Here is a 119678-nt window from a genome sequence, read left to right as displayed (position 1 = left end):
TATGATGAAAAGTGAAAAAGTGCATTTACATTCCTACTTTACACCTTCAAGCTGGTATTTATAGTAATGTTAGAATTCCTCTGCAAAAACAGCTTGGGCCTCAATTTTCTTCACAGCTCGCAAATGGGCTTTTCACTTAATGTCAACTGCAAGGTTATTTTGCAAGTGGCAGCTATCCAAAATAAAATGGTTTGGGTTATTTAACATCTGATTGCTGCTATGACTCATTTCAGCAGCCGCAGAGTTCTTGGGCACTGCTTCAGAAACTTGTCTCTGCTCTATTATGTTGTAAGAAGGCATATGGATACAAGATGCTTTCTCAGGGAAGCAATTGAGCTGGAACTGGGAAGCTGCCTTATTATGGGTAATAATTGAATTAGGCACTAGCAGGAAGCAAAAAGTGGGGAGTTGTTAATGATCCACAGTCCCTCATTTCATGGATAAAACAACACTTTTCCTAAACTGATTTACCTCATGAGGAAGATGGATGGAGCGCCTTCTTCCCCAGAACTAAGCGTGAGCAGAGCGTGTGACAAAGCTAAGGAAAAATGTCTATTAAAGCGTCAGTCATGGCACCGAACCGTCACAGGACGTGGCTGGGCTCCTCGTGGGCAGCTCCATGTAGCAAATCTTTAGCCAGCCTTTATCTTTGCTCGCCACTCCGTCCCAGAACGCTGATTGCCGAGGACGCGGGGCAGCAGTTCAGTGCACAAACGCTGTTCTGCACTGCTGAGGGCTCTCACACACACCGCGGCGGAGGTCGGCGAAGGGCAGCGCTCGGGTCATTCTCGCCCTGGCAGGACGGGATTGTTTCGTCTGACAGCAATACGCACAAAATAACACGCGGTGCTTTCCCCCCTGCCCGTGATGCCGCTCAGAACCGACCCAACGCCGCAACCTTTCCCGTCCCGGCGCGGCCGCTGCCCCTTTAAGAGCTGCCGCCCGCCCCTCCGCGCGCCTCTTCCCGCTGCGCTCATTGGCCGCCCGGGACGCCGCTCCCCGCCAGTTCCTGTTTCGGCCACCTTACCTTGTTGACGCCAGTCTCTGCCTCCCTGCCCTCTGATTGGCCCGCGCCGCCAATGTTTGTGGCGGCCATTGGTCCGCACCCGCTCCGCCCCGCCTAGTTGAGGGCGAGCGACGCCCTCTCCGGTCTGGCCCTTGTTGATTGGCCGCGAGGGCTCGCCCCGCGCGCGGCGATTGGCTGCGGCGCGAGCAGCAGGGTGGGCTGCGCGGGCGGGCAGTGGCGCGGAGGCGGCGGCGGGGCCGGCGCGGGGTGTCCGCCCGGCGGAGGATGGTCCCGGCGCTGGGGCCGCCGCGCAGCGCGCCCGGCCCGACCGTGAGTGCAGGCGGCGGGGCCGGGGACGGGAGCGGCAGCGGGAGGAGAGGGACCCGGAGCGGCAGCGGGGCCGGGGCGTCGCGTTGGGCCGGGGCCGCGCTCGCCCCGGGATGCCGGTGGGGCCGGTGCCCCTTTGTCCGGCCCCGGTGTGCCCGGCCCGGCCCGGGCAGGGGCTGCGGGGCCGGGACAGGCCGGGCGCAGCTGCAGAGTGCGGGCGGCCCGTGGCGGCGCGGCCCCCGGGCGGCCGTGGCGCGGTGGCGGTGCCCGGGCTCTGCTCCCCGGGAGTTGTGCGGCTGCGGGGGCTGCCCGTGCCAGGGCTGGGGTGAGGGAAAGTCGGGGGAACAGCGGTGAAGGTTTGGAGAGCGGCGTGGTTTTATCGCTTTGCGGTCTTGGTGCTGCCAGACGATTGAGCGCGAGTCGCCGTTCGGGGAGCTCGCCTCGGAGGCAGCAAGAGGCGGGCACTGCGCCTCAGCCCGGCATCTTCCCGGCGTGGACCGGGACGCTGGATGTTCGCGGCGCTGTGCTCGTGTCGAGTGACACCCCCACGGGAGGCTAGCCCACTTCAAAGGATGTGCCTCTAGGGCTTTTTTGCTTAGAATTCGGTCACTCGTAGCTAACGTTTCTCGCTGGACGTGTTGTAAGCTTGGTCTCCGAAGGAGGGAAGTCTGATGGATGTGTCTTGTCTATTCCTTCTCTGCCTGCTAATTTTAGCTCTCCGGCCGATTTCAGTCAAATTTGCCAGCAGCAGAGGCTTTAAAGAGTTGGAAGGCTTCAGTTTCATGGGAATCAACACTGACAGACACAGAAGTGTTTGTAACTCACAGTTACTGCTCATGTTAAGGGCAGAACACCTAAAAATGCAGCTCCCTGTGACAGCACAAATGAACTGAGTCCGTTGACATAGCTATAGTGAGATACTATGTGGCACATGATGCCCATTGTCTAGGGAAGTCTGTAGGGAAAAATTGGAAGTAAGGCAAAGAAAAAGGGAATAGTGATGTGTTGAGTTTCTGTCCGTAAGTAGGAAAATCACAAAACTGTATTTTTGCTTTTCACATAATAGCTTGGACTTCTGTTAGACTTCATCTAGACATGCAATTATTAAGTACTTCTAGCAGAGATAATGATGGCACAGTTAAGCATCCAGAAGTCAGGTAATGTAACAGCTTATTTTAGAGGTGTGATTTTAGCTTTACTTTTAATGTACAAGTCATGGGGACCACCTTATTTATATGACTGTGTTAAGTAGCACTTCAGCCAACTGCAGAGCCTTGTTCATTGCTCATGAATTGTGTGCAGTAGTCAGACAAATGGGAAGGAAGAAACTTCCTATGAGTAAATGCTTATTATTAGAAAGATTTAGAACCTTTAATTTTTGATTTTCAATTAATGCCATAACAATATCGGATAAGTACATTTTGGGATTAAATACATTTCACAACTGAAAATAGATTTGCCACTGAATTGGAAATAAGCATAGAAAAATGCTCATGTTGTGAGCATGATTTTTAAGGTGCTTGTATTCAAAATACCATGTCAGGTATGTGAAACAGTACAAGAACATTGCAAATTTTGAAGTGTTTGGAAATTACTTACTCCCTTAGAGACTTACTTATTCCCTTATGGATACATGGGAAGATTTTAACAGAGTAGATGAAAAGTGGTGGTGGATCCTGGAGGAGTCTGACAGCTGCAAAGAGATAATTAGGATGTAAGTTTTTGCTAGTGGCTTTGCTGCTTTGATTCCTGGGGTTTCAAGTAGTGTTCTGAGGAGCTGGCCAGGGACACGCTGAAGGGACTGTCACTCGAGTGGCCCTGTGACATGTGCCTGGCCCATGCCTGCTGTGTGCACTGTGGACTCTCATTTGTAGCTGAAGTTTAGCTGTACTCTGAAATGTCTTGGATTCAATGCCTTGAATCTTGGGAACAAGAAGGTAAAGATTTTGTGGATGTGTTCTGCTGGCTGAGCTACTCCAGCTGTTCTTCACCTCAGCTCTTCTTAGGTGAATGAGAGGGATGCTCCTGACTCTTTTTAGGTGGAGGAGTTACAGAGGTACTTTCTTGAGCATTGTTTAGACGGTTTCTCTCCATGTGCTGAAGTTGTAAGAGCACCTCTGGCTTCCACATATTGAAGTATAACGAATTAGGCTACAGAGAGATTGGGGATGGTGCATTCCAAGTATTTAAGTACGCTTTTAATTTGCAAATTGCCTTGATACAAAGTGTGTGACATTGTAACCAATCATGTCCCGCTTGGATATGAATTAATACAATGTATGAGTTGAAGCTGGATGCTGTAGAAAGCAATAGACATGCGAGGAAGGCAAGGGCAGGGACGTGCTGGATTTGTTTGACAAGAGCCATTCTGTGGTTTAATTTTTGTACAGTAGTGCTTTTTAAGGTCTTAAAAATAACTTTGTAAGTGACACTTGACTGTGGGGAGGTATAAGAAGCGTAGCATTTGATACGAAGGGTTTCCCAATGAATCATGTTTGGTTGTGTCACAAGAACTTGTGAAAAGTACCACAAAGTCTGTGCCACTTTGAGGGATAGTGACACCTTTCAAAATAGGAAAACATGTTCCTGAGGGATTTAATTTGATTAAAGGAATCACAGACACAACTGAGATGAAGAATTTATAAAATGACTGGCAGTACTGTGGATGGACAGTCCATCAGGCTGGAGGCAAGTACACTTCTTCAGAGCCCTGAGATTTATAACTGGAGTTGTTATGAAAAGATCAGGAACATTAAAGCTGTTAGATTGTATGCATGCACACATTTACACATCCATTTTCATTTAAAAATCTGGGTTGTATGCACATCTTCACTGGCATTTTCATTGGGGACATGGCTCAGTTATTTAATTGAAAACTGTCTCATCTGAAACTCTGCACCATGATATGTATTCAATTTCAATGGGCGGGAGTGTTCAAGCAGTGTTTGAGTTATTTCAGATTACAGTAAAACATGTAAAGGTCTCAGCTCCTTGATTAGGAAATGTTGTGCAGTGTCCAGTTTATGTAATACTGACCTAACTTGATGTTTAAAATGCAATTCCAGCTTTTATGTGTGGATATAATGTGTCCAAAGTGTACTTTGGTTTGCTACCTTACCAGTGTAGTGCCGTTGTCATGCTTAGAGTAAGCACAAGAGGTTCTGCTGTGTGCACAAGATGGACAAATTGTGTGTAAACTGGGCTTGTTTCCTGTATGAAAAGCCATGGCTTTAGTCCTCTAAGGTGAATGAGTTGCTTTTGCAACCATGACTTACGATAGCAATCTCTTACATCAGCCACGCTGGGTGCCATTGTGGTTCAGATAACAAGAAAGTACTAGGCTGCTAAAAATGTTTCTTGTTTCCTAGTAACAAGTGCCTTTCTCACACAGTTACCTGAACTTCTGTCAGGTTAACTGACCAGCATGAAAACCATGAATTGAAATCAGCTCCATCTGAGAGCACATCTCAGTCATGTTGGTATTCTGATAACCTGAATGGGTTCTTTGTGATCCATCTCTAGTGAGGCTGGGATGATCTAAGTATGGAGCTATTAACTTTTAGGTCTAAATCCAGGTTCCTCAGAACCTATGATCCATTTTCCCAGCTTTTGGTGTGGGCAATGCTGTGAAAAGATTATAGAAAACATTGTCCATTCGCCTGGTGACACACTTAATAGAAGTGTAAAGCTTTTATGGGGAGAGGAGAGCTTAAAGACTTGTTTATTCTTCAAGTAACTGGAGTTCAAGTGAAAATAATAATTGTCCATTTGGGGTGTCTGCCTGCATCTGTAGTCTGTAATGTGGTTGGCTTCAGGGACACCTAATTCATGCCAGCCTTCAACCTTTGAAGTTGGACTCTACTTTGCTTTCATGCATCAGTGAAGCTGTTAGCTAGAAATTGAACGCAGTTCTGGTACAAAGCTTCATGCTACGGCTCTTCTTGCTCATTTCCTCCAGTAGTAAAATGGTGCTCCAAATCAGCAGCATAATTTTTTCACTATTGGAGTGTCCTTAATGTTCAGAGATGCTTTAATTCAGAAATGTTTAAATATTATGCATCTATTGCTTAAATACCTCCTTCTTCCATGTAAATCTCTCACCTGCTGGAAATTCTGGGACTTCTTGTGTGATTGGAGAAGCTTAATTAGTTTTTGCATCATCTTGGGTCATTGTTTCACAAATATTAAGCCAGCACTGCCACCATGAGAAGCAATCTTGTTGTTTTAGTGTATTTATTTGGGAGTGTGTGGTGTCTCTGTGTAAGTAAAAAAAAAAAAAAAAAAAAAAAAAAAAAAAAAAAAAAGGTAAATTTTAAAAGGTAAAAGTAAACAGTAAATTTTAAAAAAGTAAAAGCAAAGTAAATTTTAAGTTGAAGTTCTCATCTGGCCTCCTGGGTGAGGAGTGCCAGTGAACCAGGGGAGAGGCTGCATCTCTCAGCATTATTTTGAAGGAGCTGGGGCAGTAGGGGAAAATAATAATCACAAGTATTTTCCCATTATTGCTAGAAGAAATGGGCTGATAGGAATTTCATGCAGTTCAACGAGGGCAAAATCCTGCACTTGGGGAAGAACAAATCAATCCACCAATATATGGTGGGGGCCATGGAGCTGGAAAGCACCTTGGCAGAAAAGGACCTGGTGGACACCAAGTTGAGCACGAGCCAACAAAGTGTCCTTTAAGCACAGGTAGCAAATGGGCCCCATTTGATACATGTGTCAGCCAGCTGAGGGAGGTGATCCTTCCACTGCACTTGGCACTAGTGAGGCCACATCTGGCATCTTGTGTTGAGTTTTAGGTTCCCCAGTACAAGAAAGACATGGATGTACCATAGAGAGTCCATTGAAAGGCCACAAGGACAATTAAGGTACAGGAGCATCTCTCATGTTGAAAGGCCAAGAGAGCTGTGATTGTTTATGGAGAAGAGAAAGCTCAGGGAGAATCCCATCTGTAAATTGTCTCAAGAGGCTTTACAGTCCATCTTACTTTGTGGTTTTTCTGTTTTATTCTGGGTGGGAATGGGAAGACCCTGTGTTTCCTAGCTTGGAAATATTAAATGTGTTAGCTATCCCTTGCTAAGGAATGCAATGGGGCTCTCCCACTCCTAGTTTCACTTTAAGGTATTTTTGCCAAGTCAGTCTTAGGTGGCAATAGGGCAATGATTTCGCACAGTTATAGAAGAAGAAGAAGATAGAGTAGAGGTAAGGCATTTTCATTTTATGGAATGATTTTTTAATTAAGTAAAACTTGAAGGATCATGGTATCAGTCTGTCCCCTTTATCCATTCCTTTCAGACCTGTGCAAAGTAGTAACTTGGAAATCTGGTTTTAGTTTCTTCTCCATTGTCAGTGCTAAATTTCTACTGTAGTCTTATTTGCTTTACCTAGTGCTTTCAGAACTACTTATTCACCCCAGATAGCTCATATACAGTAATTCTCCTAAGCTAAATAAGTAGTTCCTAAAGTGGTGGGATTATTGGATTCAAGTTTTCTATGGATTTGCACTTAGTAGTTGTATTTTCTTGTGTCTAACATGCATTGATTTTGATTTTTAATTTCCTCTTTGAAAGTGTTATGAAAGTGTGCTTGCTTTCTCTAGTCATCTGGGCTCAGATAACTTTAGTTTGGACCCCTCTGTTAAACATAATTAAAATAATGTGCAGCTTTATCCCTCCCAGTATTATTCAAAACTGTCAAACATCCAGATTGCAAGATGAGTCCTTTATTCCTGGAACTGAAGTAATTGCCCATTGCACCCACTTCATGGGTCCAAGAAAAAAAACCTCTGAAAAGCAAAGGTGTAATTGCATTGAGGTTGTGAAGGAGAATGAGCCCTCTGTTCACTAAAATCTTTTTTGAGTAGTCTGCCTATAAAATGTACATTGCAAAGTTGTGGAGGTTTTGTTTGGTTTTCATGGGTTTGGGGGCAGAGTGTGTGTATACTTGTTTTTGAAAGCTCATTGAAGTGTAATTAGTGAGCTTCTTTGGTAAGCTTATACATTAAACCTGAAATTCTGTTTTTTGGTACCTTCTACCTCAGCCATTTTTGCCTTTGGCCCCATTAAGATTCACAGGGAACTCTGGAAGGGCAGGGTTTGTAACAGAATTTCAGCAGTGATCTCTTCTGCATATTGTAGTGGAACTTTGTAGTGCAGGCCCATAGAATATTGCTTGCTGTATCATGAACTCTTGATGTGTTCTTAGTTTGTGCCAGATTTCTCAAACCCTAAGCCTATAAAATATTTAAGAACTTGACTGTGTAATCCTTTGTACTGAATGACTCATATCTGAAAAGATGAATTAAAAAATTTGACACATAAACTCTCTGGATGCCCTGAATATTTTGGCTATAGGATATTTTGCACTGCTTGTTAGTTAAGGTCCTCGGGAGAGAGCAGCAAGGCAGCTTGGCACGTGTCAGAAGATGCCTTGATACCTCCTCAGGACCATATGTGGTTTTATAAACAGACTCTGAGGGTCCCTTGTAGTTGAAAAACAAAAAGAGCTCAGCTTAAAACCAAAGCAGTGAAGCAAAGAATACTGCTCTGGCTAAATCATTGTGGCCAAAATGCATGTTTTTATGCTGTAATTTAAACTGGTTGTCAGGCTCTGTGATGAGGTGCTGCTCTTTGGATAGAGATTTCATTTGGAGATAAGGTCACATGAGAAAGCAGAATTGGATGGGCTCTCGCTGGAACAGGTTGTCCAGGGAAGCTGCAGATGCCCTATCTCTGGAAGTGTTCAAGGCCAGGCTGGATGAAGTTCTCAGCAACCTGGTCTAGTGGGAGGTCTCCCTGCCAATGGCAGGGGGGTTGGAATGAGATGATTTTAAGTTTCCTTCCAACTCAAACCATTTTATGACTCTATGACTTACAGCTTCTACATTTTTCCAATCAGTCTTTGGTGTTTCAAATACAGTTTTCATAAAAGGCTGGATTCCTGAGTTATAAATAACCATCTTGGTCACAGTATTTGGGGGCCATGATGACTTGCATGTTTCAGCTCTTTTCAGGGAAAGAATTACTTGCAGCATGCTGCTGCAAGTTTGGGCTCACCAACAGCTGCTCTTGCCCAGGAGCGAGTGGGAGAGCACTCTCAGCCTCAGCCTGGTGCAGGCAATCTTTGCCATCTGATCCAGGTAACCTAACCCTAACCCACAGAGAGGTGATGACCTGTGGTAGGAGGAACTTGCCTGCAATTCACTTTGTATCCTCCTAGCTTTCACCATCCAAACACTCTTGTGGCTCCTTTGTCAAGCGCAGCATAATTAGATGTCTGTCTTCTCTTTGAAAATCCTTTGGTTTTGAGGTGTACCATGGATCATTGGGCATTGGAAGCCAGGGAGATGAGCACTGTCTTGCAACAAAGAGACATTTCTCACATTTTCTCACTTCCATAGTAAAATTGGTATGTGGTAACTTGTGAATCTCAGCACAATACATGGAGAACAGGGGATCAGGAGGATTTCCCTGGTCATTCCTTTTTGATTTCCTAAAGAAAAGAGTGATGTTCCCCTTATTTTCATCTAAAGTAGCTGAAGATGTGGTTTCAGGTGAGAGCTCTGGTCTTTGTGATTGTGGCTTGTGCACTGGCTGCATAATTATGGCTCTTTAGCTCCCAAATGCCTGCTTCCCTATAACAATTGCTCCAGACCACAGAACATGGTTCTTGTCTTCCTTTACTTGCACCGTGTGCACTTCAGTTTCTTTGCAGTACCAAGATCATCTGCACAATATGAGAGGGTGGCAGCAGCTCTCATCTGGGTGCAACATGTACAGAGGTACTTCTCCTTAAATATTTTCCAGACCATATACAGTCAGTAAGAGACTTGGTTTTGTGGACATGAGTTTTATCTCTGCCCCTCCTCTAAGGTTTAAAAAGAAATGATGCTATACTTAGGAAGACTTGGGAGGGAATAGCAGTAGACAAATAAATATGAGATGTGGATCTTCAAGTGATTAACAGAGAAGTTTCTTTTTTTTTTTTTCTTATGAAGTTTTCTTAAGCAGATCTGTTCTGGTTTTCTCCGAATGACCCTACACCAATGCTGTCCTAAAACTCCTTGTTACTAAATGGTCAGTGCAATTGCCATTGATATTTTTAAAATTACAAATGAAACAAAACCAATGTAGATATGAGGGAATATCACTTGAGTAATTACCCTTTCTCTTCCTCCAATGCTATTACAAAAAAACCCTAAACATTTTCTTTCTAGTTCTCTTGCATGTTCTTGTATAAGAGCCTTACTAAAACTTTATTGCTTTAAGTCAGCAGGAGGAAAAATACTAATTTATTTGAGTTTAGGTAATGCAAACAGAAGAGGCAGAATAAAAATATCTAAAAGCAGTGAAGTTTTCTTTTGATCTGTTATTTACAAGCACATTTAAAAAACAAAAGTTGCCTCGTGTAACAAGTTTTAGCTCATTGGCTTTGGTTTTTTTTTCTTAGCTTTTGCAGAGGCTCTGGGAACAGTTTGGTTGGCTGGGAAACTCTCAACTGGTTTGCATCAGGACTATCTTCCTCAGCACAAGGAGGCAGTGCCCACTCTGAGCTGGTCAGCCAGCACACCCATGCTGCAGAGCTGGTCACAGACCCAGCCATGTCCAGTCCCTCACCTGACCTCGCTCCTCCTCCTCTGCTCACTCCTAGGTTTTTGTAAACATCTGGGAACTTCATCTCTTTGAGAGGTTGCAGTTAGGTCAGTCATGGGGCTCAGCTGTTGGGAGGGAGTGGATTAAGGAACACAGTAACAGGGAAATCTCAATTTCTTCTGAAACCAAACTGATAGATTTATTTCCTCCTGTTAGGAAAAATAGCCTTTTTCATTTTCCTGTATGATAGTCTTACCAGGTTGCTTTGATAGGCCACAGTAGTTAATACACACAGGTAACAGTCACAAAGGTCAGCTTTGAGTTATGTTTCCTGCAGTCATTTTATTAGGTAAATACAAAATTAGAATAGAACAATTCCAAGGGGGAATAAAGAAAGGACAGTAAATTTTGTCTCCTGATCTCAAGGGCACCTTGCTTGTCATTAAAAACTTGGTCTAAGTTCCTCATTAAAGCTAGCCTTGTTCTAAAACATGCATGGAAGATTGGAGAAGTGAGCTCCAGCAGTTGCTTGGATGAAGAAGACAGTGTCTCAGGAAAAAAGCATTTGAGTAGTTATGGTCTATGCCTCGGAATTGATCTTAGCTTTACATTAAGGCTTACTACATGAGGTATACAAAACCAGTAAGAGCTGTGAGACTGAAGCAGTGTCACAGCATAAGCTTGCTGAAGGATATTAAGAGGAAGAAAGATTTGGACTGATGGTAGGTTTGCAGAATATGTGTAGTTGCATATAATAATTATTCTTTCTGTCTGGTGCAGAAGAATGGAATGGCTATACTAATTTGAGGAAGATTGCTTTGTGCAGCCAAAGATAACAGATTGGAATAATTATTTTCTTTTTTTAAATTAATATTAAGTTTGGAAATTATTCCTAAATAAGGAGTGAAAAAATAATGCCAAATAAAATAATCTAAATTAACTTTTTCTTGTATTTGCTGAGCGCGTGTTTTGAAGAAGAGATTTCATAAAATTTGCTAAACAGTACCAGGAAAGATGGGTGGTAGACAAGAAGATGCTTAAATAAATTGGTTTTCAAGTTTTATACCCAATGTTTCAGAACTGTAGAAGAGATTAAATTATGTTAAATTTAAATCTTCAGAACACAAAGCATCCTTTAATTTCTGAGGATGACATTGCATTTAAATTAAAATCAATATCTTAGGTTGGTGTTGTGAAAGCTGTTAACTACATAAAGCTTAAAGAAAGCTTGGTACTAAATAAATATAAATGATGAGTTACTGCTTCTTCATCTGTTTTAAGAATTTGGATTTTGCTACGTTTTCTCTGCAGATATTCAGTTGAGTTAAGTGAGCATATTTAATGAGTGAACTTAAAATACATTTGTCTCTGAGCTTATGAGGCAAATACATGTCTTCTGCTTTAGGGAATCCATGAAGGAATCTTGATGAAGAAGCAATACTTGATGTGGAAGAAGTAAAGGAAAACCCACTGTCATAGCTCTGGTCATACAACAGCTGAGGGGGAGAAATGGACACAGTGTAAGCATTCATCAACCCTCAGAAATCTCCACCAGGCAGTATTTTTATTTTCTTTTTAATTCACAAAGCCCATATTTTCAGCAACCTTTAAGAAAACCTCCTCCCTGGTATTGCCAGCTTGAGCTGTTCTGCGGAGTATGAAGTAAAATGCAAAGGTTTCTGTCCTTACAGAATAAGAATGGGAAAAAACAATTTCAGTTCACCATATTTTTCACGGTACAATCTATCAGTAGAAAGCCCAGAGTTTTATACAAGTGTTGATTAACAAATTTAAACACCTCTTTTCAGTGAAGCTCACAAAAACTAATAGGTTCATTAGATAATGTGTACAGCCTTGCTTTTTGCTATCAGGGCCATGAAATTGGGAGCACTGGTTGAGTGGAAAACTGAAAAACTTCACCTGAAGTAATTCCACAGTAAAGTGAAATTAGGGTGAGAGTCACAGCATTTCTATGCCATGTCTCCTACAGGAAATGTAGATCCTGGGGGAAATGAAGCATATAAAATACAGACTTTAAGTTTACATTTGTGAGCGTTATGCACTCAGTGTGGCAGCAAATGGCTTGAAATATAAAGGGAACAGCAACACTTAAAAAAAAGGACAGAGGAGGAAGAAAGAACTGGGGTCTTTGACATGTAGTAAAGATTTTCTATTATTTTTCAGGATAAAAAAATAGTTAGAAACTGTATTAATAAATTATAGCACAAATTTTCACTAAGGCCTTGTCTATCCATCTTCCAGAATGCTACATACAATGAATTGCTGAATCATTTCAGCATCTGCTCAGCACAAAGAAATAAGGCAATTGGAATATTGTGTATATCATTACTTTGTGAGATAGGGATGGCTATTGTTAAGAAAGAGAGTTTTGCTGAGTGGACATAGAAGAAGCCAAAATATAGGCGTAAGGAGAACTGATGTCAGGAGGGAGAAGGGGATGCTCTGACTTAGGGCAGGGAGTAAATGGGGTTGTGAATGTGTTCCAGACTGTGCAGCTGGAGTCAGAACAGCCATGTCTGTTCTGGGGAAGGGTATTTGTGGGTGGGTGTTTTTTTTATTCCCTTACCTCCACACACTTGTGCTTCATCTGTAGCCCTGCATGGTAGCTGGCCATCTAAATCCACATTAATGCTTTCTGTGTTAAATACACTGCAAAACAGAAATAGTCCTTTGGTTCTCAAGCTGTATAAATTTGCAAGATTTAAAAAATGTGGTTGCTTGGTGAATACATTAGTCTTTCAAAAATGCTAAGTTCACCAAAACTAAGACCTCTTTTATCTTTTTACTCTGATTTCCAGCATAGTTGCTATGGTCTCAATATGCCCACTAACAGACACATCAGCTCTGTCTTTGTAGGTCGTGCAGAAATCAAGAAACAATCCAGCATCTTCCTTTTTCTAAGCATGTTTGAGAGCTTTGCTTTACCAGAACTATGCCCATGTGCTCACATCCTCACTGAACAGAAACAGTACTGTACACAGTAAATTAAATGACCCCTTTGCCTCCTTGAGTAGTTGTTTCACCTGCTACACAAGGTGCTGCCTCAGTGATGGATGTATGAGTGTAGTGTCACCAGGCAGCTGCTCTGCTTCTCCTGTCTCTTAATGGAGAGCCTTAATGGCTACAGATCCTGCTGGACTGCTTTGGCACGCTGGAAACTGCTGAAAGGAGGTATGCTGGCCTCAGTCACTTCGTGTATACCTGTAACATCTCTCTGGCTGCCAACAGCATCCAAAAGATGGTTGGGCTCTAACTAGTTTTTGTTTGTTTGTTTGTGTTGTTTTGTTTTGTTTTTAATCAAAATCATCTGCTAAGGTCTCCCAGTTAACCCCTTCATCATCACCTGGTACAGTGAATGCAGGTAGAATCAGTGAGTACTTACTGACCATCACCAGCTGTACCCAGGAGGGATAAGTTATAGATGCCTTGGGTGGGAAACTGGCTTTCCTGGCTTTCAGAGTTGTGAGTTTTTACTAACTTGGACAACCTGGCATAACAAGTGGATTACTCTTACTACATATAAACTCAAATAAATTGTTAGTGAAGTAAGCTAATTGGATTTAAAGGAGAAGAAATCTTGTTTTTAAGATGAGGTAACACAATTTATAGGAGGGTGCTGAAGTTGCACCACTGCTTTATCCCACAGTAAAAGACTGTTAACTCTGTCTGGTGTTTTCATAATTTATGCAGGGTTTGGTCAGTGGGCACAGAGAAAGCAAAGTCAGTGGGCACAGAGAAAGCAAAGTCCGTGGAGGGATATAAATAGAAAGTGATGTGCTCCCATTGCTGGGCTGGAGAGGGTTGTGGTGGCTGTGTTTAGGTAGGCTCTGTGTAACACCCAGTGGGGCAATGGAATGCTGTAACTCCTCTCAGAGAGGATTGTGTCCAGTTTTGTGATGGTGTGAACACTGTTGTGTAGGTGGAGTTGAATTATATTCCTGAAACCTTCAGGCACTTTGAGTTCCCTGAGCTGGATCTATTCATAGGTTATTTCCTGTTTTCTTTATTTTATGGTTTGCCAATATCTCCCAAGTCTTCCCTGGAATAGAGAAAGTACTTCAGGATTAGAATGGTAAACAGCATTAGCCCTAATGTTTCTCCTCCTCTAATCTTTACTGAATGCATTTACTGAATGCATTCACTTCTAGAGTATAAAGGCTGAAAAGCAGTATCTGAATTCAGTTCTGGTACAATACAGATTATTTCTGTTAGTTACACACACACACACACACAGAGGTGTGCGCACAGAGCACTTTGTGAAGTGTATGCTTCAGTACTTTGGGAGCTCCATAGGTGTCTGGCTTTCTGGTTTGTAAGGATATTATTTTGGGGGTTTGTTTTTGATGTCAGTGCCGATAGTGGTAGGCTCAGTTTACATTAAGAACTGCTTGGTTTTTAAAGTTATATTAAAAACCACTCCCACTTCATTGCAGTCGAAACAAACAGACAAAAAATACCCTAAAGATATCAAGCCTGTTGAAAGAAGCAAATGAAAAGCTCCTTTTCAGGAGGAGCCAGAGAAAGTGAAGCCATAAGAACTTTGAGGGCCCATGGGAAGAGTTGCAATAACAGGTTGGTTGGTGAGAGAGTGAACAGAGCTGTGAAAGTAAATACAGAGCACAGACATATCAAAAACCAGATCTGTTTTTTCCTGTTGTCATCTACAGTACATTTATGTCACTTGCTCTCTAAAATTTATGTCTCTGGTAGATATTCATTTACTTAAATCTCATATTTTGTGTATCTTTGTAATGTTTTTGTTTGTCTAAATACAGGCTACCAATCTGTTCAAGATGAGGACAAGTTAGATGAGATTCATTAGGCTGTTATGGACAACTAATTCATAACTTTAATTTTAACTTAATTTTACATATCTGAGAGCTTAGGGGTGTCATTTGTGGTTGTTTTAAGGTATACAGTAATTTAATAGCAAGTAAGTTTTGTAATCTGCTACATTAAGAGCACTATTAATTTGTAGTTAATGGAATGTCCTCATTGTAGCTTGTTTTTTGCTTAGCATTCATATTTTATTTCAAACTGGGAATTGAATGCATATTCAGTGAGGAAGGGCTGATAAGAGAGAGTTCAGCTGTTCCTCCCATTTGAAAAGCAGTCATATACTCTTAACTATCCTTCCTGTTTGCTGAAAGTGGTTGGGATTATAATAGTTTTTATATTTAAAGTAATTGAGGAAGTGGAAACCAGTTCATCAGAGACAGGTTTTGCAAAACATCTCGATAGGTAACGTGCTTAATTTTTAATGTCACAAAATCAACTGCTCTGAGTTAAGGGGATGGACTTGTTCCTACATTGTAATAGGACCCCGTCCCTGTGGTCCAAGGCAAAGCCACGTAAATGTTATGGGCTAAGGAATCAGAAAAGTGCAGGAGTTTTTAATTCCTTCTATGATTTTTCCTCAGGCTCTCTTCTCCGAAACAATGCCAGAGATGACAGAGAATGAGACACCTACTAAGAAGCAGCATCGGTGAGTTCCTGTGGGAAAATTACTATTTCGTAGGTCTGTAGTCTGCAGTCATGTTGCAGTTACAAAATTTCTAGCTAAAACTTTGGCAATAAGGGTATGGACAAGAAGTTCTGTGTGTTCATCAGCATTGATCCAAAAGTTTCTCTCTTGACCTGTCTATACCAAACTATTTGTTAAAGATATATCTACCTGAGTCACTTAGGCAAAAGAGATTCTTTAATTATTTCACTGACTCTTTTGATGTGTGTAAAATTGCATTGCTGCCTTGGTTAGAGCACAGCCTCTATTCTTGTGGAGGCTCCTTGTAGATATCGGGGGGTACCTATACGAATTTCAACAGGGTAATTTAGATCTCTTCCTCAACTCCCAGTGGAATCTGGATCTTACATCTCAAATCTCTGCAGGAACTCAAACTACATCTTGAGGTTGTACAGCAACACTGTGACCAAACTTTGTAACAAAGTGACTCAACATTCACTAGAACTTTTCCAGACTTTTGTTCCTTTGTATTAACATGGGTGATCTAATACCTGATAGGTAGAGGAGTTCTTCAGTCCTTAGTTAAATGCAGCATTCATCTTACACTAGTTAACCATGTAGGATATGATTTATGATTAAGAAAAGCTCAGAGAGAACACTGATTTGTCTTACAGAAGGTTTTTCAGTCTTTGCAGATTTCACAGCTCTTTCTTATCTGACTAATAGAGTATTTTGTGTTCTGTAATGGTAATGTCAACCAAAGGACAGCTGGGTCTGTCCAGTCCTTACATTCTTTTGCATATTTAGTATCAATGATCATCATTAAGCATTATTTCTTAGCAGATGTCTCTGGGTCTGACCTGTAGCAGTAACACTACTGTCTTGCAATCCATGTCTAAGTTACTCTAGGTGCGTGCTATCTTTAGTGAGTTACCAGAAATCAGTTATCAACTCAAAGCACAAAGGATATACTGTGCCTCATGATAATCACACATCTTCCACATGTGTCATGCATTCTTACCTCAGATTCCTTGTTACATCTTGACTGTTCTGTAACAGTCAAAAAGGACAACAAAAGATCGCAGAATAATGTTACTCTGTTTTTTGCATACCCAGCAGACATCTAGTCTGAGAGTGTGCTGCTGCACAGAAGTTTTTTGAAATTGTTTTTTTTCTGGAATTTTGCTTTTTTCCAGAAAACACGTACTTTGCTTTACTGTACTTCCTGGAAGTATTTGTCCTAGTGCATGTGTATAGTACATCTTATTTATATGTGTAGAGTATACATTTGAAATTTATTGACTGGCAGTAAAGCAATTTGGGGCATTGCACAATGATTGTCGTCATCAGTCCAGTAGTCCCAGGTGAACATCTGAAACCAAACACAACCCCTCACATGCCCAAATCACACCTATTCAGAATTTTGAGACAGTAAAGAACAGCAGCTGCAGAGGAACAGTATTTTTGGTTTCTCTCACAAAGGAAGCCTCTTTGACACCAGAAGCTATGATGTTTGAAGGCAATGTGGCTGGAAAATCAACTTGCATGGTAAAGTTTTCTCTTGTTTCAGTGATCAAGTGAATGTAAAAGCAGCATTTCAGACAAATACTTAACTGTCTTGTTCCTCAGAAACAAAACTATTTTTAAAAATTCTTTGGCCTTTTTGAACACGTCATAGTGTAACAGGAACATAAAAACTCAGCTCTCCACTATAAATATGTACCAATAATCAAATGGAGCATTACACTGTGCCATGTTAAATTGAAATTGATTCAAGTCTGACCATGAACAAATTTTTGTTAGAAACTGTCTAATACCAATGTCTAAGAACATCTCATTGTGACTTCTGCTGTTCTAGTTCACAGAGCAGACTATAATATTTAGTATTTTTAGTTGTAATAGAAATAATATAAGAAATATTTGTTTGTATGCAGATCTTTAACCTTCAGTATCACATGAGTCTTTTCTCTTTATGTTTCACAGAAAGAAAAACCGGGAGACACATAATGCAGGTGGGAACATCATGCTTTGCTGTTTGGTCTGGAAATAAGCACAGACACTTTGGAGTAGTAAAACATACTTTACATGGAGATGGTTCTTCCATAGGAGTTTAGTACACTGAAAAAGCCTCACCCTACCAAACACCTTTCTGTGACCTTGCATAAAATATCTGTGCAGATTGTGTCTAGTTGGCTGGTTTCCACAGTACAAAGTTAAAGTATGAAGGAGCACCGTGCCCCTGCCATTCCAAAGCTAGTAAATTAAGAAGTAAACTATTTCAGCTGTGTTCAATTCCAAAGGAAAACAACTGCACAGGCATTCACATGCAACCAATATCCACCTCTGTCAAAACAGAGACAGGTGTCCTACCTGAGAGCTTTAGAGGCTGCCTGGATTAGAAGTATTCCTCTAGTCTATCTCTAAGGCACCCACTTGGATGTTGACACCCCAGAAATTCTGTGCAAATGGTGGCCGTATGTTGTAGGAGTCATATCCCTTGGGCAGCACCCGGTCAGTGTCTAGTACCAATGGCATCTTCTACAAGTAGGAACAGAAAGATGGACTGGGGAGGAGTCTGGCAGGCTTTGGGCTGGTTTATCCAAAGAAACTGATTGTAGTTCTTCTTTTACCTGAACACCAATATCATGTGAGCTTCACAAACTCAGCTGGAAAAACCACTGAGCAGTTTCCATGTGAAGCCTGTGCAGTGTTGTTCTTGTTGAGTGTGCTCAGGGTGTGGCCAATTTCTGAAGAATTAAGAAGGATCAGGAAACAGTCTTATCAAGTTTACTTCTAAGATGGTTGGCCTCATTGGAATTCCCAGTTCCTGTTTCACTTGTTGATAGCTTTCCAAAATCTTTATCACCTGGGCTGAACTCTGCAGTATGTGAACTTTGCAGCTCCTTCCAAGCCTATACTTTCTTAGTCGTTAATATATGGAAAAGCTGAGGATAGTGTTGCAAATATGACTAAAACAAAAGAGCACTTCACAAACACTGTGATATCTGTATGCATTAGTAAGATATATAAAGATTAAATCCCAAGTGTCCTGTGTTTTAATTTTTACAGAGGTGCTCTAATTTATATGGTAAATTTCTTGCATAAGAAACTTTGTCTTGCAGTGTTTAGTGTATTTAGGCCTATCTCTGTCAATACCAGCAATCTCTCCTGAAATACAAAAAAAAAAAAAAAATTGTTTGAGAAAGGTAAATTGAAGTGTCAGGCTACTGAAATAAGACTATTTAAATTAAATTAGTGAGTCTTTTGTAATGGAGCAAAATGAAATACACTCACCTGCAGGTCACAATTTGTTTCTTTGTGCTACTAAAAGCAGAGCAACTGCACAAACCAAAAAGTTCATTCAGTACCATAAACAAACAACACAATAGTTTGAGTCCTGACAAAGCTATGAAAGAACTTTTTCCATTAAAAAAAAAAAAAGACATCTAATAGTTTTAAGTTTGCATAGAACATGAAAACGTTTCAGTAAAAAAAATAGCTGCGTGAGAGTTAACTATATTTGAAAGAGGCTGACTGTGGTGGATGGAAAACAGAGATGCTGTCTGTAAAAAAACATGCCCAGAGATATTTATACTCCTCGACTTACAGTGTAGGCCCTTTCTGTCAATATTCAGACCTATTGAAGAGGTAAATGGTATCACTAGAAGACTATAAATGAAGCATTTTTTGGCCTTCTCCAAAATAGGTAATTCATTGGAACTACTCTCCATTCAATATTTTCTTTACTCCCAGCCAATTAGACCTTACTGGACATAGAAAAGAGTCCATCTACCTAGAGCTATGTTCAGTGCTGGCTGGCTACTCTGTTAGCGTAAATTTAAAATTTAGCCTGAAGACTGATGAAATCTACATTATTTCTCTTTTGGTGCTAAATTTGACATTAGAATTTAAGAGGCATGGGTTTGCTTCTGAAATCTGAAACTGATTCTTTCCATAATCTTTGTTCATTTGCTTTCTGTATGCATAAATTTAATCAATCTGCCTTATGAAGAGAGTGTCATAAAACTGTGTTTAAAAGAAGTTTCAAAACATGAATTTTAAGTTGTAGGAACTTTACTTTTTCATTAAGGGGTCCAAAATATCCCCACTTTTTAAAGGCATAGCTATTTACATTATGGCTCTTTGATTCCACTGAGTATTAATTTGCTAACTGAGGTTTACTTTAGAGGAACGTTTTTCCTCACTCAAGTTACTCCAGGTTCCAATGTGTAATGAAATAATGTATTTATGAGCCCTTGCATTATCCTAGTTGTGCTGCTGTTGTGCTGACTTTCCCAACCAGATAACACAGTACATATTGTTTTTGCTTAGTGGAGAGACATCGAAAGAAGAAGATTAATGCTGGGATAAACAGAATTGGAGAACTCATTCCCTGCTCTCCAGCACTTAAGCAGGTGAGTGTCCATCCAGAGGTACATACAAGTTTCCTGTCAAATGTCCAAATGTTTCTTTGTCTGTAGAAGTATAAATACTTATTTTACTATTTGGATTAGCAGGAAGGCAAAACTGTCTGAATTAATATTCTAAAGAATATAACTAGTTATTAGTATTTTAAAAACTACTTGTAATAGAATTCCTCCTTGGAAGTGCAGGGTCACATGAATGTATTTATACAGATTTGGAGCATTTTATATGAAAGTGTTGCATATGACTGCTTATTTTTGTCATCCTTCATATAATGCCTTGAAAGCAATTCAGAAACTGAAATTATAATAATAGTAATTTAAGACACTCTCCTTGCAAAAGATTAAGCAAGACAAATGCTTTGAGGTTGATGTACAGAAGCATCTTTTTCAAGATAGAGGAATCCCTAGCAGAGACTGTTCCTACTGAACAGTAGAAGAAATTAAGAAGTGAACAAAGGTTTTGCAGACAGAATAAGCATAGCTTCATAAAAAGATGATTCTGGATGGGTTATTTTCTCTTCCCATATTCCCTAGTATACTACTTTCAAAATAGTGCATATATCTCCCTGGATAGTTGTTCCATGTTTGTTGCCTTTCTAATAAAATATTTACAAGGCAGTATCCTGGAAATCTCATGTAATATGTATATTTATTAGTGAATATGAATTTTAGGCTGATCAGCGAGAAAGGATGCTGGCTGTTCAGGATCTGTGGCCTTAGTATCTACCTCAGGGCATCAGAAAGTGCCAGCTCCAGCACTGGCAATGTTATTTTGTAAAATCTCAAGGCATTTTAGGGTCAGCATCATTCACAAAACCTATAGTTTCATCTTATAAAAGCAATCAAACCAAAAAACTACCTCTAAAAAGCCCAAACAGAACCAGAAGAAAACAAACTCTACCAGTGATATTCAGAGCATATTTTTAAAGACCTCTTGGGAGTAAGTGCAGCCTCATCACTAATGGGTTTACAAATTCTAGACCTTTCTTCTAATTTTGTATATGTGTTTTCTTTTACAGAGCAAGAACATGATCCTGGATCAGGCCTTTAAGTACATAACAGAAATGAAAAGACAGAATGATGAACTTCTGTTAAATGGAGGGAACAATGAGCAGGGTAAGTACACATGCTGCTGGGGGCTCTAGAATTTCTGTCCCTCACTTCTGCTGTGTCAAAGCCTGGGACCACACATGGGAATCCCAAGAAATTATGCACATACAAGAACAATACAGCTGCTTAGAATATCTTGGAAAAAAAAAGCCAACAGAATGTCCAAGTGACTGTTCTGGCACATAACTATGACACAATGAAGCAATTGCATTGTGATGTAAAGTAATTCCAGAACATATAGGTGATGTGGCATCATCTGGAAAATTCTGCCCCAGTTTATTCTACTTGTAGTGACCAGAATGATTTCTGACCAACTCCAGTTAGATTGTTTTCTCATTGAGAAGATTAAGTTTTGTTCATTCATAAAGCTTTTTTTTCCTTTGAAAAGCTGTAAAAGTTATAACAGCTCATTTTATAAAATTATAATGTATCATATAAAATTTACTTGAATAGATGTGTAAAAGTACTGTGATGGAGGTGTGACAGAAACAATCTCAGAGCTAATGTTGTGGTTTGTGATTTTTATTTCTGCTTTATTGTGATTGTCCCACTTTGGTGAGCCATCTCCCAAGTGCATTGCCAGTTTTTGTGGCTTTACATGAGTGCTTTGTATTTCATTTTGTCTGTAGTTTTTAGATGTAATGAAACTCATTCTTCTCGAAAGCTGTAAGATTATCAATTAAAACAGTTTTGTGTTTGCAAAAGAGCAGGGAAAAGAAAAATATTAATGTGTTTGTGTTGTCTTTCCTTCAGGAATTAAACAATTTTGATTAGCATTCACTTTCATCTGGTTTAGTCCTAATGCTTTTTCCTACGTAATTTGATATATCCTGTTATTGATAATGGAATAGTCTGTGAAATTCATTCACTTTCCCATTCAGAAGAGAAGCTTACCAGGATAAGAGCCCATAGGTTGTGCTAACCATTTGAAAATAACATACATTATTAACAATTTATTCAGTTTATTTCTAAAAATTATTTCATTACTACACAGTGTTTACTCTCTAAATCATGTGGTAGCATTGTTTCATTATTTGCTCTGGTGCTGATGTAATGGAGTGCTCTCACTGTTTTGTAGCTGAAGAGATAAAAAAACTCCGGAAACAGCTGGATGAACTGCAAAAGGAAAACGGGAGATACATCGAACTACTGAAAGCAAATGATATTTGCTTATATGATGACCCTACAATCCACTGGAAAGGAAACCTCAAAAACGCCAAGGTCTCAGTTGTTATTCCCAGTGATCAGGTTCAAAAGAACATCATTGTCTATTCAAATGGGACTCAGCCCAATGGAAATAACCAGGGAGCGTCTGTGCAGGGAATAACGTTTAATGTTGGTCATAATTTACAAAAGCAAACAGCCAATGTTGTGCCAGTTCAGAGAACTTGCAATCTAGTGACTCCTGTGACAATTGCCGGTATTTACCCCACAGAAAATAAGCCATGGTCACAGCCTACAGTTTCTCCACTGGCATCCGCTCAGACAGCTCCAGCAGGGAATGTTCTTGAGCTCTCCACCCCGGACAACGAGCGAGGTGTGCCCACCGCTGCTCCTGCCAGCTCACAGAGCACACCTCGACCTACAGCAGAACAGGAACTACAGTGTTCTTCAAGTAATGCACCACAGAATGAGCAAAATCCCCCCAAAAGTAAAAGTGATGAGGAGGGCACTAAATCAACAAAGAAAACGCTCCCACAGGGAACCAGCCTTCCTTCCAGTACCTCTGTGGAAGCCTCCCAAGGTCAGCAGGTGAATGCAACTTGCTCAAATACACACAATTCCAGGAGTGACCTCCAGGAGAACTGTGCAGTTTCAAGCACGCACACAGCTTGTGTGCCACCTGTGAGGCTGTCTACTACAGAGAGCTGCTCTTCTGCAAATGTCCCCAAAAGTATGGACGTGGTCAGCAGTGCTGGCATGCCTGTGACATCTGCAGCAGAAGGAGTTAAGGCTGTGACAGCAATAAGCACTCTGGCTGCCAGTCCCCTGGAGAGCTGCTGGTCTTTTTCAGGCTCTTCAGGTGTTGTCACTTCAGACTTGAAAAACATGAGTAGCCTTACCCGGATGCCTTCAGCTGGGAACACGCAGACCACATGGACAACCTTGCAGCTGGCAGGAAACACTGTTCAGCCGCTGAGCCAGACACCATCTGGGATAATGACTGCCCTCCTCAACGAGCCAGTCAATGGTGCTGGGACTGTGTCTTCTGCCCACAGCAGGCCTTTGACTACAAGTATCAGTTTGCATGCTTCTCTGCCTGGGGATGGCCAGGCAGCTGAACAGATTGTAGTTACCTTGCCCTCGTGCCCACCTGTACCTATACAGCCTTTAATCGGCCAGCCACAGGTTAAAGCTCAGGCTGCAGGAAGCATCCTTCCATTAAACTCAGCTATGCAGGTGATTCAGATGGCTCAGCCAGTTGCCTCAGCTGTGACAGGAGCACCAGCTAACCAGAATGTCATCATTCTCCAGCCTCCAAACCCTGCTCCATGCCCGCCCATTGTGAGAGCGGAAGTTCCCAGCCAAAATGTTAGTCAGCAAATTGTCATTATACAAGCTGCAAATCAAAATCCTCTTCCCCTCCTCTCTGCTCAGCCTTCTGCTTCTGTAAGACTTCCTGTGAATGGGCCGACTGCAGTTGCCAACTCCAGTGGCACCATGCAAAATGCCTCTCTTCCACAGACTTTTGGAGGGAAACACCTTGTCCATATATTACCAAGGCCATCTTCTTTGCCATCTTCTAGCTCTACGCAGACATTTTCAGTGACAATGTCCAACCAACAGCACCCTCACACTATCTCATTAAATGGGCAGCTTTTTGCATTGCAGCCTGTGATGTCTTCATCTGGAGCTTCAAACCAAGCCCCTATGCAAATTATTCAGCCCACCACCAGTGAAGATCCAAATACCAATGTTGCCCTCAATACATTTGGTGCTTTAGCTAACCTCAATCAAAGCATATCGCAAATGGCTGGACAGAGCTGCTTGCACTTGTCTCTCAGCCACCCCACCAATCCTGCAACTGTCAATAACCAGATTGCCACAGTCAACTGTGTGTCATTGCCAACTTCTGTGGCATCTTCAGTGCCTGCAGAGGTTTCGGTATTAACCAGTGCATCTAACTCCATAAATGCTTCCCCGCAAAAAGCAGCTGCTGGTTTGCCATCCAGTGCAAAATCAAAAAGGACAAACAAAAAGCCAAGCACAAAGAAACACCAAACAGTCAATAATAAAGTGTCCTGTCCAGCAGTTCCTTGCAAAGATGCTGGGAAGGTGGACTGTGCTTCTGTGGAAACAGTGGCAAAGTCCTCAAGTGGTAAAGGGCTGCCGGAAAACGCCTCAGCAGTGTCACAGGCTGTAACCACACCGCAGGCAGGCGGCGCAGCTGCATCGAGCGGCGTCAGCATTTCTGACTCTCCTTCCAAAGAGATTGCGAGCTCCGAACAGGCAGTGAAAACCCCCTCTGCTCCAGAGCCGAGCACGGCAGAGGTGCCTGCTTCCTCACCGCTGGAGTCTGTAGTGTCAGAGCAGCTGCTGCTCGCTCCCCCACCGGCCAAAGATGCTGCTCCTTGCCAGCAGGCCCAGGGATCTCAGAGTCACCCACCAACTGCCTCTGTCCCATCAGAGTCTCCCAAACCCTGCGAACCCCCCAACACCTTAACATCCTCTGGTAAAGAAGCACAGGTTACACACTTGCAGGTTGCAAATGGGACTTCAGCAGCACAGAGCAACACAGCAGGTCATACTTCCAAGGCAGGAATGATTTCGGAGTCCTGCAATGTTGCGCACGATTCCTCAGTGGTAATGCAAGATGCGGACTTGTTAGAAGGACAGGGTCTAACCAAAATGCTGTCTGATCTCGCAAAAGAAAGAACAGCTGTGGAAAAAACCTCTTCATTTACTGTTCAGGGGGAGCATTCTAATTTTCCTATGGAAAACTCTAAATCAGCAGAATCAAATGATTTGCCTGAGAAGCAGGAACTCTTGCTGATGAACACGGAAAGTGACACTCTCTCCCAGCCTCACTCCTGCATCTCTGATCAGGAAGTAGTCAGTGCTTCCCTTATTACGAGCAGGCAGGCAGACTCCCCCATGTCAACCAGCTCTGGCAGCAGTCGAGGCTTCTCAGTTGCATCTATGTTGCCAGATACCACCAGAGAAGATGTCACAAGCAGCACCTCTACCAGTACCTGTAACAGCTGCACATTTTCAGAACAGACTGACATCGTAGCTCTTGCAGCGAGAGCTATTTTTGACCAGGAAAGCCTTGAGAAAGGTGGAGGGGGAATACAGGTTAACACGAGGGATGTCATCTCTAAGTCTGAGGTTGCACCTTTGGAGAGAGAGCAACAGCCTTTTAAACCTCAGTCAGTGAAAGAAAACAATGCGGGGCCGCTGGAAGCAGCACCTAACAAATTCAGTGCTCATGAAACAGTACAGACAAATGTCGACAGGCAGGTTGAGAAGCCAAGCTGCTCTGTAGGAAGTGTGGAAACATCAAACACTCCTTTGCAGATTTCCACTTCCCAGACACCCAGCATAACCAGTCTAAGTGTGAATAATCTGATACACCAGAGCCGCATTGTCCATCCCCTGGTGAGTTGCTCAGGTTTATCCCAGTCTTCAGAGCCTGCAAGCATCCCTGCAACTGTGAGCCTCTCCCTTCCATCTAGTACCTACATCAATCCGTCTCCGGGACCTGCTCTGATGAGTGAATATGCTCAGGAACAACTGAATGCTATCAGGGCAAGCACCATGCAGGCTCCCCAGCTGCAGGAATCACACTTAAAGCCGCAAAACCATGAAGGTCGCAAAGACTCTGCTAAGAGGGCCGTTCAGGATGACCTTCTGCTTTCTACAGCAAAGAGGCAAAAGCAGTGCCAGACAGCACCCATAAGGCTTGAGGGGATGGCGCTGATGAACCGGACACCGGAGGGTATTGCTGATCAAACACAGATGCTGGTTAGTCAGATTCCTCCTAATTCATCCAATTCAGTGGCACCAGTGAGCAATCAAGGGCATGCTGATGGCCTCAATAGGTTATTCCCACCCAACAGCAATTTCGTAACGCCGGCTTTGAGACAAACTGAAGTTCAGTGCAGTTCTCAGCCACCGCTTTCAGAGCAGCCAGGCCAGGCAGGGCAGCACTTGCAGCCAATTCAACATGTCCCTGCCCAAGGCATCTCTCACCTTCACAGTAATCACCCGTACTTGAAGCAGCAGCAGGCTGGGCAGTTAAGAGAGAGGCACCACTTGTACCAGCTGCAGCACCATGTCACTCATGGGGAAAACTCAGTCCACTCTCAACCCCACAGTGTCCACCAACAGCGAACGATACAGCAGGAGGTGCAGATGCAAAAGAAACGGAATCTCATCCAGGGAACACAAGCCACACAGCTTTCTCTACAGCAAAAACACCACGGAAGTGATCAAACACGGCAGAAAGGTGGTCAGCCCCATCCTCACCACCAACAAATGCAGCAGCAGATGCAGCAGCACTTTGGAGCGTCCCAGCCTGAAAAGAACTGTGAAAATCCTGCAACAAGCAGAAACCACCATAGCCACCCTCAGAGCCATATCAATCAGGATATTATGCATCAACAGCAACAGGATGTTGGCAGCAGACAGCAAGGTTCCACTTCAGAACACGTGTCAGGGCACAATCAGATGCAAAGACTTATGACCTCAAGGGGCTTAGAGCAGCAAATGGTGTCCCAGGCCAGTATTGTTTCCAGACCATCAGATATGACATGCACCCCTCACAGGCAGGAAAGAAACAGAGTTTCCAGCTACTCTGCTGAGGCTCTCATTGGGAAGACACCCTCTAATTCCGAGCAGAGAATAGGACTGTCTCTTCAAGGCCCTAGGGTTTCTGACCAGCTTGAAATGAGAAGCTATCTTGATGTTTCTAGAAGTAAAGGGTTGGCGATTCATAATATGCAGGGCCGCCTGTCGGTCGACCACACAGTTGGCTCGGATGTGCAGCGTCTTTCTGATTGCCAAACATTTAAGCCCTCTGGACCCAATCAACAACCGACGGGCAATTTTGACGTGCAGGCTTCAAGAAACAGTGAAATTGGCAATTCTGTGTCCTCGCTCCGGGGCATGCAGTCACAAGCGTTCCGAATCGGTCAGAATGCTGCACCATCCATAGAGAGGCAGAAGAGACTGCCCTACCAGCCAGTACAGGGTATTCCAACGGGGAATACCCTGCCATCGAGGGAGAATGAAAACACATGCCACCAAAGTTTCATGCAGAGTTTGCTCGCCCCTCACCTTGGAGATCAAGTCAGTGGAAGCCAAAGATCAATCCCAGAACATCAAAGGAACACGCAGTGCGGTGCCTCCTCCACGATCGAGTACAACTGTCCCCCAGCACGGGAGAGCGTCCACATCCGAAGGGATGGTGATGGTCAGAGCAGGGAAAGCTGTGACATGTCCATTGGGGCAATTAACACAAGGAACAGTTCGTTGACTATTCCTTTTTCAAGTTCTTCTTCCTCAGGGGACATTCAGGGTCGCAATACAAGCCCAAACATCTCTGTGCAGAAGTCCAACCCCATGAGAATGACGGACAGTCATGGAACTAAGAACCACATGAATACACCTGTGTCCAGCAATATGCATGGAGTTGTGAGGCCAACTCACCCTCACCCTGCAGTTTCTCACGGAAGCGGCGAGCAAGGGCAGCCTTCTGTTCGTCAGCCAAATTCTTCGGTCACTCAGCGCTCGAGGCATCCTCTGCAAGACAATGGAGGTTCTAAAATACGTCAGCCCGAAAGGAATCGATCCGGAAACCAGAGACATGGAAATGTCTTTGACCCTAGTCTTCCCCATCTTCCTCTGTCCACCAGTGGCAGCATGATCCTTGGGCGCCAACAGTCCACGATAGAAAAAAGAGGAAGCATTGTCCGATTTATGTCTGATGGCCCTCAAGTGTCCAATGATAACGTGGCCCCTGACCAACATACGCTCTCCCAGAATTTTGGATTCCCTTTTATTCCAGAGGGTGGCATGAATCCACCAATAAATGCTAACGCTTCTTTCATCCCACCAGTCACTCAGCCTAGTGCCACTCGGACACCAGCTCTAATCCCAGTTGATCCTCAGAATACACTGCCGTCCTTCTATCCACCTTACTCTCCTGCCCACCCTACCCTCTCCAACGACATTTCTATCCCTTACTTTCCCAATCAAATGTTTCCGAACCCAAGCACGGAGAAGCCGAGCGGTGGAGGTTTAAACAATCGATTTGGATCCATTTTGTCTCCTCCCAGGCCTGTTGGTTTTGCTCAGCCAAGTTTTCCTTTGCTTCCAGATATGCCACCAATGCACATGACCAACACATCGCACTTATCCAATTTTAACTTAACTTCTTTGTTTCCAGAAATAGCCACAGCTCTTCCTCCAGATGGCTCAGCGATGTCACCTTTGCTTTCCATTGCAAACACGTCTGCTTCAGATTCTTCCAAGCAGCCCTCGAACCGCCCTGCCCACAATATAAGCCATATTTTAGGTCATGACTGCAGCTCTGCTGTATGAAAACTGGCAGACTGACTTCTGGTCTGATTTGTTGTTTATATATTTAAGAAGAAGGAAGCGGATCTTACTGTCACCCTTGGAGAGACCATTCATAGGATCACTGTTTATTTGCCTCAATGTATGTATATGGTATTTTCCATATTCCGTTGTGTTTCCACCCACCTTACTGACTCTAAAGCACCAGTGCCTATAGCAATGCTTACTTACTAGGAAACATAAGGATGCAACATTGAGAGCTGTGCAAATACTGGTTGTTGATTTTCCAACAATCAGGTTTGATGTCTGGTTGTTCCAAGGTAAGGGCTGCCCTCAGTAATACATGGAGTGAGAGCATCCGTATGGAGATAGGAAACAAGTGCTACAGGCGTCAGTTTGTTCCTGATGTGTTTACCTGAAACTGCAGAGGAGCTTGGAATGGTTTGGGTTTCTCTTTTTCCTTTGTAAAATATCTTCAGGAGCTTCAACACAAGTTAAGTCTGTGTTAACCCAGCGCTAATTGGAAAAGGCATTTGTTGTGCAGCTTTTGTCTGTCTCAAGCTTGTCATGTGCATTTAACTTAAGGCTGACTTTACCTGGTGAAAATTACTGTGTGCTCCCATGGTCAGCAATTAAAAATACTGTTTTAGAAAATTTAGATTTCTTTAACCCATGACTTTCTGTTTCTAAGAATCTTGTTTGGATCTGTTTCAACAGTGGCTTCAGTTACTGCTGAACTCAGTCAATGTTTCAGTGTAGCTCATGACTCCTGGTGCAGTCAGCAGAGACAGCAGCCGTGTTTGTTGCCATTTCATTGCTGACTGCAGCAAGTTACCTCAGGGTGGGTTTTGTACCTTGTTTAGCACCTTCTTAATGTTGGTTTTTTTTTACCCTCTCTACTTTTCTTTGGCCCATGCTCTAACACCAGCTTCTTGCTTTCTGTGAGTGACAGCCCTTTGTTGTACCAAGCAGCACATGGGAGGAGGACTAAGCCTGTCGCATCCCACAAAATGACTGGAAATTCCTGGGGCCACAGTTTTTACTTGATATTGCTGATAGGATTGAGCCTGAGTTAATATCAGTACTCTGCACTTGAATGCACCTTTTATCTAAACCTGTGTGATTGTGACTGAAGGAGGAACATGAATGTGTTGAAACACACAGGAAGACATTGGGATTTGAGGAAGGGTGATGTGTTTGTAGATGCATGAGAGATGGAGTGAATGTGTGTGCTGGCTGAGTCTCCAATATTTTCACAAATTTTGGTCCTAATTCTTTTAAAGGAAAGGGAAGAATTAGGTAAATTTTATTTATTTAATGTCTCTGCAGTGTGCTTTTTCTTCTTACGGGGCAGAAATACTTGTCTTTTATGTGTTTGGAAGTACCATTCTGGGTTTGATTCTACAAACAACATAGTAACTTGAGGTTCCCTGGCATGCAGTCATCCTCTTTTATCTTGCTCACCAGTGCATCATCTTGTTGCTCCTGGGACCTGTCAGAAGCTTCTGGTGAGGGTATGGGCAGGAGCAGGCTCCCTGGGATTTTTTGTTTTGTTTCTTTTTCTTTGAAAGGTGGAAAGGAAGATATTCCTCCATGTCAAAGAACAGGATCCACAAAGAGGGACCTAGAAGAGTTTTCCACAGCTTGACTGCCCAGACTTTGGTTTTGCTAAGCCCTTTTACACTGATCCAGGAAAGCAAGGAGGTTTTAACATGAAAAATAATTGGGCTGTGAATGTAGTCTGTCCTGACAGTGTCTCTGCTCTTGTAACCTGTGGTCTGGTGTTTTCATGCAAAGTGATCCTGGTTGGGAATCACAGAATGAATTACGTTGGAAAAAAACTTTGAGATCATCAAGCCCAACCTATGACCTAACCTAACACCTCCTTATCAACTAAGCCATGGCACCGAGTGCCATGTCCAGTCTTTTTAAAACATGTGCAGGGATGGTGACTCCACCCTCTTCCTGGGGAGACAATTCCATTGCCCCATTAATCTTTCAGTGAATAATTTTTTTTTTTCTGACATCTAACCTGAACTTCCCCTGGCTCAGCTTGAGACTGTGTCCTCTCATTCTGTCAGTTGCTGTCTGGAGAAACAGACCAATCCTCACCTGGCTACAGCCATCTTTCAGGAAGTTGTAGAGAGTGATAAGGTTTCTCCTGAGTCTCCTTTTCTCCAGGCTAAACACCCCCAGCTCCCTCAGTCATTCCTCACAGGACTTGTGTTCCAAGCCCCTCTCCAGCCTTGTTGCCCTTCTCTGGACACGCTCAAGCATCTCAATATCCTTCCCAAACTGAGGGGCCCAGAATTGGACACAGCACTCAAGGTGTGGCCTCACCAGTGCCGAGTACAGGGGGAGAATGACCTCCCTGCTCCTGCTGGCCACCTATTCCTGATACAGGCCAGGACGCTGTTGGCCTTCTTGGCCATCAGGGCACACTGCTGGCTCGTGTTCAGTCAACTGTCAACCAGTACCCCCAGGTCCCTTTCTGCCTGGAATCATGATTTAATTCAGATGGAGCTTATCTTAAGACACTAAATCTAAGTGGTGCATTAGTTCTCTGTTTCTTATAAGTAATAGAGTATTTCAGTTCACAGCAAGGCAATTTCTCTCTACCACAGTGCAGTCACCAAGTGGCAGCCACTGGCCTGTGCAGGAGGCAGGGGTTAGGAATGAGTCAGTTCTCAGCCTCAAACCAGCTAAGGCAGCTGCAGGTCTGGGTGTGCCCTGGTGAGACTCTTGACCAAAGGGGTGTCTGTAGTGCAGTCAGTCTTAAAGGGTCTGCCTCAGGTGGTGAGTTGAGCTCTGTAACAGTGTCTGTTCCATGGGTTCTCGATGGTAAGGATGGGGATTGAAGCAGCAGCCACTCTGTGGTCACACACACTTGTCTGGTCTTTGAGGAGAGAGGCAGATGCGCCCATTCTTGCTCTCTTTAAATGGAATTGTGTGTGGAGCAATGGGTTTGGCTTTCAAGACAAACTAGTGAAAAATTAAGCCCTGGCTTCTAGGACTTTATATAAAGATGCTAATCCAGCTCATCATTGCAGACATTCGCAGAAAACCATATTGGTTTCCTCTGCTGGGAAAACTACACTACTTTATGATGTCTATGAAAACTAGAGAGAGCTTGTAAACTTAAACCTGTTGCATTGCTTGCATGTCCACAGATCCAGTTGGCCAGATAGGTTTCATTCCAGAGTACTGAAGGAGCAAACAGGACAAACAGCAGGACCCCAAACGATCATCTACAAAAGATCTGGGAGTCTGGATAGGTCCCTGCTGACAGGAAAGTAGCCAGTATTATTCCGATCTACAGAAAGGGCATGAGGGAAGAACACAGGGAACTACAGACTGTGAGAGTCTGGGTTCCTTGAAAAATTGTGAATATTACACTGGGCACTGTTGAAAGGAGTTTTAAAGAATAATGCAGCCATCAGGCACAGGCAGCATGGATTCACAACACTGAAGTCCTGTCTAGCTAATTTGATACTTTTCTGTGATAAGGTCACCCGCCTAGTGGGTGAAAAGAAGGCAGTGGATGTAATTTTTCTGCATTTTAGTAATGCTATGGATACTGTCCCTCACAGCATCTATCTGGACAAGCTGTTCAGCTGTGGGATTTACAGGTTCATGGTGTGCTGGGTCAAGAACTGAAGGGTAGAGCTCAGAGGTCTTACAGTGAATGGGGCTACATCTGGCTGGCACCTGGTCAGCAATGTTGCTTGGGGCTCAGTTCCAGGGCCAGTTCTATCCAATGTATTTATCACTGATCTGGATACAGGAGTTGAACACACCATTGGCAAGTTTACTGATGATACTAAACTTGGAGATGCTGTTGGCATAGGAGATGCTTTGGATAGGGATCTGGATAGACAGTGAACCTCCTTGCTCTCTGCAGTTCCCTGACTGCGAGGGAAGTGTAGAGGGAGGTGCTGATCTCTTCTCCCTGGGATCCACTGACAGGACACATGGGAATGGCTCAAAGAGGCACTAAGTGAGGTTCAGACTGGACATTGGGAAGCAATTCTTTACCAGGAGGGTGATAAAGACACTGGAACAGGCTTGCTGGAAAGGTGGTGGAGGCCTCAAGCATGTTTAAGAGGCATTTGGATAACATGCTCAGTCCTGAAGTGGATGGAGGCACCCCAGGCAGTTGGGATGGATGATCACTATAGGTCCCTTTCCACTGAAATATCTATTTTCTTATTCCTCCATATTTACTGCTGTTGTCTCAAGGTTAAATGCAGTCCTGAGTATTCGTGATAGAATATGTCAGCTGTGATTTTGGTTTTTTTTTTTCTGTGCTGCACATCATTTTCTTAAAAGGCAGTAACTGTCAGTAACTTTCACATGTCCCCATTCTGATTACAAAGACAACCAAAACCAGCTCCTCCTTGCTCACAGGATGCCTGCAGTGCAGGGAATCACAGCACAGGCATTTCAGCCATACAAAGACTGTTGGGATTTTGCAGGAACTGCAGAGTTTTGCAGTGAGTGGCTGAGAAGTACTTACTGTGTGACCCTTGGTCTTCTCTGGAGGATTGTATTTTGTAGTGACAGGGCACTACAAAAAGGCCTTCTAAGGCCTTTTTCTGAAACCTGATGAGACCAGGATGGAGAAATGTAATTTCATTCCCCTCCCTGAACATGGGAATTTCTGTTCAAGTTCTGTGTGAGTCTATTTTCATGCTGTAAGTGACGATAAATGGTCCTGTGGTGTTGGTGTGGGATCAGGAGACTGCTGTGACAAGAAAGGTAGGCAGACGTCTCCATGAGGGCCTTGTATCAACATATTCATCCAAATTCTCATATTTACACTGCTGCCTGGCTTCTACATAACTTTAATCAAAGAAAAATTGGATCTGTTGTGTAGCCTTTTGGTGTAATTGACTGCCTAAGATGGGCTTTGAATGTTGAACCTGGCCTAGTCCTCTGGTTTGAGAGCAGCTTGTGGGTTTCAGCTTCTCTCATGTTCATGTTCTTTTGTCTTTAGGAGGGACAGTGGGGGACTGGATATTTCACATCAAAAGAGAGGAAATTAGATGTTAGCTTTCTGTTAGTTTTTAATTATTAAATGGTTTGGTGTTTTCCTTGTCACTGTAAATGAATCCCACCTGTCATTCCACATCCACCAGGCTTCTTGCACTTAGTTTCATAGGTCAGTTTGTGGCACTGACACGTCAGTATCTCAGTCCTTCCCCACGGCCTCAGGCTCTGCTTTCAGGAAGAGGAGCAAATGCAATGAGTCCTTCTTCAGTTTTCCTTTCCCCTCCCAATGAACCTGTTGTGCTTAGCTGTCAGGTTGATAAGGCTCACCTTACCTTGATGTGCGCTTGGAGAGGGCAGTTTGAAAAAGGAGTTTCTGCAGATGGAACGATTCTACTTTTTATGAAAACCATTTGACAAGCGAACACATTTTCTTCAGCAAGCATCCATGACACAATGACAAATTTCCTTTTTCTCCTGAGGACTACCCAGCAATTAACAGTTCCTTTGTTTTTCAAGATATACTTGGAAAAGATTTTGTGAGTTTAGCTGCCATTTGTTAGGCTGAGAATGGCATTTTCTCTTCCATACTACTTTCTTTGAAGGTTACTTACACAGGGCTTGTTTTGGCTTTGAAGGAAGGAAAAATACCCAGTATCACTTAATTTAGAAAAATCAGCAGTGGAAGGGAAAGGTTTGGGCACTAATTCTGGGGTGGGACTGCCATAGCTGATAGGCATTCTGTGGCTGTGGGTTTCAGCTTGGCCTAAATGACTTCAACAAACAACAGTAAATAATATTGGGCTGGATTGCGTGTATGTCCACATTAATCCCTTAAACAGCCTAGGAGAGTAAGAGCAGAGATAGACTAATTTGAAAGCATGCAATACAATAGTAATGTGTTAATATTTATACACTTTTTTCTTGAGAGAAAGGACCTCATTTAGGAACAGTTAAATAAGACAAGAACTGAAGTGATTTGAGCTGGGGGCTGGAATGGATTTTCCAGCTCAGATTACCAGCTTATCACTGTGCTGCTTCCCAGGTGGAAGAGCACCTCCCTGAAAAAAAAGTAAAAGCAGGTGCTAGTCCTGAGCCACCGGAACTTTGCACAGATTTCCTACTGCACTTTAAAGCTGTGCTGCTGCTGCTACTGTGGTTGGTGTCTGTAGTGCTGTTGCAGGAAACAAGTCATGTGGCAGGGCAACTTGCAGAGGCCATGGCTGGAGAAGAGGGGCCATTTAATTATTTCTGGGCTCCTGTTGTCTTTTCACCTTTTCTGAGGCACTTGTGCAGTCCTGGCTCAAGGACTCAGTCAGACTCCCACTGTTCCTGGATGACTGAGTGTTCTGAGAGCTGTCATCTTTTGCTGTTCCCCTAGTAAGTTTCATACTCATCACTTTAATTATGATCCTACTTCCCCTGGCAAGACAGAGTAGCATTGAATCTGTTTGTGCCAGATCAGTCATATTTGTTTTGTTGTCTGATACAGTGCTATAAGGAGATCCATCCTTTGCTGTCACCTGACCTGTTAGCACCTCCTGGTGTTCCCTTCTCCCACTGCCATGATCCAGCATGGGTAGCAGACACAGGTTTGTGTGAGGGTGTTTTCAATTTCCTACTGCCTCTGCAATCCATAAATTGGAAACCTCAGAGCACAAGGCCTTATTCCCACTAAGAGAAGGTTCCTCCATGAACTGGTGGAAGATTTAGCAGATTACAAATTCATACTCTCTGCGAGCAAGCCCTGCTTAGTTACACAGATACCATTTATTATTTGCTGATACCAGTTCTTCTGAGATAATTTTTTTAAGGCTTTTTTTTTCTGCCTCACCAGAAGTATCTTTATGCGGAGGTTTCCAATTTTACAATATGTGCTGCTGTTCTGGCAATCACAAGTGTGAAACAATAGAGCTCGCGGGGGGTTGGACCCTGTTCCTGCCTGCTCACTCTGAGAAGGGAAGCAAGTATGGATTTTGCCACAGGAGATTAATCAAAGATGCTGTTGCCCTCCACAATGTAAATTATTTATATTCAGTCCAGAGTATTCTGCTGTGCTTCTGTTTTATACAGCTGTAAATTACTTGGATACGGTCCCAGTGGAAAGTCCTTACTATTTTGTAATGGAAAATAGGAACTCTGCAGTAGAAATCTATAATGAATGAACAGGAACATCATCTTCCAATTGTAAATAAGATCTTGCTCTGTTTATTTTGACATCTTTTTACAAATGTGTTGCATTCAGGTGTAAATATCCCAAACCATGATCTTGTTCAGAGTTCTGAGATTTCTATTGTTAAATGTAATACTTTGTTTAATAGTTGTAATAATTATTTGTATAGATATGAACATGATAGTATTTTATTAAAAAAAGAGAAAAACACTCTTTGAATGTTCTGTTCTTTCTTTCCCCATATAAAGCTATGCCATTCACTCTAAAGTAGAGGTAAAAATAAAAGTTTTGCTTTGAGACTGGGAATTTACAGTCAGAATTTTCCACTGATGTACATTCTCTGCATATACCAGAGTAATGCACCATATTAGTTGACATACAATCTACTTAATTCACAATAAATAAATACTGATTGTGTAGTATCTAAAAAATACATGGCAGGTGCTGTTCTTGCCCCGGTGACAGTGATCACTGTTGAGATACAACTTCATTTTATAAAATGCTTCTCATCACAGTCCCCTTGCATTGCTTTGGAAGTGGTGTAAGACAGTTGTTTTGTCACAGTTTGAATCTAAAGGATGCAGTTTGGATGAGAGCAGTACAGAGACCCTGCAAGGTAAGTAAAGGGTTTTTTGGGAGATTGCACAATACTGAAGTTGACAGAATTACTAGGAAACAATTCTTTTCAGGGACTCCAGAAAACCTGGCTTGTAAACCTCAAAATTCTTGCAAGCATGGAAGTTGCCTTTAGGGATGGTCTTAATTTAAAATAAGTCTGAAGTTTAGTATTAAGACAGAAGGACTTTTGTTCCTTCAGTGACAGCCAGTGTACAGTTCAGTCATAGAGGGGAGGGGAAACAGGACACGAGGGAGCTGCCTTCCTCTTTCACACTGCAATGTTTTCCCCCTGCCTTGGCTGCTCTTCTGCCAGTCCAGGGGCTCCAGGGGGAGTTGTAACAGCTCTCATGACCCTGGGTACTTTTCCTAACCTGTGAGGGGATGTCAGTATTGTACAGAAGCTGTTTCCTTCTCCTTTCAGTTGTACTGGGCAGAACAATTTTACCTACATTTCCTGAGAAAACAGGGAATATATGGGATGTAAGGAAGAAGTTTTTTACAATGGGAGTGGTAAAATACTAGGACAGATTTTCCAGAGAGGTGGTGGATGCACCATCTTTAGATAGGCCTGGTTGGATGGGCGTTTGAGCAACTTGTTCTAAGTAGGAGGGGTCCCTGCCTGTGGCACTGTTATTTCCCTTTCACGAGCTGTAACAGCAGCTTATCTCAAGCATGGGCACAACAGGGGGAAGCAGGGACTCCACTATCAGCCCATGGGCAGCAAAAAGGCCTCCTCACCTCTCAACACAATTCCACAGTGCTTCTCTGCTTTTACCCTACACATCTGTCTCCCTCTGTGAGCAGGGCAAGGTGAGGAAACAACAGCATGACTCCTGCAAATGAGGGAATGAGGGTCCCCCACATACCAGCAAGCTGTTCTTCCTGCCCAAGGGCAGTGGCCCAAGAAGGACAGCAGCACTCAAGGAAAGCTGCATTTCTGGGGCAAGGGCTGCAGAGCCAAGCATGCCTAGGACACCTGGGAGCACAGAGTGCCCAAGTGCCTAGCCAGACCCCCCAGCAGCCACAGCCATCAAGGGGTCAGGTGGCCATCAGGTGGGAGAGCTGAAGCACCAACAGAGCCCAGCAAACAGGGCAAAGCTAAGAGGAAATTTTAAAAACTGATGCAGCAAGCTGGAAGCACAGAAGCAGCAGGCAGACAATTCCAAGCCTTCCTCCCATCTCTCAGGCCTGAGGTGCCTTTTCTTGTATTTAATTGAATTCTGTCATGGTTTTCTATTTGTTCTGTGCTGTTCCCCAGCCTCCCTCTCCCTCCCTGCTACCACCTTACCATTCCATGCTGTGCTCATCTCTGCTCAGCACAGCAAGCCCATATGCTGTTCTACCTCCTACGTCGAGCCTTCCAACTGCTGTTCAACATTATTTTTTCCTCACATTTCAATTTAGAGAAGATAACCAGCTTCCTGTCTAGAAACAAATACAAGCTTGGAACATAGTCTGAAACTACAGATTATGAAAACACAGGGAGAAAGTATATTTTATAAAAATGTGTCCCCAGAACTGGACAAATCTGGGGGCACAGAGGTCCTCCTTCAGTCTGGCACAGCTCTGCTTGGGAAGATAAAGGCTGGCAGCCTCTTGTGTCATTCCTCCTCACCCTGCCCAAGGGACTACAGTGACAAATAAGAGTGTTCTTTAATCTATGTAGCCTCACAAAGGCAATTTGGTTAAGAGAACAAGCAGGTCATCCACACCTATGCTCCAGAAACACCTGTGACAGTCCCAAGGGTGGCAGCAGCTGTGTGACACCACTGGGCACCCCTCTGCCCTGACTGCTGTCCCTGCTGCTGCTGAGAGCAGGAGCAAGAAGAATTCAGATCAACCTGCAGAGCAGGGAACCATAAACATCCATTTTATTGACCATCTCGACAAACTCCAGCTTAGAAAAAATAAAAACCAGCTGGTGCAAAACTCTTCAAGGAGATACAGACTCTTGGAGTAAAACATCACCAGAGTCACCTGCTTTAGTGAGCAGAAAAGGAACGAAACCTTTGCATCACTGGCTACATGCATACACCAAAGTAAAAATGCTCAGGCAGACAAGAATAAGGACAGCAGGCCTCAAAGAACACTTTTTAATTGCAAATTAGCAAAATAGGTCCCATTTTAGATGCAAGGCCTGAAATAATTCACACCTTATTCTTGTTTTTTTTTTTTTAAATAACTAAGAAACTGAAAATAATGCAGAAGCCATTAAAAAACTCATTTCCAATTCAGACAAGTTGGAGAAGAAAATTTGGTCCACATCTTTAGCTAAAGAGCTCAACACCAATTGCCCCAAAATCTCCTTCATCCTCCCAGTCCATAAGAGAACCTACTTTGCCAAGGCTGTCCAAGGCAAGCTCATGAGAGGAGAAAGTCTGAGGCTGCTGGCAAACCTCCCTGTTCCACCCTGCCCCTTTGGCAAGGCATCCAGCAGGAGCCAAGGGCCACCACACAAGGCTGTGGCTTTGCTGTGCGCTCTCTCTCAGGGTCACTTGAGGAGAGCACTTGTGGTGCCGTGACAGAGACCAGAGCGCTGCCAAGGGCCAGCAGGAGCTGCCAGAGGAGTGTGGCTGTCCAACAGAGTGACAGGGAGACTGCAAGACAGCAAGGTAGGAGGCTCTGAGTCTGGCAGAGCCCTCCCAGGCAGCTCTAGTTCACCACCGCTGACCAACACTGCAGCCTTGGTACCGTGGCTCTCCACCAGCTACCAAAGGAGTCTCTCCAACAAAAAGGAAAAAAGAAAACACAGTCCCCCCACTGCCGCCTCAGTTTGGAATCCTTTTCTCCCCTGGCTGCTGCAGTACAGGAACCAAATGCTCTCCCTGTGCTGCTGAAGGGACTCTGAGGGCAGCAGACTGCAGGTGCAGACATTAGCTCCCTGTGCAGGAAGGTTTGCATGGCACTTCTCAAGCCTGCTCACCAGAGAGAAGTGGAGCACATCAGCAGGGAGGAAGGGAAGCAAAGGTCTCTGACATGCCTCCCTCCTGTTTCCTCCCCTCTCACTGGCTCCAGCACCCACAAGCCAGAGGGCTGTGCACTGGCCTTGGCCTCTGGATCAAGCCTGCCCCAGAGGATGCGGCAGGAAAGGAGTAACATCATCTTCCCTCCTGGTCCCACCTCACTGCCACAGCACCCCTCCGTGCCTGCTGGGGAATCCCGTTCCCCTGCTCCCACTGCACTGGTGGCCATGGCAGCAGGCTCATTCTCCACAGACACCGGTGGCCCAGTGCCTTTGGCTGAGCGGTTTGGGACACCTCTGCGCCCCGTCCCTGGGGACTCAGAACACTGGGATCTTGTCCCTGCGCACCGTATCCAGGTCATCATCCAGGGTCAGCAGGACCTGAGGAGAAAAGTGCAAGCCAGATTCAGGTCTTGCTGGCCAGGGAGGTCTTCCTTTCAGATCTCATCTCCCTTTATGGGAGATGTTCACAAATCCATGAGTCATTGGTCACAGCAGCAGCCCCTCAGCTTCCCCACAACAGCTGTGTGACCCACAGCCCCAGAAGGAATTTGAGGCCAGAAGGCACTGGGAGAGAAATAAGATAAAGGAGAAAGCTTGATCCCGCTGACAAGGAGTATCCCACTTTGAAGGATGTCAGGAGGTAGAGACAAGCAGAGGAGTTGGGGCACTTCTGTGGAGTTCTGGAGCAGGCACAGCTCCATGTGGATAAGAGGGGAGCAAGGTGAAAGAGAGGGAGAGGCCATCCAGCAGAGTGGGAGGCTCAGCAGGACTCACCAGAAAGGAGAAGAACAAGGCAGCTGCAGAGAGGAAGTGCCAGACATCGTGGTCATCAAAGAATCCCAGCAGGATGCATGGCCGATTCTTTTCCCGGGACTCTGCTGGAGTCTCCTAGGAGGGCAGGCAGAGGGTCAGGACCTGATATCCACCCCTACTGGGACCTTGCTGGCCACACTAGACCCTATAGGGATCACCCTGTCTTAACCCTCCAAGCAGGATCCAGGAAAAGTTGCTGTGCTGGCCAGAAATGTGGCATGGGCAGGCCAGAAACAACCTTAAAATGGATCTGGGACCACAACCCACATGCAAGGGGAAACCTCTGATCTCCACTTCTGAGGTCCTGCATAGCACAAGTTGCACAGCCTCCACCAGACCACCCTGCAACAAGCCCCTCATTTCCATGGAGATGGATGTGACATCCTGTTAGAAGGCACCCAGTCAGGATTTAATGGCCTCCCAGGTCACCAAGAGCCCTAACAACCCCAGGCAGGTTGACCTGGTTGACTCCAGGTGGCCATCTGCTCCAGGGATGTCTTCCACCAGCACTGGACAGGATTTTCCCAGTTTTCCTTCCAGATCCCCAGCTCCTCCTTTGTCCCCTAGGAAGGACCAGTCACCTCCAGATCACCTGGTTATAAACAGCCTCTACACAGCTACAGTAATTTTTCAGTCAGCACAGCTTCCCATGCTCCCTTCACAAGTCTGCTACATGAGTTAAATAAACCCTTTCAGCTCCCCATGAGCAGCCCAAGACTCTTCTCCAGAGTAATTTTTGTGCAAAACAAGCACCAGGAAGGAAAGATGATGAGAAAGAGATGGACAGAACAGTAAAAGGGAAATTTACCTCCCAGCTGCTGAGGGTCTGGAAGAAGAAGTAGAGGGCAGCTGCCCACACCACTGCTGTGGCCACGATGCAGAACAGGGGGATGGGCAGGAGCTTCTCAGAGCTGCGGAGCTGCAGACAGGGACACCCTGAGTCCTTTCCAGGGCACAGAGCCATGCACAGGGCTCACACACCAGCCTGTACTATCTGCATCTGGGAAGGGCTGCCCACCCCCCAAAGACACAGCCCAGCCACCCCTGAAATGGCTACACACCATCCCTCCCCAACACCCTGTCTCACCCCACAAGTGAGCCCCACAAAGGTCCCTCCACATCCCTCTGCAGCACCACAGGAACCCAAACTGCAGCCAGAAAAAAGGCCCATCCCTTCCCCTTTGGAGACAGGAGCCCCGAGGACAGCTAGAGCTGCCACCCATTACCTTCATGATGATGTAGAAGGCCAGATACAGCAGCAGGTTACAGATGAAGATTCCCAGTATGTAGGAGGCGAAGTCTCTGGGCCGATACACCAGCCCAAAGACAGCACTGAGAGAGAGGATAGAAGGGACATCAGGCAGCTTCTTTCACTGGGGACAGGGTACATCCCCAAGCTGACAGCCACACACTGTTCTAGCCCCCACCAGGACTGCAGGACACAGCACCAGTGCCACAGTTTCCCAATTCCCTGGGGGAAATGCACTGTTTGCCTCTGCTCCCAGACAAGGAAATTTAGCCATGGTCAGCTGCTGAAGCAACTGGAGACCCCAGAGGACAGGCAAGGGCCCTGGATTGCTTCCAACCCATGGTCAAACACATTTCACTCGGTAGGATCTGGCCCTAGACCTGTACATTTGGCAGAAAGCATGTCCCTGAGAAGCAGCTTTAGTGAAAAGCAAGAGCCTGGGCCAATGATTTGAGGTCTCATCTGAGAGCTCCCATGCAGTTACTGCTCAGCCAGGCTCTGTGACTGTGTCTGCCAGGTCTCCTGCACCTTGGCTGTGCCACAGATCTCCCAGCTCTGTGGGAAGCACAACCCAGCAGCACAGTACCAGGCCAGCCCTGCACGAGCTCCTCAAACACGAGCCATGACACACCCCCAGCTGAAACGCTCAGGGGATGCTCCACGTAGCTCTAGTGCTGCACTGCATCCCATGGATCTGCCAACCACCCTCAGATCAGCCTGCCTGCCAAAACATGTCAGAAGGGCCCCAATACAGGATTCTTGCACAGACACTGCTGCCTCTCCCCATCACTCCAGGCCACGTGTGTCCCAGTATCAAATCCTGCTGCCCAATGCACAAATACACAAAGCACCAACACACCAGTACTTACAAGGACCAGTTGACCAGGTTCCCAACAATGAGCAGCACCATCCTGTCCTGGAGAAAAGACACTGATGATCATATAAAATGAAAAGAGTATGCAAAAAGGCCTTTGCCTCAGGAATTCAGGAGAGAATTATGTGAGGATTTGGAGTCCAGTTCAAGCAAACACACATGCACCTGGATCTGTGTGAGCTTTTATGGGATGGAAACTGCTCTGACCCTCAAAAATTTTAAGAAAGTGTTGTAAGGAGACTAAACATCTAAAAAAGGACAAGCTCAGCACTTAAAGGATTAATCTCATGAGGCTCTGTGAATCCTTTGACTGCTTCTACTGTTTTCCTAGTTAGATTACTTCCCTCCCACTGTTTTACAAAAGAACTACTGCAGAGAGCAAGGACATGCTTGAAAGAGGTAGTGGGGAAGCTTTGGACAGCATCCTGCACATATTCAGGGAGCCTTTTTTTCCTTGCCATCACCATTAGCTGGGGAAGCACTGTAACAACAGCAGGCAGAAGGATTCTGTCTGTGGGGCATGTGCATTTATGCTTACAGCTGCTTTCATGATGTAGCTGTTTCAGGCTGGACCAAGTTTGCTTATTCAGAGATGGGAGAATAAATAAAAAATTAAGAAGGCTTATGGATAAAAACTCCATGTGGCTTCAAGCCCTAATTAGCACTCTTTGCTATGGAGAAAGCAATCAGTGGGACACACGGTAACAGCCACCTTCTCTTTACTTTTTGCTCTCTGCCCTGAGATGCTGCAGAAATGGCAATTGCTTTTGCCACAGACCCAAAATAGCTGCAGCCTTCCCCAGAGAGGCTGCACTGCACAGAGCCTCATACCTGTTCCTCTGAATGGATGCTCCCAGAGAGCAAGTGTAAAGACAAATCCTGTCACACTTCTATCACCTTTGCTCTGATTTTTTATTCACCAAGGCTGAGATCAGGGGAGGCCTGGAGGCTGGGGGTAAACCACTCCAGCAGAGACCTACACTTACCCCACCTTTTTGGGGGAAGGAGAACAGGGGAAGCAAGGACCATCACTTTTTCAAGCAGCCCCACCTCTTTCCTCTGCACATTGCCTAAAGAAGTGAGGAACTGCAGAGAGGTGCTGGGATGAGAAGTCACCTACCATGTACATTGGTCGACTGCACTGCTGGATACAGTCCGTGTACAGCACCATCACTGCTCGCCGAAATATGCCCATGTCTGTCAAAGCAAAGGATAGAAAGCCAGAACAGCCAGCACACTGAGCTCTAAAATGCCTATGAGGAAGAAGCTGACACCCACCAGCTGAAAACAGAGAGCCCAAGGTGTCAGCAGATTCATGTCTTGCCCTTTGGAAGCAGTCTGTGCTGAGCAGGAGGGCATCCACCACAGGATGTAGATGACAGTTGGCCAGAACAACAGGTTACAACAAAAATAATTTTTAAAATCCCCTCTACACTAGCTCAGAAGTCCCTGCCTGTATGTGTAAAGAGGCTGGCTTTGCAACCCCATCTCTGGAAGAGAGGTGTGTGTATGTAGGAAGGGGGAAAAGCACCTTCCAGGGAACAAGCTGCCAGAGCAGGGAAACAGCAGAAGCAGGTTCCACAGACTTTAGAGGGTCCTAGAGGGGCAGAGCACACTCCAGACACTCCTGCTCTCAAAATCATTGCAGAAGCTTCACTGCAGAGCCATCAGTGGCAGCGGGGATGGATAAACATGCATGAATATACATGTTCCCCTTTAGCCACAACACAGAGCTTGAAAAGGCTCCTGCACCAAGATCTGAGCTCTCCTGTGTTGGATCACTCCCCTCCTGCCAAGAAACAGGACTGGCAGTGCTGCTGGCAAACTGGTTTCACTTCCCAGGAGCTGACCCCAGGTGGCACACGATCCTGCCTCCCCACACACATCCATGCAATCCCTGGCTGCTACAGCTCAGCACCATCAGTTCAACAGGGAAAAAGGAAAGCTGTGATTACCTGAGTCAGGGTCATCTGAAGCAGACAGGGGCAGAAGAGGAAGAAGAAATAGGTTTAAGCAGAGCACAAGAGCCAGGCTCCCCAGCAGACCCTCTCCCTGCCCACCCCATGACAGGGTGGGGGTCACCCCTCTGAGCACAGCACTAGGGAGAACTGCAGCTCCCTCAGAGCCCAGCAGTCCTGCCACCAGAGAGCACACAGCTCTTGCTGATTCCCACTGGGAATCAGGAGCACAAGGACTTCAGAGGCCAGGAAAGCATCAGATGGATGAGAGGACAGGGTAGCCCAGAAGAGAGGCCACAGGACTGTGCTGCACAGGCAGGTGAGGACAGGAGGCACCACACACAGGAGGAGATGGTTGGGCCACAGCACTCACCGATCTTGAAGCGACCCATGTAGTAGATCTGGGTGCTGAGAGCCAGTGAGGCCAAAATGTGGATCAGTGAGAAAATAACCCAGAACCACATGTCATTTTTCCCAAACACCTGAAAGCAAAGACATTTAAAAGTAAACTGCACCCTCTTTCAGCAGGACAATCCTTTCCTGTCCTGTATCACCATGGGACATGAAACAACCTCACTGAACACGGGGAAAAAAACCCTAAATCTTCCAACCAGAAAACAGATCTATAAACTCAAAATGAAGTCCAGGGAAGCAAGACTAGCTCAGCATCCTGGAGAGGAGACCATTCTTTCTGAATGTCCCTTTAGACAAGACTGAATGGACAGCAGCTGGCCCAGGGAGCAGAAATACAAGGCCAAGCAAGCTCTCTCTGCTGGGTTGGGCAGCAGCTCTCTGGCCAGGAGGTGGATTTTTACAAAGGCAGTCAGGGAACCAATCATTACTTTAACAACTGCACTGAAGTAGACCAAAAAGGATAAAACTGCTCTGCAGGCAGTTGCACCTACAGTGCATTTTCATTTTATTTAAGGGCTGAAAGTAACCTGCAAGCACAGGTTAATGCTACATTAAAATCCCAGTTTTTCATTCATACAATAAGAAGTCCAGAAACTCTCATCTGCCATCAGGCTGTGACCACTTCCCTACCCTGGAGCACAGCACTTGCCTGAAATTTTCACTTTGTGTGGGCAGAGATAAAAACCCACACACCAAAAAGCAAGTGGGAAAGCCACCTATCCATGAATGGAACAAGGGAGACATGCTGCTTTCAAGCTCCACTGAACAGCTTCAAAGCATCCCACAAAAGAAGACAGAGCAATCCATAATAAAGTCTCAGTGTTTTGAACCTTGTCCAGATCTACTACAGCTATCAAGAGATTCTTGGGAAGTCCCAAGGTCACCAGCTCCTCCTGCATGCCTTATCCCACAGACAGTCTCATAAACAGAGACCTCTGCATTATGTGGTAGTGAGGAGCTAACAGCACACTGGGATCTAGCTGCTACTTCAGAGCAAGAATTCCATGGATATTGCCTGGTTACTGATGAATGAAAATGAGTCCTTCAAAAGAAGAGAAGCAGAGACCTCCAAGGTAAAGCCCAGCTCAGTACTTGCAATGCTATGAGCAAACAGGCAAAGTCTTGTAGGTTCTGTTCCAGTGCCCTTCCATAGGCAGGTACTCCAGGAATTTGCCTGAGAGGCCCCCAGACATTATCCAAGCCCTGCTCCAGTGCAGAGATAGGAAAATCCACTGCAGGAGCTGTGACAAACAACTTGGAGTATTCCAAAGGGGAGAAATGGGCATAAGCAACTAGGTATAAGATACCTGTCTTGGAAGCCCAGCCAGCCTCACCCCCCTTTCCTCCAATATGAATCACTCCCCTGGAAAATCATCTGTGCACTTGGACATGTACATCTGGATGCATGAATTTCTCATCTTGAGAAGGATGGCATGTGGTGGGCAAAGCCCAAAACAAGAGCCCACCTAGAGGAAACTGTTCTGCTCTTCTCCTACCTGAATGCTCAGGGGAAGCAAGGAGGAAAGCCCAGCAGAACTGAGAATTCAAATGCTAACAGCTGCTTAACACACTCTTATCCTACTCTGCTGCTTTCCCCAGTCATTTTCACACCTAAGCCTCGTTCCCAGACATGCCACCTCCTTGCCAGAGAAGCAGTGGAGTAAGAGGGAGACATACCACTCCAAGGACAGCCAGGGAGATCACCACAGCAAACGAGGCATAGGCGGAGTAGGCACTGGCATTGATGTCTGGGTGCCGGGTCTGGTAGAGCTTGAGCATGCACAGTCCTGCGATCATGTACATGAAGGAGGTGTCTGTGGAGGGACACAACAGAAACGGTGTGAACACCTACTGCCAGTGGCCCAGAAAGCTGCTCCAAGGGCACACAAAGCATCAGGGATCTGTGCCTGCCAGCCTCGGGTTTGGCACTGCTGCTGCACTAACACTGTATAGCACTTTGTGCTTTGCCACCTTGCAGCAGCACATCTCCATGCTCTGGGACAACAAAAACTAAAGGGGATCAGAAAATAAGTGCCCGCAGGGCATCACAACCTCCTGACTGAGCATTGAAACAGGCAAGCTCTAGGGAGACTTGCAAGGCTAGAGAGATGGGAAACGTCAGCAACACAGCAAGAGACAGAACATGGCAAATCCTAGCTCCAGCTCAAAAGGAGAAAGGAAACTCAGCTTACCAAACTGGAAATTGGAGTAATTAGGGCAGACATGGTAACAGGCACTGAGCACCCCTTCCATCATCAGAGCAATGCCCATAGCATAAAAGAGACCAAAGTGCTTTGGGATCCCATAGTCCTGAAAGAGAGCAGAGCTGTATTTTAAGTGCCCTCAGTGTCCTGATCACAGGCAAGCTTCCATTCTCCATCACTTCATCCCTCCTAACTCCTACACAAGTCCTCCAGCCACCAGTGCAGCACAGTGTCCTGTGTGCAACTATGGGCTCTGGATTTAGACACGTGGCACAGCCAGGTGAATCCACAGGCAGCAAACCTAAGCTAATCACGCTGGAAGTTCTGATCTGAAGACCTCAGTGTCTTGGTACTGACATAATGAAACTGAAAATCTCTGTCCTGTACCTCATGCCATGCTACATCCTGCCCAAAACTGAGAGAGGACTGACCAGAATTGCTCTTGTGATCAGTAGGGTCTTAGAAGCTCATGAGCAGAGCCCATCAGCCAATGTGAGAAGGCATTTCCATCACAATTTGGCCAAGATTTCACCTGAAAACCACAAGTAGAACACCCTTACAACTGCTAATGCCTTTACTTGCTACCAAGTCTGTGATAACAGAGCTGTTTGTCTCCAGAAACCACCAGCACCTCTGCCCACAGGGCTGCAGACTTTTCCATCCTCTCCTAGAGAGAGACTACAGAAGTTCTGGCTACAAGAATCTCTGCTTCAGAGACTGAGGCAGCCAAATTCCTCTGAGGTATCACAAGCGGCTCTTGTGTAAAACAAATCAAACTTCACTATGAAGAGAAGCATCTTGGGACATGCCTAATCTCCCAGTTCCTCCACAACAAGCGCTGCAGGAAAAGCCACTGCCATGGGAGTCCTTCCTCTATTAATCTCCTTGTCTTCAGAGGCCCAGGCTGGGTCACACCACAGCAGTATGGACACACTGTAAGCACTACAGCACTGGGGTGTGCAGGAACATAAGCATCCCACCCAGACCCTTCTGCACTGGAGGAAAAAAAGAGGAGGATTCAACCCTCCAGTGAGGAAGACAAGTGGAAACCCATTGTGTATCACACTGTTTTTGAGTTCACTCCATGTTCCCTGCTCCATTCAGCCCCAGGCAATCATGCTTCCTACCAGGGTGTAGATATCTTTCATCTCCATGGCCCGACGGTGGAGGATGTCCCTGCGCAACACAATGAGGAGGAAGAGAAAGCCCAGCATCATGTGGCCCACATTGCTGAGGATGTTGTTGAAGGCACTGCAGGAAAGAAGGTTAATGACAAAGTCAGCACAGCAGCAGGAAGCTGAACCCTGGGTTGTGATAAGCTGAATCCATTTTGCTCCCCCCTCCACCACCTTCCACCTCGGCAGCTGCCACACTGCAATCTAACACTCTAGATGACAATTTAATTTGAATAGTTCACCTCTCCCAGTTAATTTAACACTTCTGTGAGATTCCCAACTCTGGGCCTTCTTTGCATCACATATTAATCTAGATAAATGCTACACTGGAAGGACTGATCTGAACTTCTTTGCAGAGCTGCTGCTCCTTGGATACAAGTGTCCAACAGAGCATAGGAGCACCTCACTGCTGTGCCAGTGATTTGCAAGGGGCGCCCAGGTGTCACAAGTTCCAGGGTGTGTGTGTCTCACTGTAACAGAGCAGCACTGCTGAGCAAAACACAAAGATCAGAGTCCTAAACTCCCAGTGGTCTTACCAACATTGCTACTGTGAGCCTGGCAAGCACAAAATCCTGACCTGGGCACACCACAAACACTCAGGAGGCATGAGACAAATACACAGTGACGAAAGGGCTCACTCACCTCAGCACCCCAAGGGGATGAGCACACAGGAAGTTGTAGTAGCAGATGTCCTGATTGCCAGTCACATTTACTACCTGGACAGAGAGCAGGTGGGAAGCCTGCCATTAGCAAATCCTCCCTGCTCTGGGGGGTTTGCCCCATGCAAATACAGCACAAACACAAGGCGTACAGGACACAGCCTAGCTCTAGCACCAGCACAGGGGAGTACTGACATCTGCAAGCAAAGTTTTTAGGGTGGGACAACATGTTGTCAAGGGCCACAAACCTGATAAAAGTCTTCAGAAGAAACATTGTGTGCTCTCAACCCTCCCACTAATAGACCTGCTTGCAGATATCTGCATAACAGCAGGATAACAAAGTTGGGAGAAGGCAGGAGAAACCACAGCAAACACTACTTGCTTTCAGCTGTCTCTTAGAGATAACATCAAATTCCTCCTGTCTCCAAAATGAAACAGGACCCAAAGGAGACATCAGTTGATGAAGAAAACAGCAGCACTCCCCCTCCCCATGCAGAAACAGCAGAAATGCAAGCCCAATGAGCCAAGCTCACTGTAACATCAACACAGTGCAGCGAGAGCAGCTAAGGTAAACTGCTCTTCACACAGAGCAGATCCTGGGTGATCCCAGTTTCACTGTGACTGTCATCCTTGCACAACACAACCACGGGGCAAGTTTAAAGCAAGAAGGGGCAGCCATGGAGCCAAACGCACCGTCTGGTAAGTGATGACGAGCTGGATGACCGGCAGGGCATAGAACACTGCAATGGTGATGATGTTCCTGCAGAGGGGAGACAGCAGCAGCAGTTACACACACACCAAAACCAGGGCTGCATACCCAGAAGAAAGCCCCACAGGGCTCGTGGAGCAATGTGCACATTTCACTCCTCTGGGATTATGATCTCACTGTGAGCCCCTGAAGCAGAGGAGCACATGTGCTCATGCACACAGGAGGCAAACAAGAGGCAAATGCTAAGGGCACAGGAAAAGCCAGGATGTCAGCCACAAGCTCACGTGTTTCAGTGCCAGTTTCACCCCCTCCCCGTTATGTTTCAGTCCACTGGTTGTTACCACCCTTAAAAGCAATGATGCAAAACAGAATCCATTGCCAGGATTGTGAGTGCACTGGTACACAAATACCCTTATTTGAGGTATGTGGGATCTGCAGTTACTGATTGGAAGAGGGTCAGAATGGAATACAGGGTAGCTCAGAAGTGGTTCAGAAGAAGGGCATGTGGACAGACTCCACAACCAGAGACTCTGGGTCCAGAGTTTGCACCTTATGAGTTTGCCTTGTTCTTACCAGAAATAGATTTTGTATTTTTTGCTGACAATTCTTCTGTCTTTCCTGGACAAGTCTGATAGATAGAGGAACACCTAAAACATGAGCAAGTGGGGAAAGAGGGAAGAAAAGAAGAACCAATGTAGATTACAGATGCCAGTAGAAGATCTTAACATATTTGCAGCTTGGTGGTATTTGAACTGGTTTTACACAGTGAACTCACTGTGTCCCTTGGTTCTATGGGGGTGAGTTCTGCAAAATCCTCTGACCTCCAGGAATGGCTCCAACCACACAGAGCAGTGCAAGATGACAGAAGGAGGCACTTTGAGAGCTGCTGGCTTAAAGCCCCTCTGTACATTCACTGTAGTCACACTACTTTTACTAAATAGCCACCTACTGTTGCAGATTATTTTCTCCCTATCTTCACACCTCCTTGAACTTTCTGGGACAGCTCTCTCTGGGTGTTTTCCTCCTTTCTCAATAGTCCCCAATACATTTTGATTTTCCATATTAAAGCACTCACTTCAGCAGCACTCTTATCACAGTGGGAAAACTTTCAGTGACTGAAAAAAGACTAAAAAGCACACTCGGCTGTATTAGATGAAATCCACCCTGAAAGGGAATAGGATTTTTGAGATTTCACTGACGTGACCAGTTCTGGTCGTGGCCCAGATGTGCCCATGGCCCAGCACGAGGGCCACACCGCGGCACGAGCCGTACCTTGGTGCGGATGATGTTCTTATCGCTCTCAATTTCTGGCATGGTGTCGAAGTCACTCTCCTCCTCCACGGAGCTGTCTGTGTCCGAGCCAGCCGGGGGCCTGCGCTCCGGGGAGGACAGCTGACGTCCGCCGCTGGAGCTGGACTCGTCTGGGCCACAGCGGGGACAAAGAGACACGCAGGGTAAAGGCTAAATCCCTCTGTGCACAGCAAGAATCAAGCTGTCCCAGATTCTCTGACGCTTTGACAAGTTGATAGGGCCAGTTCAAGGAAAAAAATTTTCTGTGATCCCAAACCTTCCTAAAAGTTTTAGGTGCTCAGCTAAGAGCAGTTTGAAGGACCATTATCTTCCCCTCTGCAGCATTTTAGTTTTCACTCTGCTTTTATTCTATTACTTTTAATCTCTTAACATTTTCTACTCTGTACTAGACTGGGCTCTGAAATCTGGAATTCTGAGACAAGACAAATACCTCTAGAGAAAGAAGCAGACTATTAGGGGTCAAAAGCACACTCACCTAGTTAACCTTCAGATTTTATGTAAGCTTTATATATAGCTAAGCTTTTCTAAAAATACTATAGAACAAAAGACAAAGAAGAAAGTAGATTTTTTTCAAAGCAGGCAGAGTACCAGCTTTATTCCCATGGCATCCCTGCTACTGGTCACATACAGGTTAGCAGGACCTGCCTGCACTTCCCACAGGCTGAGCAACTCCCAGCTCATTGCCCACATCAACATGGGCAGAACACAGGTTTCTTCCTCATTTCCCAAATGCTTTAAAAAGATTTCTTTGGAAAAAGGGGAAGGAGGGAAAAGTGGTCATTAAGCCCTCAGGAAGTTATCTTCTCCTCTGCTTCCAGGGCATGATTTACCTGCTGGCAGTATGACATTATTTCTTCCCTAGTAAAACCCCTGGGGGCAAGAAACTCTGATTGTGTCTTGCTTTATGGCACACAGCCCTTCAGCCTCCCAGGGCTAGGCATGCTTTGCTTTAAAGGCAGGCTCTGAGCTAATAACAGGCTCCTAGAAGCTTGCTTGCAAGGGACCTTTTTCAGTCACTAGTAAATGTCCTATCTGAAGCATTTAGAAGGCAGCTTCTAAGCATTGTCACCCACAGCTCTCAGGTGACTGTAGTTTTGTCTAAGACACATTTCCAATTACAGTCTCTTAGGGCATCTCTTTTAGATTTGCCACTTTTATTATGTACATGCTTTTCCCTAAAGTGCAACCTGGACCTCAAAAACTGCAATTTGGTTGTTTGGGTTGTTGGGTTTTTTTAATAGTTGCAAGACACTCCTAAAGTAGTTTACAGCTTTATTCTTCTCTGGTGTTAAATCACCCTAAAAGGGCCTTCCTCCACCCCAGGGAGAAGCCTTCCTGTGCCCCAGTTCTGGAATATACCATACCAATAGCACCATAGCTGCTTCCCTCAGGAGTGCTGGCTGAGATGGGCTGTGAAGAAGTCATCATCCCAGATCCTGCAATGAAGCAGACCCAGAAGGGACAGTTAGTTTCATGTCAGTGCTTCAAAACATCTCTGAGGTGAATATAAACAGCTTGAAGAGCTGGAGGGGCTTGGGAAAAGGAACATTTCTCTAAACAGATGGCAATCTCTCTCTAGAGCATACTGTGCAAAAGGGAAACCCTTGTTTTGTGGTGTGAAGGAAACCTATTCCCTTCAGCCTCCCCACACAGGGTGCCAGTGAGACTGGCAGCAGGAGCCCCCCTCCAGCACCCCATACAGATCACACTGTGATCTCAGTCAATTTTAGAGCAAGCCTCATGATGTTCTTAACAGCCTTCTGAATTTCTAGTTCTTCTCTTTCCCCATCTCATGCAACCCTTCTTCTTCTCTTTCCCCATCTCATGCAACTCTTCAAATCTCTTCAAAACTTCAGCTATGTCTGGAAGAGTCACAGACTTTGGCAGGACAGCTGCTACATAAGTTTAACCAATCAAGGAGAGATTAAAAAATGTTTTATGCAAAAAGTGGTAATGATCTCGTGCTGATGACAAGAAGGGCAAGCCTTTGAGGGCTAGGAACATCCTGCCTCATGCCCACATATATGAAACAGGAAGGAGTGCTGTCCTGCCTCCACATTCCCTCTTGTTGCTTCCAATGGTGGAGCTCAGCGGCTGACCTACATGGCAGGAAACAAAGCCAGTTGAATCCCTTCCCTGAGAGGTCAGTCACAAGAGGGAGGGAAGCAAGGCAGCAGGAACAGGAAAATGTTTTCCAGTAGTATCAAACAGTGAGACAGGCTAAGTTGCTTTAAAGCTTCATCCCTGCAACAATACCATATGTGGTCAGTCAGCAGCAAAGCAATGCAGAACGTGGCACAGTATTTAAAGCCTTACTGCAGCCTGGCAATGGCCTGGCTTCCCCAGCTGCATCTCTGGCTTCCCAGTACATGACTGGTCTCAAACTGACAGGCACAGGCAGAGTGCTCTTTCCAACTGGAAATTCTGAGCATTTCTGTAACACTTTGTGTAGGTTTTTGTACCATTTTCATTAGCCACAAACATAGAGAGATCTAAAACTTGTCCCTGACTGACCCCAAGTCAGAGAAGCACCCATGCAGCAATGATACTTGATATTTCAAGTCCCAATTACTGCTTTTCTTTGGCATGTCTGCTGTGTTTGTTGGGCTAGGGGTTAAGACTTGGTGTCAAATTTTGGCTCCTTGACACTCCTGCCCCATCCCTCTAACAGAGAAAATAAACTCAGAGGAGCATCAGAAGTGAACATGGCATGGACTGAGCACCAGAGGAGGGCTCTGGCACACTGCAGGCCCCAGGTGACAGCCCTTGAGCCCTGAGCTGAGATTGGCAGGATGTTGTTGTAGGTAGCTGCAGGAGCAAGATGCAGCTTCTCCTCATCACCTCCAATCCAATCTCCCTTTCTCATGGAAGCTTTTCCTGTTTCTTTAAAAGTCATTTGGAAATCCAGATCACCGGGAAGAGGGCAAAAGCATTTCACAGCAGCAAGGCACAAGCACAATTCCTAGGCCTGTCAGACCTGTTCCATGAGGATACTCCCTCCTAATTTTAGACCAGGCTTTATTATCTCAAGTGACCTGTCAACCTTCTCTCCCAAGTTACCAAAGATTTAAATCTGGACAAAGCAGGCAAGCCAAGTAGAAAAGGCACTCTGCCCTGTCTCTAACAGCCACTTTGGACCCAGCTCACTCACTAATTTCCATCCCACTTCCCACTGTGAGAGTGAGTCACCAAAATAAATGTACCACGCCAGGCGTGGTTCCTCCAGGGATTGCCTCCACCAGATAGTGAGGAGGTGAAAGGGAAGGTGTGCCATGGGATAAAAAAAAAAAAAAAAAAGAGTGAACCACAGAAGCCAGAAATAAGATGGATAACAAGAGCAAGGAGGTACATGGAGTGGCAGGACATTCCAGGACCAATGGCAGACACATTGTTGAGCAATTCCATCCAGTTCCTTGGTGGGGAAAAGGAATGGGGAGTAATGAAGAAGGTAAGATCCAGGGGTACTTGGGAGGGAAAGGAATTCCAAAGGGTAGGAAGGAGAGAAAAAAAAAAAACAAACCCACAGAGAAAGCCAGTGTTTCCACTGACCTGGAAGACAGGGAAGATGCTAATTACCATTTTATAAGCATCAGTCAGACACACCCTGAAGAGACAATAGATGAGGAAACAGCATGTGGGTAGGACATGATGACATGATTCCTCCCCAGAGGACAGGACATGGCTGCAACATGCAGTGCCAGGTATGTGAAAGTGGCAATGAATTACAAGGGAGAGGACACGTCACAGAAGCAGTAGGTGCCTCTGGAAGGAAAGCTGTAAATGATGAAGGAAGTGTGCTCCTCTCTCCCATCACAGGGATGCTGTTCAGCAGTCCTCCCTGCTCAGCAACCCAGTTCTCTACTCTCCAGGTCCTTACTAAGTCCAGCATCTGTGCCCTGCAGCTTCTTTGGGAATTTTCCAAACACCAGAATTTAACTTCCACCTCTCAGCAGGGCAGTTTAGAAGGCAGCTTCTAAGCTGGCTTCAGCAGATTAAACCTCAGCTGCAGCATCAGCAGCACTCCCTGGGACTTCTGGTGTCACCTGGCTGAGACTGTGCCTCCTTGTCTTAGACAGTGATTCCTTGTCAGCACCCTGGAGCTCTTCCACAGCCTTGGAAAGGTCCCTTCAGCTTACTCAAACTCCCCAACACACAAGCCTTTCCCAGTGCTCCAGTGCCCTAAGGCCTTCTCTTGTTTTACAGCAGGATCCATCCCAAATGATATAAAATTAGAATATATTTATGGACATTTTTACAGTTCCCTGAAAATGTTGTGAAAAAAAAAACTTTCACACGTTTTCCAAATACAGGGATACATGTGCATCTTAGTGGATGACAAAGCAAGTCTAAGAATTCAAATGCCCCCAGGTCCTCAGCAGAAATATTAAGCCAATTAATGCCAGTCAGAGTGAAGTTCCACTGCTAATCCTTTAAACACAGCTCAGTTATACTACCATGCTTATCTGATGGGATGTAGCAGACCGGAGAGACTGAAAATGCTCACATCAAAAAAGGAATAACATCAAGAACCTCTCAATGCTGCCAAAACTATGTCCTCCCTTCCTCCAGGAGAGAGGTACAAATGACCTCAGCACCAAGGCTTTGAACTACTTTGCAGGCACTAAATATTTAATCAAAATGAAAAGACTCCCACACCTCACCAGAAAGCAAGAACTCCCAGTGTCCCCCATCTTTCACTGGCAGCTTCTTAGATGCAGCTCTGTTTTTATGAGGCAGAAGGCTGCAGCTTGTGGAAATGTGGGTGCAGCACAAAGTAAACTGAATCCAATGCCAACACAAATATCATAAACACCACTACCTAACTCTATTAGTCATTCATTCACCCAGCTGTCTGCAACTTCCAGCGAAAAACAATTTCACATTTAAATTAAATTAAAACATTAAAAGACCCCATGCTTAAACTAGGCAGAGGAATTCTTAAAAGCATAAGAGCTGATATACTCAAAAGTGCCTTGTTTAAAAATCAGCAGACCTGGCATCAGGAACATTATCCTGTAGTCAGGTCCAGGCAAGGCTTGGCCTTCCTCCACCCCTTTAAAAGGCATCTTCTAGGGGTAGGAGTCAGGACCAGGTTCAGGGCAGCTGGCTTCAAAGGCTCTCTCTTATAAGGGCAGAGAGGAAGCTTTAATGTCTTTCCTCAGCACCAGAGACTATGTGAGCTACCAGGGAAGACAGCTCCAGGACAGAAGGTACTCGACTGACAGCCTGTCCTTTGTCTGGCCTGGGGCCTGTGCTGTTCACTCAAAGCTGTCACACGACAGAGAAGAGACCTTACCATGCTCAGGGCTCAATCTCCCAGCTGAAGCTTTCCTCTGAACCCTGCAAAGCAACAGACAGCACTCATGAGACAAGCCAACAAATCTCATCACCTGCCAGGCATGGCACGATTATCTAGGACACCAATAGGTAAATATGGTGCAAGCTCTAAAAAATACCAAATAAAACCAACAAAAATAAGCACAAAAGAAACAAGCACACACAACAGCAAAAAAGAAAAATACTGTTTGGACTAGGCACAACTCAGATATGACTGCTTGCTATCCACCTCTCTATCTTCCAAAGCAACAGAGGGCTTTTTCACCCCCTCAGCTATCCACCAGAGGCAGGACAACCATTTCCTTGTCTTATTCCATTCTACAAAGCTCAGTATGCTGGGAGAGACCTTCACACCTTCTTTCCAAACCGATCTTCACTGCTCAGGGGAACAATCATGTATGAATCTACTGAAGTGGCAGCAGGATTTAGAGACACTAATGCTTAAGAAGCCCGAATCACACCCGTCAATGCAGATGTCAAGCAGAAAGACGGTATAAAAAAAAAAAAACAAACCAACAAAAAAACCCTACCAACATATTTCCACAACACAGAAAAATACCAGCAAATAAGAGCATGCACTTAAGTAATTTCATTGAATTGTTCCAATGAAATGTATTTTCATTGATGTGTCTTGAAGTTAAGCCATGCCAACGCAGACATTGTTCTCAACACAAGCCCAGACATCAAAGTCTGGGGTAGGGGAGGCAGGTTAGGAAGGAAACTAGCATTCTTGGGACTCCAAGGCCAAATTTGTGTCACTGCCACTTATTGCAGCTCTCAGTCCAGCATGCTCTCACACTCCATATCCCAGACTGATCCCTTCACAATTCCCACCTGCTGCCCAGTGTTCTTACATAAGAAAACACAGGGTTGGGGCACTACAGGATTGAGAGGGCAGACCCTTCAATTTTCATCCTTCCCACGGTCCCCATAGCACAGGAAGAGATATTTTCTGATTGATGGTCAGTAGGAGCCCACTGAGTAGTCATGGACTTCTTCAGCTGCTCTGCTTAGATGCTTGCCACCCCACTCATCCCAAATTTTCTGCAGGGTGTGGTGTCCCTGATGATAAGAAACAGAAGCCTTGCCTGGACCTTTTATAACTCCTCAACTCACCTAATGTAGTGCACAAAAGCAACAACCACTGAGCCCAGGTAAAAGGAGAGGAAACTCAGGAAGCTGAAGAACATGGCCTGGACATAAACAGACTCTGAGGAAAGAGAAGGGATCAGTCAGCTCACAGAGCAGGAACAGCACCTCGCAGGGTCAGCACTCTTCCCAATACCACCTTGTAAAAATGCCCAGTCCCAAACAGCCCTTCCAAACCCATTGGCTTTCTTCAAAAAGAACTGACAGAACCTGTTCAGCACGATCTCCCCCCATTTCTTGACCCCCAGTGCTAGCTGGTGTGTCACACAGCCCTTCCTGGAAGGGAGCAGGCTCCAAGTGGTTTTGTCTCCTTTGCTGGTGCTTTCTGCACCATTCCTTCAGAGGCTGCTGGCCCAGTCATACCCCTGTATTCATAAGTGCCAAGTACCCCTGTAAAGTTGCATTGCTCTGCCCAAAGACACTGACTTTTAATGGAGGGCACAATTGTCACTTGAAGGTTCTTTGTCCGCTGCAGGTTCCAGGTACGGTTGACATTCCCTGTGAGGTGCACAATGTACAGAAAATATAAAAACAATCAACATTAATGATTTCTGGCACTCATCTTGGTTCTCTGAACTTGCAAAAACAACAGGGTCTGGCTTTTCACTAAAATGTGTGAGTGGTTTTGCTTTAAAATGTTCTCTGATCTGTCAATATACAGCCTTTCCCAAATGTTTCTCCCTTCCTCCCCATTCACAAACTTTTTTTCAGACTAGAAATCCCTGCTTGAGCCTTCCATATATTGCTTAACTCTGGATGTCTGGATCCCAAAGGCATCTCATTTCCTATTCATTTAATCCCCAAAGGAGATATTCTCTTATTACAGGTAGTGGGAGTCCATTTTTGCCTTTGGCCAAATCTCTGTGAGTAAAACACTTCTGTGCAGGATGCCACTCTAGAAACTTGCTCTGTTTCTGCAGGGCTTAACACACTTGGCCAGTACAGCTCTGCTGACAGCCTTAGGATGAGAGAATAACACCCCAAAGGACACAGTTCTTTTTTTGTGGGAAAATTGGGGCAGAAAGGTGGCAGGGGAGTAGTAAAAAGCTGTTGAGGGAGCCCAGTATATCTGTTGGTTGCAGTCTTGCTTCTTCTATAGGGAGGAAGCTTCGAGGCTTTGAGAATAGGAATGTTCCCACTCCAGTTACAGCCACTAAATGAGTGGTGGAGACTTTGCTTTTACTACTGCCCAGCAAGTGGACACAGTGTTTACTGGTTGAAAAAGACACTAGAACAAGTATTTTGTAAAATTATTTTCCCAGAATTACCAATTTTTCCTGTTCCCCCAAGTTCAGAGCTGTCACAGATCCCAAGATAGGAGTTGGAGAAGATGCTCTCTGCAGGAACTGAGGCTCCATGGAGCCAAGAGGATAATACAGCAGCAGGGAGCAGAGGTGAGAACCAAACAAAGAGCTGTAAGCAGCATTGCCTGGATGTCTCCAGTGTCTCCCAAGGCCCCAGTGGTGCTACTGAAAAGCACATAACCCCAGCATGCCAGGCACTGTACTAGCCAACCACCTCCTGCATTTATCAAGACTTTTGACCAATCCAACAATATCAAATTGATACTTCACACTTCCTCACAACTACCTGGATAAGACAGACCTACAAAATCACCCGGTGGCATCCCACAGGATGGTCCCAAAAGACACCCACTGTTCCATCACTCTGATGCAGCAATCAAATCCACCTCCCAGAACAACTTACCATGAATTGAAGAAGGCACAGAACCCCCACAGGCATAATCCTCTGGCTTGATGACGAACACAACAAAGAACTGCTCACCTGGGAAATCTTTTCTCTGCACAGAAGGATGGAAGAAGACAGAAAATCCATGAGACTCTCCCCTCCAACAGGCCAGAGATCAAGTTTTAATTGCTACACAGGCACTAGAAAACACTGCGACACAAATCAGCATCTCACCTGCACTGTTATGGCTGCCTGCTTTGTCATAGACTGATAAACTCCATTGAACTCCACGTTATGGTCCAGGTCATACACTGGGCACTAAAACAGACAACTAAGGGTTAAACCAGGGACAACATCCAAACTATTTTCAAAGGAAGCCAGCTGGAAAACACAGCAAAAAAACAGAACAGCAAAAAAAGGCCCCAGTTGGGGTATCCAAGGGAACAGAACGTCTTGCATGTCTGTCTGCTCCTATACTGCAGGATCCTGCATTATTCAGGGAGGTGGGGAAAGAGAATAAGTATGGGGCTATTTCCCAGCTACAAGCAACAACCAACCTCCATGACAGGGAACACCCCAGGAAAGGGGATGAAATATACAGAAAGGAAATCAAACTGGAAAGGAAGAAAAACATCATGTATCTGAAAATCAGAAGTTCCCCAAGCTACCTTAAGCCAGGGCAGAGTCAAGGGAACAGCACTGTTCCCTCCCTGAGCCACCAACATTCTACCCAACACCCCTCACGGGGAGACAGACCCATATCACAGGGCAGCAGGAAACCTCACAAGGGAGACATAAATTCCCTATGTGGAATGTGTTCCCTATGGATAGGCTAGAAAGGAACAGCTTGTTCACCTATTTACAACAAAAGTCTCTGTATGAGTTGCTTGAACTCAGCATCTCTGTCTTGGCCTCCTTCCCACAAAATTTTCATTCCTCCTTCAGGGGCACCCTTCACCACCACCACCAGGGCAAAGCCCTGCCTTGGGCTTTTCCCTCTGCAGGGCACAGACCCCTCACAGCTGGACACAGCTCCAGCAGGCAACTCCTTACCCTTCTCTGCTCGGACTTACCACAATATCCTGGACAGAGACAACTGAGCATGGGTAGGCTGCATCAGACACCACATTTATAATGACTGAATCAACATCCTGAGGAAATTTGTACAGAAAATACTGCAGAGAAAGCAGAGTACAAGAATCATGATCCAGAAATCACCCTTGGCAATATCTTCAACACCATCCTAAGCTACCTCAACAGCCCTAGATGGGCTTTGGGGTTGGATGTGGATGGCTTTCATAAAAAATCAGATTTCAAATATTAAGACCTTACACTGCAGAAGGGCAGATTAAATATACACAGGCAACTGTCCCTCTTGCACAGTATGCTATTAGATACAAGCATCTTCAACATGCAAAATACAGCATAGCTTCTGCTCTCTTAAGCTTTTTTCACCTGATGAAGCTAAAGTGACTTCATTTTACACTCCATTCCATTTTAAATTGATATGAGCAATTTCCAGATGATTCCATACTGCTGGCTGTACTTTTATATATGGAAAACATCACAGAGCTTTCTCAAATCGGTTGCCTCAAAGACAGACCATAGACAGTATTAGGTCAAATGGCTGAAACTCTGTCAAGAGTTTCATAAATAAATTATTGATATTAGTTGTAGGATTTAAGATTGTTCCTTTGCTTTGATGGCAAAGCATAATGGGGGTTTCTCTTTGCACTTGAGCTTTGAAAATACTTCAGCTCTAACTGTAAAAAAATCTGTGAGACACTAATATCTGGCAATATTCCTGCTTTTCCTGTGGGGGAAGGAACAGCATCTCCTTCATTGAACAGGCCCACAAGACAGTTTGTGGGGTTAGAAAAAGCTGTTTTTTCGGATCTGGACAAAATATGTCCCAGGCAATATCATTATTTGTATATTTGTCCAGTAAAAATTTGACGCACTACCCCAGCCAGCTGCTGGAGAAGTGGGGCTTCTGTGCCTGCCCCATCAGGATGCTTGTTGCAAGGGCTCTCATCGCCCCCCTTGGAGGCCAGACCCTGAGAGCTCAGGCTCCAAGCCACAGCTACCACGAGGGGCTGATGGGCACCTCATACCCCCTCGGAGGGACACAAGGCTGAGGAGTGCCACCAGCCACCTTCCTCCCTTCCATATGGTCACCAGACAGCCATTGCTGCTACACTGGAAGCTACCGCCACCCCTGCTCCAAAACCATCACCTGAGACTTTCCCAACTGTAGAGCTCCCTCTCTGGCACATAAACTTTAGTGCTGAGCAAGCACTAAAACACTCCAGCTGCTTTCTGTTTCCCATGCCATTCCCAGGAATTACAACCCTGAAGTGGGAAGGTGGGGACAAGCAGGAAATCACCCAAGCCTTTTCCAAGTTGCCCTTTTCTACTAAAGCATTTATTCCCAGCACCCCTCCCCAAGCAGGGTCCCTGCTGAAGGAGTGCTGACTCCAACCACAAGTCCCTACAAAGTGCAAACTTTCTGAGCCAGTTTCCTTAGCAAAGCATGTTTTGTCTGCACCAAGCAAGGACACGGGCAGACTGAGCTCCTTGGTTTTCCAGGGGCACTTTTTCCCCTTGAAACAGAGATTTGTAGAGTTAGGTTAACAAAATGAATTAAACATTTATAATTTAGGTTGTAGAGTTATGTATTGAATTTTAACCTTTTACTTAAGAAACCTCTGCCTGGTACAAAGGGCATAGGAAAATGCAAATTTCTGAAGCTTCTTGCATAAAGAACAATACCAGAGGAGGCAAAGAACCCAGATAAAGAAGCTCCTCTGTCTCCAAGCCTATCAAGACTGACAGACGTACTCAGATAAGCACCAAAGGACCGAAAGTGCACGCGCAGAGAGGAAAAGTTCAAAAGTTCAATCATGAGGAAGACCACAATCTTCAGCCTCAGGACCACCGAGAGACCCCCTTACGACCACCACAGCAAACCACGCGTGCCCAGAAGGGTGTGGACTTACTTAGCATGAGAGGCGAGGACAGGCGGGGCCAGGGGTTGAATATGCATGAAAAAGTTGTGCAATGTATGGCATATGGAACATCTTTGGGAATAAAGGTGTGGGTCAGACTGAGGCTCGGGGCACAAGTTTTGGAGAGCTATCTCACTTGTGCCGGGCGCTGACATACATACCCACTTCATAACTACCCCAGGTTATGGAGTCTATCTATTTATTCCGCGTATCACTTGACCCTTGGAAAGTTTTAGGGGCATGAGGACCACCTTTTAGTCCATGAGGACTCTTCTATAATTTCCTCTAAGCTTGCACCAAGGTACACAATTAACACAAGGGTATTCAGGCCAGCAGTTCTCTGCTGCACACACTGCAAGTGTTAAAAACACATCCGGCCAACACTTCTCACCTATACAAGCATATCCAATTTCTGCTTCTGCCCTCAGGCACAAGCTCAGCTCCAGCCATCTCCTTCAGTTGTTATGTCTTTCTACAGCACCCATCTATATTTTAAATAACCTTTTTTTTTTCTTCCCACTGTAGACTGCTTAATATCTTGATTTACAAACACCTCAGCATTATACCAATGAAGAAGCAGTCTTCTACTCCATACGCTTGGTTATTAATTAAGTCATAAATCTCATATTATTGAGACAAAAAAAATCAGACCACAGTCACGAAGTTAATTTCATATCCTAAACACTCAATATACAAATTACAAAATCCTAAGTAATGAGCACTTATAAAGAGTCACCATCATTCCCTATGCTTCTATAGTATAAAACATTGCATGAATCTGCAAACCAGATTAAGATATTTGTCAGCAAAAAAGATTAGCTAGGATGCCTGGTAATACAAAACCTAAAATTAAATGGTGTTATTAACAGTGAAAGCAACAAGAAAAACAGAGTCCCAGAAGCCTGGGTAAATCACACACCCTCCTAGCTCTACAAGTTCCTATATCTCTACAGTTACTGCCAACAGCATTTTCATTCAAGAGAGGATTTGTATCTGCAGGGCTCTAAGCAAAGCTGTTCAGCCGGAGGTGCTGCTCATATGTGCCTCCTTCTGAACTAACAGACATATTGATGCCTTAAGTTTTAGCTTTCATATTTTCTAGATTCTGTACTGTATTAGTATAGAACTCTGAATTACATATAGAATGATCAAAGATCACATCAACCACTTGTATGTGGTAAGACATACAAGCAATCCACACAGGACTCCTCCTTACCTGGGGCTGGGAAGGGCTGGCAGTGAAGTTAAAGGCTTTGTTGGTCCTAGAAAACAAATGCCAAAATGTTGAGGTCTAGAACTTTCAGAGCTAGAATACACACAAAGTACCCTCAGATTAAACAATTTTTGTTTTTCCCCCCGGGAAGGAAAGATAAGAGAAAAGTAGGCAGAGGGACTGAGTCCCTCAAGTGATGTTCAAGTGATACATGAAGAAATTGCATTTGTATTCTCACATCCCAGCTTACTCAAGTTGGAAGTTCTCCAGCCTGGTGACTAGGAGCTCATATGCAATATTGAACGGTGCCATGGAAGCGACATCCACAAATATAATCTGGTCAGAGGGTCTTGTTTCAGGTGTTGGCTCAGAGGGACACAGGGTCCGACTCACTTCTTGGTAATTGTAGGTCCTCTGATAGCTACAACAGCCAGGGAAATGAGGGAAGAGAAAGTTGGATGGGAAAGAGAGAGAGAGAGAAAGAAAGAAAGAATGCAGTTAAAAAGTTTTTCAGCACTAAGAATGGCACCATTTTCCCCCTCTTTGCATAACCGAAATTCTCATCTGAAAGGCCAGGAGCATTCACTCTTTTATTTTCAACCTCCACCTCTGCTGCCTCTTGCAATCTGCACAAGAGACTGGTCATCCTCAACATTTCACTTCCCTTGGGATTGCCCACGACAGCTGTGCATCTCTAACATCTGCCATTTGGTGGAGCAAAGAGAGCACTGACAGCCACTACTGTATCCATCATCTGCATCAGGCAAAACACTGCAGGATATCTGCTGCTGGCACCAGGATTCAGTCACAGGATGAAGCTTCACATCTTAAATGGTCTAAGGTGCCTGAAAATTCTCTATTTGCAGCCCACTGAGCTCTGGAGTTAATGAAGATACAAAGCAGCATTGCTTTCATAAAGAAGCTGCCCCAAAACAACCACCCCCTAGAATAAACTTAACTTAGATGTTCCTGAGGTGAGAAACAGAAGCTCTTTTTTCCCCAAGTGTACCGTTACACAGAAGCTACAGTGCTCTTTCAGGACCCTGTTCAAACCCTGTCCCAAACCAGAGCCCAGTAACTACCTGCACACATGGCAGGCAACTGTGGAATGGCAGCAACGATGTGTGGTAGATTCAGTGACTGGTGCCACAGGCAGATCCCCTGCAGACAAGCCTCCCAGTACTCTGTGCACATATCTGAGAAGCTAAGAGCCAAGAGCAGGCTGCCAACTGAGAGTTACTATCAAATCCTGGTCTTCCTACACCCAGCTGGCAGTGAGCAAGGAGCAACCAAGCCCTCCAGCGTACACAGGTTACAAGATGTAGCACGTGAGGGAGGCTGCCAATGAATAGAGCTGGTAGAGGAGTGTGTCACAAAGAAGAGCCTCCAGTACTTACAGGCCTCGAAAAATCAGTGGAACCTGCCACGACAGCACTCCCTTCTGCTGGCGGACTACAAACAGGACGGGGTACTGGAGGTTTTCGGAGCTGCTGTTCACATACACCCGCACTGCAGCCACCTGTGGGAAAAGAGAGCATAAGGTGAAGGTAGAGAACAAGGCAGCTCCAAATCTAGGTGGGAGAAGCCTTTCCCCATTCCTCCATCTGACTTAGGTGGTGAAAATATGCACAGGGAGCTCAGCAGTGTTTATCACTAGACTAATTATTCAGATCCATAAATCATTTACAGAAGTGCCTCTCTGCTGATGCTGCAGTCCAGAATCACAGCCCTGTCCCCAGGTCAGAGGTGACTGTCCAACAAGATACAGTGGACAAATGCAGAATACATAAGAGAGTTCAGTAGCTTCTGTTGGGAGCAACCCACATAACTTACCTTACAAAAATTAAGCAAACAGACGCAGACACACAAGACAAAGACTCAATCTTAGCTACAACTAAGAATTTTCTTGCTGGGACTCTTATGTGCCCAACTCAATCAACAGTACTGGGAAAGTCACAAAGATGACATCAATAGCCAAGGATGAAAAAGCAGATTAGCAGCTGACTCTCATGTAAACAATTCCAATATGACCATAATCCCACCTAACAAAACAGGAATACACTGCTGACTGCCCTCAAGTAGACAAGAAAGGCTGCTTGTGAGAAAGGGTTTTAATGCATCCCACTGCACCAGCAATTGAAATTTCTCCTTATATTATCATTGGCCACCACATGGTTGCAGAGGTAGGAAAGCTGTGGTGTAAAATATCCTTAGTTCACTATTTGAGAAGCAAGAAGTTTGTCTGTACTACATGGAAATGTCACCATTTCCATTTGAAAACAGCATCCCTTCAGCTCCCTTGCCAGAACTGTAGCCACCAATGAAGAATACAAAATACAAGAGTGCATAACTCATCATATGATAAGAAACAGTCCATCTCAACTAGAGGCCCTGAAATAATGAAACATATTAAGTACATAATATATACACATTTTAAACCTGCCACATCCTGAAAGATTATAATGGACTCTCATTAGATCAGTAAAAGACTTCTCACAGATATTCTGATTTTATACCCTCCAAGAAGAGTAAAGGTACAAGGAGGTAGCATGTTCTGCAAAGAATATACAGAATTAGGAAGCTAGAAGAAGGAGAGTTATCAGAGACGGCAGCTTATTCTTAACCTGGGGACACCAGTTTCAGAGAAATTACTTACCTCTGCAATTCCAAGTCAAAGAAAATTTCCTATTTATTCTTGTTCGGTGATTCTAGGCTCACATGGGAGTTGAAATCTAGTAGAACAAAACACCTTCCTGAAAGCCATAATCATTATCAGTTTTCCTAACATCGCCATAATACAGAGGCGACAGCCATCAATTCCTACAATATTAGGTCTTCAACAAAGAAAAACCCAAATAATTTAATTAAACCCCCTTGAAATAGAAGGGCAGACATTAGAATCTTTTCCCATTGCCTTCTGGCTTCTAAACCTTTGCAAAGCTCTTTTGGCCTGCTTTCCAGTTTTTCCTTCCAGTCACAAGAACTACATATGCAATTTTGTTTCCAAGTATATTTCACCATAAGGTGCTAAAACAAAGTTAAGAGAAATGGCACCACAAAGCAAAACACACAAGGAACACCTGAAGGGTGTCACCACAGGCAGCACTGGAAGATAACTCAGTGGCTTCCTTAGTCCCAGTAGCTGCCCCAAGGGAGCCAAGCCAGCACACATTGGTGTAACTAGGGCTGAAGAAGCTCCTGCTTATTTCTTGGTGTTTGCTTTGACAGCGAATGAGGATATGAACGAAGCGACTGGAACTGAACAAGAAAACAAATCTAAGGAGCATGAAGACACAATGGTCAAGCCAGTCTCCTGCAAGGACATGGAACAATTCTCCACCCATGGGGAAAACAGCTATCACTGCAGAAAGGACACAATTGAGCTACGGGTCCAGCAGCTTTTTGCCCATGAAACAGTTCAAGCAAGCCCACCTCCACAAGTGAAGTGATTCTCGCTTGCCTCAGGCTGGACATGGCTCTGTGAACCCTCCAGGGCTCAGCACATCAACTCAATGTGATGGAGAGCTCACATCAAACTCACAGCAAATATCACTGCTGGCTTATACATCCTCAACTATCCATAAATATAAGCCAGAAATTGGGAAATTCTCTTCTCCATGGAGTTCACAAATACAGACCATAACCCAGGACATGAGTTATGCATACATTGCAGATAGTCAGGTTTTCTTAATTGTACATGAGTATGTGTACATTAAATGAGTACTATTCACTCCCAGCCCTCTCCTTATAGGAGAGGTATTCCTTTATCGGCTTTGTGGCTCTGCACTGGACTCACTCCAGTAAATCCATACCTTCCTTATACTGGAGAGACTAGAACTGGGCACAAGCAGGATCACCCAGAGCCAGCTGACCATGGATGGAGACTCCATAACCTCTCTGAGAGACCTGTTATGATGACTGACCATCCTCAGTAAGAAAAGAAAGTTTCCCATCTATTCTAGAGAAGCGCAAGGGAAGGGAAACAAAAGCATTGGTGATTAATGCCCTGACAGAGAAAAGCCTGAGAAGTGGAAGAAAGTCCCTTCCCTCTGCCGTGATCCAGAAGCCAGATGCCTCATTTCATTTCCTTCTCCCCACAAAACTAAGTTGATGATTATACACCACCTACAACTTTTATTCAGCTTTGTTGCTGATTCCATTATCTTGTAAATACGTGTAGGAAATAGGAATATCAGGAGAGGGAGGTAAGAGTCTCAAGACTCAATACTCTTTTAAATCTAAGCACTTACCCACAAGAAAACTGGTATATGCCATGTTACTACCACAATGACTTCTCTACATCCTTACTGTGCTCAGTATTCTGTATTTGCTCTCTGTAACAGCTGGTTATAGCATCTTTGCCCTGCTCTCCTAGAAGTCCATATTCAGGTGCCTTGAGCTCTTTTTGGTCTGATAATATCTGGGGCAACATCGAGCTGCATCAAGGCAGGACCAGTTATGGCCTAACTATGGACTCACAGATGGGATCCCACTACACTTCTTTCCCCCTCTCACCTTTCTCTCTGTATTCTACACAGGCAAAGCTGCTTGCCAGGCCACATTTAAACAGAGTGCCTCAAACAGAGAGGAACATCTAAAGTCAGAAACAACACTTACAGAGCAGCTTGTTAAGAAGATCCTAATATAATTTAAATTTCACCTCAATATACCAACAGTTCCCTTGCAATGAATACCTCTGCTCCTCCTACATTTGCACAGATCAATCTGGAGCATCACACTAAATTTGACCCTATCAATATCTTTATTATAAAGTCCAGGAAACAAACAGGGTGATTAAGAAGCTGGACAGATGGCAACTGAGGTTCCAGTCCATCTAGCTATCTACCCTGCTGCCATCACTACAGCAACACAGGGCCTCTAGTGGGCAGATCCTGCGCTTCCAGTGGAGGGGCCAGATCCCCATCCCGGAGTGCAGCTCTACTCTCCCCTCACAGGAACTCAGGGATACAGCAGCAGCTCCCAACAGCTTTGGTTGATGGGCATCTTTCTTATACAACAGCTATTTCTGCTAAACATTGCAAGAAAACAGGTGGGATTTGCCTTCCGGCCAAACCTGCACAAGAAAGTCCCAAATAATGGTTGATGACTTGGAAATAAGCTTGGGTGTAAGTCCAGCAACATGTAGGTGCAATTATGAGGAAGCCTGGGAAAGTGCAGAAAGAATTACCATTTAAGTGCAACCAGGACTTCTCTTCATCTGTTGTCCCTCACTCTCCAATTTAGTGCTACAGATTAGAAGGAACCCTAATTAGTGTCCTGGAGAAAGACATTTTCCCTGGCAGGATGAACTGTCTAGCAGAGCATCTCAAGGGGCAGTGATAAAAATGTAACACTTATGAATGGATGTTTATGACTTTTTAGGCCTTCATCCATTTAACCTACCTTAAATTTGTAATCCATGCTTTGCTCCTAGATTCTCTTGCCTTGATATAGACAACACATTTTCATGCTACAGATTTAATGAATTCACTATTGAGCCAGTGTTAGTAATCCCATCTTTCCCTTTGAAAGTCATTTGGCATTTGCCTTCAGCAAAATATTTTTAGAAGAGTGAAAAAAAGCAGAAGGTGAAGAAAAAAAGTGATTTATTTACTTCAAACATGTTTCCCCCTCCACACCTTTCCAAAGGTTATTTCATTTTAAAAACAAGCAGTTGTAACTCGAGAACCCTTCCCTGCTACAGAAGCACTGCTCCCATCACACATACCTCTCCCTTCTATCACAAAACTTCTTCAGAGACAAAAAGAACTCCAGTGAAAAAGCACTAATTTAAAATTATAATCATCACAAAGACTATGAGCCTCCTCTGCATCCATCCTCACTCACTTGGCACTGGTGAGATGAAGAGGAAGTTTTGCCTGAACAGAAACAGGGTCAACCAGGCTGCTGTCACTCCTGCATTGCCAGCACTGCTGAGGGACTTCATTTTGAAGCAGATCATTGCCAGCCCCACAGAAAACTAGTTGCACCTTCCCCTTCCTTGCACACTCACAATAGGAGGCTGTCTCTATTGGTATTATAATATAGTGCTAGACTTCATCTGCACCCTCCAAGCTGAAACCCTCATGTTGGGAAACAAACCTGTGTACCAAATGCTCCCTTGGACAATGCAGGCCCTGCACAAATACTTGTCAGCAATAACCATACTGCTGCCTTTTGTGCTGTAGGGCTGAGGCAGGGTTAGGACTGCTTCAGAGACTTCTGCTCCTCACATTCCTTCCCAGTGCCAAGGCTTTGCCGTGTGCAGGGGCGATTCACCAGTCATGCTCATGATAGTTTTGTTTCTCAGACGACTGACCTTGAAGTTTCTCCTGTGTTTCAAGGTGGACAGAGCAATAAGACAGCTGAATAAAGAGAGAGCTCTCAGCTCTGCACAAAAACGTGTTAGACCAGGAAAGACAAATATTTGTACTTCAGTTCCACCACCACCACGGAGATAGGGGGAGGGAAGGAAAGAAAGGAAAAAAAGTACAACTGAATTCCATTCTCTAGATGGGAACAGGCAAAAGGAGCCGGCTCCAAATTCACACAGCTGAACAGAACCAACATGGCTGCAAACATTAAGCAAAATAAACCAGACTCTTGTTGACATGAAGGTATCCTTGGACTGATTATTAAATCTGCATTTCCCACAGAGATTACACATCATCTTAAGATTGTGGGGATGTAAATTTAAGGGCAAGGCAGGAGGTTGCAGCAACAGTTTGTGCTGTAAGCAGAGGTTTTCAAGGGCTTTACCATGGATTCCTTTCCAAAAGCTCTTGCTAAGCAAAGCCTTTGAGTCACACCAGGGCTCCGGCACGCTCTCCGCCGCACCCACACGCCAGCCGCTCCTTGCCAGCCTGTTGGGCTTACCAGCCCGCGTTGCGACAGCACTTGGTCGTGGGCCTGCCAAGGCACCGGGCCAAGCCCACGGGCAGGGAACACACCCGGCAGGCAAACACAGATTGCTGCTCACAGTGAAAGGTCTCAGCACAGGATATGTGTGCAAAAGGCACTGAACTGCTGCTGCCGGCTGTTGCACGAAAAAGAGGTGCTTCATTTTTATACAAATCCTGAAATTAAATGAAGTAGGATTGAGCCAGATAGACTATAGCAATCAAGGCAGCATCAGCACTGAACTCTGCTGATCTTCCCACTGATGAGGCAACAGGGGAAGCTGACATCTGGAAGGAAAATAGTTGAGACAGTGACAGGTTTTAGAGAACCTCTTTCCTCTAAAAAAGGTCTCATGAGATAAGAGCACCACTCCTGGCTGACAACAAAACAAGTGGAGCTCACAGGATCATTCCCTTTCAGCCTTTCTCTGTCTCTGCACTCCAATGTCAATAAGTCTTAATTGCCAAAAGCAATCTGTCAAATAATCTTGGCCCAGAGTTTTCTTCCAGCATTTCTGCCAGGAGTATTAAATACCTGAAGGAGCACAAACGAAGAGACAGACTCTGGGTATGTCAAGCACAGCCTTGGACACATTAACATAATCCTGCTCCAGGATTAGTATTTTTCATTTAAATGTTTCACTCTGTACAAATGTGCTGTGTGGACTTACAGTCTGCCATGGACTTTCCCATGAGTTCACTTGTTTGCAACAGTATTTGTGAAGTATAAATGGAAGTAAGACAAATATAAAACATGATAATATTTATCTTTATCCATTATTGAAATTTTGTCCTCTAACCAATGTCGCCAGGGAGTCTCCTGGACAGCCAGAAGGAGAAACTGGGAGTTGCTATGCTGGATGAAGTAGGTACCTGTTCCTGAACACCCTCAGACTTCAGAAAGACATTAAAAATAAAACATCCTATTTTGAGCAGTCACTTACGGAACAAACTACTCTGCAATAATTGCATCTTCCTAAACCACAGCAGCTGGAACTCTGGGCCAGGCCAACCCTTGAAACAAAACAGTTTATAACCTTTCGAAATCATAACCGTGTAACTCCAAGCTCCTGGCAGTAACTCCAGGGATTGCTATCAGAACTTAGATATCTGGTTCTTTCTTGGTTCCCAAGTTCTTCACTTCAGTATGTGAAGAAGTTCAACACTTTGGATGTGGATTGAATTATGTCTCGTAATGCATGATGTCTTTTTTTTTAAACCATTTTCCATTAATTTTAAACTACTCTGAAGTAGTTATTTCTATGTTCAAAGAAAAACATCAGTGTAAAAAGTAAGGAAGGCTGTTTCTGAAATCCTATGTGGTTTTCCAAGTATACACAGCACAAAATTATGTTTGCTTATGCAAATGTACTAAACTATATTTTCAAACTGAGCAGATGGCACACCCTTGCAATATACCTTTTACAGTCTGCACTTCAATTCCTTAAATATCCCCTGAAACAGCAGATGAGGTCCATACAGAAAAAGCTTACCTCCCTACCAACAACTTCTGCACAAGTTATCTGAGGACATTTCAGCCTCTACTTACGATGCAAATGTATAATAAATTGCTGCACTGTTCTTGGAAAGAGTTCAAACTGAGCAGAGGCATTTTGATGAAGTTCCTCTTATTGAGAATTTGTTTTCTTTTTTAATCTAAACATCTTGGGGCTGGGAAGGGAACAACAAAACCTGATCCGCTTTGATTTTAAACATGACAGCCCAACAAGAAGAGAATTACTAGGATTTAGAACAACATTCAAATTCAAAAGAGATGCTTTAGTTCAAGGACAAGTTATCAAGCTTGACAGCATTAGCTTACACATTTGAAATAAAAATAAAATTCTTGCCAGCACCGCAGTCACCATCTGAAGGTCTGCCAGCTACCCTGCAAGAAATCAGAGCAGCTTTCAGTTTTTTCCCCTAAAGCCTGCAAACTGATAGCCTCTGTCAAGACGTACTCTCCTTTTGCCTCCTAGGTAGGGAAACCCACAAAGTGCAAAATCCTAGAAAGATAAAGAATAATTTAAGTTTGAGGGGATCTCAGTTGCTTCTATCCCCAACCCAAAGCAAAGCCACATCCCACACTGTTCTTTCACTTAAGATATCCCACTTTTGTCAGAGTTTTCAGGATTGTATTTTCTGATGGAAAAAAAAACAACAGCCAAGTTTAAGTTTTTAGTAAATCCCCAGGCACTTTCTCTCATAGTTTACTTTTGTTTTCCCCTGTAAGCAAAAGCTTTTTGTGTGACCCTAAGCAGGGTGAGAAGTGTTCAAGGGAACCCACTGAGAAGCAGCAAGCACATTCCAAGTGCTGTGTGCTCTACACTGCCTACGCTGTCACCTCCTAGGGTTGGCTGTTTTCTTTAAGAAATATAAATTATATACACAAAAGTTACTCCAAAGGGATTCTGTTGAACTTTGCTTGGCTTCAGATATCATATACTATAATTTGCTTTGATTTTTTTTTTTGGATTTGACATTGTGCCTACTTTCCTGTCACATAAGGCACTTACTATTAGGTTCCAGACATGGTGTGCTGAAGCTCTTACAGAGTCCTGTGGTGAACAGACTAGAGCAAGCAACCAAAGAGCTAGAGTGTTCAGGCCCTGGAGATCCTGTAGTAACAGCAGCTCTACCGACATCAGGAGATCTTCTCATGCAAGCATTTGTAATCTTCCCAATTTCTTTGATTTTTACCTGCATCTTTGTGGCTAAACTGGTGGGCTTCCACTCAGCATTAAGGAAAGACAGAACTCAGCCTATTGTCCTCACTATAGCTCAGGCTCAGCCTTCTCCAAACAGTAGACTAAAGTTTTATTGCATGCATGGTGTAGCTGTGGACTGAAAGCTGGGCTGGAGCCAAGACTAACATTATGGAGAATGTGTGCAGGACACCATGGAAATACTTCAAGGTAGTTTAGCCTGAAGGTTCCTACATGTGAAACCCAAAGCCAGCTCAGAAGCAAGAGGTGAAAAAATTGCTCTTAGAGTTGTTATAATAGACACGGGTACTGCTGGAGTGAGACCTACACTAGCACGTCAAACAGCAGAGAAGAGCAAACACAGACTTGATCACTGCCACTTATTAAACCAGGTTGCCTTGTGTGGCAGATCAAGGAGTTTTCCTGCAGCTAGGACAGATGGCTTTAGTCTAAGCAAGTGACTCATCACACAATTCCAGAGGAATATACAGGTTCTGGTTTCTCGCCTAAAGGAAAGCAAGTGCAACTACCGCGCACACCTCGGAAACGAGACTCATTCACTAGAGGTCAGAGGAACACAAATGCATTGTGATCTTTGGCTGGAAAAGGCATTTGGTCACAAAATTTAAGGCATGTAATTGGAAGACTTCTGATCTTGCTAGTGTTGAAACCCCTCTTCCTTTAGGACAGTCAACTTTTTCCTATCTGCAACCCTGAAAAAACGAAGGGTAATGATGGTAGCAACCCTGCCTGGTAGCACACAGCCTCTCATAGATTGAAGGTAATTTTTTACCTGTAACTCCTCAGATAGACTTCACAGACAAGACACTCACTCCAGGGCTACACATCCTCACACTGAACAACTTCTCAGCAGAGAAGCCACAGCTCAATCAACTGTCAATCACAATTTATGGTAAGCTGGGCCATATGGGAACTGGGACTGGGGCTCTGTTCCTAGTCCTGGCAAGGGAGGAGGAGGGAAATAGCACCCACTCTTTCTCTTAAAATAGGCACAGCCTACTGCTCAGCTTCGGAGCTCATCGCAACCAAAATGTACTGCATGAATGTCCAAGAACTATGTCTGGATTGCAGCAGCTTTGCCTACAAACGGGAAGTTGGAAACTCATTCTCTTCAGAGATACTTGTTTTTCTAAATATAGTCCAAGTATTTCCCAAATCATACATTCAGCTGACCTGAGCGCCAATAAGGAAAAAGAACATCTGCTGTCTTCTTTCTCATTATATTCTCCTGGACCACTTAAAATTTGGTACAGGACATGCAAACCTGCACAATATTATTGCAATTTGTGTTTTCAGCAAATTAACCATTAGCAACTGCCAGATCCTACAGTGGTGGAAAGTCTCATTCACTTTGAATTCCATCAGTACTCACACACACACTATTCTTTTTGAAAACCCTGGTATTACTGCAAACATAGAACTAAGCAGGTTCTCTTACTTGTCACATAAAGTCTTCTCCAGTCAGTGGTGAATCCAGCAGAAACATTCTACAGCACTTTTTCAGTCTTCTGAGCAGGAACACACTGCACATGCAGCTCCAGCAAATCAGCAAAGGTCTCCTTCCTTTCTCCCTCCCAGGCAGGGACATGTTGAACATGTGGAATGAGTGTGCTTGTTTTACCACCATCCTGGATGTCTCCAGTGTAAATAATCCTAAAATAAAATAACCCTGTTTGCTCAACTAATTGTTCACCAGACTTCTAACAGTGCACATCTGCCTTTGCTGTTAGAGCATGAGGGCTTAGCAACAAGTGACACAGTTGGGTTTATTACTATTTTTTTTTACACTCAGAGTTAAAATTTAAACAAACAGCTGTACAGGGGGGAAATTTCAAAGAGCAGCTAGAAGGAAAAAAAAAAAGGGAATTCAAAAAGCAGTAAGACTACCCCCTTAGTCTTAGCAGTAAGACTAAGCAGAGGTGATTGTGCTTCTCCTCAGCACAGCTTTACTTTCACATTTCCTCCTCAGCAATTAAGACCTAAATCCTAGTACATAAAAGACTGTCAGCTCTCCTGCCTTAAGACAAGTGTTTCTGCATAGCACATAGGAAGGCTTTCCCCGCTCCACAGACAGAGAGGTTTTACACACAGAAGTTTCAGCTAGGTGATTTGGTTCACATATCACGTATCATCGTTTTCATTTTACTCACAAGTTGCACAGAAAGGAAGCCACATGTCTCAAAGCATGTGAGACTCAGGCTGCAGAGCCTTGAGTTGTGGTTTCTTCACCTTGTACCTATCTGCTTGCGAATACTCTCATGGCACTCATTTTTTTCCCTCCTGTCTTGCATGCATTTCCATATCCCAAGGAGTAAGGATGATGAGGTGGATGAAGAACATCCTCTGAGATCAGGCAAGCACAACACTTTTCAGAAAGCAGCAAGTCTCTAAAGCACCAAACAGGACAAAAGGTCTTGTTCCCTCCTTTCTTTCATCCAACATCCAAGCACTGCTCTATTCAGCGGCATTTTCATACGTGCCTGTGCAGCCATAGCACATCAGTAACCAGAAAATTTACAGAGGATTGATGGATCACAAGCCAGCCCTCACATTCCCAAGTTTTCCCTTTTTTTATAGGCCTGGCCTCATGAGAGAGAGCAGCAGAGGGGAAAACAGCAGAATTTACAGCATCATGAAAACAAATTCCTGTTTTCAGAGCCAGATCACTCCAGACCTGACTTTGTTTCAGAGGGGAAAGCAATTAAACTCACCCACTGCAGCCCTTCCATATGGGGAATGCTCTTTTTATTCAATTATTTTTTCTGTAACTAAGGCTAATTGCCCATTATCTGCCTTGAGTTATCAGAGGCTTCTGGCTGAACTGCCATCAGTACGAAGACAGGAAGAGACCAGAAAGACCAGGAAGAGCAGAAAGCTCAAAAGTGGCAGGCAACTGGCAAACACTGGCTAGTATTCCCTCACTAGGAGTTCAAGGCTTAAGACCAGCAAAAGGCAACGACTAATACACCGAGATTTTGCAGGACTCGCTTTCCTTCACAAGACCCAACAACAAGAAGACAGCCATGTCCCTACACATCTTCCCAACTTTTGCATAAGAAAACCCTGCCCACAAGAACTTGGTGATTAAAGCCAAGATTTCCACTACCAAGCTTCTAAATCTTGAGCAATTATCAACAACAGGGAGACATAAGAACACCAAGGCAGCTTCAGTCTTTGACCATGCCAGCAAGAGGAGATCCAGTCATGTTTGCCTCTCATGGGTAAAAGGGCTGCAGCTGGGAAAGGGGCTGCACAAAGCCACAGCCATCATCCCAACTAGGTCAGTCACCTTCTTCCCAGCTCCCACTGGTTCATCTCAGAAATGGCACCTGCGGAGCTCAGTGAGGAATCACAGAACTGGAAGATCATCTTCAGAGATCATCTAGTGCAAACATCCTGCCATGGGCAGGGAGATATCTTCACTAGATCAGGTTGCTCAAAGCCCCATCCAACCAGACTACGAACATAATTCCCAATGATCTGTATCCACAACTTCTCTGGACAATCTGTTCCAGTGCCTCACCATCAAAAAAATTCTTCTTTATGTCCTACCCAAATCTAAACTCTTTCAGTTCAAAACTGTTGCCCCTTGTCCTGTCATTACGCTGTAGAAAGCTTTTCTTGATCATTTTATAAGCTTTTTTAATACTGAAAGGCCATAATAAAGTATCTCTAGAGCCTTCTCTATCATCAGAACCTGTTCTAGGGATTCTTCATCAGAAAACTTCCTATGAAAGTTCATCTTTAAATAAAGAGTTTTTGTCTTCCAAACATTTTTCCTAGCAGGAGCTGGTTGCATGGCCCTCTAAGCATATTCATGGCAGTGCTTGGTCTGTTCTGTATTGAAAAAAACCTTAAATCTAAAACCTGAATTTTGCCTTCTTATATACACCCTTGACCCTATCTCTGCAGAGACTTCATGTTCCAGTATACACGACCATGGAGATTAGGGCATGAAAGCTCCTGCTTAAGTAAGGCAGTAGTCTGTACTGAGCACTCTGTAGTTCATAGCCACAGGAACAGCTTAGTGTCTAGAAGTAGCCTAGAAGTTGCATTTAGGTACCTGCAAACGCCCCTGAGCAGCCATGTGCCTCCTCCCACTGTACTTTCACTGTAGCTCTCCAGGAGAGAAAGCTTTTTTTCAGAAGGTGTCCAGCAAAACACACACAGCTTCAAAGAGCACATTAAATGGAAGGAACCAGACTAATTTTAACTGAAGTCAGTATTCGTGCTGTCTCCACTAACAAGCCACAGACAACATCTGGACTGCCAACAGGCCCTCATCCTAATACCCAATACTTGTAACACCTGAAGAAACCTAACTTACACCTCGACCAGCTTCCAAAAGGAGGCTCAAGCCCAAAGTGTTCTTTTGACCTCCTGAGATCATTGGTGACACCCAACAGTTAAGTGAGGCTGGGCTCAGATGCATCATAGCCCAGACACCCAGCCACTGGCTCATAAATACCAGGTGCATTTTATTACATAGTATACAGTGTAGGAAAAAGCTATGGTTTCCATTTTCTATTGTGCTGTGCAATTGAGGTCAGGAGGGAAGAGTCATATACCTAGTTCACCATCTTTTGGTATATCAGATCATCCTACTCAGCAATTAACACCCAATCCAAACATCGGGGGGGGGGGGGCAGAGTTTCCAAGGTACCACTTAGCTACTTGTGATAAACACGACACAAAAAGTGGGGAGGGGGGAACCCAAATAACTGGGTACACATAGAGGACAGGTTTCTTTTCACCATCAAATAGCCATGGATGGTCCTGGCCACCCTGCCCTGCAGCCTCCTCACGACACACACCTCACGTGCACAGGGCGCCTCACCTCGCAAGCTACCTGATCCTAAGGAAATATACAGTGGGGAAAACGGCACTTAAGAAGGCTTATTAAGTGCACATGCATACACACCCCTTTTTTTTTTTTTTTTTTTTTTTGTGTAGTTTGGTTTCTTTGTGGGTTTTGTGGGGTTTTTTAAAATTATTTTTATTGTAGTACTGTTATCTTCAAAACTCTCTTCTAGACTTTAAACGCATTATGCTGCTAGAACTGCTGGATATCAAACCCCCCTTGGCGGTGGGGGGCACTAATCCACCTGCCCACCCCGCAGCCTCTGGGACACCGGCACCCTCCCAGCCGGCAGCCCCGGGCAGCCCCGTCCGCGCCGGGGAAGGTGGAAAGGAGCCTGCAGGTGCACTGCGGCTCCCGACCACCGCGGCGGCGGGAGGATGCGGGCAGGACGGAGGGAGAGCCCGGCCCGATCCCGCACAGCGACGGAGCCGCAGCGGCGCCGGTACCTCCCCGGCACACAGCCCCCCACCCGAGAGAGTGAGGGGACACGGGCTCGCCCCGCCGCGGGGACCCTGGCGCTCCGGAGGTCGCTCCTACCTGCCCGGGCTCGCTGCGGTAGGCGAAGGCGTAGACCCGCTCCGAGCTGATGTTCACGGCGCCCCGGTAGACGTGGCCGAAGGCGCCGGGAGCGGGGTTGTCCCCGGGGCCGCCCCCCGCTGCCGCCGCTGCCGCGCAGAGCAGGGCGCAGAGCAGAGCCCCGGGGGCCGGGGCTGCCCTCCCGGCCATGGGCTCCTTCCTGCCCACCCGCCGGGCGCCCGGACTGCGTGTCCCCGGCAGGGCGGGCGGCGAGGCGCTTTATCTGCGATTTAAATAAATAGCTCGGCGACACGGGCGAGAGGCGGCGGGGGCAGCGCCGCACACCCCCGCCCCTCGTCCGGGGGACGTCGAGCAACTTTCCCCCGGGGAAGGACCCTCCGCCGGCCGGCGGGGCGGGGAGGGGAGGGGAAGGGAGGCCGGCCGGCGGGCTGGCTGGCCAGCCCAGGGGAGGAGGGTCTACTCTCTGTGACCGGCCCCAAATTCTGAGCCCGGCTTAGCAGGCGATTGTCAGGGAGCTTTTCCACTTGGGGAGCTGTGTCGTGAGCGCAGGGACACGCTGGCATCGTCAGGCTCGTGGGAATCAGCATCTGCAGGGCTTCAGCACTCCCTGCCCACCGCGTTAGGGGCGTCCTCGCTCCCTATTCTGCTGGCTTGCTGGAGCTGCAGGTCGCGGCTGAAATCCTGTATGGGGCGCTCAATAACCTTTATTTTTGGCTTCTCATAACTTTGAGATAAATGCTCTCGTCCTTTAGTTCAGCCTAAAGGTGTGAAAGGCAGCAGCAAATGTAATTTCATTAATCTGAAAATGGCTTGTTGCATCTTTTCTTTGTGTAATCCATGGAACTGGCTACAAACCATACTGTGATGCTCTTAACCTTTTCAGCAAGATGAGAGTGATACTGTTGGGCTGTGAAAAGGCAAGGGATCTCTCTCTCATGGCTTAAGCCTCCTATGACGGTTGAAAACACACCTAGGAAACATATCACATCCCATGGTATAGGGATGCACTTTAAAGTCAAAGAAAATGGAGTGTTACTTACAAAGCAATCAGAAGGGTTTTTCAGGCTGGGGATAAACTTTCAGGAGCCACAGTTTTATAAAGTCAGCCTGCAGTCTCCAACTGCAGCGACTCTAGCCGCAGAAGCTTTACACAAGTTGTGGATTTTGTTTTCAAGGCTAAGAGATTTCCTGGAGGGTCACTTGTTGTCTTTGGAGGAAGAGTTGCAAAGCTCAGCAAAACGAGCCAGCAAGCCTTGTGCTGTCATTTTGATCTCCGGGCCCTTGTGTGATTTCTGCCAAGAGAAAAAAAGAAACAATTGTCAGTCAGTTCTGTTCATCTTGAAGCAGGGTTCAAGTCACCCTGCCTTTTGTCAGAGTCCCAAGAAGAATCATTAAGGGTAAAAGAAACCACTTGCGGTCTGCTGGAAGATGGAGAACCCAACACAAAGATTTTGCCTTTCAGCCTGGAATATCATGTTCTGAAGACAAGGAGAATTTATGACTCTATCTTGCCTCTTAACAGGACATGGCATGACCTGTCCTGGGGGACTTCAAACAGTGGTGGCGCTGGGAGATTTGTGGCTACCCCTCCCTACCCTGTAGAGTGCAAAGCTCCTGAACCCTACAGCTCCTTTCTCACCCACTGCTGTCTGCAGATGCACAGGTCCCTCTGCCAGGGCCAGCAGCCCTCTAGCATGTGCTGGAGGGAGGACATCAGGAAACTCATCTTCTCCCAGAAAGGAGACTTCAGGCAACAGGAGGAGGTAAGGCAGGTTATTTAGTTGCTTGCACACTGATTGCCAAACAGCTCGTTTCATTACTTTTCCAGATAATAAATGGAGATTGGCTGACTTATAACACTTCACCCAGACCCTTTGATAAAGATGAGTAGCCCATTTTCCCTTTTCATTACACCTGGATCTTGCTCTTGAAGGGCAGCATGCACTTTGGAAGAAATAACCAATCCCTCTAAGAGACAGTATTCTCATCCAGATACACCATGGGTCTGAATCAGTGGAAGTGATCTTTTCTTGTGTATGCCACAGTACCCTGGCCTTGGGAGCCAGCAAGGGTAAGATGCTCCCTAAGGGACAGAGATCTGAGTGCCACAACACAGAGAAGGGAGAAAGAGGCAGAGCAAGGACATCACTAGCAGGGCTCCATCCCACAGGATCTGAGCAAGACAAGCAGGATGGGCCTGGATATGGAATCAGCGGAGTCCAGATTGGTGGACAAGTCAATAGCAATGGGATAGGTCTGAGGTCAACATAAGTTAGTGACTGAGGTCTGGTGATGGCAGTCAGGGACAAACACAGTCCCATCAGCAGCAGGCAAGGCCCCTACAGTGAGGCAGACCTGAGGTCTGGCCAGGAAGCTGGTCAGCAGGCCCAGGCCAAAGGGATAGAGGCAAGGCTGTCACATGGCTGTAGCTCCAGCAGAGCCAAGGACCAGAGCCTCATCTGAAATGCCTTGTGAGGGGGAAGAGAGCCCTCACTGGAGCCTCCCCACAGCCCTGATGCCAAAGTCACTGGAGGGGAGAGGGGCAGCCCTCAGCTGGGCTCTTTCTAGTCTGCCTATGAGCCCAGGGTGCCAAACCTCAAAAAAAAGGGGATGATTCTCCTTGGGGCCTTTGTCTCTGGCTGTGTGGAGGGCATGTATTTTGTAAAAGGACACATTTTTCCAGTATAAATAAAGCCCAGCATTGTGAGTGTCTCAAGGGAAGGAGAACTGTGCTGGATGAGAGGCTCACGAGAGTGTGGTTTTGAGTTTTTTGTTGATTTTTTTTTTCTATATAGCACAAATGCAGAAAATCTCATTGCTGTTAGGAGCAAAATAACAAAAAAAAAATCCCAAACCAGTAAAGAAACTACATTTCCCCTGGTAACCATGGCTGCAAAAAATATGCAGGATAGAGGCTATTACAAAAGAATTCCCTAAATCATACTAACTTAGAAAGGGAAATAGCATAAATGTATAACAAACCAAATTGTTTGGAAACCTGATGATTTAAAATTACTGTTTGCATATGTAGTCTCTGTCTTCTGTAAGCTCCTCTGCGAGTTATAGATGCTGTAAATGCTCAGCTGGCTTCTGCAGACATAATGCCACATTTTCAGACTGCTGAAGAATGACGAGAAGTGAAATGTAGACAGCTTTAAAGACGCCTGATAGAACCTGCTCCAACCTTTCTTATACGTGAGCAAAGTGTTTGAGAATACCCTGCTTGAATGAGAATTGTCTCTGGCTTTTGTTATATTTGCTTGTGTTAGGTATTTAACATTTATATATGATTGTAATTAATAATAGCAGAGAGGTTAAAGAGGTTTCAAAATAGATGATGTTATGACACAATTACACCTTTATTGCTTTCTTCTTCAGTAGGCCTTGTTCTTCAAGACAATTTAAAGCCATGTTAAGAGAGAATTCCAGATGTGCCCTTGATTTATTCTTTTCGCTTCCAAATTTTCAGACCAATACAGATTAATGAATTGCCTGGCATGGATTTCTCTTCCCACAGGCTGAACTCTGATGATCACTTTCAGGTGCATATGGTATCTATGTTGAGTGTCTAAATGGAAACTGAAGGCTGCAAGGTGCAACCTCCACATTTACAGCACTTCTTTAGAGGCAATTTCTGAAAGTATTTCTCTAATGCTTTTTTTTCCCCTCGTGATTTCCATCTTCTCCTTGTATCAAATGCAATACAATTCCTTCCCTCAATATATTAACCACTACCATCTGTACCTTCACATGAATCTTTTTACAGTGATGCTGGTAAAGCCAGAATTGCACTGATGGGGACCCTAAGCACCAGGAAATCTTGGTGAAATGGAAGAAGTTTTGAATGAAAAGCTGACAAACCTTCTGCCTTCACTTTCCAGCTCCCACAGACAAAATATTATGTTCATAATGTAACACAAAATGTGAAAAATGCCAATCACTTGTTTTAAAATTTTAAAAGTTTAATGGTAATAAAATGGTAATAAAAGTAGAGTAATAAGAATTTGGACAATCAGAGTTAGGACAATAAAGGACAATAAAAAAAAAGAAATATGGACAGTCCAGTCCTAGGGCAATTCAGCCCTGAAAGCACACATGCTAACAAAGGATTAACCCTTAAAAGCAGTAGCCTGTTACATATTCATATATTCATACATGATGCATAAATTATTTTCAAACAAAGGGTGTTCTCTGGTTATTGTCAACTTCTTCCCCTTAATCCTGGTGGCTCCTTAAAGATGGAGAGGAGGTGGAAGAATGTTTGTCTTTTCCAATAAGGAAGCATTAACTCTTTAGATGTCTTGTTGCTGTTATCTCTCTGCAAAGAATTTCTTGATTATCTCATCATTTTCTTGAGCTAGTTAAAAAAATATCTTGCATCTCTCAGTTTCTATTTTAGCATTATGTTATAACCTAAAACTGTATCTATCACACTACTTTATAAAGGTTAATACAGTAATACTAATTAATACAACATAACACATATAGTATTCCTTTGCAAAGAGCCAGTCATATAATATGCACTTCGCACAAAATGTTAACTGTAACCTTTTGGAGTAATTACATCATGTCTTCACCTGTGTGGAGGGAAGTGGAGGATCTGTGGCATATAATGGGGTAAATCTGTAGGGAATATATTGCACCCACCTGTGAACTCAATGACTCATATCAGAACCACCAGCTGCTTTACGGAAACCAGAAATTCCTGTGGCTTCCGAGGTACACCCTTCCTCGGTGGCACAGCTAACGAGATCTGTTTGTTACATGTAAACAAGGGCCACTCTTTAATTTCATATCACCTTAATTTCATGGCTCGTGTGACATTCTGCTCTGAACCACCTATAACAGCATCTCAAATACATTTTCGCACGGGGAAAATTCCAAGGCTTCCTCAGAGGGACACTGAGAGATATATCTGGAGGGTATCTGTAGCGAGGAGGGGTAACAGCAAAGTGAACAAGTAGGAAAGTTAAGGCGAGGCGAGATGGAAGACGACTGACAACGCCAGGAGCAGCTCCCGTGGAGTGGGCTGGAGCGGCAGGGCACTGCTCTGCTTAAGGGAGGCGGTGGGGGGGCGTCCCCTGCAGCCCTGAGGGCGAGCGGGGGCAGAGGCTGCTCCCTCACAGAAAGCCCGAGTGGCGCAGGAGCCGCATTGCCATTCCTGCGGCGACAGCGCACCCCCGGCTGGGAAACAGAGGAGGAGGAAGAGGAAAAGGAGGTGGAGGAAGAGGAGGCGGAGGAGGCCTCGCTCCGCCCCTCCCCTCAGGGCGGGCCGAACAAAGCCGGTGCCGTCGGCGGCGTCGCTCCCGCCCCTTCCCGCGATGTCGCTTCTCCGCGGGCCGCGGCCCCGCACCGCCGGCAGGAAGGGCCCCAGAAAGGCGGCGGCGGCGGCCAAGCGGGACTGGGATGTAAGTTCTCCCCGCTGCCGGGCGGCTTCTGCCGGAAAAAAAGGCACAGGAGCCTCCGTGCCCACGGCTGGGGGAGCCACCGCCCTCTGCAGGGGCTGCGCCGTGGAAACGCCCGGGTTGCGTGTGGGTTCGGGCGGGTAGACACGGCGTGTGCGAGAGGGACACGGCTCCTCTGGTTTCCTTGGCCCTGGTAGAGGCCAGGCCTCCTGCATCTCCTGGGGAAAGAGCACGCTCAGGTTTGGTGGAGGTCTCGTTTTTGGCGGCTGCCTCGCCGAGGGTGGAACGCTCTGCAGCGCCATGAAAGTGCACAGCAGTATAGTGTTAGGCTAATTGTAGTGCAGTTTAAAAGTTGTTTGGGGTTTTTTTTGTTTTGTTTTATTTTTTTTTTTAATAAAACTTAAAAAAAAAGTTTGCCCTCACTTGCGACTCTTGACGTGTTCCCCGGTTCCTTTTCACAGAGTACCGTCCATGATTTGACAGTGCACCGTGCAACCCCTGAGGATATTGTAAGTTCAATATCAGTCACTGCTCTATCCCTGAGGCAAGGACATTTAGCTGGTTGTCTGACATAAAAAGTGCTTATCGTGCTTACAGGGATATTTTCTGCCAATCTTAATCTCTTTTTCAAGCTTCTGAATGTGTTGTCTCTTTAGTGCTAGTTTTTTGTTTATGATACTGAGCATCCCCAGGTCTGGCAGTTGGTGTTCTTCAGTTTCCTGTTCCCACTGGGAAGCAGTAGCTGCAGTTTTTATTTCAATAAATTGCATGCCATCATAAAAGAATAAAAACATAAATACATGAAAGGTCAGTGGATTAGTTGAAGGTCTTACTTCTGCTGGGAAGGACTGAAAGATGTGTTTTTTCTGAGGAACCTCTCTAATTCTGAAAATACTCAATTTCCATTTAAACAATTTAAGACAATTTCTTTATACTGAGTGACCTGTTGATTGCGAAGTATGTGAATTCTTTGCAATAAACAGATCATGTGTATTTACAATTATTTAATTACATGTATTTAGATGTGTATTTACATTTTCTTGATAGCACTACTTACCAGGATGGAAGAGGCAGTATGAGCTATTATGATACGTTTTGACAGGTTTGTCAGGACAAATGGTCACAGTAGCAGAGAAAGACTTGATTCTACAAGTGTTTACCTTGATAGCTTCTAGAGACTTTAGCAAGCACCTCACATATTTAATTTCTTTAATTTGTATTTAAACCATATTTTTTCTGTATAATCGTTAGAAGAAGGGAGACACTATGTGTTGACTGACAATGTTAAATCAGGACAATGTCCTTTTATGCACCTTGCAAGTGCTAGTGTTTGGGTTTTGCCTCCCTTTACAGCTGAGAAAACTCTTGCTGAGTCAGTGGTGTAGGGCAGACAGAAATTGAGACTTCTCCCATTCACCTTTGGAACTGCTTTAAATTTGGATGATACTGATGGCATTTTACACTTGTGGATGCTTATGAGGTTGTCACTACTGTGAAGTTAATATAAATAATGTTTGATGCATGAATGATAAAATCAAGAAGAGCTTGTTAGCTTTGCTCTGCAAATTTTGCTTAAGACTGATTTTTGAAATTATTTCTTTTATGTTTCTGTAGGTCCGTCGCCGTGAAATACACAAATCCAAAAACAAAGCATTGGCACATCTGGAACTCCAAGAGAAAGCACTGAACAGAAAATGGAAGAAGCAAAGGCAACTGGATGCAGATTCCTTGGAGAAAAGGAAATTGGCTCTGATGCGTGAGGTGAGAGCTAAATTTGCACTTGCAGCCTGCTGCGGGTGATCTGCAGCACTCCTGGAAAACTGCTCGTGCACAGGGAAGCCACAATTGCTCCTCTTGTTGGACAACTTGATTTCATATATGCACATGCTGTGTGTGCTGCATGTATGCAGGGATTGGAGTAGACTGTCTGACAAACCAGCTGTTACCTAGAATTGCACATTTTACCCAGGTTGCCTGGCTATGCCCTTTGTAATTCTGCAGGCCTCTTTTCATCTGAACAGGAACTGTTTGCAGAGTTCAACTGTTGTAAAAAGTATGTGTATTCTTTGGGTTCTTATTGCCAGCTTGCCTTTTCTTCCTCATGTCTGACATTTTTCTTTGATGCAAATGTGAACATTTCTCTATCAGGGAGGCACATTGTTAATTTAAACAGAGAAAGTGCAGTGCCAAGGGGGCTGAAAGGGTGAGGCAAGAAGTTGTTAAGGGAGGAAAATTGATGCAATAAAGATTGATGAGCTATGGCTGACAAGCTTGTCATCTGAGGATTGAAAAGCTTGTTATCAGCATTCTAAAGCACTCTGACTGTAAATATATTACTGAATTTACTTTTGAATATTGAACTGTAGCAGTAAACCTAAGCCTAGTTAACAGAGAGTAGCTGTCACTGAAAAGTGGTGGTACCTCCCCTTTTTCACGTGCAGGTCACTCCTTCCGTGTGTTAAGAAAACTCATCTGAAAATTAGCTTTCAGACCTCTGTACTGGAACAGGCTGAGAATTGTTTCTGCTGGTAAAGAATGATGAATAATGTTCACTTAGCAGTCAAAATAAACATGATCTGCTAGTTATGTAAATGTGCAGTGGACTAACTATCACAATCTTCATTGTTTTGTCTTTTGTAATTTTTCAGAAGTCACTTTCTGATCTCTGAGAACATTCAGGCATAGACAAACAAATGCAAATACTTAGAATTGAAGGTCACCACCTAGTTTTCTATTACACCCCTGTTTCTCTGCAATCACAGTAGATTTTTTGTATTATGGATATTTCACTAATTACGACTCAGACTTGGACTTCAGTTACCTTGGTACTTTTCTGCCAAGGATATTTCAGCAGAGTATTCAAAAACCACTGTGAACTTCTACATGACTTTCCCTAATGCAGCCTAGTTTCAATAATACTTCCATGCAGAAATAAGTTCTGTTACACAAAAGGTAGATTTGACCATATTTTCTAATACTTGGCTGACCTACCTATTACGTGACTTCATTCTTTTGCAGATGTGAAACTCATGTTTAGGAAATAGTCTTCTATATTTGTTGCTGTTTCTAGTGAAAATGTACAAATCTCACATCCTCCTGGGTGTTTTTCCTCTTTATAGTTATTCAGTTTACTCTGTGTTTACTTCTGAATCAGTGAAAAGGAAGACAAAAGGAAATTATGCCAGGCAAGTTGAAATAAACCTGGCTGCTGCTGTTTCAAACACTGGTGTCTTCTTGTGTGTAGAGAAAAACAAAATAGAGTTACTATTTTCACCTCTCCCTAACTTAAATCTTGTTAATTGCCAGGTCCTGTTTTCCAAGTAACTGTGAAGACTGTCTCTCCCAGTAGAGCACAATCACTGCGAATTGTTTCCTTGTCTCTGTTACCTTGGTGATCTTTTTCTTTTAGTGTTGTGAGTGTAATTTTCTAAGCCTCTTGAATCCTGCTCAACTGCAAAAGACTCAAAGACAAAAACTGAGTTGTTGCTATTGGTGTTGTTTCTCATGTAGTTGTGTGTTGAACAGACAGACATTACAAAAGAGTTAAAAAATAGATAAGCAAAATTTTAATATTTTGGGGGTTCATCTGCATAAAAATCTGAATGAAAAGATAATGAGTTTACTCTGAAACTTAGGCCTGTGAATTTGTAGGTACCACACAGATTGGTCCTGTAGCAACTTATTAGCAACTTAACAAATAATGTTAGTGCATTGCACCAAATAGTAGAGGTAAATAGATTACTGTAGTGGAGAGATTTTAGGATGATTCCTGTTTATTTTGCTTTGATAACAATCTGAAACAGGAGGGAATGTGATTTTTAATGAAATTCGTAGGTGATACTAAACTGGGACAAAGCACACTGCTCAGTGAATTTGTCCAGGGCGTGTAAATGGGCCTAAAGGGATTACAAGATGATACCACTTTTTATTCTCATCACAAGCAAATGTGAGCTAATCTACCTTGGGAGCAATGCTCTAAAAACGTTCATAACGTGTTCAGCAGGAGGGTAGAGCTTAGAAACCTACTGATGCCAAAAAAGATCTAGTGAGGAGGGTAAAAACAAACTAATCAGGATAATTTTTGTCTGATGACACACATCACTCTAATTTTAATTATCTTCAGGAAATTAGTCATATAAACTTTTTTCCTTTTTTCTTTCTATATTTTTTTTTCTTCTGCCCATCTGGTCTAATAACTTTATCTAAAAACCTCTATTGTTTTGATGTCAGATGGAGATACTAGATTTAGTTTGTATCAGATGAGAAAATTGAACAGTGGTCTGAAAAATGAGATCTGTGAAGTGCTTGAAAGATGAATATTCACTGACTTGATAAATTATTATGAGAAGTCTAATTTATTGCAGTGCAATCAAGTTCAAAAGACTAGAAAAACATAAACTCAGATATGTGGGGATACTTCGACATAGCAAAGCATGTAGTAAAATAGGGGGTTGAGGACAAACAAGTGAAATGCCATTGCCTAGAATTTTTTGTATGAGGCTAGATGTAAGCCAGCAAACTTACCAAGGGACATTGAAAAGAACTCTGTGGAGATAACAGTATAGAGTACTGTGAAACCATTTCAAAACAGTTTCTTACGATTCTTGGAGGAACTAAAATTGTCAGTCAGTTTTCAAATTTAGAGTAAAGGGCATACATGAGCCTTTTCTATGAGGTCTTCTGAAGTACTCACAGTCTCTGGATCAATTTGATGAACCATGATGAAGGAGATAACTTACATATCTCCTCTCAGGTGTTTAAAAATATCTACCTTTTCCCCAGGTTGTGGGATATAATTTTACTAGTTTTCAATTTCCAGCTTTTGAATGAAGCCAGGCATCAGTGAGGAGCTTTAAATTGTGTTCTGCTCACAAAGCCCCATCCCCAGTCAGCTCCATTTGGCTCATGGTAACTGGATGCCTCTTGCTTTGCACTCCCAAGACATCCTTCCTTAGGAGGAACCTGTTGTGATGGATTTCAAATACTAGAGAGAGAATTTGAATACAGAAGCTGTATCTTCTGGAGATTCCCAAAATGTCTTCTGATGCCAGATGTAGTCAGCTGTGTTTACCTCTGTTGGAACTTTTGGTGGTATGTGGCTTAAGTTTTAGGTAGGGTTTTCAGGAGGCGAGACTGAGTGAAACAAGTCTGCTTGAATTGGTTTGAATATAATCAAATAGTACATGTTTTGGGTGTCAGATGTAGGTAAGTGTTCTATGACTTAACATTTAGATCAAATTATTAGGAATGCTGCTTTTTTTTTTTTTTATTGCTATATATGCTTTCTTTATGAGCATGTCATAAATACCCAGCCTCTTGTGTCAGGCTGGGAAGAGAAGAAGGAGTGAAAGGATTTGTTCTAAAGAGAGTCAGTGCTGATGGGGGCCTCAGAAGTAATAACTGTTTAATTTTTCAGAAAAACATGAATTCTAGTTACACCGAATGACGTATGGTGTTCTGATCTGTCTTATTTAGGATCTAATTGCACAATACCAACTTTGCAAATGTTCTCTTGTTGGCTGTTCTCTTGGTAACTGTTTAGAGGAACAGTACCAGAAAAAAAAAAAAATGGAAGTGATCAGTCTGCTCAATGTAAAGTTTTCTTATACACTGTACTTTCAGATTCTGTCTGATCAGTACCATTGGCAAGATGTATTGGAACGATCTGGTCAGGTTATGGCTGTGGCAAAAGACTTGCTTGAGGATGCTCCTCGCACACGAACAGGTAGAACATCTCATCTCTATGTGGTAGCACATTTAAGATGATCTCCTTGCTTTCCATGAATAGTCTTGCTTTGCAAAGCATTCTTGTTAACTGCTTTCATCTCCTTGTCTAACACGGTGTGATTGATCCCTGTTCATGTTGGTTGAAACACAGTTGAGGCTATCACCTCCTGTGGCAGGGAAGAGTGACTGATGGCTGGTTACTCCACTGTACTGCTCCACTGTGGAATTTCATATCAGTTGCTCTGAAACACCTCCACTCACCATTTCACAGCCAAGCTACTGGCCTGTGCAGAGCACCAGTTTGAGCTGCTGCAATAATTCTGATTCTCATTGCTGCATGAGCTGACTCTTTGCTCTTGGATATGGTTGAAGATTTATCAGCAGTATCAGCTTTTCCTTTTTTTTAATTTGGTTTGTGGATCCTTGTGCTGCTGGAAGGCAGGATTGGCTGTCTATATATGAAATCTTAAACCTAGGGGCTTTTCTCTGTAGGCTGTCATTCTCTTTTGTTCCTGGTGACTTTGATCTTGTAAGCTGCTTCTGCACAAGTGAATTTATGCAGGTGGGAAGGGCAAAAGCTGGATACGTGGTCCAGTGTATTAAATTAACCCTGTGGTTGGTCTTTGGTTGTTGTTTAAAGTGACATCCCTGTGACCCTTTTTGTGAAGTACAGGAGCTTGATTTTCAATACAAAGTCCTGCAACATAAGTACAGACCAAGCCCTCTGTGTTCTTCCCTGTGTTGTTTAATTCCTCTAGGTTTTCCTAATGTAACAATGGCTCCTAACTGTGACCTAGAATCATCTCAAGGACCCATTGTACAAAAAAGTCATCCTTCCAGTCAGCTTTCCATCCTTAGTGAATCTGTCATGGATTCCCAGGTAATGTATATTTTGTTCTATGCATACACATCCTGTGGATTTTTTGTTTAAACAAAATAAGACTATTCAAAGATAAGAGTTTCCAAGCAGAACTAAATTGGTTTTTGTTGATAACATTCACAGAAGACATGGTTAAACAGAAGTGAGTTTCTTTTGTGAGACTCTGGTAATTGTGATTTTTTGATTTAACTATTGGATATGAGAAACAAATACAATTGTGTCTTGTAGAAGCTCGCTCACATTAGCATGCCCTCCCTTTTAAATTCTGGAATTCCCAGAAAGAGTACAATTTGATTACAGTCTAAGAGAAGAACTTCTGTGTCAATTAATTGCCAGATTTCAGAATATGTCTCTGATTTACCAGTTATGTCTGCATATATGCGGACACAGCTATTTGTATCCCAGTACACTCCACAGCCTTGATGACTCCTAGAGGTTTAACTTTTAATATTTCACATTATTTTACATTTATTCAGATTTGTTGTAAACAATTTTAAAATTGTATAAAACTTAATTTAGTTTCCCTTTGTGCTCCATTTTTTTTAATAAGGATAATATTATGCATATTGTACCAGGAATGCTCACTGGGGTTTGAGAACAGGCATATGGTGCTCCCAGAAAACTTCCCTCAGATGAACACCAAACAGGCTGTTAGGAGCAAAAGTGATGGTGTCATATTCCCACAGTTCTCTACTTCCATTTCCTATCTTACAAAATATATCTGTAATTTGAGATATGGTACTTTTATGTTAGGTATTTTGGTGTGGCATTTGTTTTTCTGTGTTTTTTAATATGACAAGTGAACTGCAGCACCTTTGTAAGCTGTCACTGGATGCAAGCTGCAGAATAGGCTGAAATTTTTAAAAGAAACAGGTACTGATTGTGTGCCAAGCTTCTGGGAGTTCTTACGTGCCTACAAAAATCACAGTTAAAGGCTATCTGTGAAACCTACACAGCTGCTCAGAAACCTGGTAGTTTGAGCAACCCTGATTCCAAATTTGGTTGTTTGTATTTAGCTATAAATGTAGTACATAGGATTGTATTTTGTTCTGGTTGCATTTTACACTCGGACTATAAATGTAATTTTGCAGGTCTCATTATGAAGTTGTTTAGCTTGTAATGTCAAATGACTGAAATGTTACAAATGGTATGGATTCAGGTGGTTTTTCCATGTTTTGCCTGCTGTATCTCTGTTTTAGTACAGCCTTAACAGCTTTTATCCTCTAGTTTGCATGGATTTTCGTATTTAATATAAATCGTACAAAGAAAATATTGGTTATTGAATTAGTCACTTGCTGTGTTGTTTTCAGAGACAATTGTCAGTATCAGTGTTTCTTAGGTACTAAAGTCCCCCACAACTTCCTACAAAGGGCTTTGGATATGACCCTTTTTTTTTCCATGTGGTATTTTCATTTTACGTATGTTTTTGGGGAGGAAGATTAAAACCAATGTTTTTGGCTTTTTTCTTGAGACAATTCCATTAAATTGATCTCTAACTTCTTCTGAATTCTATTTTGTTTTCTTTGTCTCTTGAGAAGGCTCTTAATGAAGAGGAGGAGGAGGCATTATCAGAAGAAGATGGACACCATGATGTTTTGGGTTTCAAATCCAGCATCAATTCTGACAGGTCAGTACAAATACATCCATTTGGGTTTCCATCTGTTTGACACTGGAAACGGGTGGAGTCAAAAGGGTGTTGAATGTGTATAGTTAAGTTAGTTCTTCTGTTTCCCTTTGCCCTCCTTTCCTGATCTCAGAATTCCAGGGAAAGGCCTTGTTGTAACATTGAGACTGGGAATGAAAGTGAGCAGGGAACTCACCTGAGCAATTACAGATAATTTTAGGAGCTGTGTCAAGGCAGATAATCTGGAATCATGCCTTTGTCCTGTTACAATTCACTGTTACTCTTGTTTTGAATGTAGGCTACATCGGTTGTTGAGAAAAGAAAATTCCTTGGTGAATTCTCCGTTGTGGGTTGAAAAGAATATGAGAAAAACCACTTTATCACAGGAATCCAATGTGCCTCGGACTCCAACAAATGTTTCTCCTTCATTGGATCACTCAGGTTGGGTTTGCCAAATCACAGCAAGGTTGTTGAGCTGTTCATAGGATTCTGTCTGGAGTTCTTTCCTGAGTGGGGGTCAGAGACAGAAATGCATGCTAATTTGGCTCAGATATATTTCCAGACTAAAAAGCCAGCTCTTATTATAAAGTTACTCTATAACATACTATTATTAAGAACATGTGTGAAATATTTCACATGTACTTTTTTCTGTTTGTGTTTAAATCAGCCCTCAATGCTACCAGTGTAATCAAGAGAACCCATTCAAGACTTCAGAATGAAGACGAAGAAGAGTCTGTAGACTCCAGTGACACTGTGAGACAAGTGCTGAACCCGAACTCAAGGAAACAAAAGCAAATTGCAGCAAAGAGTTAAGTACTTTTAAAAATAAAATGCCCTTTATCCAAGGTCCTTAATGTTGTAAGAAAATGGGGGTTAGAAGAGATTTTTGGGAGTCATTGTAGGACCAATACCAAAGTTTGATGAGGGGGTCCTTGAGTCTTGAGCATTTCTCAGGCTGGATGTTCCACAGCTCCTTGTCGAGTGTATTTCCCCTGTATTCTGCACGTTCATTGGCAAAGCCAAGTCCATGGGAATTTGGGAACCATAAAACAGCCCTTTGAGGCTGCAGATTACCTTGCTGGTCATGGAGTTCTCTCCTGTGCAGGACTTCTCTTGTTCTGATCCAGATTTGTGTTCTTTGCTGCACAGATTAAGGATGCATTTCAGTCCCCATATTCTGCGTGTTTGTATGAGGGGACTGACATCAGTTACAAGGTGTAACATGAAAAAGGAGAGTTGCTTACTCTGTACAAGAAAGCAGCTGACATTTTTCATTAGCAAACTATTTCCATGCGTTTAACTGGAAAGGAGAAAAATACAAACAGGTCTATGCAAGATAAAAGCACCAAACAATTGTGCTTGAGAGGTACTACTGTGGCAGCAAAAAATGTGTTTTTAAGGATCTGAAAATAGCTGGAATAACTGGGGGACATTCTTTGATGGTCTGTTTCATCTTATGGCAAGAGAGGATGTTTCCTTTGATTTACTTCAATAAAAAATGCAATTTCATTAGTACTGCATAGATCTCTAAACAAGTTGAAATTCCAATTACCTCTTTTTCTTCTCCTTCAGTGAAAAGAAAGCAAGCTGAACAGAGCTCTGCAAGACAGAAGAGAGGTGATTCTCCAGCTAATTTAATCCAGACTGACCTTCAGAGGGACAACAAACCCAGCCTAGATGTTCTCAGCCACATGATCCAGGAAGTAGAGCATGAACTGGAGGAATATGAGCGATGTACAGGTCGTGAGGTCCCAAAAAAAGAGAGAAGTGAAGGCCTATCTGGGTTTACTCTGTCACTGGTGAACGCTCTCTGTCGCTTGATGCGCTATCTCAAAGAGGTGAGAGACTTAGAACTGCTCCTGGAGAGTGAGTGAAGAAGGGTGTAAAGTTATTTTACAGATGGGAACTTTGGTCTTTTCTGGCTTCCAAGCATTTTGCATTGAACTCTGATTATCATTATTTATTATTAGGTTTGCATGCAATTAGGACTTAAAACTTTTGGTTTGTCAGGAACTGGTTTGTTAGGAATTGGTATCCCTAGTGAAAATGGAGGAGTTGACTGCAGTGGAAGTCTCTGTATCTAAGGGCAGAAAATACCAATTGAAATAATTTAAAATTATTATTTACATATACTCAGAGTTGTAGCAGGGTAATAACTACAGCATTGTTTGCAAATTCACTTTCTTCCTTCACCTCCCAAAGGTGATGCTGTTGTCATGAGAGCAGTAGACCCAAATCCTCTATTTTCCTTGAGGGATTCCTTAGTCCTCTTTTACTATCCAGAACAGAAACTTTACCTTAAGCAAGAATGACCTGAAGTGCTCACTGTAACAATGCACATCTGGGAATGAATGGAATTCCATAAAGAAGATCACCTGTGTTCCATGTAGAAGCTTTTTTTTTTTTTTTTAATAAAAGGAAAATCAAAAAGTGTTCTAGTTCATCTGTATCCCAGAGCTATTAAGGGGCAGCAGTGTCTCACGGATTCATTTGGTCTATGTGACATTTTAAACTAGTTCATGACAGCTCCTGCACTCCTAATAGGTGCAGCAGAATATATTATCTAAATGCTAATGCTCTATTTCATACCAAAGGTAATAGATCTCTAATGAATGTGTAACTGTCTAATTTTGGTTCCTTTTCAGAAGGTATGATAATTGAAAGGGGGAAACCCATCTTATTTTAAAATTCTAATTTTTTTTTTTCTTACCAGATGTATAATAACTTAATCCTTGTATTCCTCTGATTTAATCTGTATGGAAGAATTTACTTTGATTAAGTCCTGGAAGTAAATAGTAAATAATCAATCCAATAGTGAAAAGCACCTGCCATCAGAAGATGGACTTCAGCTGAGAAAGTCATACATTTTAAAACAAGTTAATAATGCTTGGTTTTTGTTAAAATTGTAATACCAAAGCGGAGAATTAAATTTGGTTCTTTTGCCTAAGGAACCTTCTTTTGGTTCTTCTAAGATCCTAAGGAAGGATCTTAAAATTTTTCTGTAACATTCTGTAGAATATTTTCTGTTTATTAGGAATACATCAATTTAATATAATCCAGTTTATGTTTATAAATGTAATTGCTGTTATAATCTTATTTAGATCATCTTTAATTTTTCTACAGAAATGAGTTATTCCTGACCCACAGACCTCTTCCAAAGCTACTCTCATTTTTCTTGTTACCATTCCATCCTTCCAGAAGTTGATTGTTTGCATAATTGTCTGCCACACACAAAATTTACTACCTAAATTCTTAAGTAAGCAATATTACAAAGTCATCAAGCTGCATAATGTGGTTAATTGTATTCAGGCTTGCTTGAGATGGATACTGCATTCATATTCTAAAGTGACTTTTCTCCTTTGCAGGGAGGTTTGATTGCAATTACAATTTGATAATTTGCTGGGAAGAAGCCCAGCTTGTCTTGAGTGTTTCATAAAAGCTGGTCCCTGTGATGCCAGACATAGATCAAGCACTTGTGTGCACCATCTGTCTTGCCTAGCCAACAGTTAGCAGACTTCCAATGCCTGAATTATAACTGACAGTGCTTTTTTAAAAAAATTACTTTGCAGGGGATATTTAGAAAGCTCCTGATTTTAGTTAAACAGTCAGTTAGACAGTCAGTCTTCATGAGGTTTCAAAGCTTTTAGAGATTCCCTTCCTCTCCTTCCAGTTTTGCTGCAGAAAATCAGAAGGGTTGCAATAAAGGATGTTGCCTAATTTATTCTTAAAATTGAATCTAAAAAGTAGGAAGAGAAACTTGAATTCAGGAATCTTCCATGAAAGTGTTTTTATTAAGTGATTAACAAACCAACACCTATAAGAAGGAAATAATGACTATGGAAGAGGCTAGAGAAAAGGAGGAAAAGAAACTTCTGAAATGTTTGCAAAACCATATGAAATGCTTAAAGGGAAATGGATAAATCTGCCTTGGTTTCTAAACTAATTTTTAGATCACCTTCCAGATTTAGAATTAATCAGCTTTCTCATTCTGCTGAGAAAGCTGTTTCTTTGGCAGACCCACATGACAAAAAGAGTATGGGCATATTCCCTGGCTCTGTGCTGCTCTTTTCTCCCTGTCTGCTGCATGTTCTGGTGCAGTGTTAGAGCTCCCATGATTAGAGCCACACCTGGCAGTGGGCTGGGACGAAAATACTTCTTTCAGGGTATACCAGACCTAAATCCTACCTGGGGATAGGAATAGCTGTTAACCCTGATAGTTTCCCTGTGCATAAATGTAAGACAGAGCTGCTTGGAAGCTTGTCCTCCAAGACTAGGTTAGTGCTGTGTAGGATTAGTAGATACAGTAGCTCATCCAGATGATCTAAGGCATCAGAAGCTTCATTGCTGATGCCAGGGTAGAAGTGCTTCTTTTGTGATGTCCTTGATTTCTGAAAAGAGAATACCAGGTACAGTTTTTTTTTTTTTTAATCCATTTTCTGAGCCAGCATGCTTCACTTGGATCAATTAAAAAAAACCCTTTTCTCTCTAGCTGGAAAGGAAACAGAAAATGGATGGTTTGCCTCTCATATACTTAAGGGAGGTGTATCTGCCTGTCTTTGTGTCTAGTGGCAGCATCCATGAATTAGTCTCAAAAATATTCATTCATTCATTTCATGTGAATGCAGAGCTGTTTGGTTATCATACCTTTAAAACCCTCTAGAACTTTTTCTCTGTGATGGAAAACATTAGAAAACAAGTACATTCTCCTTTACTTAGTCAAAATTGTCTTCATTAATGAATTAGGGAAACTAAAGATTAGGCACAAGTAGCATGGGAAACTGACAAGCATTAGCACACCTGGAATTATTTGATTCTTGCATGAAGATTCAGTGACTTAAGACACTGTATCTGTGCAAAGAGAAAATGCTTTTAGTTATAGCCTGTAAAGGCAGAAGAGCAAGGATTCCCTGCAGCGTCCTGGAGGATCAAAGATACACAGTAAGCTCTCTGACAGTTCTCAAAGTGAGATAATTTGATTTTGTCATGAAAGTAATGAAGCTTTGCAGTAGTGGGAAAAGCTGTTACATTATGATGTCTTAATGACTCCTGTTTTCAAATAAGAATCTGTATTGGTTTATAGTAAGTTTTCAGTTATTTTCTCCATCTTTAGGCTGAAATGCAGCTGCATGAGAAAGAGATGGTGAGGCAGCAGCAGAAGGAGATGTTGAATGAACACAGGGAACTGATTGATGCTCTGACTGCTGAGGTCCTTCAAGTAAGGGAAGAAAACATTACTATGCAGGTACTGAGCCCCCCCCCCCTTGCTTTTTAGCCATCAGGATAATGTGTTAGAATTCTGAATTCTGTTGCAAATATGGGCTGAGGTGCATTGTCTCATGTTCTGGAGATTTTAACCATAAACAGAAAGAAAGTGATAAAACTGAATGAGGAGCCCAAGAATTACAGTAGCAGGTATGGGTATGAAATGCTTGGAAAGTTGTTTGTTTATCTTCATTTAACTTCAAAGCCTGAGAAAGTGCCCGTTCTGTGAAATTGACCTTTACTTTATCCATCTAAAAGTTTAGGCATCTTCCTTCACACTTCTATACTGTTAATGCTGCTGGAGCAATGAGTAGATGTAATACTACATTTTCCTTTTTTTTAGTTTCCAGTGGAGGGAGATTTGATGATTGGCTGCATTTGGGAATGATGCAATTAAGAAACCTTAGAGAGGAAGTAACATCATGAGTAAGAAAAGGCAAAACAAATTATTTGTAAGTGAGAAACATGGAAACAAAAGTATTTAATCCTCACTGAAATCCTACAGAATCACACGGTAGTATTAAGAGGCCAACTTTCTTCTCAGGACTTCTTGTAGTATATAATTTTCTAAATGATGTTGGTAGAACACAAATTTCTGTAATACTGTGTATGGGGTTTTTTTTCCTCCTTTAGAAGAAACTTCAGCAATACATGACAGTAACAGATCAAAAGCTGATGTGTCTCACACAAGCATTTAAAGGCCTCCCTTTGGTAGAATCTGAAAGAGAACAAAGTCCAAAACATTTTGGAATTGCAAGCAGAGGCCCAACAAACAGCCAAGGTGCGTACAATGAATGCGTGAAGGATGAAAGGGGAGTTGTTACTTTATCCCTGTAGTGGAAAATCTGGTATTTAATAGATGCCTGCTTGCACAAGTTCCTCTTGCAAGAGTGTAAATGTCACTTCTGTAAATTCACAGGCCATAGGTTCTGCTGTGAGCACAAGCAAAAGAGGAGAGTAGCTTTCCCCATTAAGGTGGCTTCCAAAGTCAGTTTCATTCTGAGGCTTTTAAAAGAACTCCAGAAACCCAAATAAGTCAAACCCAACAGAAACAGCATCTCAGCTTCCTGTTGCTGAGCAGCCTGACAGTCAGACGTTGGTTCTTCCATAAGACACTGGAGGTCGCTGCTGACCAAAACAGCAGCAGCTGAGACCCGGAACCAGCCAGTCAGAGAGGTGTCACTTGGTGTTTGTGACTCTGTGTGATAGCAAAGTGACCAGCTGAGTGATGTGTGACATGAAGACAGGCTAAGCTGAGCCAGTAGATTGGTGGCCAGACTAACCAAACATGATCCACCTTGGACTGTTAACCACCTTTCACCACTGAGTTTCCTCCCAGCTGTCTTTCCTGGTCAGTTGTTTAAATGCATTGCTTTTGCTCCCAGTAACTTCTTATGAGACTCCCAAGATTTTTCAGAGTTACTTGTATTCCATAGTTAAATGTTGGTTTTGTGAATCTTCTGTAGCTAAAAGCTTTCTTCCTGGAAGGATTTTCTTCTTTGGAAGAAGCCACATGCCAGATCCTTTTTTATGTGATTGACCCAGGCCTTGTAAAAGCAAACAAAAGGAAGGCACCCCCCAAATATAAAGTCCAAAAGTCAGAAAAGCACCCGTCAAGAAAACCCCAACCTAACACCCAAACCTTCACATTCAACAATTCTACAGCACTAGAATTTTCAAACCTCTTCCTTAGTTAAAGGAAGAATATTTTTTTAACTGAAGAGATGTCTCATTTGAATTAAATTATAATAAGGTAAACAGAGCTCAAAAAAGCCTTGAATTGTTTTCTAACATCACTGTTGCCATCAAATTTATAATATGGGAGATTAGGAGAACTGCATAAGTCTGATTTTCTCAAAAGAATGTTGCCAAATGCAGCTCAGATACCTGTTCAAGTCATGTATCTGTAAGTCTTGTGCATGAGCTACAAACAGATCTCATGCTACTGTCCTGAAATTATGAGGCTATGTGTAGGAGTTCTTCCTGCTCTTATGGCCAGTAAAGATTTCTAATTTGCTTGAGTGAAAGAATTCTGTACCTGGACATCAGAAGAAAGGTGTGGAACATACTCTACTCTTGTCTGTCTTTTCAGGTGTCTGAACATAGAAGTTGTTACTGATATTTTTCCCACACTGCTATTTTGCTAGAAGTAGTTTTTGTTCCTTTTTTTTGTTTGTTTGGTTTGTTTTGTTCATTTGTTTAACTTTTATCCCTGCTTCTTCTTTTTCTTTAGAAAAACCTGATTTGACCTACTCTGAGCCCAGGACTGAAGCAGGCACTAGGGAAAATATGCTGAAATTTCCACAGGAAGAACTTCCTTTCACATGTCACCCAGGGCCAGGTGCCTCAGGTAATATGAGACCTGGTAGAAGCTTCCCAGCTCACGTCTTCCAGCCAGCTGTGCTGTTGTCCCCACCACAGCAGAAAAGCAGTCAGGAATTGTCTTCCCTCCTGAATGGTGAGATCTCTGACTGCAGTAGACTTAGGAGTCTGTGTTGTGTGTTACTGTTTCAATCTCACACTACCTCTGAAGATGTATTTTCCATGGAAAATGTTTCATCTGTATGCCTAGATATATTGGCCCTGTAGCTGGAATATCCTACTGCTGCACCCAGATACGCATTTCCTTTGTTACTATGCCTGTTGCTGGACAACGTTTACACTTCCTGTTTTCCATCTGCTGGCAGCAGTCCTGCCAGAGACAATCCAGGCTGACATTTTTATTCTGTACTCATTTTTATTATCTTATTTGTGTGATTGCTGAAGCTCTTTGTCAATGACCTACAGCACATCATTTCAGATTTCCATTTGCTGATGGTGTAATCCAGCCTCCATCACCTTTAATGGTGGGACCACTGAAGCCTAGAACTTCTGTTTCTGCAATGTTGCAGACACAACAGGATGTCTGTAGGCTGTGTGCTCCTGCTTTGAGCCAATCTTCCCAGCAAAGGGGTTTTTAGAAGCTGTGGGAGCCAGGTTCCCATTGGGTTTCATTCAATACACAGGAAATGGTTGAGGAAATTTTATGTCCAACTGTGTTGCCAGATAACCAGGTAACTCAGTCATGTGTCGGTATCCATAGCTCAGTTCCAGTTCATGGGAGGAAGAAATTTCATCAGAGTGATTGGGGAAGGTGTTTCTCATTTATCCTTACTGAAGTTAGCAGAAAGAAGCACTCTGTGATTCTAAAACTGAGCTGTTTCCTGCTGCAATTGTCACTGAAAGCACATGCATCCCACTGGACATGCCAGGGGCCTGGATAACACCCTTGTTGAGAGGCAGATAATTACATCCATGGCTAAATTGGCCATTACATCCAGAGTGATGGTGGCTGACAAGAAGGAGGGTACAGGAGTGGGTTTTGGGGTTTTCCTCCTTTTTCCTCCCTTTCAGCTATTGTTCTGTAAGCCTTTTCCAAGTCAGAAAAACAACCAAAAGTCCTTTTGGTTTTTAAGGAGTTGGCTGGGCAATTGGAAGTTTATATCCAGTTCAGCCACTTGGTGGGCTGCTGTGCTGTGTGGAGGTGCATAAACAATCTGGAGGAAATGAACAGAAGGTCTTGCTCTACAAAGAGCTATGTCTGGTTTCAGTCCCATTGAGAACTGTCAGATTTCTTCTGTCATTTGAAACAGCAATGCAGAACTGTATTCCAAGATTCTTCTAAAATATATTGTTCTTCTCTTAAGACTGATGCTAAATGGCCCAACAAATGTTAAACTTAATGAATGTTTCTTTATGCTCATAGCTTCATAAAACACACTTGAGTGTAATTTTTGAAGTGTTCATCTCTGCTCAAGAGGCAAAAACTAAAGCTTGTGAAGGAATGGGCTATTTGGTGCATGAAGCATAGAAAATCTGCTTTTGGTAACAAAAGTCTGGACTTTTGCTGGAGCATGTAGCAGCAGACAGTGCTGTAACTGTAGACAAGTCTCTGTGGTGTATTATCTCTTTGCTGATGATGACCACAAAAAAATACCTCACTATTTTTGTTGGCTACAGTGCTTGCTCTTTAGGGGCTAAGTAGTTAGTTTATTATCATGCCAAAAGTCTTGTATATTTTTCTTTTAGAATCCTAAAAGTTTTGTTAATAACCAAATACAAATATCAAAACTGAAATGAAAATTTAGTTTATCAGGTAAGGTAACTGAATTTTTGAAAATGGAAGACTTAACTAAGACGTAGTATTTGATCTGTCAGCTAAGAAATTCAAAACATTTTATCTTCTTAGTGACTACTCGGTCAATCTTGAATTAAATCATTTGAATGTAAGACTGTTTGCAATAGGAAATACCTAGTGAATTCTTACAGCGGGATATTGCATAAAGTGGTTTTGATCAGTACCATAACACCATTCAGGCCAGATGTTACAATTCAAATTCCTACTTGATTATTAGTAACCTGATGCAATAAAGTCACTTTTAGTCTCCTCAGTGAGGATCTCCTGTCACTGTTCTTACTGTTTCTTTATTTCGTGTTTGTAGTGTTTGCAGCCATTTCCCAGTCCCCTGAAAGAGAACCATGCAAGGAAAGGAGCTTACCTTCCTCCCTGAGGACACAGAGCACAACTGAGGAGAACTGCCCCATGTCTCAAAGGCAGCCAATTCCTCCTGCAGACAAAGACTTAGAGAGTTCCCGTGAGAAAACCAATCTGTCCTGCCTGGGTGACACTGGAAAAAACAGCATAGCTGAAGAGTTCCTTCTAAATGGTGATCTGCTGGGACAAATAGCTGAGCTCACACGGCAGAATGCTCTAATTAAAGCTCAACTGAGCAAATTCAGAGGTGTCCCTGGAGACAAAAGTGATTGTCTGCATCAGCCAGACTTGACACTAAATACAGATCCCAGTCCAGACTCTTCACAAGGACAGGTCAGAATTGAACAGAAAAGGAAGGCTGGATCTCCTTTCTGCTGATCTGCTTTCCCATAGTTTACTGGTGCTTTTTTGTATTTCATGTTGTCACTTAGTATTTGTTTGCTTGGAGACTTGTGATTTTTGTTATTATTCCATAAGCAAATCAGCAGTAGTTTCTTATATTGGGCCTATGTTGTACATGGGTTCTGAAGAAGGTTATAAGGTTATGCTGCAGAAAGAGGTGGTGTTGCAATGTGATCCAAGCTCTTGTAGTTTGGATGCTGTTAGCAGTGAAAGCACTGCACCACCCCCCAGCTTCTTGTCAAGCTTGTAAAATGCATATTTAAAGCCATGTCATACATCTCCTCTGCTACTCTGACCCAAAAGCAGATGAGATTCAAGTTAGTGCAAGTACATCTTTTGCAAATGTTTGATCATAGTGTATGTGCTTGTTGGGTATGTCTTGTCAGTCCTCTTCTGTGAAAATCCCAAAGATTTTGGGAAAGAGAGACCTTGAAGGCTTCTGTTTTAAGAGGAAAAAAATCAACCTGCAGCTAAGCAGTTACTCAGTAGGATCCCAGTGAGTGAAGTTAACATCACAAAAACATCCCTGTTCTTGCTATTGTCTTTTGTTCTATCACAGTGGCTGATTGACTCTTAAATTAAGGGTCCTAAAGATTGTTAATTTCTTCATTTAAATGTAGGCTGAGTGTGTTGTCACTTTCCACACTGGGGTATATTGTGTAATATTTAGTCATTTGGTTGTACAAGTTGATGCAAACCATTAGTAAGTGTTGTTTTTGTGGAAGCAATTAGCGAGAGGGAGGGAAGAGGTCAAAGAAATCAAAATCTGGCATAAATATGTGTTCCAGGACACTTAGGCCAGAAACCTGCTTTTGCTTCCCCACACCCTCCTGAATATGTGTGTCTCTGATTAAGTATATTCTTAATTGTAGTTAATTGCTGGGTGTTTATTTGGTTTGCGTTTGGTGTTTTTTTGGGGGTGGGCGGTTGTGTTTTGGGGGATTTTTTGTGGTTTAGGGGCTTTTTTTTGGGTGAGGGTTGGGTTTTTTTTTCTTTCTCAAATTATATGGACAAGAGCTGTATTTTTCCTACTTGAGGGAAGACCAGTATAAAATACTGTAATGTTTAATCAGTTGAGGACTTAGATCCAGGACAGTAAAAGGGCCAAAATCAGGTTTTACACAGAAGAGCTACATAATTATATTCACTTTCAGTTTGAAAATGAAATGCATAGAAGTACTTGAAATATATTGTGTGCCCTCCTTTAGGGTGAAAATTGTAAATATTTCATTGGAAGTAATTATCCCATTATCCAAGTAGAGTCATCTCATGACACCGAAGAGTTTGGAGGAAAGAATAGCGGAGCTGAATCGCCAGAGCACAGAAGCACGGGATAAACTGTTGCAGTTGATAGACCAGCAGAAATCAGCTGCTGCTGACATGGTCCCTCCAATGCTGTCTCCTGTTCCAACCCCATCCCTGAATTACACTGGTAAGTACCCAGCTTCAGGAGAAACAAAAACTAGTCAGTGTTTTTCTCCTTTGGGGGGAGTCCTTATCTCACTGGATCAGTGGTCGTGGTCAGAAGTACACTTGTTGTTAATGCCTGTGTGGTACAAACACCTGTTACTTCAGAGAGCTAAAAATGTATCAGCTAAACCTCTGTTAAAGTTATCTTCTTAGTAATTAGTCTGCTGCAAGTACTGTGCTTCATGTTAAGCTTGTTCTTTGCTTTGTTCTTGTCTGAAGAACAGGTGCTACATTTGGACATTAGTAGGAACTTCTTTACAGAAAGGGTTGTTTGGCATTGGAATGGGCTGCACAGGGAGGTGGTGGAGTCACCATCCCTGGAAGTGCTTAAGGAAAGACTGGACATGGCAGACAGTGCCTTGGTCTGTTTGACAAGGTGGTGTTCAAAGGTTGGAGGCGATGATTTCTGGTGTCTTTTTCAACTTAATTGATTGTGATGGTCCCTGGTGGTCAGCACTGGGCTTTTTAATCAGCCCTCTATCGTGCAGAATCTTGGGTGAAAAAGACTGAAGTATTTACATCAGGCTTCTAAAATTTATGGCAGAGTGGTCATCCTACTCTCAACCCCATTTTAGTTTCTGTCTTTTGGGTACTCTTTCCATCAGACTGTCTTGCTGAGTTACTGCCTGTGCTAATAGAAAGGAATAACTGGAGCTTCCAGTCATGTAAAGAGGTAAATTAGCTTAGGGAATATACTTGCTGGTTCAAGATTCATAGATTAGCTGCCATATGTAACTATTAAAAAAATTACTTTGCAGGAGGTCAGGGCTGCTTTCTTTTCATATTGTCATTACAAGCAGAACTGCTTGTGACCTTATACAGGTCAGAGACACCTGTCCTTTCCCCTTGTGAAACCACAGAGGATGTATAAGGGGGGGAGGGACTTGGAGAGAGGAAGAAGGGGGAGGAGGGAGCAGTGTGTGGGCATTTACATGCAGGTGCCCATGCAGAACTCCTGGGTCAGTTCATAACACTTGCAATGCTTGTTTGGCTGTTGTAATGTAAATTCAGCACAGTAAGTAAAATCTTAAAGCAACAAAGGTGAGAGATCAGGAGTCTCTAAGCCTGTAATTGCCAAAAACCAGAAAATTTAACTGTGGAAGAATCATTCTATATATGTGAGCATTGTCTGTAGTTGCTCTGAGTCTCTGCTTTCATTGTCAGTCATTTTTCAGAAAGTGAGTGTGAGGTTGATGTTTAACCTGATGTTTTATTTCTGGTCTGTGTATTTGTGCAATTGGAAAGAGGTTGTGATGCCTCTGGAAAAAATGGTAAAACAAAATGAATGTTGTGCAATGTTGCTGTGTTCTCATCAGAACCAAGCAATTATTTATCACCTAGAAAATGCAAGGAGGACAGCTGAAGTGTCTGTTCCCATGGCAGTGGCTGTGGACAGCTCCAAGGATGGCAGTGTTCCTTATGCCAGTATGACCAGTATAAGAAGGTAAAACTTCACCCTTTACTGTTTCATATTTGTCGTATCTTAATTACTGATGCAACAGAAATTGAACACAATGGAGAAATTGCAGTGTGTTTTTTTTGGCTTTGTGGATTTTCCCTTACTTTCTCACATTAAATTCTGCAAATGGGACAAAGGTCTAATAGCTTTTTCACAACTTCCTTTGTTTGTATTTAAAATGTCTGCAATCTGACACAAGACTGATGAGATGTGTTGTTGATGACTGCTGATGAGGGGTCTTAACTCAGGATCAGAAATAATATTCTAGTAGTCACTTCCATTTTTCACTTTTTAAATCTTACTTTGAATATTTCCAGGACTGTAGGAGACTCCAGCAAACCTTTAAGTGCCACATCAGAAAGTGCCAAATTAACTTCTGTCAGCCAAAGACCAAAGGTGAGACTGAAAAATCTTCAGCCAGAAAATTTTAATATGTTGTCATAAAATGGAAAAAATAATCATGATATGGATGAAGGGAGGCAAGATCTGTCCTGTTTTAAATATACCAAGGCTATTATCAATCACTTAGTGACAGGTTGGATTACAGACAATTGTTAAGAAGAGACGTGAGAATTAGTGACAGTCATTATTTTCTGCCACAGAGTTGTTTATAAGTAACCCTTTTCTGCTGTGGAATCTTTGTGTGTTAGAACTGGAAACCTTTAGAAGTCTTTCCCTGGTTGCTCCAGAGAATTTCAAGCCATGATTATGACATAATGGTAGAACCGCAGACAAGAGGCAAGCAAGCTATTACCTAGCTGTTGCACAAGTCAGTTGCTGAAGGAGGAATCAATCCAAATGTAAAGAAAGCCCCAGTCTAGATTTCTGACTCCCGATGTGCAAAGAAAAGGGTAGACTGTGCTGAGATGCTTTGACAGGGAGATCTGCAATGGTACAGACTGATAAATTCATGAGCTGTTTATAGGCTTGAAAGCAACCATGAGGACATATCAATGACCTATTTCCTGGTGTCCAAAATAACCTAAATTAGGACTGATAAGAAGAACAGAATTATGGTCCAGGACTTGCTATCCTGACAGCAAGCTATAGATCCCTAGAAGGGAAATCTGAAATTATTAAGGTAGGTATGGCTTGAAGTAGGTGGTGTGACTCCCTCCATGGTGCCAATGGCAGACAACAGTCCTAACACACAGGTTTATGGGAAATACACTGTATATTAATCTCAACTGATTTCTTCTTTTACAGATAGAAAAGCAAAAAGAAGAAGGATGGTTTGCATTGTCAATGCATGTTATGTAAAGGAAGCTGACCTCAAGTCCTGTATTTTTAAAATATTTTTAATGAACTACAAATAAATCACAATCTCTCTCTACAGATATGCAGTTTAACTCTGAAGTGTTTTCATGTCAGTGCCATTAGTATGAAAAGGCCCATGTGCTTACTGTATTTATGCCCTACAGAGCACTCTAGGAAGCCCTGGAAATGAGTTTCTGAGCTGGACACACTGACCTTACACCTTTCCTGAGGTTGTAAACTCAGACTGCTGGAGCTTTACAAGTGAGCACCTTGATACCTCTGTTAGGTATGCTGAAGGCAGAAGGTTTTAGAAATTGCCTGTGAAACTTTCTGGAGCGTATATTTGCACAAGATATGGGAATAAAACATCAGGAAGAACTGAGATGAGGGAAGGTATCTGCATTGAGAAGGAACCTGGAGATTAGGAAGCCAGTCTGTTTCTGGTGGATAAGTATTTGCATCAGAAAGAATTTATTCCTCTGTGGTTTACAGTTGCTCCCAAAAAATGTGTTTTCTGTGCAGTTAACATGTTAGAGATTGCATCTGGACTGGAGGTTTGCTTTTCAAAAATCTAATTTAATATTTTTATAGTAAATATAAAGTGAGTATTTGAAGTTAAAATCAGAATCTTTATTTGCAATGTACTAAAGTATGCAGTCTTTCATGTAACAGAAAACGAATACATATAATTGTATTAAGCTGGTTTGCTGTGTGTTTATGTAATATTCTATTGGCCATGGTTCTTATATTGGTTTTATTTGACTTTTTAAAGTAGTCATTATTTTATTAGCAATGATTACCTATTAAATTTAAGACTTTGAGGAAATTCTTCATTAATTGTTCCTTACATTGTAGTAAACCTTGCCAAAAAAATTTATGATGGAGATCTATAAAATGAAAACAATTTGCAAGTCTGGGAAAGAAAATAGCTGCAAGTATCAAAACCAGACTTTTTTTTTAACTGTGAAATTTCCTCCTAAAGGTAGTGATAGGATGGAGCCAGCCTCTGTCCTTTCAGTCAGTTCAGTTATAGGAGAATGAAGAAAATATGCTGGTTTTTTTTTCTGTTTCGTTTTTTGTAAAGGAAAGGTTCTTCTAAACAGATCTAGAAAATAAAAAAGTGGGATTCAAAAGAGGATCTGTTCAAATATTCATTGGCACTTCCATTATTTTCCCAGTGTTAACTTTGGGAAGTGAAGAAGGTTTATATTTCTGTATTTTGTGAAATAACAGTTAAAATTGCTTGGAAGAAATCCCTCAACTCATGAAGAGACACCATAGTGCCACAGATAATGCTGTTGCCTCTGCTAATGTTTGCTACAAATGCTCTGTAATTAATGAGAATTCCTTTTAGAATACAGGATTGGAGTTAATCCTTTGAGTCATCTATTTTCTTTAACTTGGAAGTCTCTAGGTGGGAGGGGACACTTCCACTCCAGATGTCTCCAGTCACCGCCCACCATCTCCTCCACAGCCTGTGAATTCCTGTGGTTCAGGCTGGGGTCACACAGTGTTCTGTGGTTAGAAATAAGCTGCCCGTGGGATGTCATGGAAGTGTGTTTGCTGGAATGCTGAAGGCTAGTAAAGCTCAAGGCAGTGCCTGAGAAACTGCTAGTGCAGGGAGTTTTATGGGGGGTTGTTTTTTTGTCTGTTCTAGACCAAGAAACAAACTGCAGCTGTTGCTAGAGTTAGCTCACCAACTCAAGCTTTGGTGCTTGATAAGCAGACTGGCCTGTACCTGTCTGAAACAAAATGCTGACTCTCATGAGATTGACATCTGCTCCTGCAGGGAACTAGTCTTTCTGCACACCTGTTGCAGGCAGTCAGATTTTATATTTCTTTGTGTGTACATATATGCATAAAAGTATGCTTGCTCAGGCGTCATACTGACGTCAAGTCTCATCTAAGTGAATTCCCTGCTCTCGCTGCCCTGCAGCAAGGCCAGGTTTTTAAGGTTTTTGTTCCTAGCTCTATCTCAGTGAAATACCCTACTATAATATCCTTCTGTCTCCTTGTCCCAGCAGTGAAGGAAAAAAAAAAAAACAAAAAAACAACTCCATTTGTCTTCTCAGCATCAGTATTAAGTGGGCACAGCGCCAAGCCTGACAGAGCTCAAGAAGTGATTGGACAATATTCTTGGGTACATGATGTTGTTCTTATCGCTGTGCTGTGCAGGGTCAGGAGTTGGAATTCAATGATCCTTGTGGGTCCCTTCCAACTTGGAGTAGTCAATGATTCTATGATCTTTCACATGTAGAAACTTGAAGCCTTTCAGATCATTTCCCTCTCTCAAATATGGCTGAAGGGGAGCTAAAAAAGATTAATGGCCTGGCATCACAAAGAACTTGCTTCCTTAGAAAGGCCTCCTTGGAAAATACCCAGTTTCATCTTCCCTTCAGAAAATGTGGGCAGGATTCAGGAGAGATTAAAAAGAATATATATAGCAACAGAAAGCTGAAAGTGGCAGCAGGTGGCTGGAAAGCTGCAGGGAGGAGGGAAAAACAGGAATGTCTGGTCAGAAGCCACAGCAAGGGCAAGTCTGCACAAATCCTGTGTTGCTGGGTAGTTTGGCTGCAGCTGCTTTGGTCTTCAAAGAGCTGCTGCCAACTGAGAGGGATAATGCTTGACAACTTCAGACTCTGTGTTTCCTGTTGCAAATCTGGAGGACGAGAGAGATCCACACATCTTTTGCTGCTTGCTTTCTTTTTCAAGTGCTAGCACATCTCCATGCCCTATCCACTTCCTGTTTACTATTTAAGGGTTAAGCCAAGTCCATGAGTGATGATGGTGAGCCTTCCATTAGTGAGTGGCAGAGGTTTAGGCTGCCAGGTGTGCTGTTTTGCTGCCTTCCTCCTTCACCTCTCCCAGGTTACACTGCAGTGGCTGAAGTTCTGCTGGAGCATAAGTTTGATGCGTGACATTAGCAGCTCACAGAAATGTACTTTGGAGTCCAGCATGAAAATGAAGATACATGGACTTGTGTTAAATGAGGTAACTTGAGATTCAGTTTAGTTTTGTCTCCAAAGCTCAACACAAGCCTTAAGAGAAAAAGCTACTGGCAAATTTAAAAGAGAGAGTGTATATGTGCAAAGGGAAATGTTTGGTAGTGAAGGTGTTTCTCTGAAGAGTGAGTTCCCCTAGGAATGCTTTGTAGAAAATCTGTGAGAAATCCCAGGACAGAAGTCCTCTCTCTCTGTCCCAAGTGGTGTTCCTAAGCAGGGAATCAGTCTTGTCCTTCTGTTGCAGCTGTCACATTCCCCCATGTGCCATGAGCTTGCAGAAATTTTGTCATGTGGGACTTGGGCTTGGGGCAAATTACTTGTGCATGTTTGAGGCCCAGCACAAGTAAAGGTCAAGTGGCACCACCTTTTAAAACATCCATGGTTTTAAACTAAAAAAGGAGAGATTTAGGTTAGATGTTAAGAAGCAATCTTTTACCCAGCGTGTGGTGAGTCCGTGGGCATGAGGCTGGATGCAGAAAGTGAGGACTGGGGATGACACCAGCCTCTGTGCCTCACAGAAATGCTCCTTTTACCATTGAAATGACAAATAATTTCAAATGCATCTTTAGCTGACAGGGAGAGGTTCTGCCTAAACTGGGAGATGTTTGTAAATCCTTTGTTGGATTTTCTGGATGAGATTGATATAAAGGGGAAGAGCTGTCAGCTGGGTAATGATGCATCAAGTACTCCCAGGCCAAGCCTGGCAGCTCTACCACATTCAGAAAAGTCTCTGAAACACAGTAGTTCCCAGGGCTGACAAATTCACAGCAAAACTGGACTTGCTGGTCAACAGGAAAGAAGCCAGCAGTATGTTCTACTTGTCTTTTCTTTGTAAATTCCCCAAATAAGTAATTTTACATGCTCCTCTGGCTGCCATTAAGCTAAGCTCTGCTACTTTGGCAAGTTCTCAGGTTTCTGTCAACAAGTCATCTTGGACTTTTCTTCAGTCCTGTTCACTAATGACTTCCATTTCACATAAGAAACAAATAAACTTTTTCAGTTTATTTGTTTCTTATGGCAGGATGTCCAGAAACAACTCCCTAAAATTATCAGAGTAAGTAGATTCAGGAAAGCATGAGGCATCCAATTCAAAATTTAATAAATGGACTATACCTATGCCACTCACAGAGTCTAGGAGGGAAATTATCCTTTAAAGAATTTTGAACATGCTATAAAAAGTTTTACCAATATTCCTTCAGAAAAATATAAACGGGAAAGCAGCATAAAGCTTTCCCCAGAAGAGGCTAATTAGGAGATACAATAGAAATATTAGTCAGAAGTCCTTGACGAGAAGGAAGAAGGAAACAAATATTCCATATCGCAGTGTAATGATCTAGTGTTTAATCATAGGAAATTAGAAGCAGATAAACAGGAAAAAGAGGAAGGAGCTGGCAGTGAAAGTAAGGTGTGGAAAGACCAGATCACTCAGAGCAACTACTCTGGGAGGCTCTGATAGACATCATTCACAATAGGAGCAGGAAAACAAGCTTAAAGAGGACTTCATTTCAAGTAGATGTTGGGTCAAATGAGAATAATTAACTGTTCATCAACACTTGTGGAAAAAGGAAAACATTGGCTTAATTTTAATAACATTTTCATTGCTTTATTTATGTAACTATGCTCCTCTGTTGCCCTCCAGTGTATATAAATTAACATACTGGATTTTTCATCTGTATATTTTGATCAATTACAAAGCAAACTGTGAATAATCCAAGACATGAGATGCTTGGTCAGTCAAGTTCTTTGCAGTGCTTTGCAGACCAATGTGCTTAATTGGAGATATTCACAGAGCTCCAGTTTACATGTCCATTGAGTTGCCTTCCACAGTTTAAATGTAGTGGCACAGGGGCTTCCTCCACTGGCTGACAGTACCCAAGAAATTAATATTATGGGGAAAGTAACCAAAGTGAATCATGACTTTGTACTAATGCAGCTCCTGTTTTGTGGATCACAGGATTCGGTTTTTTGGGGTGGGTTGTTTTTTTTTTTTTGTTTTTTTTTTTTTTCTGCATTTCTGCTTTTCCTTTCTTTCCCCAAGTCTCACAGGACTCCCTTGATGATTCTCTCCAGCCCATTTCACTACAACTTCCTCTAATCATCCTGAGTGTGCTCCTGCTTTGTACTGGTAACTCATAAATACATTACTCAGCAGCAATCTGTGCTCCAGCCTGATCAGTGGCAGGGCAGGTGATCAGCTGGACTGGATGCTCAGATTTCCTCTGCCACTGCCAGTCATGGCTTATTCCACCATCTCTCTGCAACGATGGAAGATGCTTCCATTCTCTAGGTAGCTGACATTTTCTGCACAAAAGTGACATTATGACTCTTCCTGTTTTCTTCCCGCACCCAAGTTTACAGGACCATTTACTATTCTTTCCTCCAGCATGATTAAAAGAACCAGTCTTTCTTTGTGACAATATTGAATATTGTTACCAAGTCATCTTGTCTCACAATTACTGCACTTGCTAATAGTTCATCTGAAGAAGGCTGTTGGGACATATTTTTTCTTTTGATTGGCTTTGAGGTAGAAAACACTTCATCATGACCTAAAACTTTGATCTTCTATTACAACATAAAAGACACAGGACTATTTTGAGTATATCAGAAGAGGATTTCTGTGTTAAGCCATTGGGCATCAGCGTAGCATTAATATCTGTTACAGAGGAAATACTCACTTGTGTTACATAGAGATATTAAGTATTTACTGCTCTGTAAATGGACTCTGGTTCTAAAAAACAAAAACCTGACTGGAGGTGTTCCTAGTTGTTGGTTTTTGACTTAGGGAACTGAAACTCCAGAAGTCTCAAATGCTCTTCACATTACATTGTATTCAAAATGGCTAGCAGGATGGGACAGGTAAGATACTGAATGTCCTGGGCAAACTAATGGAGAGACTGGTAAAAAGTTCAGTTATTAAAGGCTGAATGTGGTACTCTAAAGGACACTTTACAGAAACGAGGTTTTTCAAACCAAGGAAAATTGATTTCAGTCTTTAATAGCTTACACATCAGACTGATAAAGACAACCGTGTAGATGCCATCAAAGTCCAAGGGACATCATGACTGACGTTGGGCTTTCCAAGCCTGCCTTTTGCAGTATTCCTAATTCCCAGGTGCAGTGAAGGAAGGCAGCCACCAGCCCGTCCCGGTGGGCAGTCGCAGGGAAGCCCTGCCGCCTGGCACCGTCTCAGTTAAAGTTTCACCGCTCTCGCTCAGCTGTGCGGCGAGTTCTCCAGTGATCCGAAGGAAAAACTACCAAGGCCTGAAGGCATCCAGCAGACCGACAAAGAGGCTGCAGAGGCCAGTCAGGCGGTAAACCTGGAGATTTGGAACTGGAAGAAGTGGAAACATGATCTGCCAGCGGTTGGGTGGGAAGGGGCCGTTTCCCACACAACCGGCGGAGACAACCCCGCAGGTCCCAGAGGAGGGGAGAGCGGGCCCGTCCCTCCGCGCCTCGGTGAGGGGGACGAGGACAAAGGGGGCCGCCAGATCCCCTCCGGCCGCCTTCGCCGGAGGAGGAGTGGCGGGGTAGGCAAGAGCAGGGTCCCCTGGCAGCCCCCGCCCCTCACAGCGCGGCCCCCGCGCTCCTCACGGGGCGGGCGGCGCCGGGGCGGAGAACGGCCCCGTGGTGGGGGGCGGCGCGAGGCGCTCCCCACGGGAATGCTCGGCGGAGCGTCCGTGAGGGGCCGCGCGGGCTGCCGGCATGTCGGGACCGCGCTGCCCGCAGTGCGCCCAGCCCTGCGTGTCGCCGCGGCTGCTGCCCTGCCTGCACTCGCTGTGCGAGCCCTGCCTGCGGCGGCTCGGGCCGCCGGAGGGGCCGCCGGGCGCCGCTCGCCCCGTCCTGTGCCCGGTGTGCGACGCCGAGCTGTCGCTGCCGGCCGGCGGCGTGGGGCAGCTGCCCCCCGACTGCCTGGCCGGGAGCCGCGGCCGGGCCGCGGCCGGGTGCGACCTCTGCGCCGACGGGGCGGCGGCCGGGCGGTGCCTGACCTGCGGCCTCCGCCTCTGCCGCTTCTGCTGCAGGGCGCACAGGTGAGGGGCGGCCCGGGCGGGGACACCGGGACACCGCGGCTGGGGGGCGGCGGGAGGGCGCAGCGGGCAGGGACCCGCTCAGGGCGAGCCAGAGCAAGAACTGGCGTGTCTCCCGGTTTTTACCCGCCACTCACCAGCCCTGCCCAGAGGATGCCCGCAGGATGCTCTGTACTCGGGTGGGGGACAAGCGAGCTGCTAGCATAGAATCATAGAATATCTGGAGTTGGAAGGGACCCACAAGGATCATGGAGTCCAAGTCCTGGTCCAAGACAGCCGCAGGAATCCCATGTGCCTGTGAGTGTTGTCCAAACACTACTTGAACTTCCTGGGAATAGGTCCATCAGCCATGTTATTGGCCATTGAGTCCAAAATCAAGCCACCATTTGCCTGTAGTGGTGTCCACATGCTGGTTAGCATCTCAGTTTAGTGTCACTGGGCAACAGCTATGGGTATGGGCAGCTACTAGCAGGACAAGAGACTCACATGCTGTACTGTCCCACTTTGGAAAAGACACATCTCCCAAAGGAAAAGGGGAACGTTAAGTCGCTGCTCTGCCTGTCTCCACCTCCAGGGCCATTTACTGTGTGTATGTGTCAAGGCACCCTTAGGCAAACTGAAAGTCCTGTGGAAGTGCTGCCTAGTGTGGTTGCGACCTGCTGATGATCAACCCATGTGCTTGCCTGACACATGCTATAGAATTATTGCAGAAACAAAAGGTAACTGCAGCAGAGTTAGGAGTTAAAGAGGAGAGGAGTGCAGTGGCCTGTAAGCCAGGCAGAGGACAGTCAGCACTACAGAAGAAAAGTGATGTAAAGCCTGAATGGACTTCTGAAGCAAGGAGGTGACAGGCAGGGTTGGAAAAAACACCCAACAGCACAAGTGAGGGAAGCCTCATCCTGGGTTAAGCAACTCAGCCTATTCCCTCCACATTTGGTGCTCCTTTCTGCTTGATTAGCAAATTCTTTCCCCAGAAGGAACTGAGACGTATTCCTCCCTGCCCTGCCCCCCTGCACATACTGGTGCCTGTGGGGAAATGGTTTAGGCTCTTAGTTACCTTTCCACTCCGAGTGTAATTTTCTGCATACCATTCCGATTAGCTAATGCCTCATACCCCATGGAGCTGCTGAAGAGTGATAAGATACCTTGAATAGCAGCCTGCTGCTCTGCCAGGGATAATTGCAGAAGGGTGAAAGCTGCAGAAAATTTGTCCCTGTGACCCACTTCCTATAGTATTTACTGCTATAATTTTTTCACCCCACTGGCATCTATAGACTTTCACTTGATTTAGTTGATGTCAGAGCAAAACAAGGGCTAAGAAAAAACATTTTGAAAGGATTTCCTGGTGTTGTAGGGAAGGTTTCTATCATTCTGAGTGCCATGGTTGTGCTCCTTGGAACAAGTGAGAGAGATTTTAGGCTGAAGTCACTGGAAGGCAATACTAGAAAGCTTTGAAAATGTAGTGGGTCTAAGGGAGATTAGTGGGAAGCAAAAGGAGAAGCATAAGAGCCTGTGGTGAGGTTGCTTTGTGTTACCAGAGCAACTCTGCAGAGCTTGGTCCTTGGAGTATGTCTTTGGTTATGGCTTGGAGTTCCTGTTGCAGCTGCCACAAGTCATTAGTGCAGGAGACAAGTAAGGAGGGGGGGGGGGTTACATCCTTCTCAATAACTAACTCCCACTGTCCAAAATAGTAGAGAATGGAAATATTCTAGTGCTGCCCTGTGACATGGTAGATATCTGGGTTATAACAAGTTTTTTGTGTCCCATCCTTGGTCTCTTCTGAGCAGGACCTAACCTGGCAAGCAGAAGGAAGCCAAGTTTGACTTTTGGAATATTAAATGTTTTACTGTTTGACTGTCTTCTAGCAGTGGCCTGAACTAGATTTTCCCCTAAGGGATATTAGAGCTCACTTGCCTTGTGTCTGAAATCCGTGCTGACTATACAGTCAGGAAGGCTCCAGGAGCCTGGGAGCAGCCCCTAATGAGCTCTTCCTTTGTGTGGAGCCTAGTTCTCAGGAGAGCACAAGTCCTTTTGGGGAATTTCAATGGAGACAGGAAGGAGCAGTGCACACTATGGCTTGCAGCCCATTGCAAATAGGCATTTGCAGAGGGTCTCAGTTTTTGTATTTTGTAGCCAACATGCATAAAGTGATTGGTGTTTGCTCCTGCTCAGGAGACAGAAGAAAACGGCCTCTCATGCTGTGACAGAGCTGGAGAACACCAAGGATTGCAGCCAGGCCAGGAAGCCTCTCCTGTGCCCCTCCCATCCCACGGAGGAGCTGCAGCTGTTCTGCGAGCAGTGTGACCAGCCCGTGTGCCGGGACTGCGTTCTGGGCAGACACCGTCAGCACCCCTGTGACTTCACCGGCAATGTCATCCACAGGCACGGGGACACCCTGCGGGAGCTGCTGAAGAGCAGCCAGCAGCACATGGACACCCTGGAGGATGTGCTGAGCCAGGTCGATGAGATGGGCAGTGCTGTCCGCAGTCGCGCAGAGGCTGTGGCTACAGAGATCTGCCTGTTTGCCAGGGGCTACGTGAAAGCGATTGAAGAGCACCGGGACCGGCTGCTGAAACAGCTGGAGTACTTGAAGGTGCAGAAGGAAAACCTGCTGCACTTGCAGAAGGCCCAGCTGCAGCAACTGCTGCTGGACATGAGGACAGGCGTGGAGTTCACGGAGCACTTGCTGATGAGCGGCTCAGATGTGGAGATCCTCGTCACCAAAGGGATGGTGTCCAGCCGTCTGACAAAGCTCAACAGCATTGCTTACAGCACCCACCCCAGTGTGGATGACAGGATCCAGTTCTCCCCCCACGAGAGGGCAGGGCAATGTTGTGGCTATGAAGTTTTTGGGGCCATTCTCAATAAAGTGGTCGATCCAGCCAGATGTACCCTGCATGGGGAAGGTAATGGGGTGCTGTACAGCAGCTGAATGGGAGTGCACCGCTCCCTGAAGTCACCCCTCTGCTCTCTGTACCTACATGATGTGCAGCTTCTGGCACTGTTGGCTCCCTGCTGTCCAGGTGTTGACCAGGGGCAGAGGTAGAGCCCCAGCAGAAGTTGCATTGCCTGCTTATGGGAGCTGTACTGGGCAGGGAGCCAGGCAGCTTTTCTTATCCAGGTGTGCAGAGCATATGGCACTGCCCTCCACAGCATCACCAGCCTCAGCATGGGGCTGAGGCGCAAGGAAGGCTCACTCGGGGGATGGGAACGGCACCTGCAATAGCAGGATGTGATGATTAGCTGGTGGTCCAAGCTGTTCTGCAGCATGAGCCCAGGCAGATCCCCTTTGTGGCTGATTAAGTTTTTCCCATTACAGCTTCTGCTGAGATTGGTATAGGAATACCTGGCAATATCTTGATGGTTTTATGGATATTTGCTCACTAAGGACTTGGAGCTGGGCCAAGCAAACAGATAATGTTCAGACCATCCCACAGAGCAAAGCCAGCTCTGGTCAGTAATGGTTTGTGCAGGGCAAATGAGACAGACCCAGAGCTTGTTTGATCCCTTCCATACCAAACTGTAGGTGTTGAGTTCTCTGGGGCACAGTGGGTTGCTGTTCCTTCTTCCTCTGGATTGCGTGGTGCATCTTGAGGCCTTCTGGGAACGTGTGTAGCTGGGCTTAGAGCGACAGGCAAAAAGACTCCCCGTGGTCTGTACAGATCTCTGGGCTAAACCTGCCAGACATCTTTCAGAACCTATGGCTTCTACTCTCTCCTGATACCTAGTCAAAGTACCTGTGAGTGGAAGGACCTGTACACCCAGAAGCAAAGTCCTGGCTGTGCTCTGATGGGGCTGCAATTCTGCAAAATAGATGGGAGGTGGCAGTTATAGCTTGACTTGAATCCTTTGTAGTTCTGTGTCTTTCTGGTTTGGTGTTTGTTTTTCTTCCCAGATCTCCACAGTGCCCGTCAGAACCAGCTGAGTAGCTTTACCCTACTGTGCAAGGACACTACAGGGGAGCGCATGGGGCGGGGAGGAGAGGCTGTGTGGGTCACCATCACCCACAAGGACAAGATGGACTGGTGGGTATTTCACCCAAGAAATCCCTGGCTTAGCCTTTCTGCCTCCCTTATCCTGGCTCCCTGCTTGCTTAGGTGGGTGGATGTGCTTCAGCATGTGGGTCAGAATCTGTAGAGGAAAAGGCACTACTCTTTTTCCCACAGTGCTTCCTAGTGGTTGTGTTTGGCTGGACAGTGATTGCTGAGATTTGTATTAAGTCTGAGTGATTTGGGCTTCTTAAGGGATTCAACTCCTTGTGTGTGCTGCTAGGCACAGTCAGAGGAAGCTGTTGTTCCTTGTCACTCCTCCCAGCAGACACCTGGGGCTCCTGCTTTTTTTAATGCCTAATCAGCATAAGTCATTGCAACCCCTGTATGACAGTCACAAGTCAGGCAGAGAGTTCACCAACCCTATGAGCCTCTGACAGCTAATAGAAGTGCCTTCTTCATGTTCTGGTGAAAGAATCTGTGTTGTGCTTTCATCCTTTTTCCTGTAGTTGCAAGCACTGAGTACTTTAAAATGTTTGAAGGTTTTCTAGCAAAACCAGAAAAGGCTGCACTTGAGCTCCTCAGTGTTTCCACAAGGAAAATGGCCCACCAGAAAAAAATTATAAACCAAACCACACTTGTCACTAAAGAGTAGCCAGGCACAAAAGCAGACCCAGTTGGGGATTAGTCCTTAAGAAAAAATATCTGCTGTTTTATAGTAGCTGGAACCAGATGCCAGCATTAATTTGTTCCAGGAGACTCATGATGGGATGACCTGATAAAAAAAAGGGACAGGATGCTAAAACCCTTTGCTGTGTTGGCAAAGCACACAGAAGCAGTGCTATCAGTAGAGCATCATTGTCCAAGAATATTGTTCCAATGTACTTTCCTTCCATAAGTGCACCTATAATGTAGGAAGGTGCCTGAGGGGTTTCTGGATTTCTCTTGGTGGGGTTGAGGTCGCTGTGGCCATGTTAAGTCAGTTTCTTGCTCTTGCCTGTATGCAGTTGCTACATGGGTTGCTGAAAGCTGTCTGGCTTTGCTTTGAGGCACAACAGCTGTAGAAGAGCATGAAGTATCACCACACAGTTCATGGTAGGAAATTATGTAGGCAGCTGTACTGATGTGAGGTGTTGTGGGTGGGGAATACAGATTATAAACTGTCATGTCATGGGGCCCAAGAGACTAATTAGTGGGGATTAACAAGAACACCTTCCTCTATACAGAGCTGCCTGATAATTGTCTGTGAAAAGCTTTCCATCTTCCTGTGGAGCAGGCAATTTATCCTGGAGTAACCAGCTGAGGCTTTCTCTCTAGCACTCTGTTCACCAGGATTCCCTGTGAAACACAAAGAGCTCCACTACAAGAAGGGAGAGTTTACCAGCAGGGACCTATAACTTCTCAGCACTGAAGGGAAAAGTTGAGGTCCGTGCAGTTGGGACAGTGGTTAAAGTGATTCAAGCCTACCCTATTATATCCTGTCTTCTTAATGAGTTTTTTCTGGAGGTAACTGCTTGCTGAAGCTGTGAATTTACTCCCTTTCTGTGGGCTCTTATCTGATGGGATAATCTGACTTGTAAGTGTGCTGTGTGTCATCTGCCTTTTCGGTGTGCAGGTTGCTACAAATCCTTGCAGTGCAACTGGCTTTGTGTGACTTCCTTTGTATGGTAATTGCAGCTTCCCAGTAGCAGGGGTGTGTGAAAACCACTCTAAGCCAATCTAGGCCAAACTGGTTTACATTTAAAGCAATTTTCTGACAGTCACTGACCTCTTGGGTTCTCTCCACTGTTCACAGTGCAGTCAAGCCAACAGTATGTGACAATGGTGATGGGACCTACTGTATTTCCTACAACCCTGAGGAGCCAGGCTTGTATGCTGTCTGCGTCTGTGTGAAAGGGCAACATGTGCAGGTAGCATTTCTTGTTTCTCTTGCACTGCTTCTTCTTTACCTACTTTTCTTTTCTTAGGTATTTGTTTCAAATCTGTCTAAGGATTATTTCTACCACATAGCAGTTTAAGGCTGTGCTTATTGATCTGTGACTGACAGGGTCACCCAGATGGTGTCTGAGAATGCAGACACGTCTGACAGCACCCACTGCAGCAGCCTCTCTGTTTGTTTGTCCTCTGCAGGGTTCTCCCTTTACTCTGCTGGTGAAGCACAAGTTCCGTGAGCACCAGGGGGTGTTTCACTGCTGCACGTTCTGCTCCAGCGGAGGCCAGAAAGCCGCTCGCTGTGCCTGTGGTGGGACCATGCCAGGTGGGTGCTCAGCTCTCCCCATGCTGCTGGCATCAGGAGGATTTGTTGCACTAGATCCTCCCTAGTGGATAGAGGTGTGAGGAGATACTCTCACCCAACTCCCACCTCGGACAAGCACCAGGAATGTGGTGAACTGTGCATACACATGTTCTGATGGGATGACTGCAGCAGGGAGAAATGCAGCAGGACAGACGAAGGGGCTTTATGGCACATCCCATAGACAGAGACCTGAGGCAGCTCTCCAGGAGATCTTTCAGTCCTTCTGAGTGAGGCTGAGCAGCAATGCACCTACAGTGTTCCTGATCCAGTGCTGGCATGTTGGGAGCTTGTGGGCCGTGTCACACTCTGGACAAGTCTCACTCCATGTTTAGGACAAGCGTTCAACTCCCTT

At 44.1% G+C, this 119678-nt stretch overlaps 4 protein-coding genes across 8 annotated transcripts in view; 3 read left to right on the top strand and 1 right to left on the bottom strand.

Moving 5' to 3' along the window:
* Window positions 1-1281: 1281 nt before the first annotated feature.
* On the top strand, window positions 1282-35836 carry USF3 (upstream transcription factor family member 3). The gene is made up of 6 exons (XM_053931941.1): window positions 1282-1336; window positions 15363-15427; window positions 17390-17418; window positions 19739-19821; window positions 20853-20949; window positions 22022-35836. The coding sequence occupies exons 1-6, from the start codon at window positions 1292-1294 to the stop codon at window positions 28486-28488; spliced, it is 6786 nt and encodes a 2261-aa protein (XP_053787916.1). The 5' UTR covers window positions 1282-1291; the 3' UTR covers window positions 28489-35836.
* On the bottom strand, window positions 35646-78317 carry SIDT1 (SID1 transmembrane family member 1). 3 transcript variants are annotated; one of them, XM_053931953.1, is made up of 26 exons: window positions 77995-78317; window positions 64369-64490; window positions 63222-63392; window positions 62975-63020; window positions 59824-59925; window positions 58985-59068; window positions 58769-58862; window positions 57488-57559; window positions 57029-57122; window positions 55872-55915; window positions 51940-52011; window positions 50537-50685; window positions 49838-49911; window positions 49249-49315; window positions 48539-48612; window positions 47849-47972; window positions 46710-46827; window positions 46195-46331; window positions 44477-44585; window positions 44101-44115; window positions 43266-43342; window positions 42141-42187; window positions 41249-41354; window positions 40831-40941; window positions 39984-40097; window positions 35646-39587 (listed from the first exon to the last, which is right to left on the bottom strand). In XM_053931953.1, exons 1-26 carry the CDS (start codon window positions 78181-78183, stop codon window positions 39525-39527), a joined length of 2475 nt encoding a protein of 824 aa, XP_053787928.1. In that variant the 5' UTR covers window positions 78184-78317; the 3' UTR covers window positions 35646-39524. The 3 variants fall into 3 exon arrangements, with proteins under 3 accessions (XP_053787928.1, XP_053787933.1, XP_053787943.1); XM_053931958.1 differs by lacking the exon at window positions 44101-44115; XM_053931968.1 differs by lacking the exons at window positions 35646-39587; window positions 39984-40097 and adding an exon at window positions 40408-40585.
* Window positions 78318-83218: 4901 nt separating this feature from the next.
* SPICE1 (spindle and centriole associated protein 1) lies at window positions 83219-107387 on the top strand. 3 transcript variants are annotated; one of them, XM_053935656.1, is made up of 17 exons: window positions 83219-83402; window positions 83861-83908; window positions 85014-85160; window positions 89022-89124; window positions 89885-90006; window positions 91545-91633; window positions 91929-92071; window positions 92298-92438; window positions 93203-93468; window positions 96741-96872; window positions 97526-97673; window positions 99126-99242; window positions 101374-101759; window positions 103089-103260; window positions 104640-104742; window positions 105075-105153; window positions 105964-107387. In XM_053935656.1, the coding sequence occupies exons 1-17, from the start codon at window positions 83316-83318 to the stop codon at window positions 106015-106017; spliced, it is 2337 nt and encodes a 778-aa protein (XP_053791631.1). In that variant the 5' UTR covers window positions 83219-83315; the 3' UTR covers window positions 106018-107387. The 3 variants fall into 3 exon arrangements, with proteins under 3 accessions (XP_053791631.1, XP_053791630.1, XP_053791629.1); XM_053935655.1 differs by having other exon boundaries at window positions 99126-99350; window positions 106179-107387; XM_053935654.1 differs by having other exon boundaries at window positions 99126-99350.
* Window positions 107388-112379: 4992 nt separating this feature from the next.
* Window positions 112380-119678, top strand: part of TRIM45 (tripartite motif containing 45) — a 7999-nt gene continuing 700 nt past the window's right edge. The window contains exons 1-5 of the mRNA XM_053935898.1: window positions 112380-113044; window positions 115214-115947; window positions 116937-117066; window positions 118826-118940; window positions 119161-119287. Coding sequence (XP_053791873.1) covers window positions 112719-113044; window positions 115214-115947; window positions 116937-117066; window positions 118826-118940; window positions 119161-119287 — 1432 coding nt within the window. The 5' untranslated portion in view covers window positions 112380-112718. The remainder of the gene's footprint in view (window positions 113045-115213; window positions 115948-116936; window positions 117067-118825; window positions 118941-119160; window positions 119288-119678) is intronic.

Source organism: Vidua chalybeata, chromosome 2 (genome assembly GCF_026979565.1).
Source record: "Vidua chalybeata isolate OUT-0048 chromosome 2, bVidCha1 merged haplotype, whole genome shotgun sequence".
NCBI classification, from domain to species: Eukaryota; Metazoa; Chordata; class Aves; order Passeriformes; family Viduidae; genus Vidua; species Vidua chalybeata.
The sequence above is the reverse complement of the archived record's forward strand: the minus strand, read 5'-3'. Positions and strand labels throughout refer to the sequence as shown.

Bases quoted from the DNA above. Each gene is read 5' to 3' on its own strand.
- USF3 (XM_053931941.1), top strand. From the start codon at position 1,292: ATGGTCCCGGCGCTGGGGCCGCCGCGCAGCGCGCCCGGCCCGACC. The intron at 1,337-15,362 runs GTGAGTGCAGGC...ATTTTTCCTCAG, and splicing joins GCAGCGCGCCCGGCCCGACC to GCTCTCTTCTCCGAAACAAT. The intron at 15,428-17,389 runs GTGAGTTCCTGT...TATGTTTCACAG, and splicing joins CCTACTAAGAAGCAGCATCG to AAAGAAAAACCGGGAGACAC.
- SIDT1 (XM_053931953.1), bottom strand. From the start codon at position 78,183: ATGGCCGGGAGGGCAGCCCCGGCCCCCGGGGCTCTGCTCTGCGCCCTG. The intron at 58,863-58,984 runs GTGAGATGCTGA...CCTTCTGTGCAG, and splicing joins AGGCAGCCATAACAGTGCAG to AGAAAAGATTTCCCAGGTGA. The intron at 46,828-47,848 runs GTAGGAAGCATG...GCTCTCTTTCAG, and splicing joins TGAAAGATATCTACACCCTG to GACTATGGGATCCCAAAGCA.
- SPICE1 (XM_053935654.1), top strand. From the start codon at position 83,316: ATGTCGCTTCTCCGCGGGCCGCGGCCCCGCACCGCCGGCAGGAAGGGC. The intron at 92,072-92,297 runs GTTGGGTTTGCC...TGTTTAAATCAG, and splicing joins TCCTTCATTGGATCACTCAG to CCCTCAATGCTACCAGTGTA. The intron at 93,469-96,740 runs GTGAGAGACTTA...CTCCATCTTTAG, and splicing joins TGATGCGCTATCTCAAAGAG to GCTGAAATGCAGCTGCATGA.